The 129,233-nt window shown below is 43.8% G+C and overlaps 5 protein-coding genes across 8 annotated transcripts in view; 2 read left to right on the top strand and 3 right to left on the bottom strand.

Moving 5' to 3' along the window:
• Positions 1-304, bottom strand: part of PPM1D (protein phosphatase, Mg2+/Mn2+ dependent 1D) — a 19,207-nt gene extending 18,903 nt beyond the window's left edge. Inside the window, 1 exon segment of the mRNA XM_041425367.1 lies at positions 1-304. This exon segment is cut by the window's left edge and continues 71 nt beyond it. Within this exon segment, the coding sequence (XP_041281301.1) occupies positions 1-161 (161 nt within the window). The 5' untranslated portion in view covers positions 162-304.
• Positions 305-8,333: 8,029 nt separating this feature from the next.
• APPBP2 (amyloid beta precursor protein binding protein 2) lies at positions 8,334-31,106 on the top strand. The gene is made up of 13 exons (XM_041425346.1): positions 8,334-8,492; positions 17,150-17,238; positions 17,901-18,052; positions 18,567-18,690; positions 22,720-22,888; positions 23,542-23,631; positions 24,071-24,138; positions 24,218-24,323; positions 24,615-24,739; positions 24,875-24,960; positions 25,291-25,481; positions 25,863-26,028; positions 26,229-31,106. The coding sequence occupies exons 1-13, from the start codon at positions 8,352-8,354 to the stop codon at positions 26,480-26,482; spliced, it is 1,761 nt and encodes a 586-aa protein (XP_041281280.1). The 5' UTR covers positions 8,334-8,351; the 3' UTR covers positions 26,483-31,106.
• A 3,359-nt stretch (positions 31,107-34,465) lies between these two features.
• On the bottom strand, positions 34,466-50,820 carry LOC121347046. The gene is made up of 5 exons (XM_041425343.1): positions 50,687-50,820; positions 50,156-50,459; positions 49,050-49,108; positions 39,610-39,791; positions 34,466-34,593 (listed from the first exon to the last, which is right to left on the bottom strand). Exons 1-5 carry the CDS (start codon positions 50,818-50,820, stop codon positions 34,523-34,525), a joined length of 750 nt encoding a protein of 249 aa, XP_041281277.1. The 3' UTR covers positions 34,466-34,522.
• USP32 (ubiquitin specific peptidase 32) lies at positions 50,446-112,824 on the top strand. 4 transcript variants are annotated; one of them, XM_041425249.1, is made up of 34 exons: positions 50,446-51,125; positions 69,389-69,516; positions 72,979-73,084; positions 73,608-73,726; positions 76,565-76,724; positions 84,227-84,358; positions 85,751-85,858; positions 86,625-86,740; positions 87,271-87,333; positions 89,037-89,120; positions 91,388-91,449; positions 91,559-91,661; positions 92,951-92,996; positions 94,243-94,418; positions 95,124-95,264; positions 96,876-97,035; positions 99,262-99,416; positions 100,152-100,233; positions 100,716-100,790; positions 101,292-101,430; positions 101,682-101,787; positions 102,200-102,373; positions 102,844-103,018; positions 103,636-103,787; positions 104,372-104,483; positions 104,664-104,875; positions 105,188-105,372; positions 105,728-105,814; positions 106,741-106,861; positions 107,539-107,730; positions 108,284-108,575; positions 108,993-109,402; positions 109,682-109,774; positions 110,437-112,824. In XM_041425249.1, exons 2-34 carry the CDS (start codon positions 69,454-69,456, stop codon positions 110,608-110,610), a joined length of 4,575 nt encoding a protein of 1,524 aa, XP_041281183.1. In that variant the 5' UTR covers positions 50,446-51,125; positions 69,389-69,453; the 3' UTR covers positions 110,611-112,824. The 4 variants fall into 4 exon arrangements, with proteins under 4 accessions (XP_041281183.1, XP_041281182.1, XP_041281181.1 ...); XM_041425248.1 differs by having other exon boundaries at positions 92,951-93,143; positions 96,876-96,993; XM_041425247.1 differs by having other exon boundaries at positions 92,951-93,143.
• A 10,027-nt stretch (positions 112,825-122,851) lies between these two features.
• The window catches only part of CA4 (carbonic anhydrase 4), a 15,045-nt gene continuing 8,663 nt past the window's right edge, over positions 122,852-129,233 (bottom strand). The window contains exons 2-8 of the mRNA XM_041425404.1: positions 128,968-129,018; positions 128,301-128,471; positions 126,241-126,398; positions 126,013-126,105; positions 125,664-125,727; positions 125,403-125,566; positions 122,852-124,398 (exon numbers count right to left, since the gene is read on the bottom strand). Coding sequence (XP_041281338.1) covers positions 124,210-124,398; positions 125,403-125,566; positions 125,664-125,727; positions 126,013-126,105; positions 126,241-126,398; positions 128,301-128,471; positions 128,968-129,018 — 890 coding nt within the window. The 3' untranslated portion in view covers positions 122,852-124,209. The remainder of the gene's footprint in view (positions 124,399-125,402; positions 125,567-125,663; positions 125,728-126,012; positions 126,106-126,240; positions 126,399-128,300; positions 128,472-128,967; positions 129,019-129,233) is intronic.

Here is a 129,233-nt window from a genome sequence, read left to right as displayed (position 1 = left end):
GGGGGCTCGGCGCCGCCGGGGCCTGCGGGCGCCGCTCCGCCTTTGTGCGCGCCGGCCGGCGGCGGCTCGGGCTCCACCACGATGTGGGTCACGTCCTCCATGTATTTCCTGCCGCCCTGGTCGGAGAACACGCTCACCCCGAGCGCGTACGGCCCCTCCATGGGGAGAAGCGGGGGAAGGGGGCGGCTCCGCGCGGCGCTCCCGGCCGCTGCCCGCCCGCCGACGATTATTGCTGGAGACGGCGGCGGCGGCGCTCGGGCATGTCCGCGGCGGCCCCTGCGGCCGGCGGGTGGGAGCGCAGCGGCGGCGGAGATCCCAAAACGGCGACAGAGCCCGGGCGGGACGGAACGGGACGGGACCCACCGGGACTGCTGCTGTCCCTGCGCTGACACCCCAACAATCCCCCCTGGGCATCCCTGGCAGCGCTGTCCGGACGCTCCTGGAGCTCCGGCAGCCTCGGGGCCGTGCCCGTTCCCCGGGGAGCCCGGGCAGTGCCCAGCACTCCGGGGGAAGAGCCTAAACCTCCCCGGACACAACCTCAGGCCGGTCCCCCGGGTGCTGTGGCTGCTCAGCAGAGAGACCGGGGTCTGCCCCTGCTCTCGCCCTCACGAGGAAGGCGTAGAGAGCCGTGAGTGTCCCCGCGGTCCCCTCACCACACGCGCCCCAAAAAGGCTTCACACAGAGCTCAGCCCCGCGAGCAGGATGCAGAACGGGAAGCACAGGATTCCTCCCCTGGCTCCAGGTTGTTACTCAGCCCTCCCCTGGCTCCAGAAACCCCCTGGTTGTTACTCAGCCCTCCCCTGGCTCCAGAAACCCCCTGGTTGTTGCTCAGCCCTCCTGTCCCTCCCTGCTCCAGGAACCCCACTGTTGCTCAGACCCCCGTCTTTCCCTATTTTCCCACTTTATTCCCACCAATGATCCCTCTGCAATTACACATCCCGGCGCTGTTTTATGCTCGTGACCATTTAAGATGTTTTTTTCAGGCTGGAGGGGTTTGTGCATTTCGTTTTTATAGCTGAAATTCCAGACACTGTTTTGCTGCCAGCTCCCAGAGCCCCTTCTCACTACAGCGAAAACCACCGCGGAATTTTGCAAAAATACTTGCTTGGAGATAATTGTTTGGCTTAAGGACTGCAAGCCCTTTGGACTTCCTTCCATCAACCACATTAAAGTCAGCAGTATTTAAAAAATAAAAAGGATAGCAACAAAGCTTTGAGTTCCTGGAGTGCTGAGGGATTTGCAAACCTGTTACAACCATTAATGAATTAATCCACACTAATCCAATCAGGTAAGGATCCCTTCCTACTTTACAGGTGTTTATACCCTCAGATCAATCACCAGATCATCAGCCCCAATATAGAATTGCTTTAAAAATCTGACCATGAAGTTTCATAACAGTATTTTATATAAGTACAGTCAGCATTTCAACAGGAGACAAAGACTAAATTGAGCTTTATGCAATCCCAAATATCACAATGTATCTCTATTTCTGTCTTAATTAACATAAAAACCACGGACATGACACATCAATTGTCAGGCCTGCACTGCCACCCACATTGCAGGACATTTTTAATGACAAAGTAACCAGAAAACAAACAAACTGGCTTAAAACTGTCAAAAAAAGACAAAATAACATTGTCAGACCTGTGTGATTCCAGGGATAGCTAAAGGCCATTACTTCCAAAAAAGTGCAATATCCCTATTTCACAGCTGGATCAATGTAGCAGAGATGTTATCATGTGAGGAGTAGCCTCATTCAATAAAGGCAATGCTTTCCTAAATAATTTTGAGTGGAAAAAAAATCACAAGCTACTCCAGGAACAGAGCCACACATTGGCTCCTACCCCTGCTCTTTACAGAAACATGCTTTAGGTAGTCCGACAAAAAGAAGGAAACAAAGGAAAAAAACCCAAATATTCTGGAAGAAACTCTTGATCAAACCCTAAGGTATTTCTGTCTTTTTATAGCCAAGTATTGCTTTTGCCTTCCCAAGTGAAAAAGTGCCTCATTTCTGTCAATACTCCTACAATTGAGACAATAGCCATATAAATCATACCTGCACTCACAAATTCTATCAAATTACAATACATTAAAGATGTTTTTGCCTGCAACAACTACACTCTCCAAACTGCTGTTGGAAAAGCAAAGTGCTTCAAGATCTACAGGGCACACAACCACCAGATCCTGCAGCAACTCAAACCATATTTCCTCATTTTCTTCTGAAGTCCTTCAGCTCACAAAAAAAAACCCTTCAACTAAACCAGACCCTCAGAAATAGGAACATATAAAAGTTGGAGAGGCAGGGAGAAAAATTTCTAATAAAGATGAAGTTTGATGCACAGAGGAAAACTTTGAATAAAGATGAGGCTTGACAGAAAGTGCCACTGCCATTTCCAAACCCCAGGACCTAAGGAACAGGCAATAACTGAAGGGCAATTTAACAATTTTTATGCATCCTCGATGCTTTTATAAAAATGGGGAGTGCTGTTCTTGGTTTATGCTTAAAGGAAGCAAATGCTAAGCAGAAATTGCCATCAGTTCTTCAGCCATATATTTCAGATGCAGAAGCCAGGTTAAACCACTCCCAGTTAAAAGCTCTCTTTACATAATAATTTAATTTATTTCAAATATAATGTTTCTAACCCAAACACAATCAGATATTTACTTGACTGCAATGATAGCTTATCCTCATTTTGTCTACCAGTTGCTGAAACAAATCCACCTCAGAATGCTCTGGTTCAGCTAATTTAAATAATTTCTCACAATTAAAGGCAATGATTCCTTTTGTGATAAAAAATTCAGTTTTTCTTCTAACTGGGGCTTTAAAAAAATCTCAAATAGGCTTAAACTAAATTAGTTACACTTTTTTTTCCAGCAGAATTCTATCCCCTCAGCTGCATCAGACAATCAAAAGAAACAAGCCAGGTACATTTAAATTCTTCCTAATTCCCCATCCCAGTGTGCTGCTGGGTGAGCAACCTCCTGCCCTCTCTTCTCTTCCCTGGCAGCTTTAAAGATACTTTAAGTTATATTTTGCAAAAACCATGACTCATTTTGTCTGACAGATGAAATATATGTAATTATCAACACATGAAAATTCACATCAGCTTAATGTCAGATAGAGAAAAGCTCAGATTTTAGGTACAAACATTAATGATAGGACAGCAGAAAGCAGCAGTGCCCACCTGGCTTTGGCAAACCCACCTCCTTAAAGCCTTTTTCACCTGAAAATAATCTCTGCATTTGGGGACAGACCTTCATATCTTACTGCTTACAGACACCTCAATGTTTCTCCTTCCTCCAGCCCCTAATTAAGCCCCTAATTAAGCTCCATCAGCCCAGCTGACAGTGCCCAAAGGTTGTTACACCTCTTGCATAGCCCATGTGAAATGTGCCAATCATCTCAGCAAGGGGTGAGAAAAAGCATGAAAATCTCCTGTAAAAGAGGAAACTAAAGTGAACAACATCCACATTTTTAAAGGTTTATCCCAGTCAGTGAAGGAAGGTGGGACCTGACCCCACAAGGAGTTAACACCCCTGGGTCTAATGGATTATGTGAATTTCTCCCTTGAGGTCTGACAGTAAGGGCACTGGTATCACATCTCATTCAGATGGGATCCTGAGCTGATGTATATGAAAAGCAGAAATGGAAATGTATTTATCTGTGTTACAGTAAACATGAAAGGAAAGGGAAAAAAAAATTTAAAAAGATCTGACAAGTTCATGTGGATGCTCTGCATTTAGCTCTTGTTTTAGAGCAACAGTCTGTTATGTTGGCTCCTCTACAGTTTAATGATTTCCTGTTAAGAATTTAAAATTAGAAGCCTCCAACAACTTCCCCATAAAGTATTTTCAAGGTTCCTTTAATATCCACATCAAGGAGATATAGTAGGTTCATATGTTATCCATGTCAGTTTGCTTCCTTCCCACTTCAAAATAAGCATATTGTAAGGAAATTCAGCAGGTTTTTATTGTTTTCTTAGAACCTCTTTTTCCACTAACTGTGCCCAGCTATAGTAATTTAAAAAACAAAGCTGTCCACATAAACAAGCTCACATTTAACCCATGACAAAACAAAAACTGCTGGTCCAATCTGAAAATCCTAAACTGTGCCAGATAATGATCCAAATCTTAATTTCCCATTGTTGAGTTAGCTTAAATTTTCAACTCCATCCATACTGAACTTCCTCTTTGTTACCACATGAATTTTACAAACAGCTTTTTGCTCTCTGACAAGTATCTTACCTTTGAGGAAAGCAGGCAAACAACATTTTTTCATTGGCAGCACATTAAATAGATTCTGTACTTTTCATCCAGGCTTTTTAGAACTATATTCCTGGGGAAAAAAAAAAATAGCACTTATTTATTTACTAAATCATTTGAGACAGGCATTAAAGGCAGAGCACCTGCAGGCCTCCTCTCTCAGTTCCTCACTGGGTCAGTGAGAGGGCTCCAAACACAAATCACCACTTCCCTGACAAAAATCACCTCCCAAATCCACCCACCAGAAATGCCCCTGATGTGAGCACTTCCTAATTGGTTTCAGTTACAAATGAGTCAGGTGAAGCTGCAGGTGACTTAACCTGACCTGAGGTCACAGCAGTCAGAAAAAAGCAGCAGTAGGAGAGACAATGCTGTTGTTTCCTGCATGGGCTTTAATGAACATACAGCTCCTAATTTGGCTGAAATATAAATCTACAAGTACAACAGGAAAAAAAAAAAAAAACCAAAAAAAAAACCAACAACAAACCAACCTATTTTCAGTTTGAAGCTCATTTACTGTCAAAAATTGTGAGATAAAGACAACACTGCTACTGTCTGCAGTAATTTTCAGACCAAAATGGCTTGTTAGTGATCCATCCACATCTGGAAAGGAATCATGGAATGGTTTGGGTTGGAAGGGACCCTAAAGCTCATCTCATTTTCACCCCTGCCACAGGCAGGGACACCTCCCACTGTCCCAGGCTGCTCCCAGTCCCTTCCAGCCTGGCCTTGGGCACTGCCAGGGATGCAGGGGCAGCCACAGTTGCTCTGGGCAGATGGTGCCAGGGCCTCACTGCCCTCCCAGGGAGGAATTTCTTCCTAAAATCTAATCTAAATCTACCCTCTGTCAGTGGGAAGCCATTCCCTGTGCCCTGTGGAAAGGGTCCCTCTCTCTTGCAGACACCCTCAGGTGCTGGAAGGCTGAAGCTGGGTCTCCCTGAAGCTTCTCTTTTCCAGGCTGAGGAATCCCAACTCAGCCTTTCATGGGAACAGCCTCTTCCAGCAGAGGGGAGCTTCAGCAATTCACTGGGGTCCAGAAATAGTAACTCAATACCAATATCTGGTTGGGATTTGGGTTTTCTTGAGCGTTTTGAGTTTTTTAAGGGCACAAAACATCACCAGGCTCCACTCCCACTCTCCTGAAATCCCACAACCATGTCTGCAGATGTAAAATCTCTTCCATAAGAGCTCCTCCCACACAGGGAGCTCTGACAACCCAGAGGCTGTTTGATCTCCGAGGGCAGTTTGGTTTTGGTTTTTTTTTTTTAACAATAACCACCATTAGATTTTCTTTCTACATTTACCCCTTGTGATCCTTGTCTGCATGCCCTTCCCCTGCAGTGACACCCAGATGTCCCACACTCCAGATTCTGTGCATGTGAGGGGCTCAGGCACCCAGCTGCATCTTCAAAAGCTCAGATCCCAGCAGCCAGACTGACTGAAGGCTTTTCCCAAACAACATCCATCCCCTCTCTGCTCTCAGGCATTGGCAGCCTGTGGAAAAGTCCTTTAACTATTCCTCCATATTAAAGGAAAAAAAAAAAAAAGACAAAAGGAAAGAGAAAGATACCAACAAAGATAAGAACATCCATCAGAAGTTGTGCCAACAAGCACTGGAAGGATTTCCAACATCTGCAATGATTAATGAGTGATTGCATTAAAATAATTTACGGATGTGAAAAACACATTATTGAATGGAGTTGTTTTATAATAAGCTCCCAATATGGTTTAAGGGGGGAAAAAAAGGAATTAAACAAACATCACAACTAAGAAGGAACCAATTACTCAATAAACAGTCTGTCAGAAGTCAGTTTTTTCTGCTAAATATGTTATTTTGATGCTTACCTACTATCTCAACACAGTGCCTGAGGACTGCTCCAACTCTCTGTAACACCTTTAACAACAAAAAACTGTTAGTGATAAAAGAGCACCAAATTGTTCAACACACAAATATATCAAACCATGCAGTATTAATAAAAAACAAGTGCTTGTATATTTAAATTCTATCCCTATGTAGAGACTAAATTGCTTTTACCATGAAGATTCTTTTTCAGACTCCACAAAATAAGTTACAGACTGTATATATAACACACTCCAGAGAAATTTTATATAACATGCTTCCTTCAGAGATACATTTATTTCTTTTTTTCTGAATGGGCACACTCCAGGCTTGTCCACAATCAATTGCCAGGCAGTAGAAAGTGCAGCCTGGCTCACTTTTCAAAACATAGTAATTTATCAAGATGAAGTCCATTACCACAGTGCTTGAGAAGCATATTTACTTTCACTGTGTTTTTGCAGAAAACTTACTAGATACTTTAAAGTAAAATAAAAAACATCATAAACTAAAAAAAAAAAAATCCTTTTTGATACAGGATCAATAATTTTCCCTTCATGCATTTAAAAAAACCCAGCTCTTTCCTGCTTTTAACAGACCTCCAACCTTCCCAAACCAGGCCTCTAAAAAATAACTGAGCTAAATAGCCTCGACCCCTGGGGGGGCTAATTGCCAACAGGATTCCCTCAGCTGTATTCCCTCAGGTGAAATGAATCCTCAGCATTTCAGAAAATAAAAGAAAAATCTGAAGCCAAAAGGAAAAAAAAAAAAAAAAACAACAAAAAAACCCCAATCTTCTATGGTCTGTTTATGTCACATTCCTTTCTTCCCACCCCATAACATTTCTTAGTGCAAGCAAAGGACAAAGAATAATGTCCTCTCACAAAAATGGGAGGAATAGCAATAACTTGCGTTTTAAAAATAACGTGCCCAAAGCAAAACAGCACGAGTTCTGCCTCCTATAATTTTTAAAATTAAAAAGAACAGTAGCAGCCCTACATTAGCTAAGAAAAACACCACAGACAACAGAAATTTCACATAATAATAAAATTTCTTTCATAGTTATGATTATTAGGTCCTGTAACAGCAAACTCCAGGTGCCCAAATAGTGCTGACATGAGCTGCCAACACACCTGGAGGTCATGGAAAGCCCAATATTAGCTGGGTGTCAGCACAGGTGAGCTGTAAATGATATTTATGCTCCGTGAGAAGTTTGGGCTGGGTGGGGCTCAGGGTGTGAGGGGTGATATTTAATGCTTTGTGCTCAGCTCCAAAAGATAAAGCCCCTTGGGCTGGTGTGAACTGTGGGGTCATGGTGGGCAATCCTCCCTCACTCCCCACAGCTACCTGCAGGAATTCACGGAATCCAGAGGTTTGGAAAAAGCTTTAAAGCCCTCCCGGTCCAAGGCAGGGCCACCTGCAGCAGGAAAGTGTCCAGGTGGGTTTGGGATGTCTCCAGAGAGGGAGATTCCACTCCCTTCCAGGGCTTTACCTCCCTCATGCAAAGCTCTTCCTCGTGTTGGGGTGGAACTTGTGTTTTGGCTCATGGCCATTGCTCCTCGTCCTGTCGCTGGGCATCACCGGAGAGAGCAGCACCATCCTCTGATAGCTCTGAGGGGTTCTCTACGCGTTAGCGAGATCTCTTCTCTGTCTTCTCCAGCCTCACCAGGCCCTGCTGCCGCAGCCTCTCCTCATCAGGGAGCTGCTCCAGACCCTCCATAAAACCCCACCCCACAGCGCTGCCCTGCTTCCCCCTAAGTCTGCTCCCGTGCCTCCCTCATGATGCCCGGGCACCACCGCCGCAGGGAGGGCAGGGCTGTGGGACCGCGGGGCGTGAGGGGGAGCTGAGAGCCCCAGGGCGAGATGGAGAGCGGGCGGGCAGGGGGACGAGCCCCGTGAGGCAGCGTGGGCAGGGCTGCGGGAGCCCCGTGAGGCAGAGCGGGCAGTGAGGCGGGAGCCGCGGGGCGTGAGGCGGGCAGGGCTTCGGGAGCCCCTTGGCGTGAGGCGGGCAGAGCTGCGGGAGCCCCGTGAGGCAGAGCGGGCAGTGAGGCGGGAGCCCCTTGGCGTGAGGCGGGCAGAGCTGCGGGAGCCCCGTGAGGCGACAGCCGCGGGGCGTGAGGCAGCCAGGGCCGCGACAGCCGCGGGGCGCGAGGCGGAGCGGGCAGGCGGCGGGAGCCCCGTGAGGCGGAGCGGGCGGGAGGCGGCGGGGCGGAGGGAGGGAGGGAGGGGAAGGCGGCTCCGCACAGCCAAGATGGCGGCGGTGGAGCTGGAGTGGGTGCCCGAGACGCTCTACAACACGGCCATCTCGGCCGTCGTGGACAGCTACGGGCGGGCGCGCCGCCGCGACATCCGCTCGCTGCCCGAGAACATCCAATTCGACGTGTACTATAAGGTACGGCGGCGGCCGAGCGGGGCCGGGCCCGGTCGGGCCTGCGGGACGTGGAAGGAGAAGCGGCCCGGGGGGCGGCCCGGGCCTGGCCTGGCCGGGGGCGCGGGGCTGAGGGGGTCTCACCGGTGTCGGGCGCGGCCCGAAGGACGGGCCTGGGGCTCAGGGCCTGTGGGGCTGGAGCAGCGGCGGCTCCCGGCTCCGGCCGTGCTGGGGCCTTGTGGCTGCCCCCGGGAGCCGCCCCGAGGCCGCGGTGAGGGGCTGGGAGCCCCCGAGGGGGACGCGGGGACGGGGCCTGGCCTTGGGGGTCGTGAGGGGAAGGTGCTTGTCGCCATTGGGGAGCGGTGCGGGCAGGATGAAGCCAAGCTGGCTGTGCTGGAAGATGTTTTTTCCTTTTCCCCTTTTTTTTTTTTTTTTTTTTTTGTAATAATGAATTGGACACGGTGATGTCAGTGGTTGAGGGAGCAGTTTGCCGTGGTCTAGTATAAATGAGCTGGTGGGAGCCAGATGGAAAGAACTGACAGTTGTTTAATGCTGTAGTTTTATTAGCATTAAATTATTCCTTGGTGAAAGGGCTGCTTCTCGTTCAGCTGCCCCTGGAATATACGGATTTGGTGTAAAAGGTGCACTGAGATGGTCCATTAATTTCTTATTGTCCACTAAACAGGCATTTCATTCATGTGCAGGAGCAGCTGGAAATGAGCATTCATCTGGGGAGAAACAATGTCTGTAAAAACCCCCAAAAACCTGTGATGAGGAATAACCCTCCTTTCCTCTGCCTGCAAATTTCTGAAAATTTAGGAGTTTTTAAATGAAGTAAATCTTTAATCTAATCTTTATCAACCAGGTGTAATGACCCATCATATACATGGAGAGTAGCAGTGTTTACTGGAGACAGGGAAATTGCTTTTCTAGCGTTGAAACAGGCATGTACATTTTCTGTGTCCTGGTTATTTCATGTCTGCCTTAGGTGGTAAGAAGGATGGAAACCCATTTTTATGACATATGAGCATGCTCACAGATAATGATGTGATTGACACATCAGCTAAAGGCTAGAGATACGAAAATCACCATGTGGAAGAATATTTTGGGGGTGACTTTCAGCTGTTAATAAGTGTGGCCATTGACAAATAAACTTCTTTGGCATTGCCCGTTCTCATGCTCATTCAGGTGAGAGGATGGTGGTCTGTGTTTTTTAAAAGCTTGAAACAAAACCTCCTTCTGATGATTGAAATGTGCAAGGATGTGTGATTCCCAGCTGTTTAAGAGCTTATCTGTAGGTGAGCTTAATAGATCACTGATTTTTTATGCTTTTATTAGTGGTTGCTTTGAATCAGGTTCACGTGGAGTGGATCCATGCTGAAGAAGATCCAGCACATCTGATTTCTGAGGAGACTCTCCAGCATGTTTCTTCTGCTGGAGTACTTGGGTTTGTCATCTTGCTGGGCAGGTGATGATAAAGGTGATAAGTGCCTGTCCCTGAATGGTGTTTGTGTTGTAGGGGCAGCACAGCTGCTGTTAATGACAGCAATTGCATGGAATCACAGACTGGTTTGGGATGGAGGGGCCCTGTCTGCACATCTCATTCCATCCCAGCCATGGGCAGGGACACCTCCCACTGTCCCAGGCTGCTCCAAGCCCTGTCCAGCCTGGCCTTGGACACTTCAGGGATCAAGGGCAGCCACAGCTGCTCTGGGAAACCTGTGCCAGAGCCTCACCCACCTTAGACATCTTTTTCTAATCTCTAATCTAAACCTGTTCTCTGTCAGCTTGAAGCTGTTCCTCTAATTTCTGTGCTTCACAACAGGAGTTTTTGAGCTGTGTGAGGTGCACTGATATTCCTCTTACCAAGCCACATCTGTGGGATGTCCTCATGCAGAATAAACCAAACTGGGCCATGCCTGCAGTGTGTGTTCTGTGGCTGTGAGAGTGGGCTGGGCTTCCATGTCCTCAGTGTCACCTTTCCCGTGGAGAACACCCAATGTGGATGGGGCCTGCAGTGACCTGGTCTAGAGAATGGATCCCTGCCCTTGGCAGGATGGAACTATTTCAGCATCCCTTCCCTCCCAAACCCTCCTGTGAGTCTCTGTGCACCTGTAGAACGCTTGGTGACTGGTTCTTGGGTCTCTGTGTGGACACAACAGAATCAAAAGTGTCATTTGGGGTAGCTGAATGAGGTTAGGCTGGGGACAGCATCCCTCTCACAGTGTGTGTGGTGCTTGTTTTGCTGCTTTGGCTCTGGGTAGTTATTTTCAATATCAGGTGGATATTAAATCCCAGTAAGTCATAGTGAGCCATATTCCATATATCCTGACCACTGAGTTCTTTAAAGTAGAATTTCCAAAGCTATTAACAGTCTTTGGAGTAAGACAGACTAGAAGACTTCAAAATATTTGACTACATGGTGTTTGTTGCTGCTGTGTTGGAGGGTGTCAATTGTTTGTTAGTATCCTGTATTACTTGCATTTTGTCATGAGTAAAAGGACCAAAAAATGTTTCCAATCTTTCATATAACTTGTAAGTCATAGTTTTTTTTATCTAGGTATTAGTCATGGTTTGTGGTGCTTGAGAAACTGCCACTGATTTTTGCAAAAAAAAAAAAAAAGGTGGTACCAGTCAGATTTTGTTTTGATCTGTGAATGTTAATTGTCTGTAGCTATACAAAAATGTTTTCATCATAGTCATTGGTATTAACACTTAACATTTGCCAGGCTTGCCCAGGTTTGCCAACATGTCTAGGTTGATTCTGAAGCTGGAGGTGAGATACCCCAGCAGAGACAGTCAATGTGCTGCTATTTCACAGGAAAAAAATACCAGCAGTGTCTTGGTGTCCCCAGGACACCCTCTAGTCCAGGGTTTGGCTCTATTGTCATAACTTACTGCCTTTATTTCCCACTCCTTAAAAAAACCAATTTGTTTTACCTCTGCATCTTCTAGGATTGATAGCTTCTGGGACATGCTTATAAACCTGAGTGGGGAATGGATCTGGGATGGCTGCAGGATGTTCTTGTGGCTTTGGTAAGGAGCTGCAAGGTGACAGGAGCAGGCAGCTTCCTCATACTGAGCATATCTATCTCTCTGGAGCATTCTCAAACAGTGACTAAAGCTCAAAACAAGGCACTATCAAATAATGATGATTGTGGTAAAACAACAAACCTGCTCTGCTTCAGCAGGGTATCACTGCATATCTCTTTTTTTCAAGCACTGGTTGACTTTTCCTTGCAACCATTAGAAAATTAAGAGGCAGAGCAGGATGCTTGTGAGGATTTCCTGGAAATTTCCAAGCCTAGGTTTGAGCTACAAAATATTTTAAAGTCTTATTAATAATGACAGCTGTATTTTGAGGAGCTTAATAACTAGTATTGTTACAAGTAACACCTGCCTCTGGGGGGGAAAAAATAAAAATGTGCACACATCATACTGTATTGGTTGTTTGCCAGGTTTGTGTGTATCCTGGTTGGGCTTTTTCCTGGTTAAACTAGTTAGATTCTGTTGCTTAATTTTTTTTTTTATTTTGGGGGGGGGATGATGAGAGAGAGGGTGTGTAGGTTTTAGAAGCCAAAGAAAGAAATATGCTGGATCTCATATAACTCAGACTCAGCATATGAGCAAAATGCCAAAATTGTGTATTTAAAAGTAGTGACAGCTGGAATAAACTGCAAGTGCAAAAAAAACCCAACAAACCCAAAACTAAAGAACCCAACCAACCAAAAAAAACCACAGCAAAATCTCTGAAAAATCAACTTCTTATATTCTGTAGTTTGTTGGGGTGAGGATAATGTTTTGTGGGAGGGTGTTCCTATAAGAATCAAGGCTGTTGGCAAAGTCAGGTTTTGAACTCTCTAGTCAGTGTCTTGTGCAGATTTCCTTTCTTCCCCCTGTGCCTCTGCTTTGTACTCTTATTTTGCATAATTATCTTGTGACTTGGTTTTCAAGGTGCTTTGCTGCTTTAGTGTTCTCTGTCCCAGGTATTTGTGGCAGTTGCACAGTGCCAGCCTCATCTTGGACTTGGATTGTTTAACAAGGAGTTTCATCCCATGCTCATTCTCCTTTTGGAATGGCTTTTCTGGATTGTGTGTTTCTCTTTTCTTCCAATTGATTTTTCTTGAAAATAATTTGTTCTTGGAACATTTTCTGGTGAGCTCATTAAGCACAGGAGCAGTTGGAGATGACATTGATTTGGTTTCTGTCACATTTAGGTATTCTTTGAACCAAAGAAATGAACAAGCAGGAATTTGCTGACTGTTGACAGCAAGCAGCAGAACATCCGTTCTCTGCATTGCAGCAGAGGTTGAGTTTACTGATGGAGAATCATTACAAGCACCATTTCTGTCCATTAGAATATAACAAGCTTTTCCCAAGGTTTCAGTCTCCAGGGGCTTTGATGAGAGGGAGCAGGATGAACTCCCCCTGAAATGAAGTGTGGCTGTGCTGCTGCTTCAGTTCTGAGCTTCCCTGCCTGGGAAGTACAGCCAAGGTCACAACACAGAGTGTGAGGCAGGCAGAGCATCCCAGAGCTTTCTGAGGGGCTTCTGCTGTGAGCTCACAGAGACTGGACTGCCCTGCTCCTGCTGTGCTTTAGGGGTTAGCAATTAAATGTGTGTGTGGGAAGCATGATGATTTCACACATGTACAACCTCTCTGTCACCTGGCAGGAGCAGAGTGTGCAGCAGGGCTGCACTGAATGCTGCTGGCCTTCAATCAGATCCTTCTAGCACCTCTTCAATTAAAGCCTCACAGTGAGGGAGAATCATTACCTCATGAGTTTTTGCTGGTTATTATTATTAACACATGCCTTATTTCTACAGCCTAAATTTAGATGTGAACTGAACTGTCTTTCCTTGTTATGTCTTTACTGGTTTGAAACTTCTTGCCTTCTAACGTGTACTACTCAGACTGCCTTTTTTTTAACCTCTAAACATAACTGGGTTATGTTTCCTCATCCTGATATCTTTCAACCTCCCTACCATTTCAGTATCCTTATTGAGTCTGAAACACCAGAACTCATCATAATTGAGATAATGAGGTCACATCATGAACAGAGGTGTTGAGCTCCTGCTGAACAATAATTCCTATTTCCACTTCATTTCCTCTGGGTTGATTGAGCTCCAGGCAGGCTGGGTTTTCCCAGTTCCTGAGGAGAATCACACATGTGTGAGGCTCAGACTTTGTCTCCCTTGTGGAACACAAACTCTGCTGCTCTGGCCCAGAGAGCAGAGCAGGTGGGAACATTTGGGGTGTATAAGCATTGGCCTCTAGAAATTGTCTCTGAATTCATGCTAGTTCAATAACATTGGTTTTGTCTTGGTTATTTATTTGATTGAGTTTGTACAGATCAGCCTGGTAGCTGGAATTGTGCTTTCCAAGGAGAGCTGGAATTTATTTTTTTTAATGCCTTGATCCATATCCAGTAGAATCTTGTCCAGAGGGTTTGTAGATGATTTTGAAATTGGTTTAAAAGCATGGAATGTACCTAAATTTTGAACTGGTTATTTTTGGTAACGAGTCATTTGTCAACAGATTGACAAATTTGAACTGTTGACTCAGGAAAACTTTCTCCTTCCTTGCTGAGTGGGGAGGGAAGATGTGCTTTTTATTGCTGTGGTTTCAGCCCAACGTTTTTCCCAAATTCTCCAGTCTGTTAAGTACACTGTCCTTCCCCAGTCTGGCCTGATACTCCATATGACATTATTAGGCATTACAAAACATCCTGGGGAGCTTCTTGGATTTCCTCTGTAATTCTTACTGAAATATCCATGTTTTTCAATCCTCTTCCAAACTGGAGCAACAGGAGCATATTTTTCAAGTTGCGTCGTCTTCAGTTCCTTTTCTAGAGGATCCTTGTACAGCTGGCTGGAATTAACCCCCATCTGCTTTAAAAGATGATTTTTAAAAATATTTTTATTATGTTTAGAGAAAGGTTGGTTGGTTGTTTTTTTAGCTTAATCTACCCAGAGAGAAAGACAAGCACTTTAACAGAAAGATGATGTAATAATCAAGTTACAAGTTAATGTCATTAATATGTTCAGTTGGGGACACCACAATGTGCAGCTTTTGTTACACACCCACCTGGACATGCTGTTCAACATTCAGCCTTAGATCCTAAGAAGGGCTGTGGTGAGTTTCTCACAGCTGTGCACAACAGCTGGATCGGGCATGGGTATAATAATCCACCTGTATATTAAATTTATACCTGTCCTCAGTGCCAGAGCTCATGTGTGAGCTGATGGAGTTGGGAGTCACCTTGCAGGCTTTGAGTCATTTTTCCATAGTTAAAGAAAAATAAATGCTGGTAGGTTCCAAATAGGTTAAGCTGGTGTCTGAAAGACATTTCTCTCTTCAGAACAGAATAGTTCTTTAGAAGTCCAAAGCTCTGTGTTCGTGTCAGGGCATGTTTTTCTTGAATCACTGTTTTGTTTTGTTTTCTTGTTATGTAGCAAGGCTGTGGTCAGGAATTCAGTCTCTCTGGAGCTTTAACAAGAGAATAATTTCTTCAGTCCTCCCAACAGCTTCTCAATGAGTGTTACTGGATCTCCTGGAATTACTTCACAGTTTGACATATACTCACTATTTCCATGTCAAATTTCGTTTGAAAAAATTGCTGTAACAGCCACAACAGTTCCAAGAGGCTTCCAGCTGAGTTAATTGCTCAAAATGTTTGCCAGTATGTCCGGGGGAAGGGGTTACAGGGATAGTAAAAGTCCCAGAGATGATGTATTTCAAGTTAGAGCAGTGAAACATTGCAGCTTGGACTTTGGGGCCTGAGCCAAACGTGACGTGTGCCCAAAATTAGTGATGTTCCAAAACTGAGGGTCCTGTGGGACCTTCCCCCTCCCTCCCACCTCACCAGGCCATTTACTCCTTGGCAGTCTCAGAATCTCTTGTACGAGGGATTCTCTCCTTACAAGAAGTGTTTATGTAACCTCATAAATACATAAATTTTTCAAGTCTTACTATGGTTAATTTTTGATAAACCAGGAATCTCTGGGATTTTGGGTTGGTACTGCAAGGTAATAGGAGGAGTGATGATGCTGTACTCAGCCCTGTGAAACCTGATAGTGTTTTTGCTTGCCTTAAATCCTGCTGCAGTGCTTTGGGGATGTCTGAGCTTCCTCCAGAAACGACCTCCTCAATTATTGATGGCATGCCCACCTTCACTCTGGGCATGGAACACCAGGCAATTTAAACAGCTGCTTTTTGGGGTTTTTTAACTGCAGAAAGTATATTTTAGGTTTTATAGAGCATTCACTATGAGACAGCTGTGCTGAAGGAATGAGAACATTTAACCATGACTGTAGCTTTTAAATACAGCAGGCTGGCTGTTCCTTCAGTGCCAGAGAGAATCCAGCTCCAGCAGGAGCTCTGATCCCTTTGAAGTGCAGGGACACGCTGCTTTATCTGAGCAGTAACTTTGCATGCAAACTTGCTCTGGTTTTTAAAATACTTCCTTTTTTTTTTTTTTTTCATGTTCCCTCAGCAAAATAGATAACGAAGAGGAAAACATTCATTTCTGGCAATTGACATTATTAGGTCAAAGTATTTTTGAAGTTTTTTTTGTAGGTTGTGTTGTTAAAATAACACATTTGCTGTGCTCTAGAGCCAGTGTTGTGTGTTTTTATAAGAAGAGTTGACTAGAACTAAATTTCTGGCTGGAGATGTTCTCACATGCTGTGTTTGGAATATTAATTCATCAGCTCCCAGTGTTTGTGGAGAAAAAGGTGAACCAGGCACCAGATGCTTATCACTGGAAGCATTTGAAGGCATTATTAAAACTGGGAGGAATATTAATGTTTCCATTTAAGCACTGCTGGTGCCTGTGGCAGGTGTGGAGTGCTGCTTCCTTAGGTCATATGCCCCTCTGTGCTCACCTGTGGGTCAGGGCCTTTAAGATAATGGGAATTAATAGTTCACAATGGATTTCTGTGACGTTTATTTGCACAGTCCCTTTGTACCTGTGTAAATCCATGGCATTTATAGCCTGATGTGGCAGAACCTGACCACGCACTGCACAGACAGCTGTCTATGGTTTGTTGTGAGCAGCTCAGCTGATAAATTTGCTTATCTGCAGGCACAAATCACTGTGGGCATAAAACAAGCCAGTGCTTTTAATAAATGCACGAACAGGCTCCAGTTTTCCCATTTACTGCTGGGGGAGTCACCTCTGGAAGCTCAGGTGTCAGTGGGGAGGGGCTGGTGCCTGTCTGTAGTGCTGCTATTGGTGAGTGGCCCCTGCAGAACTGGTGGGTTTGGGTTTATTTTTATCTGATATATTTGCATGGCTACATCCTAGTTTATGTGTCATTTAAACATGTTCTGAAAGCGTTTGGTATCAAAACTGTTAATTGTATTTGGCTTGGATTTGTAGCTCACATGTGGCAGCGTTTTGGTGTTGCAGGAGGGCACAAACACCTGGAAATACATCCTTAGATTAAAAAAAAAACCTTGGAACCATCTATGCACCTCTGATAGCTCCGTTTTTAACACTGAAATTGTGCTCCTGAGGTGAAATCTTCTGTTACATGGACTTATTTGAGCCTGCTGAATTTCAATGCTTTAAAGTCCAGATTTCATCTTAAGTTATCTCTGCTAGTAAGCTGAGTTTCCCAGAAAAACTCGATTTTGCATATTAAAAGGTAAATTTCCCTGTTTTTTTTTTTTTTCAGCTTTACCAACAGGGCCGCTTGTGCCAGCTGGGTAGTGAATTTTGTGAACTAGAAGTTTTTGCAAAGGTGCTACGAGCTTTAGATAAAAGGTGAGTATCTTAACAGATCAATAATTCTCATTTCAGCTCTCAATCTCTCCATCTAGGAAGAGACGTTAAAAAAAGGCACAAACAAGAAAAAACAAACGATGCAAATCCCCCCCCAGTTGCTCAACACCACAGAGTCCCTGGGAGCAGCAGTCACAGCACCCATTTGCTGCTGACCTAGCAAATCCTGAGGGACGCTGATAGGATTGCCCCAGTTTGCAGAGTTTTCCTGCCATTAAATACTCCAGTTTGTGGAGTTACAGAACTTGACTGTTTTAGATCAGGTTCTCTGTAACCGGGATGAGCTCCGAGTCCCACCCACGGTGTGTGTGATGTTAATGGAGCCATCGCTGCTCGTTTGTCCGGAGTGCTGGGGCAGGGACGGGGGTTGGAGCTCCTCCCCGGTGGCTCTGAGCTGGAAACGCCCTCTCCCAGTTGGGATCCTGTGAGGACAGCTTGTGTGCGGCTCCCACGGAGGGTGTCCCTTGGTGGGGATCGCCCAACGCCTGGGATCCATCAGCCACAGCCTCACAGGAGGGCTTGCACTGATCTGCTGTGGGTTTGAGGGAGGCTTGGGCTTGATTTCTGACCTTGGAATTCATGAGAGCCAGCTGACTGCTTTCAAACCTCTGTGTGTAACCAAACTCTGCTCCTCTTTGTTGCAGACATCTGCTCCATCACTGTTTCCAGGCTCTGATGGACCATGGAGTCAAGGTTGCTTCTGTCCTGGCCTATTCCTTCAGCAGAAGGTGCTCCTACATTGCAGAGTCAGATGCTGCTGTGAAAGAAAAAGCAATCCAGATTGGATTTGTTTTAGGTAACTGCTGCTCGTGGGCTCTTTGCTTTCTCTCTTGCAAGCTTCAGTTAATGTAACAATAATTTTTTCCTGTTAAAGATAGGCCTTTTAAAGAACTGTGTGTTTTGGAATGGAATTTTTAGAAAACTGCTTGGTGTCTTAAAAGAAATATATTGGATTTTAATATTAAAAAATGTATAGACTTTTTAGTTCAAACAGTTTAGGTTTAAAATTGGTTTGTAGATGTGATGAGGAATTTGCATTATTTTAGTGTGGGTAAGTTCTGGGGTTTTTTTGACAGAAATCTGTAGGAAAACTCTGTAATAACAAAAAAGCATCCTAAACCAAAGTATTATTTCCTTCAGCTTCTTACATTTCATCCTTTCCAGGCCTGGAGGGTTTGACCTTGACAGGATTTCTGTCTGTAGAAGCAGGTCCATGAAAAAAAGTGATCATCTTGCAAGACCTGAGCAAACCCTTTTCCTCCTGAAAACATTTTGCTCTTCAAATTGCTGTTTGTTGCTGATTTTTGCAGGGGGGTTCCTGTCAGATGCAGGCTGGTACAGTGATGCTGAGAAGGTTTTCCTTTCCTGCCTTCAGCTGTGCACCCTCCACGATGAAATCCTTCACTGGTTCCGTGCTGTGGAGTGTTGTGTGAGGTGAGCTCACCTTGAATTCCCAGGAAACCTTGGAGCCATCCAGCTCCAGGTGCTCCTTTAGTGTTCTGCTGCACCAAAACACTTTCCTGGCTAGAGCTGAAGATCAGGTGCTTGTTTTACACTAATCCCTGGATTTTCAGCTTCTAAGTTGGCAGCACAGTACAATGGATTAAAAAACCCAATGTTTTACTGTCCTGTGTAATCTCATGGGTAACACTGCTGGATAATAACAGTGGTCCAGCAGTTCTTGTTTCCCAAGGATTTTTTCATGTGAAGAAATGTTCTGTGTTGAACTTTGCTGAAGTTCTATTTATCACAAAGAGAGTTTGCCAAATCCAAATGCAAACAGAATAGATACAATTGAGCAGAAATAAAGGCCAAACTTGCCTTTCCTGATTGCAGATCCAGTGAGTTCTCTTGCTCCATGCTGACTGCTTAGCTCTGGGTCTGGGTGAAGATCTGGGTGTCCAGTTCCTGTGGGCACCTTTAGCCACAGCTGAAAACATTTGGAAAAGTTTTCTTTTTTGCTGTTAGAGTTTTGAAGCTGCCTTTTTCCTCAGGGCCTGCAGAGGTTCACGTTTCATTGACAGAGGCCTCTGTTGCTCTTCCCCTGTGTGTTGAGGTGTGATGAACTGCAGGCAGGAGCTGGCTGGGTTTTGTTGCTCTCACCACCACCAGGCTGTTTTTGCACACTCCAGATGTGCCCATGGGCACCTGAAGGCTGCTGGGTAGAGTTGAAGTAGGGTTATTTATTTTTTTTTTAGCTGCTCTAACAAAGAACAAAGCATGTGCTGTATTTATCTGAATGTAGAGCAAAACTTGTTTGGAAAGCTGCTCCAAAAAAAGCCCAGCATCTTGGTTTATGGTTGGGCAAACACGAAGAGTAAAGAGGCTTTGCCAAGAGCTGCTGATGTCCTGTGCCAGCCCCAGGGCCATGGCAACACTGCTCTGCCTGGTTCTGCTGGCTGGCATTCCAGAAATGGTGCCAGGAGCCTGGGCACACGTATCCAGCTTCCTGGAACTGGGGAGTGATGGATATAGAGCCACAGTTACTGCTTGGTCCTTTGCCTTCTAATTAATCTAAAAAAAGTTTTCTCGTTGCATCAAGCTCTTTGGCAAGCTGGAGAAGTTGCTTAAAAATAACTGTCACCTTCTCCAAATAGAAATGAAAAGAAGGGAAAGAAAGGGAGGGAAAAAAGGGAGCTGTCTCTGCTGGATAGTAGTTGGAAAGGAGATTTTCATTCTGTGCTGGAAGAAAGCACCCTGTGTTAGAATGAGTCCTTCTGAGCTGGGGTGTTGGCTCTGTTTGGTGCAGACATCCATTGTTCCCTGGGGAACTCTGCTGGGACATCACCAGCAGGGGCACTGGGAAATGTTCTGGCATCTCCCAAACGCTCAGCATCTTTGGTTTGGAGTTGTGTCAACCTGAAAGAACTCAAACACTTTGGGAAGGGCTAAATCTGTAAAATCTGAACACCTTTGTGTGGCAGAGAGCAGTCATTAGACTCAGTTTACTGCCTTTCAGCTTGAGAGTAAATGGTGTTGTTACCAGCTGATCCCACTGCAGGAGGCTCACACTGAGCTTGCACTGCAGCTGGGGGGAGTTTTAAGGAAACAAAATTCAAGTCCAGCTTTTGAAAGTATGACACTTTATTTGGCAAGTCAGACCACTGGGAGTTGAATTAATGCATTGCAGAATTAATAGAACACAGTCGAAAAATGTGTGAAGTTTTGTGTTATTTAAGCACAACTTGGCGTTTCCTTGTCCTGGCAGTAGTGAATTCTGTGGAGAAGCTGGGGAGGTGTGAGGTTTCTCTGAGCTTGTACCCTGCTTTTCTGGGGGTGTGGTGCTCCTTTTGGTTTGCCTTCTCTCATTATTCTGTGTTGAACAAAGAGGTACAAGTGCATAACACAAATACGTGGTTCTCCCACTTCATTGTTGCACGTTTGGCTGGTTCTTGGCTTGTTTTCTTCTGGTGGTTTTAGACTTCCTAAGCTGCTGTGTTGGCTCTGACAGACTGAGTTTGTTGGGGGAGGTTAGTCCCCAAAAGCTGTTATTGCAGACATCAAAGGAGGTTCAGAGCCATTAGCATAAACGTCCTGAGGCCTTTTCTCTTCCTCTTGGCTTTATCTCCTAAGATTCCTTTGGATTAATAAAGGATTTTTTGTTACTCAGAACTGGATCACATAAACTCTGCTTATCCTAGAGGATTGGCTTGGGTTTAGCTTGGGTTTTGGGGAGATTTCTTTGTTTCTAGACACTATCACTGAAGCATCCAGACACTGGATATGATCTTTCCCAGGAGCTTATCTAAATTGCAGTGCTATCCTCACTGGTTTATTCCATTACATGGGATTTGGGCTCCGTGGTTTTGATGTTGCAGAGCAGCTCCCAACTGAATGGTGTTGGCAAAATGGTTTTTTCTCTTTAGGAAAACTGCTTACTTAATTCTTCTCTCATTTTCTTTATAATGCCTGTTTCTTGTTGCTGGAATGTTCCTGTGACCAGGCACACAATGCACTTGTACTTCGTGTTTAGTTCTGGGGCTTTATTTAAGGAGAAATGTGGGTGTTGCTTTTTGCTGTCTGTTGTTGAGCCACAGTGCTGTTTCCCACTGGAGAGGGGGAATTTGTGTAGCTTTTGCAGGGTTTTGAAGGGCTTTTCTTTTGATGTTCTCTTTGTGCAGCAAATCCACATCTGTCATGTGCCAGCCTTCAGGCCCTGCTTAGGAAAATGGAAACTTTATTTCCTTTCTTGTTACTGTTGGGGTTTGGTGATGCATTTGGGTGGGAAACAGAGGGACAGTGGTGGACAGGAAGTTCACAGGATGAGCTGTATCACTGGGAGAATGGCTGCACAGCTTAAATCTCTATTTGGAGCAAGTGGAAACAGGTTTTGGAAAGAAATTGAGCAAAAATTTCACTGTTTACTCCTTCCCCTTTAGCAATTGATTGGCAGTTTTATCCCAATGTATGATATCAGGACTAAAATGCAGTTCCTGTACATTAACCCACGTAGTCAGAGTTTGAGCCTCTTTGCAATGCAGCCTCACACTGTGCTTCCCTTCCCTCTGTGCAGTTCTCCCTGTGCTGTGTTGCCCTGATTTCCCAAGCCTTGCCTGGTGTGTGCAGTCTGTTACTCACTGTCTAATGACACATTGCCAGCAGGGACAGTGGAGGTTAATGCACCAAAATTCCATGTCTGCTCCCTGGCAGGTGTTTGCCATGGAGCAGGAGCAGCTCTCCTGGCTGGGAATCCAGCTCTGCCCTTGGGGCTTGGAATATCAACACACACCCATTCCAAATGCACCTCGTTAAAGCCAGTGAGCATCAGCCTGCACTGATGCACAAGTTCTTTGGTTTTATTTGTAATAAGTGCCACAAGCTGGAACTGTTACTTCTCTGGAGAAGCAGGAGTAGGTTTCACCAGTGCTGGGTGTCACTGGCTGTATTTGAGTGTTGATCCTGCAGATGGGAAGGCAGCAGGATAGGAGAGGGAAGAGCAGAGGATGTTTGAGCTGTTGTCATCAATAAAATGGTCTCTCCTGGTGGAGCTGGTTCTCATGTGGAATGCATGTGGCTAAATCTTAGATGAGGACCTCCTCCAAGCCCCAAAGCACAAAAATGCTCACTTGGAGCTACTCAGGGTTTGGGGGAAAGTGCAGGGATGCAGGAAAATGAGCTGTGTTGTACTTACTGTGGCTGCTTTGGGAAGGAGGTGGAAGGGACTGTGTAGGGCAGGGCTGTGGGAATGGAATCTCATCAGTATTGGGAAGAGTGGATTTTATGGAAAATAACAACAAAGGCACCACACCAGAGTGATTCAATACAAAACTGTCTCAATAGCTGAAATCCTGTGGCATCTCCAGCAGGAAAAATTCCTGCCCTGTGCCCAGCTGTGTGTGACTGAGCCAGGCAGGGCAGTCCTGGCAGAGCCCCAGCCCGGGGGTGTCCCCGGGGAGATCCCTGGTGCTGCTGCAGGCAGAGGTTTCTCCAGCTCCCTCAGCAGCTCTCTCTGCATCCCCCAAGGTTGCTGCACGTTCGGAACGGGAACTGCAAGTACCACCTGGGAGAGGAGACCTTCAAGCTGGCACAGTCCTACATGGACAAGCTGGCCAAGCACGGGCAGCAGGCCAACAAGGCGGCGCTCTACGGGGAGCTGTGCGCGCTGCTCTTCGCCAAGAGCCACTACGACGAGGTGAGGCCGTGGGGGGCTCTCCTGGCACCTCTGCATGTGCCTCACTGGTCCTGGTTCTGCTCTCCCTGGCACCTGTGTGGCACTGCCAGAGCCATAATTCGTTTATCCACTCTTGTTTCCATGGATCCTTCTGTGTTAGTCTGTGGGCTCTTCACAGCACTCGGACCAACATGAACATACGTGTGTTACCTTGCCTGTATGTGTTGGTCAGCTGTAAATGAAATGTTGTAAAAGCTTATTTTAGTAATTGAAAATTAATAGCAGAACTTGGTTTGTTATACCCTGTGTGAAATGTAACTACTCCATAAACTGGTATTCCTTCAATCCCTAAGTGCACTGACAGGGTGTTGTCCTGCACAATGGGAATTGTGAGGATTGCTTAAAGATTATAAAATACCCTGTTCTGTCTGTAAAAGTAACTGTAATATTATAAACCTTAGATTAATATAAAAGACTTGCATATTCACTATTAACCTTAAAATGGATTTTTAACTCTGTCTTTTAAGACATAACAGGACAATTCATTACACACAACACTCAAACTGTGTATTTTAAATTTTGGAATGTAAATGACCAGCTTTTCAGAGGCAGATAATGACGTTCCAGTGTTGTGAAGTTCCAGCTTCCATTGTGTTGGTGTCTCTGTCCCACAGGCCTATAAGTGGTGCATAGAAGCCATGAAGGAGATCACAGTTGGGCTGCCTGTAAAAGTAGTGGTGGATGTGCTACGACAAGCATCAAAGGTGAACCTGAAATCTCCCCATTGCTCTCTGGGTACTAAATTGCTGCCAGGAAAGCTGAGGAGAGGTTGCTACCACCAGAAATCTCCTCAGGGGCCCTAAGGGTTTGTGTTTGTCTCAGAATGGATGGGGGAGTTTGTTTCTATTTGAGTCTTTCTAAAATGGAGTTGGAGTTACCCAGGGAACCCTTGTGACAATGTTAACCTGCAAACTTCCAGGGAAGGGCTCTGACCCCTCTTTGATCTGGACTAGGTACAGCACAATCCCTTCAGTCAGGCAGGATAAAATAAGAAGTTTATTAATGCTGTGCTCCTTTTCTTAAATAACCAAAAAGTCCTTTAATAACCACAATGGTATTTTGAAATTAAAGCCAGGGGTAAGTGTCTGGAGGGGCTGAGCTGTGAGTGCTCAGCTGCTCACCTGCCTCCCTTCCCCTGCCCAGGCCTGCGTGGTGAAACGGGAGTTCAAGAAGGCTGAGCAGCTCATCAAGCACGCCGTGTACCTTGCCAGGTAAGGGCCATTCCAGAAGAAACTCTTCTAAAATTGTGCTCAGCTGGCCTCAGTTTGTAATGGAAGTGTGTTTGTGCAGGGAGCATTTTGGAGCCAAGCACCCCAAATACTCTGACACGCTACTAGACTACGGATTTTACCTGCTCAACGTAGACAATATCTGCCAATCTGTTGCCATCTATCAGGTAAGCAGCAGGACTTTTCTCTTGATGGTTTTAATCTCCCAGATGCTGTAGTTAATTCATGGAGATAGAGAATAGTTGATTTCATTACTGCAATCATGATGTTTAAAAAAACCCCAAACACTGCCAGCTATGGGGTTTTGCTTTCTTTGTCTTCCTCTGACTCCTGTCTTGTATATAACTAGTGTCTCAAATATGTAGAGAATTTCAGAGGCAGTAGATTCATCATAGAGATGAATTTGGGGTTCTTTTTCTGTGTTAACTGATGAAATTGTGTTTTTGGAACCCTTGCAGACAGCGCTCGATATCCGGCAGTCGGTGTTTGGAGGTAAAAACATCCATGTAGCTACAGCTCATGAAGACTTGGCTTATTCTTCATATGTTCACCAGTACAGCTCTGGGAAATTTGACAATGCACTGTGAGTACAGCACACAGCAGCACAGTTAGTGCTGGAAATGAAGAAAAATATTCATTGCATTAATATTTCTAATTTTCATCAGTCAACTGCTGGCATACATAAACAGATCTGAATTTTTTATTTCAACTCTCTCAGATTCCATGCTGAACGTGCTATTGGCATTATCACTCACATTCTCCCAGAAGACCATCTCCTCTTGGCCTCTTCAAAGAGAGTTAAAGGTAGTTCCCTTTATTGTTTGAATAATTTGGGTGTGCTCATCCTTGTCCCTCCCAGGCAATGTAGCTTGAGTTGCAGAGGCAGCAGAGTTGTCTTTTTCAGTGGAGGTGTTTGTAGTCCTTGATGTTTGCAGCACAATTGTAAAATTAAAAAGAAAAAAAAACAAACCAACAACTTAGCCAGAGGAGTTAGAGTGGGGGGGTGAAATTACAGAATATAAGAATGTATTGGGAGCTTGACACAGCAGTTGGTGACAGCCACAAAGCCTGGTGGGCTGTGTCCCCAGGTGGGTCCCCTGGCTCTGAGTAACAGTTCCTGTCTCCTGCCCCCAGCACTTATCCTGGAGGAGATTGCCATAGACTGTCACAACAAGGAGACAGAGCAGAGGCTGCTCCAGGAGGCTCATGACCTGCACCTCTCCTCGCTCCAGTTGGCTAAAAAAGCCTTTGGGGAGTTCAACGTGCAAACAGCCAAACACTACGGCAACCTGGGCAGACTGTATCAGTCCATGAGGAAGTTCAAGGTAAGACTTCACTCCTGACCTAAAATGTGCAAGGCAGCTGAAATCTGTCACTACAAGTGAGGGGTTTCAATGTCCACAATTCCCAAGTTCAGTTGGTAGTTCTGTGCTTTATCATTCACCCCAAAAGCTTTGTGCAGAAATAATCCATGGAGATGGATGATGCCCTCAGTGGGTGACAGAGCTTGCTGCTGCTATCTGCTGATCCACTTCACTAAAGAATTTGGAGAACTTGGACTGTATTGAGCTTTGTTATTTTCTGCCCGTTACAAAATGCTACTGTTTGAGCTGCTGCGTAGTTAAATTTATTTAAACTAACTTTCCCCTCTTTTTGTGGGGTGGTGAGCAGTGTCTGACTGACCTGTGTGAATCTGGCCCTGACAGGAAGCAGAGGAAATGCACATCAAGGCCATCCAGATCAAGGAGCAGCTCCTAGGGCAGGAGGATTATGAAGTTGCCCTCTCCGTGGGCCATCTCGCCTCCCTCTACAACTATGACATGAACCAGTATGAAAATGCTGAAAAGCTTTATCTGAGATCCATAGCAATTGGTAAGTGACTACAGGAAACCTTTTAGAAAATAACTTGTTAATCTCTAGACAACTTTCTGTGGCTAGAACATAAGTGGAGAGTAAATTTTGAACATAAGTGGAGAGTAGGCAAATTTTGTTGGTAAAAATAACCTGATAACTCGGAGGCGGCCCGTGGAGATCTTACCTCTCAACTTGGTTTTTGTCTTGGGTTTCTCTAGGAAAGAAGCTTTTTGGTGAAGGATACAGTGGACTTGAATATGATTACAGAGGTCTCATTAAACTGTACAATTCCATTGGCAATTATGAGAAGGTGTTTGAGTACCACAACATTTTGGCCAATTGGAACCGGTTGCGGGACCGGCAGTTCTCGGTCACGGATGCGCTGGAGGACGTCAGCACCAGCCCCCAGTCCACGGAAGAAGTGGTCCAGTCTTTTCTGATGTCTCAGAACCTCGATGGACAGAGCAGCTAAGAACTTGGTCAATTTACCAGTTAAGGTTTTTTCCCCCAGGTTACAGGGGGAAAAGTCATACTGTGAAATCTAAACCATGTAGTTCTCTGGGGGCTGGAATTTGCGTTGAAACACTGGTCCAGTCTACTGAAGAGTGCCCATACGGATGAATGTGTGTTAAATTCCTCTCAGCATGTGTATGGCATGTTTAGTTCGGCTCACATTTTTAACTTGGTATTCCCAAAAAACCCCCTTCTTTCTCTCTTCTTTCAAAAGAAGCTACTTTGCAGAAAGTCTGCAAGAAAACATTAAATAAAACTGTTTGAGTTCAAAAGAGTTGCATTCTTATTACGGATGGAAGGTTTCATCGAGAGCTTTCTGCTGATTGACAGAGAGAACAAAAGCTGTACTCTGAGGAGCTGTAGGAGAAAGGTCTTGCTGCTGTATCATTGTAGCAAAGTTCATGGTAAATAGCCAGCAAAGGGAGGATGTGCTGGCCTTGGCTGCTGCCTTACCAAGAGAAGTGGCAAAGACCCACTCTGGAGAGCACCATCCGCTCATTGAGTGCCACCTGTGCTGTTGTGGATGCCCTGGACTGGACCAGTACAGATCCCATAGACCAGCAACCACAGTGTCCTCGGTGCCACCACCAGTGCTCCCCCTGAGCAGGACCAGGACACCACAGTGGACCAGCCTGCTAGAAACCGGTTTTGGACCAGTGGCTTTAATTTAATATTTCTGCCCCTGCATTCACTTTGACGGTAGAACTCTCATTTAGGTGTCTGATCAGTGCAAATGATATCCATGTGATAGATCCAGAGCTAGGAAGTGAATGGATGGTTTGTCTGTACCCAGTGAGCTTCTGCAGAGATTCCTGGCAGTGCCACAGCTCCACTCTGCTGCAGCCACTCCTCCTTTCCTCTCCCACGGGCTCTTTCTCTGCTCACAGAGGCCATACCACGTTTATACCAGTGAAGAGTTTTGTATTCCAATCCAGTTCCATTTTCTGTTTCTGGAGAACACAACTTACTGTACAGGTCGCAGGGGTCAGTGAAAAATGCCAAAAAGCACAACAGGTCCTTTTTTTTTTTTGTGATGCTTCATTTCTACATTAAACAAGAGTACAACCAGAAACCGATTCCTTACGTTAATTTACGAAGCAGAGCTCAGCTGTACAGACCCCCTGAGAATGCCTCTCTCACTAGCTTGTCTTAATTCTTCTTTTGGGGGCTGTGTGGTTGTGTGGGTTTGAGTTGTTGTTTTGGGCTTTGTTTTATTTCCTAATGTTGGGGAATATTTGAAAGTCTGTGTGACACAAACTAGAAGCGACTCGCTGCTGTTACCTCAGCTGTGCCCAGGGGCTGCCATTCTGTGGGTTCTGTCAGTTTGGGGGTTTCTCTCCCCCTCTCTTCAGGGTTTGTACCTTGGCTGGTTGCTGCTGGGGCTTGGCCAGCTCTTCCTGTGGGACTGGGACTGGATGTTCTGCTTGGGGTCTGGTTTTTCATTGGTTTATGGGGTTTGTGGCAGAGAAAGCTGCTGGATGATCTTCAGGGAAGAAATAGAGGTTTTGGACATGACTTGGAGCTTAATGGCTCTTCTAAGGAGTGAAATTTTACAGGCCAATAGTTCATATTCTGGTGCCTTCAAGTGGGTTTTTTTTGTGGGGGGAAAGGCTGGGTAATATCAACTTTAAAATGCAATGAGGTAATTAGTGAATGCAGATTAACGATTGCATACTTAGAATATCTTCACTGAGGTGAAAAGAAGTATTTGCATAAAACCCCCTGTGGTATTAGGACTTAACTGCAGTGTGTCTGCAACAGCTGCTCAGTGAAAATCCAACTTAGTTATGTGTGGATTTAAAATGTGATTTATTTATAGCAGTTTTTGTTTATGACTGTGTAGGAGCTACAGACAAATTCAGCTATACAAGGCAAAACCTTCTTCTCCCTGAATGTCCATGGCACTGACAAGTTACAAAGTTCTTACGAGTTCTTAAATCCTATTAAAAGGTATTTAAAGTTAAACAAAGTACATAACAGTGTCAGGACTTGGGCAGGAAAGTGGCTTGAAGCTGTCCTAAAGAACCTGAGTGCTTCTGTACTGCAGAAGTGTTGGAGCTCCTGGCTGGGTGTGTGGGTTTATCCTGACGTGGGCTGAGATCATTGACCCACTCTGTGTTCTTGGGGTCTCCAGCTTTTGCCTAAGGAACCCCAGAGCTGTGCTTGGGATGAGGAGCACTGTGTGACTGCACCAGTCAGAGGCACTGCTCTTGCTGCAGCCCTGCTGGGTCCCTGTGTGTGGTTTGCCTTAGCTCAGGGCAGCCTGGGCTGCTTGCTCCACGTCCCTGCGCTTGCTTTGTTGGTGGCTCCAGTCCCAGCTCTGGTGGCTGTTCCTCTGTGTCCTTCCCCAGAGCTGCCTCAGCCTGGTGCCTGCCCCGTGCATCACCTGGGCTGGCAGGAGGGGAAGGAAGGTCCTAAAGCTCCCTGGGAATGCCTTTGGCAGAGGACTTAGCCAGGGGCTGTTGTGGTGATCCTTGAGGGCTCCAGCGTGTTCCTCCTGTGCCTGCAGGGAATCCTGGCTGGGGCTGAGCTGCCCCTGCAGCTCCACCGGGCTGGGGCAGGTCCCTTCTGGAGCAGGGTGGCTGTGGCTGATTGCTGGCACTGCTGGGGCATGGGGGGTTGGCAGGATGATGCTGCTGCAGGGACAGCTCTGCTGCTGCAGGGACAGCTCTGCTGCTCCTGCTCAGGACCTGCATTTGTGGCTGGGACAGCGCAGAACTGACCCCGTGGGAGTTTGGTTCTGTGTCTCCCAAATGGAACTGTTGGCACCTGGAGCTGTCTGGGATGCTGTGCTGCTGCTTCTGTTGCTCTCTGCTCTCACAGTCTGTTTGGTGCTTTAGAGGAGTGGGAAGCTGCTGGGATGGTGCCAGAGGCAGGTAAAGGACTCGTTGGGGTGGATCTGGTAGCAAGACTCCAGTCCTGCCCCCTGTGCCCCAGCAGAGCTGGAAGCAGGGGCTGCAGTGCCCTCTGTTTCCCTGTGGGGTTTTCCAGCACCCGTGGCTCCTCTCTCCCTCCTGCCGTAGCCCAGGCAGGTTTTCCGTGCACAGCTGGGTCAGTTCTGGGGTGGGGGCCTGGCAGGTGGAACATCCATCCAGGAATGAGTGGTTGGCATTTCCAGACACACAACGTGCCCACGCAGGGGCTGTGTGGGGCTGGCAGTGAAAGGGCAGACCTGGGAGTGGCAGTCCTGTGAAATGCATCTTTTCCTTGAAGGTGAGTAAAGGAATCACCCCAGAGTCGCTGGGTGCAAGTGGTGAGCAGGGGTGTCACCTAAAGGTAAATTATTTTCACTATTGATGAAGTTGAACCCTCAATATTTTACTTTGTGTGAGGTTGTTTGGGTCAGTGAGGGCGGAGTTTGCTCGAGGTGCCATTGCTGCTTCTCGTGGTACAAAATGCACATTGAAGTTCATTCCCTTTTTCAGTCCTGAGTGTGGGAGAGCACAGGAAGGAAAACTGGCCGTGCCTCAAACGGGGGAAGCTGCTGGCAGAGCCTCCCTCGGGTGATGTGGAGGGGCTGGGCTCAGGCAGTGCAGGGCAGGTGCTGCTGGTACCAACCTCCCAGCAGATCCTTCCCTCTGCTGCCTCTGCAGAACCTGCTTTTGAAAACCTTACAAGAAAATTCCTGGCCAGTGTCAGTTCAAAGCTGCCTCTGCATTGTGGGGTGTGTTTGACACTCCTGGCCTGGGGCCCCTGAGCCACTGGGCCCTGGGAGGGCTTCTGGGAGAAGTGGGGAAATTTTCCTTTACGTAGAAATAAACTCCAATACCTGCAAAGAATTGGCAGCACTGGGAATGCTTTTGTCCCTAAATCTCAGGAACGTTTTGGGCAGTGACACAGGTGTCCCTGGTGGTGTAAAGTGTGTGCTCTAGGGTCTCGTATTCCACTACTCCTTGCAATCCTCGGTGTCTATAGCATGAGTGGCCTTAGTGAGTTTGTTGAAGTGCACATTTTTTTTTTTTTTCTTTTCAAAAGTAAATTTTAAGATGAAAAAGATATATACTATATAAATATATAGAGATATTTAGAAACTTGGTTTGTGGTGCACAAGTTCAGTGTTGGATCGCTAAATACTCGTCGCAGGTACCATATGTGTAACTTTTCTTTTCTGTATATTCCTTTCTGGGAAGCAATGTTGCCATGGTAACTACAACTTTACAATTTCTTTACTACTTAATGATGTGAATGAATTCTACATTTTATTGAATATTACCAGGTTCAGTACTATTTTTATACTTTATTGAACTACAGGGGATTTTAATTTAATAGCATTAAAAAAAAAAAAAAAAAGAAAAATATGTTGCTTGAACTGTATAACTGTATAAATTGAACTAATTACACAAACCCACCTCTAAACCACAATCTCCACCTGTAGTGCCACGTTCATTTATATAAAATATCTTGCTCATTACTAGACCTTGCAGCCCCCTCCCTGTGGTGTCAGGACGAAGGTTTCGTACCCCACTTCTCGCCGCCATCCTTTGTGCCCACGGAGCCACCCTATGTTTGTAACCAGCATTGTGATATTCTGTAACTGTATTGCTCAAATGAAATATTGACCTAATAAATAGAGTGTTCCTGCAGCCTGGAGTATCTGCAGTCAATTGGGTACAGCTTCCTTCCCACGGTGCCTGTGCTTGCCAGGAGAAGGTGGAATCAGTGGCTGCCTTTGGGGGTAAATCCTTACAAAAGGGATTGTGTTGGAACCTGTGCAGTGTGGACGTGGGAGGGGGAGCCTGTGGTGCTTGCAGGGTGTGGATCCTTCCCAGATCCTTCTCTGCTTCTTAGTTTTTCCCCCCCCCCTAAAGTAGCCATGGGAAGACAAATTCTCTCCTGCAAGTGTGTGCTGGCACCCCACCTTGTGTGGCTGCCTGAGCTCAGAGTGGGTTAAAAGTCAGCATTTCTGGGGTTTTTATTTTAAGCCATCAGGTTTGTGTGACCTGCAGGTCCCAGCTCTGCAGAGGACTCCCCTTGTCTCACAGGGCTGAGATTTCCATTTTTCAAGGCAAAATGCCCTGGAACACTCCCCTGGCTCAGGCCAGGGCCAGGCTCACGAGGTGACCCCAGAGTCCCTGGGGCTGTGGCAGTGCCAGCTCTGCTCCTGTAGCCTGAATTCCATGAGGGAAATGGATATCCCTGGCTGGCTCTGTGTGCTCCTGCAGCTTTCTCAATTCTTCCCCAGGGAAATGACAACTGGGGAATGCTGGATCCAGAGTGCCAAGAAAAAGCCAACAACAGTAGACTCCAAAGTAATTGTGTTTGCTGGTGTAAAGGAGGAATTAACAGCAGCGACCCTGAAAGTTCTGCCCTGGTGAAGGGAAAACTGAGGTATGAATTATGCTGTTCTGCTGATTTTTGGGGAGTGCAAGTCCAGCTGCCTCTGCAGCTAAAATCTTGCAGCAGGAAAAGCAATCCCTGTAACATTGCATCCTGCAGCTTATTCCAAAGCTTTTCTGATCCTACTTGGAGCAGGAACCCCTGAAGGTGAAATCTTTCCTCTTTGCCCACGTCACCTGGTCAGGAAACTGAGGTTATTTTTGGCAGAGCTCAGTTTTCCTTGAGAGCTTTCCTGTCACTTCTAAGTCACCTCAAGTCCTGCTGGAAAATTTGTGGGATAATCCAAGTCCTCAGCAGCCTTGCTGAGTTCCCTCTTAAACCAGTGTGACACTTTGAGGGCAGACAGTGTTTTCCTGAGGCATCCACAGGCATTCCTACCCTGGGTTCACCTTTAGCTGGAGGCATTATTCTGTTATCCAGGGAAAATTCCTCAAGATCCAGGTCTGCACCACACAAGTGTCTGCTCTGCTGCCCTGGGAGGGTGAGACACAGCATCCTCCCACAGCCTGTCAAGGACAGGGCCAGCACACCCAGGAATCCCAGGCCCCTGGCCAGGTTTGGGGGTGGGATGCACATTTAAAAAGGAAATCTGTTGTCCTGGTTCTGAGGATGGTCCCCCAAAGGGGTCTAGGAGGGTTTGTTCTTGCTTGGTTCAGAGCTGAAGGCAGTAACTGAGCCCACCCTGCTGTCCCATTCCAGCAGGTGGGAGTGAAGGATCTTTGGGGATTTTGTTGGTCAGACTGAAAGATTTTTGGGACAAATTATTGATATTTCTGATGTTTCCTTAGAGCCTGTATTGAACCACGAACCCCAAAGCCCAGCCAGAGCCATTTAGAATCCCAGAACCATTCAGGTTGGAAAAAACCTTTGGGATCATCAAGCCCAGTGGTGATCCAGCCCTGCCAAGTGCCTGGAAGAGGAGTTTCTGCCCAGCAAGGAAAGGAGCAGCTGCTGCTTCCTCCCAAAGCTGCTCTGCCATGATTGGGGTTTATACAAGAGGAATGATGGACTGAAGGTAGGTCTGGTACTTGCAGAGCCCTAATCCAGTCTTGGTGTTGATGCACAACTCTTAGGGATCTCCAGGATCATCATTAATAACATCCTGTGGTCTAAAAGAACAGAATTTCCATTTGGCTGGGCTGGAGCTTGTTGCTATGACACTGCAAGTATTGCAGGACTTTGTGGTTCTGGGAAACCATGGAGACAGTCTGGATTCCCTGCTTTTGTTCAGGTGAGGATGCTGTACTGATTAATTTCCACTGACCTCTCTGATGGTGTCTGGCAACCTGAAAAACCCCTTAAAGTAACTGGAAGGCAGAACTGGTCCTGGTGAGCGCAGTCTGTCCCCTGGGGGTTTGTCTGGGTGGCTTCTGTACGAGGCTGCATGCCACAGCTACCTTGTCACCGGAGCTCAGGGGAGCAGCAGGAGCTGCGGGCTGCTCTGCCGGGCCGTCCCCAGGCTCTGAGCATCCCAACCCCTTGGGATGGGATGCTCCTTGCATTTCAATTGCGCTGATTTGGGGCGTTTCACGCGTTTTGTGTCTCTGGTGCTTGTCTCTCGGTAGGAATTGGCTGGCTGGTGTTTCCCCAGCCCTGCGGGGAGCAGCCAGGCGGGGGAGGATCGCCCGGAGCAGCGCAGCCGGCAGGGCACCGAGGGACTCCTACTCAGCCTCCCGGATCACGTTGTCTGGCAGCTCTTGGCTTTTGACTTTTTAGTTTACCAATTTATAATTAAAGCGCTCCCTCTGAGCCGTTACAGACCAGATTGGACATTTCAGAGGTAAAGAGAGAGAGAATGGGGAGAGAAGAGATGAGAAACGAGCTGGTTCTGAGTGCCTGAGAACTCCCACAGGACATGTGGCTGTGTTTTAGCAGCTTGAAAATAGGTTTAAGTGGGACAGATCCTCCTTCCCGGGCAGCCTGTGGCACCTGTTTGTGGCAGGGCCGGTGCTGTCAGCAGCTGCCTCTCCCGTCCCTGTCTCATTCCACCTTTGGGGTGTGCAGGTGCTGGAGTAACCAGTGCAGGGACTGGGAGGCACAAACACCCCTGCTACAGGTCGGGCTGCATTTTTGCTCGGGAAGACAAACGTGTGGCTGGGCTGGGGTGGGCCCAGAGCAAACCACAACTATGTTGGGGCATCCAGATTGCAAGGTAGGGACATCCAGCAGCTGACACCAAAGCGATGGCTCATTCCTCACTCCCTCCTGGCTGGAGCAGCTTCTCCAGCTGCTGTTTTCCCTGCTGCCATGTCTGGGACAGCAGCTCAACCTGCCCAGCTCCCCCAGCACTGATCACAGCTGCACCTGCTCATCCTTCTCTAGAAATTCCAGGTATAAAGGCTCTGTGTGAGCAGGAAGATGTCCCCCCTGCTTGGTGGCAGTGTGAGTGAGTGCCTCACCTGTCCCTGAGCAGGAAGCTGTTCCCCCTGCTTGGTGGCAGTGGCTGTGTGAGTGCCTCACCTGTCCCTGAGCAGGAAAATGTTCCCCCTGCTCGGTGACAGTGTGACAGTGGCTGTGTGAGTTCTCACCTGTCCCTGAGCAGGAAGCTGTTCCCCTTGCTCGGGGACAGTGTGACAGTGGCTGTGTGAGTGCTCACCTGTCCCTCGCAGGTGTTGGAGGTGACAGTCTCTTTGACCCGGCTGTTCCTGAAGATACAACTGCCTTAAAGCTGCTTCAGAGTCTTTCCTGTGAGTTCTGGAACCGACTCAGGTTTTCCGAAGGACGGCAGAATTGCTTAAACGAAAAAGAAGGAACATAAACCCACACTTAGAGGTGTTAACGTGAACGAGCACCACCGGCTGACTCATGCTTGGGCAACAGCTCTTGCTCAACCTCGGTGGGGCGGCAGCAGCAACGAGCTGAGGGGTGGCTGTCCCGTCCCTGCAGGGGACCCGGCCTCCCTCCCGTGCTGGCAGTGCCAGCCGTGTGGCCGTGCTGTCCCTGCCCCTGGGTGTCCCCCAGTAACCCAGACCTTTCCCGGCGCAGGGATTGGCGTTGCGGGCTCTGCCGGAGCTGCTCGGCGGCTGCGGTTCCGCGGGGGTGCGGATGGGTGCGCGCTGCCACTGGATGTCACTGTCGCCGTGTGGCACCGGGGGTGGCGCTGGGTGCCCGCGCTGGGCAGGGTGGGACGGGAGCTGCGCGTCCCTGGGGATGAAGAACCTTCCTGATGCCAGAGGTCACGCTGCTTGGATTTTTAATTTTATTTTTTTTTAAGTGGACGCTTTCAGGGTCTCAGAGAGAGCAGGAGCCCGATTTCTTTCCCAGAGCGAGACGTGAGGCTGATTTCTGCAGCTTTCAGCCACGCGCAGGAGCCAGGAGAGGGCAGAGGATTCTCTGTCCTGGCTCCAAGCTGAGAATTGGAGCTGGGATTTTCACCGAGTGTAAAAACAGAGCTGGGACCAGGCCTTAAACTCAGATGTGTGTGCCTTTTTGGTTTATTAGTTTTATTACGAAATTCTATTAATACCAATTTAAAATTTTTAATTAAAAAAGCCTAGAACCCCAACTGCTGAGCAAAGGGGATGTAGATCCCTCATTTTAGATGACTGAAGAGCAAGGCTGGTGGATGGCTGCCCACTTGGCCTCTCTCCTTAACAAAACCCCCAAAATTATCAAATGACCGTGCTGACAAGCTCAATCCCTTAAAACTAAATATTGATTCTGTATTTTTCTGTTGACTCATCCAAATCAGGAGGCGTTTCCAAGGCATCTATTTCTGCTGCTCGGAGCGTGCCGCTGCCCCCCGGAGCCGGAGCCTGTTTGTGCTCGAGCAGGGAGTCGCAAAATGCTGATTTTTCTCCCACTTGTCTTGCATAACAAAAGGCATTTGTCACCCGTTACATAACGCGGGGTTTGTCGCTGCTCCCGCTGGCCTTTCCCGTTCCAGAACAGCTCTCTGGATGCTCCTCAGCATCCCCGGAATCCCCGCAGCTCCCGCGGGGCTGATCCTGCCCCCAGCACCCGGCCCGGCTTTCCCCCCTCCTTGGACGGGGAAATGTGGAGCTGTGGGGTTTGCTGGTGGCTTTTTAGGGGAGCAAAAGGATGGGAGGGTGTTTGGGGGATTTCGAGGGGGCAGTGGGGTTTGTCCTTAGCTGAGCTCGTGGCCCAGGCCTGCAGGAAGGGCTGGGCTGGAGATGGAGCTGCATTTCTCTCTGCAGCCCTCACGAGTTCCAGGAGCATCTGCCACCACCTGCCTCCCTGCGCTGCCAGTTGCTCTTTTAATGCCTCTCCTCACATCTCGGGTGTCTCTGCTACCAGCAGGAATTCGGGTTTGGGTTTTTTCTTTACAGTCGGTTTGATTCCCTACTGGGTGGAATATCTTCTTGGAGACTTAAAAAGAAAGAAATTGTTTTGTTTCCTCAGGAACTAAAAGCAAAAGCTGGCTGGCTTCCCCTTTCTAACTGGAGGAGAGAGCTGTTTACCTGTGGCCTCACACTTTTTGTGGCCTTATCACTGCCAGCTATCAAATGACCACAGCTCCCTTCTAAACATGAAGCAGACAAATGTCCCAGTAACCCAACAAAGCAGTCCCTGTTTTCTGGTTTCCTCAAAACAATTTCTTAGTTGACAGTTTTTTTTTGTGCATATCTGATTCTAATTATTTTTTAATGAACTCCCTAAAGTCCATGTTTCTTGTGGACCTTTGAACTTCCTGGAACACCCAGCCTTTGCTCAGGAGATATGTTTATGGTTGGCTCTGAGTTAACCCTTTGGAGTTTCTGTTCTCAGGGAACTGGATGTACTTTCCTTCCCTTGTACAGGTGATGCTCAGGCACAGAGATCACTGCTGGCAAAGCCAGGCTGTACCTGATCTTGTGGCCCGTTTCAAAGTTTAATTCCTATAGAACCAGATAAAGCTATGGGTCAGATTGGATCTGTAAAGCATGACTGGAAGCATGGGATGAACTCTAAAGACTGTAAACAGCACTCAGCCACCCAGAGCAGGGAAAGTACTGCTGATAAACAGATTTCTCAGTAACAGGCTTCTCCTTTGACATGGATCAAACCACAGATGCTGCAGGGTATGGTCATCCCCATAAATCAGTACAGCAGGAACACCTTTTGGGGATTAAATTTCCGATTTTCTCATCCATTTGCTTGTTCTTGATGTGCTTTTGCAGATTGTGCAGTTGCTTTGTGTCCATTCTGAGAAGAGGGAGACAAATTCCCTGCAAAGAGCAGAAGGCAAGATGTGGATTGTGCACGAGTCCAAACTTCATCCTCCTCTTCATTCTGCTCCTCAGGTCTGGCTTGGGAGTGTAACCACTGACAGACCCTTTACACAAAAATAAACTTTTATTCTGATGGGGAAAAAACCCTTTTGTTCTGATGGGGAGCAGGGACCTTGGGCTGCACCTTGGGTGCTCTTAAGGAGCTGGCTGGAGCTGAGACATCCCAGTGTAATGGGAATTCAGGGTTATCTCCTTCACAGGTGATGGTGAAAGCCAACAGTAGTGAGATTTTTTCCTCCTGCATGACATCTCTCAGTAAACTGCCCTTGCCAGGGAGAAGCCTGGAAAGGCTTGGTGTTAAAGGGATTTTGTTTTGGAAATTTATTTCCAGGCAAAATGCTTTCACAAAGAGAACTGCCCTGTGCTGCCATCATGGCCTGACCAGTCAGACAAGTGCAATTGTTGTGTCCCTGGGACAATTGGTGCAATTGCTGCAGCTGTGACTCAGCTGTGCTCCTGTGCCAGGTCGCTTCTGGCACCCACAGTCATCCCCAGGCTGCACAATGGCCTTTCTCTCTCTTTCTCTCTCTCTTTCTCCCTCTCTCTCTCTGAGGTCTCCAGGGCCTGGCTGTGGCCTGGTGCTGCTCTTGGCTGAAGTTTTGGGATGATCCTGGCCAGGAATTCCTCGTGCAGCCAGTGGTGCTGAGCTCCTGCTGAGCCAAATGCCCAGAGCAGGTATCACCTTGGGAAGGCACCTATGGGTGGGTCTTGAAACAAAGGGAGATTCTTGTTCTCAGGCTGTCATGGGGAAGTTTGGCTTTTACCCATGGTTGGATTCAATAATGACAAAAATCCATTAAGACAAGCCCTCCCCCTTAAGATGTCTGTGGCATTTTGCCTCCTGTGTCTGCTTTCTTCCTCCCCCTTGTCTGGATTTTGCTGTCAGCTCTGGATGCAGGAGCCTTTCACAGGCAGGTGCTGAGCAGATGCAAAGGCAATTTCTTGCTAACTTTGCAGTGAGGTTTGCTTGGACCATCTGAGGTACATTACAGTTGTTTAACCCAGGCCAGGATTTTACAGTGGTAGGAGTTACTTTACACAAGATAAGCTCTGCAGAGGGAAGCAGAGGTGATATCTGTGAGTGTAGCTGTGCTGCCTCAGCCTGGTTGTTGTGAGGGCTCTGTTAGAAGTGGTTTGGTTGAAGGGGGTGTTGAAAATGCAGCTGGTTTCTCAATGCCTGCTTCCAACCACCCTCTCGCTGTGCCTGCTGCCTGCAGCCATGTCACCTGTCCCCACTGTGACAGGCAGCTCCTCTCCTCCTCACCTGCAAAGACTGAAACCAAGGAGTAGCCAGTTTATGTCCTCACCTCTCCAGTCAAGGTGCCAAAGGGTAGCACGTTCCTGGCTGATCAGAGCCAGGAGAAATGAAACTTCTCCAGCACAAGCTTTCACCTGCATCAGCAGCCAGATTAAAGCCATTTAGGAGCTCCAGGGACATGAGCTGGATGTTAGCACAGGCATAACCCATATTTGCATGGCCATATCTGTGTCCTTGTGAGATTATAGCTTCCACATGGCATGTGACTGCAGCATGGAATGGCTCTGCTGGCTTATCATGTGTACACTTTGCTCTGCAGAGGATTGAGAGGGCCTTGAGTTCCCCTTGCAAATCCAAGGCTTTGTTCTCCCTTTCAGTGTTGGCTGCACTCGGAGCTCAGCCAAAGCCAGGGATATGCAAGTGGGAGGCACAGATGGACTTCTCTGGCCAGCCTTCATCTGAGGCTCTTGCTGTATTTAGAAGTTGTCCATCAACCTGGTTCACTCCTGTGAAATCAGGCATGAGAGAAGCCTGTGGCTGTGTCCTTCCCCCTCCTCTGGGAGACAATACTTCTTTCTCCTGGGAAGCCTCTCCTGCTGGAAGGTGGCATAAAACAGACCACATCTCTGGAAATCTATCAGATTATCCTGCCTACCCACAACAGGAATGCTTTGAAAGGATGTTCTAATTGGATGGGGAAAATCAGAGTACAAACAGATTATGCCTCTCCTGTTTCTTCTCCCCATGAAGGAAAGGAGCCCAAGTGCCAGTCAAACACACTGTACTGAAACAGTGCACCTTAGGGAAAACTCTTCCCCTGACAGCTCTCCTGTGAATATTAATTTCTCTATTTGAGTGCCTTCATCTTCCAGGAGCTGTGCAAGTGCAAACATTAACCAACTCCTCTGGTGCAGCAGCTCTTGCAGTGCAGAGAAGGCATGGAGCCAAAAAGGAAGCAGTTGTGAAGATGTTGTGTGTCTGCTGCTGGTTGTTATTTGCTGCTTTGGGCAGGTTTACCATCATTACCACGTGTAATGTGATGAATCTGGTGTATATAATATATGCAGGCATCTGATACAGTATTTATGTACTGATAGCTCACAGGAAGGAGAGCTGAGAAACACAGATAAATATACAGGTATTCTGCAGGTACATGTGGTTTAGTTAAACATCAACCCCAAACACTGTTGCCAGATGTACTGCAGTGTAATGCCAAATAGGAATTGTAATGGGGAATGTTTTCCAGCAACCTCTTCTTACCAGGAGGGTGGTGAATGCTGCATTTGATGGAATGATTAATGATACTCAGCAACTGCTCAGACTGTAGGGGTGGAGGCTTTGCTAATTCCATCTGGAAATTCCTTTCCTGCTGCTTAAGGGTGATGAAAATGATCCTCTCCCTATTGGCTCCAGTTGCCAAATCTTCTGTCAGGGGAAGGGATCTGAAAGAGAATTTGGGCCAGTTATTGTTTCTGTGTGGCATCATTAGAGGCATCTGAACTGCCAGAGCAGTTCCTTTCTGGTACCTGTAGGGAGTTGCTCATTTAACCACTTGTTTGCAATTAATGTGGTCTAAACACAAGTGTGATTGGTGACCAGTAGCGTGGGGAAGCCACAAACACATCTGCATCTCTTTTATCCACCTCTGGTAAAATCAGGTGTGTTCCAAGTGCTCCCAGACTGGGAGACACAGGCAGCCAAACCTTCCAGAGTGCCCAAAGGGATCAGTGACCAACCTCTGGTGCTGTGCCCCTTCTCAATAGCTGTATTTTCAGGTGCTCCTGCACTATTTTATGCTTCAACAGTTCTGTAGATGTTTGTCTTCAACTTCTCAGGCAGCTGTTTGTGAGCTGATTGTTGGTGTTTGCTAATGTCCTATAACTTTTATAGCTGCTTGAAGTCCTCAGGAACTGAAAGAGCATTATCAGCTTCCTCCACGCTTCAACTTGCAGCCTGTGAGAAACAGGATAGTTAAAGGCTTTTGTTTTTATTGTGCTTCGTAAGTTTTTAGGGGTTTATGCAAATTAAATAGGCATTATTAATGAGATGTTAATGAGCCCATCCCTTAGGTGCTACTTATAAAATCAAATCTGTAACAAGTTAGGTATCTCTTTGTACCGAAAATAATTTGACTTCTTTTGTTAATCTTTTGGATGATGAAATATGAACTCTCTAGGTGATACCAGCCTTGGTCACTTCCTCTCCCCAATGACTCAGAGAAGTGATGATGCTGGTACACATTTCCCAGTTGGTGCTGCCTGGAGAATGGGGCAGGGGACAGCATCTCCCCTCTCTGAGCCATGGCACCCCCAATTTCACAGCCCCCTTGGTGGCAGAGGCTCTCAGCTCTGTATCTCCTTTCCTTGCTCCTTTAGAAGATTTTGGTGTCTGTCCCAGCGATGTTCTTTGTTTGTTTTTGTCCTTTGTGTCCTGGGGTTCCACGGGGCAGTGGAGTTCAGGCTCGTGGCAGCGTTCAGGTCTCATCCCTGTGCTGTCACTGCTGCCCTTTGCGTGCTCACCCTGCCTCTCTGCTCTCATTCCTGTGCCTCCATCACTCTGCCCTGTGCCTGACCCTGGATGCACAAAGGTTGGCTGCTGCTTGGAGTGCTGCTAAATTCCCACTTAACACTGACTTCAGTTCATGGATTTTCAACACTGACTTCAGTTCATGGATTTTCTAGAGGAAGTCAAGTTTTGGTTTTCGTTCTATTTTGGCTTTATTCAAAGGAAAAGCAAAGAAGTTCCCCTCCAGCCTGCAGAATGCAGCTGTCAAGAGAAGTGGCTTCATTTCTCTTTCTTAAAGATTTGAGTAGCCTGTTATTCTTAAAATAAGCCCAAAAAAGGGCAGTCTTCTTTATGTTATGCTTTGGGTCTCTTGTATGGTGGTGCAGGGGAGTAGCTGTAGTGAAACATAGGCTCTGCTGAGATTGGCAGGAGGACTAAAAAGCAGAGCATGGATTTTTATTTCTGTGATGTTCTGATTCCCTCCTACCAGCCTGGAAATGCTGAACGTGAGCCTTTGTCTGGCATATGGGGATTTGGAGAACTGTTGCTAATTACAGCAGTTGTGCTATCTTGCTTAAATGGCTTAAATAATATATTAAGTGCTTTTATGATCTCCCACAACATGCTGGAATGCAAAGAAGTGCATATTCTGCTGTTTATAGCTTATGGCAGGAGTAACTTAGAGGACATCAATCTGCCCAAAAAAAAAGGGATTTGATGATTTATTGCTTGTGTAACTCCCCATGGGGTCTCTAGATGCTCAGATCCTGTTGCAGGGTGTTATCCTGAGGCAGGGCATGAATTTCCATCTTGGAAGGTGAAGTTTAATCCAAAGGAAAGACACTGTGGATGGCTGTAGGGATGACAGGGAAGGGTCATGGCACACTGCTGCTCAAGCATTGTGGAGTTAGTTTCATGGCAAAGGTAAAACGTGTGAGACCTGGAGGAGACCATATGAAGACTCATTCTAACTTATTTAAGGAGCATTCCCATTATTTTCTTTAAAATCTAATTTGAAATTAGAAACATGTTACTCAGCATCATATCTAGAAGTGGGAGTGTTCCAGGGCCTAGATTAGTGCTTATCCAGAAAAAGAAAGGTATTATGTCTGCTCAGGAATCTTTTTTTTTACCCCTTTTCCATGTTTTTATTTAGCAAAAATTCTGTTAGTCATCTTTCCCCCCAGATTCCCGTGTCTCTTGCTTCTAAATCTCCAATTTCTATTTCTGCTGTTGTACCTAATGTTTAGAGAAAATGTGAGAAGAGCGTGCTGTGAATGTCTCGTGGTTGGATCTGGTGTGAGGAATAACTGTGGAGCAGCTGAGCAGTGCTAGCCAAGGGCTCCAAGAACCTGGGAGGGCACACGTTGAGGGGGAACATAAATCACAAAGTGACAACAATGAAAAGATTGGCACATTCTGACCCCTAATCTGGTTTAGTTTGACATAGCTCTCTGTAAAATCACATGTTCTGTTAGAATATGCTACTAATTAGCAATATTTCACCTATCTGAAATTAACAGGCTCTGCAGAGTAGGGAAAAAAAGAAGCATTTTTTGTCTGGTTTTGCTTGCTAGTAGCTTGAAAACAGGGAGGTGAGAAACTTGTGTCAAATCTTGAAGTATAATTTTGCAATTAAAAGACTGAGGAGAAAGTGTGATCTGAAGACCTTCAGTTTCCTTGCCATGACATAAAATTAACAGCTCTCTTCATTCTCATTCTGGTTTAATATTCCTGCAGAGAAGGAAGCAGAAAGAACTCCCTGGGCTGGCTCCAGTGGAATGGAGGAGCTGTTACTTAGGCAGTAACAGGGTACAGGCTGGGAGGGGTTTGGGCTGGCATTAGCTGGGTAATGCCTGCACAATGCTCTGGATGTTATAATGTGATATATATCTAAAGCTAAAAACAGAGAGATGCTCTCTGGGAGATAGGAAACTGTTTGAAAGCACCTCCTGATTGGCTTTCCAGAAATTTTCAAGGTCGTACACGCACCAGCTTGCAGGGATGCACAGCTGGCACCTCATCACTAAAGCCAGAAGAATCTCAACTCGAAGGTTGTTAGTGAACTGTGTGGGTAAAAATAGAAGGATAAATTGAAACTACCTGAAAGTAGAAGAAACAGCTGGGAAGTGATAAGAGAAAGCAAAGTGAGTGAAGAAACTCTTGCCCATCATTGTGGTGTCCAAGTGCTTTGTAAGAACTTCAAATTGCTCCTTCCTTGAATATACCAATTTTCTTTTTCAAACTGTGACAATTTGGCAACCTTCATCTACCCTGAACTTGTCTTCTATTGCTAAGAATCTGCTCAAGAGTCTACTCCATACTCCAGGCCTAAATTTTACTACAATTGCTGAGTCAAAAGCTCTTCTGGGAGTAGCTGGACTTTTACCCAGAGGCTGAGTGAGTACCAAAGGCTTTTATGGATCAATTAACCATACATTTTATAAAATAAATATACATGCAAATACTTCATATGGTAGGCAAAATTCTGATTAACCCCTAATTCTGATTAACACCTTTCTGCATGGTGTTAATCTATCCACAAGAGCAGCAAGGCAAAATGGTGTCAGAGCAACATGTCCAGCAGTGGTCTGTCATGTTTGGGTTTGGGAGTCCTCTGAACACATCGACAGGCACCAAGTGTTCAGCTGAAATGACAGGAAAACAACCTGGCTGTCAGTGTCCTGCGGTGGCTCACTGCTGGATTCAGGGGGTGGCGTGGCTTGAGCAGATGGCAACTCATCAGACTGTTTTAGTTGCCTTCTTGGCTTGATCAAACAGTTTTTCATTGACTCTGATTACAGGCATGATGCCATCTTAGATAATGGCTCTTGATAAAGGACTTTAAGATCCTTAATTACTATTATTAGCCATTTGACACCATAAAACATAGGTCTGCTGTTTTAATGCCTGTTTCACCCCTGTCTGTAGGATGTCTGGAGTCCTTAACAAAAACAGGGAGGTGGAACTTTCAGAATCTGATCAGAGGTAATGTGTGCATGCCAGCATAAAAACGTGTGTGTGTGTGCACATTTGGATATGCCATTGTCCAGAGCTCTTTCACTCTGTGCTGGGAGAGCACTGAACTGAGACATCAGCCTGCTGGCAGGGGCACGAAGGCTGGCAGGTTTCTCTGTTTGGGGATGTCCTTTGTTCAATGTTTGAGTCGTGTGAAACCTTAATTAGCAAATAAGAAGCTTTGGCCTTCCCTTGCAAGTTCTGAAGCAGAATTAAGGCAAGTGCCAGGATGTGCCAAATGACACAACAGCTCTGGCTCTGTGGCTTTTGTTTTGCTCTGCTGCCCTGCTGTTTTGAGATGCGCTTCCCACTGTATCAGCTGCTGGCAAAATGTTCCCCAAGTTGGTCCGTGTTTGATGCTTTGGTGTTGCTTTCTCTGTACACAACAATCAAACTGCTGCAGTGCTGGGGACGCTGTGGGCAGCAGCCTTTGAGCTGAGAAGAAAGCAGCCCTTTCTTTGCAGGGGAGAGGTGCCCCGTGGTGCTGCCGTGGTGAGTCCCCGCCCGCTGTGTGCCGTGCTCTGGGGGCCACACAAACTCCTCTTTCCACAACGCAATCTGGGCCTTCCCAGAGCAGAGTCAACATTAGTCACTTCTTGCAAAGCCACTCCTTTCATTTGATCTTCTGGTATTAATTATTTGCACTTCCTCTTGTCACAACGCTGGTGCTTTTTACTGCCCTGGATGGAACTGCAGAGAAATCCTTTACCTCCATTCCAACACCACAGTGGTTTCTGTCTACAAGGGAGCACAGAATTGCTTTTATCAAATACATTTCTTCTCCCATTGTTTCCTGATGACAGATACTACTCTTAATCTACACAGAGACAACACTTTGAAATGGGAGATCTCTATTCCCACCAATTGTTGGTACGTTGATAAATCATAGCATGTCTCATTTTCTGAATGACACGTGTCTGGATTGCAGTCTGCCTCTTTTTTGTCACAGTTTTTCAGTGCTAACAACAGTCTTGCCAAAGCTCATCTGTTCCCTTAGTGTGCACTCCAGCAGGCTGATTAATTCTGTCACACTTTCCCTGTATAAAGCATAATCAAACAGGTTGATAGAAAATGGGGAAGGACGTGATATTTTTGTAAATATCCAAAGCATTACACTTAACTCGTGACTGCCATTAGCTGTGGCACCTTGTTACCCCCGGGTTGGAGGAGCAGCAGCAAAGTCTGCCAGGAAAGAAGAGTTTGTCACTGTTCTTTGTGGGCCTCAAGTGTGATCGTGCCACCCTTCCACGCACAGGGAAGCCTTGCTTAGGAGAATATCAAGAGTGGAGGGTGCCTTATGGTGTTTTCTTCTCTGTCTTTCAAAGGCAACTGCAGGAAAAGTGGGGGACCACTTACCCATGAACCTTAAAATAGCTGTGAACGCGTGTGACGTGCCTCACTTTCCTGGGGTGTGGAGATCCTACTATTAAAAACAGGAGCTGAAATTATGGATTGAGCAGCAATGTGAGCAGCACTTCTGAGCAGCTTTAAACCTGTCACGGGCTCCCTGAACACAACCATCCAGGGTAAGTGGCTCAGCAGAAACATTCATTAATTCTCTCATAAAGGGGTGGCAGAATTAAACAGAGGTAGCCCACAGCTCAAATGAGGTCTGAGGGATGCTCCCACTTCCCTTGCTGCCTTTTCTGGAGCCTGGGCAGTGCCATCCAAACCCCGTTCCTGTATCTGCCACAACCTGACGTACAGGTCTGGCGTTTGGCACGTGTGGGTGTGCAGAGCAGGGCTGTCACTCTTGCCTGCGCAGCAGTGGCTGTCACCCCCACGCTGAACTGTCACCGAGCTCAGCCCTCTGGGACAGAGGGACGCGCTGTGTCCCCGCCCCGCTTGGAACTCACCAGGAAAAAGGAGGGGATGAGGTGTCTGCTGCTGCCGGGAAGCAGCAGGGGATGGTGACAGGGCAAGGCCTGGCTGTTGGGACAGGGGCAGATGTGTCAGGGGGGTGGAGATGGGCAGCTGCTCCAAAAAGTCATGAGAGTACTGGGAAGAAGGGATCTCTAGGGCAGGTGTGAAAAGAGAAGTGCCCTCAAACTGGAAATGAAGGAAAAAAATCCCAATCATCTCACTCTGAGAGTCCCCTGGCTATACTACACTGCAGCCCTGGTGAGCACTGCCTTCATTAGCATGTCCCTTCAACAAGGGGGTGACTTTAATTTCATTTTTCAGTATTTTTTAAATGAATTTTTTTCATTTTCCCCTGCAGTATTCCACTACAAACTTCATACTGGCAATAGTGTGGGAGTACAGCTCACATGACAGCAACAGAAGGGACCTGGTAAGAATCTGCTCCTTTTATTTCCCCCTGAGTTCATATAAATCTGTCACCCTCTGCTACCACTCTAAGCCACTTGTTTCCTAGAAAATGTGGGATGTGATAGAAGTTTCAATTTGAATATTGTTCTGTTGTTCTTTGAGGAAGCCTGTTGTATTTCCTCTCTCTCTGATAACATCAGAATCAGACTGGCAGGTAATGATTCGGGGTATTTTTCTCATTAACCAGTTCGCTGTAATTAGATATGAAACCATTTAGCTCTGACCACTGCAGACCTGATTGAATCCTCTTATTGCATCTTGTTCTCTCTCCCACTTTCTACTCTTCTCAAATATTTGGGAAGTGCTCTGCCACACTCCTGTCAGGGCTGTCTATGGCAGGAAGGGGTAAAAGTTGTCTTGTGTTTGTCCAGTGCCAAGAAGAGTCCGTAAAAAAATAACAATATCCCAGGGTGGGGAGGCAGGCATTGGGGCAAGAGGCACAGATTTAGAGGCAGTGCATTTTCGGCTTCTGTTTTAGTGAACATGAATCAGGAAATCCTAAGGCCTTACAGTGTTACTCTCAGAAGTGTTTTTGAGTCACTGCAGCAGCTCCTCTGCTGTTTGGCTCGTCCCTTTTGAGTTCAGGCCTTTCCAGTGCAGCTCCAAACCCCTTCTCCTTGCAGGTGCCTGCTGTGGGCTGAGCTGGAGCCAGGGGCTGTGGATTCTTCCCTGTGCCTTAGCCTTGGACTGCAGCAGCCTCACAGAGCCTGACAGCTGCTGTGCTGCCAGGCTCCCGCTGCTCCTGTGCAGCAGTAAATACCTGCTTTGCCTCAGATCCTTGACAGTGATGCAGAGACACTTAAAGATATTTGCTAAGTGCTTGTGAATTAGTTTTTGATTAGCGAATAATTAAATAAATTCCAGCAATCCAAAGGACACGTGCCCAGTTCGATTTGCATACGTAACACTTCTCTGTGACAAGAGAGGAGCTCAATTCATCTAATGCAAGTCTAAATTCACTGTGTCTTAATTTCATTTACCTTTGACACAGCATTTAAATAGCAGCAACACCTAATCTTGTGCTCCCCAATAAGGCTTCAGTAAAAACTTACTGCCAGATCTAATCCAGGGTTAGCACACACAGCCTTATCTCTGGGTTCTTGCTTCAGTGCCTTTGAGAACATGCTTAATTTAATCTGAACAAAGACACTGCCATCGGGAGCCTCCAGCCTGGCTTTCCAATCCAGAGTATCTTTGTGATTAAATTTGGTGCAGGCCACCGTGTGTACAATGGATCCAGTAAATGATTTTGAAATGCTCTTCAAACAAAATTCTGCTGGTTCTTGGACACTGTCTGTACCTCTGGGACATGAGGGATGCTGCTTTAGTTGGGTTTTTCCTAAAGTGTCATACATTATTTTTGGAAAGAGGTCTGGGTTTTTTGGTTAATAGGAAATGTTAGCCATTATTAAGAACCATCACTCCAATCCCTTTTCCTTCCCACACTGGAAGGAACTCCTTGCTAGAGCGTTCTGCTTCCTCATTTGCACCAAATACCCACTCAGCTGTTTGTGACTATAAGCTGGTGGCAGGACCTGATTTGTAATTATAATTTCAGTCATTCATTTTTTTTCATAATTTAGCTGTCATTAAACCCCTCACACTGCCTGATAATCTCTACTGCCTGAGAGCAGGGTTTGTGTGAACTGTGAGTAGAGGTTCTGCCTTGACATCACAGATAAAAATGGAATAATTTTGCAAACTGTGTGGTGTCAGAGTTGTCCTGGCAGGGTCCCTCTCTGCTGGGTGTAGACAAAACAGGCCTGGCAGTGTCGTGCCAGGTCTCTGGTGAGCCTTGGTGCTCAGGGTTGGCTGTTGCTCTCTAGTAAGAGCCTGAGGATAAACAGCCATGGAGAATTGGCCTGAAATCCAGCAGGAATTGGTGTGGAGCTGCCCTACCCCAGCACTGAAGCTGCTTCCTGCTCTAATTGCTCTCTCTAACTGCTCTGCCAGTTCGGGGCTGGCTGTGTCCCAGTGCTGCTCATTCCAGGCAAAATGGGACTCGGTCATTATCTTTGTAATTCAGAGGAGAACCCAAAACATCAAAATATTATTACTGGACGTAAGGTCACACAGGAACACGACAGAGAAGTCAGGAATTAAACCCCATCTCCTCAGCTGAGAGTTAATACTTTAAGAAAGGGATCCATCACAAACAGAGCATGGCTGTAGGGATGCCATGGAATATTTCACTTAATCACAAGATAAAACAGATTTCTCCAGCTGTTTCTGGTATTGCCAACTTAGGCTTTTGATTGACATGTTGCCATGTTTGTTGAATTCATTCTCAAATGCTTTAAAGAGTTTATTTTGTATCTAAACTGAAAGCTGCTTGGTGAGAAGCTATGTTGAGAAGAGATATGTAAAGATAGGGTAGGAATAAGAGGAGATAGATATACATATATATTTCAAGGCTGCTTATATCCTTTTATTCCTCTGCTACCTTTACATTTACCTTTACTCTTTAAATGATAAATACATAATCAGTGGCTGATGGGTGAAGTATATTTCCACCAATTTAATTTATATTTTTAAAAATCACTTAAGTCCTCCCCCTCATCCTCATAAGAGAGGTAAAAGGTCCCTTTGTGGCAGATTTTATGCTTGAAAATGATATGGGGTTTTTTTTGATATGCCACAAATCTAAGGTAAAAAGAACAATTCAGAAAATATACAAGGAGGCTTTATGGAGCTTATTTCATTTGTAGTGTGTTTGCACTTGGGTTACATGAGGAGAAATTTGGCCTTGGAGCCTGTATCTCTGTAAGCAGCATTCCTGGCTTTGCATATCAGATATGAAATTTGTTTGGAATGTTTGCTATAAAAATACCTACGCATGAACTTACATCAGCGAGAAAGCGACTCGGGCTTGACCTTTCTGCAGCTCCGATGTGGCAAGATCATTCTGTGAGGAAACAGTAACTTAGGGAATGACTCGCAACTGGTGTTTTCACAGGCTTTGTTTCAGGGCAGGAACAATCCTTGGAACAAGCTGCCCTTAGAAATCAGTGTTTTCTTTCAAACTCCTTATTTTCTGCTCGGGAGTGACCCAGGGTAGGTTACCAGGCTTAATGTTGTAACAAAGCCATTTGGGAAATCCTCCCATTCTGTGTCAGTCCTGGGCTGAATACTAAAAGCAAACATGCTGGAGAACAGCAAAGGGCAGGGGTGGTTTTGATCCTTTTACAATTCAGCCCGTGTTTCTGTTTCAGACAGTGAAAAGACATTTTAATGGAACAGGAACCTCCTACTGTCACCCCATGCCTGCAGCCCTGCGACTTGGAGGACTTTTTGAGGAGAACCACCGTGCCCTGAGAGGTTTGAGGGGGCTGAGGGGCTGCTCCCCCTGAGAGGTTTGAGGGGCTGATCATGGAAGGTTCGAGAGGCTGATCCCCTATGATTTTCTGGGGGGTTGAGGAGCTGATTCCCTGTGAGGATCCGAGGGGATTGAGGGGCTGTTCCCTGTGAGGTTTGAGGGGCTGAGGGCTGATCCCCTGTGAGGTTTGAGGGCATTGAGGGGCTGATTCCTATGAGGTTTTGGGGGGCTGAGGGGCTGATCCCCTGTGAGGATCCGAAGGGATTGAGCGGCTGATCCCCTGTGAAGACCCGATGGGATTGAGGGGCTGTTCCCTGTGAGGATCCGATGGGATTGAGGGGCTGTTCCCTGTGAGGTTTGAGGGGGCTGAGGGCTGATCCCCTGTGAGGATCCGAAGGGATTGAGGGGCTGCTCCCTGTGAGGATCCGATGGGATTGATGGGCTGTTCCCTGTTAGGTTTGAGGGGACTGAGGGCTCATCCCCTGTGAGGATCGAAGTGATGATCCCTGTGAAGTTTGAGGGGCCTGAGGGCTGATCCTCTGTGAGGTTGGAGGGGGCTGAGGGCTCATCCCCTGTGAAGATCGAGGGGATTGAGGGGCTGTTCCCTGTGCACTTTGAGGGTGCAGCGTCTCTCACCCTCCCACAGGAGCGAGCTTGGGGCTGTTCCGCCGGGGCCCCCATCGCACCGCAGCCTTTCTCCTCTCGCCGGTACACGCTACGGGAAGCGCTGACAGCTTTCGCAAGCGACACCTTCCGAAGCGCCCGTGCCGGGGCAGAGCCATGTCGTTCCTCGTCACAGCTCCCTTCCTCTGCGGCCTCGGAGCGAACCCAGAGCCGAGGAGCACTGCAGAGCCCCGACCGCTCCCGCGGCTCCCCCTCAGCCGCCCCTGAGGGGACGCGCGACGGGTGGGTGGAGGAGGGGTGCGGGGGGGGCCCCGCGCTGCCCCCCGCCAAGCGGGCGGTGAGGCGGCACCTCCATGACGGACCCGGCGCGGAGGCACTTGCGCCGTTCGGGGGCTCCTTCCCCGCCGCCTTCTCCCCCTCCACCCCGTGGTTTGTTTATTTATCTCTCTCCTGCGCTTATTTATTTATCTCTCCCCAATTTTTTAAGGCGGGCCCGGTCCCCGCCGCCGGTGCCGTCCCCTCCCCGCCGCCCCTCGGCCCGGCCTCCGCCTGTGCGCGGGCAGCCGGGATAAATCGGGCAGCGCTGCCGAGCCCGGTGTGACAGGGCTGTCACCCAGCTCCCGGCTCCTCGTGTTTACTTCCCCGTGCTCGGGGATCACGCATCTGCAGCTCCGCATGGCAAGATGGATGTGGCGTGCGTGGCTCGGGCTCGATGCCGCCGTTTCAGCCCGGTTTAGGGTCCTCCCGGAGGATTTAAAGAGCGGCTAGCGAAAGGAAAACATAAACAAGCTGAATGGTGAATGCTCGCAGCTGCAGGGCTCCAAGGCGACGGCGTGCTACACCCTGGAAGCTCCCTGGCTCTGGGACTGATAGCCAAGTCCAAGGACAAAGAGGGGCAGGAATTTATAGCAGTAAATGGTTTGCAGGGAGGACAGGTGTTGCTAATTGTTGCCCTATTGTGCGTTCACGTGATGCAGCGCAGGTAAAGCAGCTCACCTGTTTGATATTTAAAGCCCTGATAAAATTCAGAAGCTCAAGCCGATCTATGGCTGCCCTTTTTATTCCTGCTCGCATGTGAGAGGCATGTCAGGAGTGATAAGGGAGAACTGGGAGGAACCACTGGGTGTTAACTGAAAAAGAAACAAACTGACGTGAAAGGGGGGGTTTTGTTAAATATTTTCTATTTTTTTTTTTTTTTCTGGTGGAGCCTCTGAGGGATGCCATGTCAGATAGGAAATGGAGCAACGTAGTGTCAAGCAGGAGAAACAAACGTATGATTCAAAGTCACTTGTTACAGATTTTAAACATAACAGCCCTGAAGGATTTTCACTGCTAGTGAAAGTATAGGAAGTCTTTGAAAGCTCTGGTGCACGTATTTTTAGAAGAGCAGGAGTTATAAATGCAGCTTGGTTGAGGTGTGAAGTTAAATATATCAGGAAGCGTTTGAAATAAGCTGTTTGGTGGAGAACACAGTCATTTGGTCACGATGTATATTCCAAAGTCCCTAAAGAAAAAAAAACCCAAGTGTTTTGAATTTTAAAGTTAGATTTAAACTCTTACATTGCTTCAAAATCAGGGCTGTTGATCTTGATGCTTCATAATTGATAATTTCTTCTTAATAAGAAACTATTTCTGCGCAGTGAATATAATACTTTTCTTTGTTGCTTTTCTGGATGTTTTTCTTCTCTATATGAGACCTTCAATACTGTTTTTCTGTAGGAGACCAGAAAGGTTGTTTTAGGCACTCTGTTATAAATTGATGTTTTGCTAAATAACTTTGTTGTTTACTTAACCAGTGAATCACTGTATGTATAAAACAGGCCAGTTATCAAAACATTATTTGTTAGACCATTCCTACTTCCACAGAACCTTGCTGGTACTTGTGGCATTTCTGTGGACACCAACAGAGATAATGGATAAACGTAAAGGCTAAAAAAAAAAAAAAAAGACAAATATATTTATCTCCAATTAGATCCACCTTCTCTAACACTGTTTCCTGGTTCTTAAAGGGCGAGAAAGTTTTGTATTAGGTGGTATTTGTACCGATTTTTCTGCTGGGAATTCTTTATGAGTAATCAGCAGTGCTTACCTGTACTTGTGGTAATCATTCAGAATGCTATGATTGTATTTTTGAGTCACCAATTTGAATTTCAGTTGTTCAGACTACCTGGGAAAAAAATGCTGCTTCAGAAAATCAGGCTGACTTTTAAGCAGTTTCATTTATTACAATTCCATTTTGGTAGTAACCAAAGGTTGTGAAGGTGAGGGGAGTTGTGGTTAAAGGCTCACAATATAAATAACTGTAGCTAAAATATAACTTCTGTTCGAGGAGATGAAGGTGCCAGAGCGGCCTGGTGCTGAGGGCCTTTTCCACCCTTGAACAGGAGACAGTCCTGCTGTTTTATTTTCCTCTTTTTTTCCTTGGCACAGGCAGCTGGACACTGCTGTGGTGGCGTGGCCCTGTGGATGGGCACGGTGAAGTTGTCCTGTGTCCACCAGTGCAGGTCACAGGAGTCTCACCAGCCTCCCTGAGATCTGTGTCTGCCTGTGCAGCCCGGCAGTGGAAAGCAAGGGGTGCTATTTTAAACATCTCTTTTCATGAATTTTGCCAATTGTGGTCATCTTATTTATAGTAGCCAGAGGCACAAAGTGGTGTTGCTGTGGAAAAGGTATGAGATGAGAAGTGAGGAGAGCTATTCCTGACCCCACAGACCTCCTTCTGAGGATGGATTCTTTGTGAGGAGATGAAATCCTTGGGCAGGTCATTAGAGGTGAAGTCAGAAGTGCTTTGTTCCAAACTGAGCATAAAATTGTCAGTTATTTTATCAAACTGAATTTGTGGTGGCATGAAGTGGTACTGTGGCTCTTGAGCTTGTTGCTTTTTTCTTAGACTGAAGCTCCAACAGCAATTTTCTGCTTAGGGCAGTGCTGCAAGTCAGCCAGTGTTCTGTTTTGGTGGATTTTCCAACGTTTGTCTCTGATTTCCCATTCCTCTCCTGCCACTGTGTCCATCAGGCTGGCTGGGTGCTCTGGCCTTGCCAAGGAGATGGTGCTCTAAAACCTGTCTTACCTTTTAGTTTTCCTGCTGCCAGTCTTGACACCCAATTCTTCAAAGGGCTGGCTTTGGGCCAATAAAACATTATTTAAAAAAACCTTTTATCACTATTGCGTTAGCTCCTGTATCATTACAGCAGCTCCTGCACAGTCCTCTGTTGTATATGGAATATTTTAATAAGAATTCTAGCAAAGAGATTCCTGTGTGGTATTGGTGGCCAGTTTATTTCAGATCCTTATGGATTGTATTTTCCAGTGGCTGTTAATGTGTTCTGCTTCAGTAGCTTTGAGAGGATAATCGTAGACTGAGTATAAATTTATGTAAGTACTTGTGAATTATGAAACTGTAGAATCTGTAGTAAAAGTTTCTGTGAATGCTACTTAGAGCAGGTGTAATTCAGGCCATTTCCAGCTAAATTATCTATGCTAAATATTGATTCAGGGAACCACTTAAAAGAAATGTTAGTGCATGATCATGGATCTGTCAAATTTGGGCCAGAGAGGAAGGCAGAGTTTTCCTTCTGCTCAAAGCAAGGTGCAATTTTTGTTTCATGAGTGCAGGGTGGGAGAAGGGGAGCTGCCACAACATCAGCATGGTCAGTGAGCATAGAATTTAGAGAAATGAGTGACTGCTGATAAATCCATTTAATTGTGTTTGGTCCTGTGCTCAGTGATCTCTGAGAAAAAGAGCAAAGTGTAAGCACAGAAACAGTGCTGTTGTTGGAAAATGTACATGCAGTTAAAATGCCAGCCAACAGCAAGGCAAAACTTGCAGGTGTATCAATTCCACAGGTTTTGCCTCTGGAGAGCTCATGGCATGGTGGTTTTTAAGGCAGTTTTCTTCCCTGGTTTTGTGTCTCTGAGATGGCACCAACTTGAGAGCACCAAAGTAACAAAAACCCTCTCTAACCCACAAGGAGGATGGTGAGTGTGTGCCAGTAATGACTAATGTGTGATGGGCAGAGGATAAATCTTGCTAATGACCTTTTGTGTCTTGATTGAATTTGAAAAATAGCTACATTTGTTTTATTTAAATCAAGGCAAATATATCTGGTGTCTGATCATTAACATCCTCAAGCGTACAGATGTCATAAATCTGACAAGAGGATGATGGAAAACTTGTGCAAATATATCATCATCTAGTTGGGGCTGTCGATCTCAGCCTGGTGACAAATCCACGGACTCAGCCCTTCAGCCCATGGAAAACTGCTTTTTATTACTCCAGATTATGAAATTAACTTTTTAAATCCCAGACATCCTTTCAGGAAAAACAGTCAGGGAACCATTTTAGTAGTTTATTCTTTTCTTTCTGTATTCCATGAAGGAGAGTGTTCTGCTTTATTTTCTCTCACAGCTGAAAACCAGAGCTTGACCATGATAGAGAGGTGAAGGTTCTTTGGGATATGTTATTTTCTAAGAGTACAAACCTGTGCTTTTCTGAGCCTTGAGTTTCAGAGGCATGTGGTGAAAATGCCTAGAAGTGTCTCTCTGATAGCTTTTTTTTTAGCTATCAGAATGAATAGAATCCACTGTGGAGACAGTCTAGATTCTACAGCGAGGCTTGTTATGTCAGCCAGTATTTGATGGCTTCAGGGCTCTGTCATATGATGAAAGCAGGTATGAATGCAGAGCTTCACACTTCCTGTTTATAAAGCTGCAGAGCTGCAAGTGGCTGCTCAAATTCACAGAGCAGTAATTATTTCACAACTCCGGCATTCAGCTGTGCTGCTTGTTTTGGGAGGGCACCTCAGCAGTCTCTGCTGAGCATGTATTTCAAAGGCAGGAGTGACTGGGGGAATTCTGCTGAAACTTCCATGGACTGATGAGAAGATGCTCCTTAGAAGGGACCTCAGAGATCATCTTGTTCCACCCCCCTGCCATGGACACCTCCTGGTGTCCATGCTCCAACCCGGCCTTGAACACTTCTCTGAGCAGCCTGTGCCACCCTCACAGGGAGGAATTTCTCCTAATATCCAATCTAATCCACTCTCTGTCAGTGTGAAGCCATTCCCCTTGTCCTGGCACGCCAGGCCCTTGTAAAAAGTCTCTCCCTGTGTTTCCTGTCAGCTCCTTCAGGTACTGGAGGTCACCCCAAATCTCTTCTCCAGGCTGAACCATCCCAATTCCCTCACCCTTTCCTCCCAGCAGAGCTGATCATCTGGACAGCCTCCAGCAGCTCCAGGTCCTTCTGGATTGCCCCTCAGGGCTGGGGGCAGCTCTGCAGGTGGGATCCCAGAGAGCAGAATCCCCCATTTCCTGCTGCCCACGCTGTGGGGTCAGCCCAGGATACAGGGCATGTCCAGCCTCTCACCCAGCAGCGCTCCCAAATCCTTCTCCTGATGGCTGATCTGTTGGAAGAGAGTTGGTTTGTAGTCTGTAATTCTTCAGGTGCTAAATTGCAGCCACCACTTTCTCCTTTTCCTCAGGTTCCAAGTTTAGGGAAGTGAACTCAGGGGGTTTCTGCCTCTTGCTGAGGACTCCCCAAGTTATTTCCTGTTGGAAATGAGGAACATTGGTGGAGTAAACTTCAGTCAGCTAACGGTAAATTTCCTTTCCTGAGATACCTTTTGAGGTCTTTAGAGGCTTTTTATTAAATACCAGTTGAAAACTTACAAATTAGGGGCAAATATTGCCTCCTGCTTAGGCTGCTGCAAGTGCTGTGGTTCTGTGGGAGCTGATTGCATCCTTTTAGTAGGTTTTTAGTAATTCTTAGATGGTTCCCAAGCACGGCAGAAACTTGGTGATTGCACAAGTGTTGAATGTGCAGAGAGTGATGCAAGTTTGAGAAAAGAGGATTTAAGAACATAGGTGTTTCATAAATAAGAAAAAGTTGATTATCTTAAAGGAAAAAAACCTCCAAAAGTTGAATTATGATTCAGTAAATGTTGGGAATCCTCTGGTCTCTCACTCCTCAGGTGAATCATGTCTCTAAATAGGAGCAGGCTCACAATATTAGCTGCAGTTCTGTCCTGTCAGCATGTTACTGGAGATTCCAATCAAAGCAGTCAGGAAAGCTGCCAGGGGAGTTTAAATAGATATCATTCCAGCCATGGGGCTGGAGGTCACAGGATAAGCTGAACAAATCCTCATTTTGAGTGTTAAATATCTTGATATAAGTGAAAAGACCACTGTCAGGCTATTCTATATGTAATATGTTTTCTTATCTTGATGTAGTCTGAAACTGAGTTCTCAAAACATTTGTTTGGATTATAGATTATATGCCTATGTACTTCCCAGGTCATAAACCTGAGCTTTATTTCTTGGATTTTAATCAATTACTTCAGTTGTTTTATAGTTTCTAATCAGTTTCTAGTTTTTCCTCCTGTTACACCAGGGTTTTTTTAAAATATACATGCCCAGAGAAAGTTGTTGAACTTTCATCCTTAGAGATTTCCAAGCTCTGCCTGGACAAAACCCTCTGGAAGCTGGTTTGAGTTCAGCCTTGACCCACTTTCAAGCACAAGGGTGAACCAAGTGACCTCCTGAGATACTTTCCAACCTGATAGATTCCATAAAATATTTCAACTTGAATTTTGTGAAGCCTTGTTTTGATGAAGCCCTAAATCTACCTGACTGTGTCCTACAGAGAAAAAAAAAAAAAAGGACAAAAATAGAAACTAGGAAGTTGTTCAGCGTGAGATGAAGCATCTCTAATGAAATGTGAAAGAAAAAAAAATAAGAGGGGACTACTTTGAATCCTGTTTACTTGACTTGTAACAGTTTCAGGCTTTCTGGCTGCTGGCACTGTGGCAGGAATGAGTAAAACAACCCTCACCCCTTTGCTGTGCTCGGGGGAACTCGGCCCACTGTCTCCTTTCATAAAATAAGTAAGGCATTCAGTTCTTTAGTACTCAAGAAAATGAAATCAGATTCAAAGAAAGGGCATCAGAAGGGATGACAAGCCTGTGAGAATGAAAAAGAACATAGCATTACCAAGTAATGTGATGAGGTGAGGCATGAAGTGTCTATTGAATTCTCTAAATTAGGATTATTGTATGACTCCTGCTTTGAGGTAGGACTGGGTAGGATTTTTCTGTATTTAAAAACCCAGGTGTTACTAATATCTGTCATTCCAAAAGTGTCACTATCTTCTGAAAACTGAGTGTATTTTGGTTGGGTTGTGAAGTCATACATTGCTATAAATCATTTGCTGTATGGGAGGTCTAATGAGTGCAGAGCTCTTATGACATCTCCATGACTTAGTTATTAATTATTATTAAAATAATCCTGCTCTGTTCTGGTCTAAGAAGAAGTTGTAAATACTGTGAGCATACAGAAAGCTGATGGAGGAAGGGTAGGACAAGTGTGGCATTTTCAAACAGCAGAGTTGTTTCTGTCCACTGACTTTGGTTATTTCCAAGCCTGGTGTAAAGCAGACCTGCCCAGCTGGGGTTTTAGGGCCTCCTTCAGGGCTCCTCTTGGCCTGATGGTTTCCTAGTTTGAGTTTCTGCATAGAAAAGAAAGTTCTGTGGGTTAATTCTAATTAAGACTTTCAATTCTTAGTCATTTAAAAACAAGTTATTTCTTAATTTGTTCCATTCCTTGAAGCAGGTGCTTTTTCTATAAGTTGTACTTAGTCTGAATTATTGTGAATGTCCATGTGATATTTGCAGTATTGAAGAACTACAAAAAGCATCTTTAACATTTAATTTTCATATGAAAAGGTCATTTACATAATGAGACAATGAAGCCTTTGGGCAAAGATGAATGTAGAAGAAAAATCCATTAAGGTAGATTCTGCCTAGGAGTTTGAAAGGGCCTAATTCACCAAACTTTGAATGCTGGATTATTGCTGGCACTTACAGGAATAAAATTCCCTGCTTGCCTAAAAAGAGTGGCAAAATCCTAATGCACATTTTCTTTTGTGATTTCTTCAGGGACACCTTACCTTTGTTAGTGATGACTCCATATCTCATAGGCTGTGTAGCTTTAATGTTTGCAGCTGAGCTGTCTAATAGTAGTTTTCATTTCTTTTTTTTTATATATAATGAATTTGAACACCTCTGAGAAATGGGGATTTTTATGGGGTTATATTTACAGCTGAGCAGGGCTGACATGGTCCCTGCAGGTGGGGCTTATTTGGAAAGTGCATCACTTTGAAATGCTGCTTTATTAAACTGATGTAAAATCACTTCAGCATTTCTGATTTTTAATGGCTGTAAACTGAGTTCAGATCTTGGCTTGGCACTAAATGTGTCTGCGCGTGGCTTTTTGTAATAATTCACCAAATCTGCTTAAAAACTGATACAAGTTATAATCAATCAGAATTTTTCTATGTAGCCTATTAATTGATTCATTAGAATGAAAGGAAATTCCTTAGTGATTTTAGTGTATTACTGGCATGTGCCTAAGCCCTAGATGTGAGACTCTCTGTTTAATAATCTAAAAATTTAATAAAACCATTTTTCTTATAAACAAATGGTAACATTTGCAACAGGGCCTTTATTTGGTGCTGAATAAAAGGAGCTGTCTGAGAAGGGTTTGGACAAGGGCTGCCCAGGCAGTTTGTAGTGGCCAGGGTTTATTTCCCATATAAATGTCATTTAAGGTGGGACTGGTGCAAGCCCTGAAATAGCTCCTCACTGAATCACTGCCTCCCCTGGCTTGCTCAGCTGTCACAGGTGGGGTGACCTGGCAGATGCAGCGACATGCCCTGATCTCCAGGGTGTTTAAATCCTCCTTTTAACCTCTCACAGCCTAGGACAATCCTCTCCCATCCCACGGAAATGTGATTTTGAGGTGACCTGTGCTTCCTTGGGGTGTGTTTGGGGCAAAGCAAGGCGTTAATGGTGGTGTTGATGAAGTGCCCACCTTTGCAGAGAGGAGCTCCTGGGACAGGGATGCTTCTGAAAAACCAGCAGGGCCAGCCCTCCCTCAACTCAGGGCAGGCTGAGGTGGGCAGAAAGGATGTCTGGCTTTGTCAGACCCTGCGGTTCGGACTTTTGGAGTGGTTTTAAATAGTCACTGAGACAGTCTGTACCTTCAAGAGCTCTGACTTCCTCCTGCTCAGGCTCTGCAGCCACAGGGCTGGGCAGGGGCAGCTGCTCTGAGCCAGCCACTGCTTCCAGCAGCAGCTACAAAGGCAAAAGGAATCTCTAACATTTCTTTTGGTGATTTGTTTTTTCAAATATCCAAATCCTTTGAAGCTGTTTCGCTTAGTTTAGAGTTTGAATTGGGCCCACAAGCTATGAGAGGCAATGTCACTGGGCCAGACTAAGAGAGAATTGTATTCTGTGTAAAAATGTGGGCTTCATCCTTTGAAAATAAAACCTACTACAAGCCCTTTGGAATTCTTCCTCAAAACCAGTGATTTTATTCACATTGTGTCTCTCCTTTTGTTAGCTGGTCTTTCAGTTGTCATCCACTCACAGTTTAATTTCATGTTAAGTGTTTAATATAGAATGGATGCTTATGTTTCTTTTGTGTTTGAATGGATGTTCCTTATCTCAAATCTGGTGACAATGGCAGTGCTCAGGGTTTGTGACAGATTCCTGAGCTGAAATATTTTAACAGGAATTTCTATCTCCTTTAAGCTTGCCCTCTTCCAGTTGGAACCCATTGCTACTACTACAGTTCCTGCTGAAGAGCCCTTCCTTCTCCAGCTTCCTTGTAAGCTCCCTTCAGATGCTGGAATTGTTTCAGATGATTAATTTCACTCCATTAGTTTGCAAAATTTGTTCTTTTAAAACTCCGAGACTTTGAATGAAATAAAAAAGTGGAAGAAACACAGAGCCCTAAACAGAACAGGAAGTACCAGATTGAATAAGTCTGTGGATGTGGGGGAAAAAGAACTGAAAGTATTGGGATAGTAATTATGAGAACTTGAGTTTTGCAGATTGAATTTGTTCTAAAAATGAACTTGAATGTGGCATCATGAATGTATTTTGGGCTGAAGAAGCACTTCTTTTCAATCCCTGTTTCTAGCTGTTAGGTGTTATCCAGAAGCAAAATCTTACTCTGGAAATTTCCTAGTCTTGTCAAGATTTCTAGCACGTTTTCCCTCGTGATGTGATACAGTTAAATCCTGGATTTCAGTTTTAAAACTGAAAAAATGGATTTGAACTTTGTACAGCTGAAATGGGAGTGCTTTAGGATGAATGACCAGCAGTTGGAGCAGTCAGAGCAGCCTGGTCTGACTGTGCCAGGATCTCAGGGAGGGTTGTTATCAGTAATGTCAGAACTTTTTGGTCCCTGTTTTCCAATCCTGCAGCTAACAACATAATTTGTCTTTGCCTAAAGAATTAGAATTGATCTTTTTGGCATTAGCCAATTCCCCACTTTTTTTGTTGTCTGCTATTTAGCATTGTCTTCTGATCACCTTGGTTAAAGAATTGTGGTGTAAATGTGTTGTGAGAACTAATGTTATTTTTTAAATAATGAGTAGGTTGCAATGTTGATAGGGCAGAGCAGGAAGAAACCACAACATGCACTAATTCCAGTGCAGAACACAGGATAAATATCTGCAGAGGCCACAGTGTTACAGGGATAGAGGTTAAAAAGCAGAACAGAAAACATTTGATAAATATAAAATCATAAAATGTTCATAATTTATCATGCAAATGTACTGCTGCTAATAGAGACTGTAATGTCCTTGAGGATATCTTGTGAGTCTCTCCAGGGATTCAGGGAGAGATCCCAGCTGCTGCCTCTGTTCAGGCACTGGGGCTCTTTGGTGAGAAGCCTTTCTGACACCTTTTCTGTTTCTGTGGAGCACTGGGCAGGGTGTTCACAGCAATCCCTGCAGCTGGAGCCATCCCACCCATCCGAGCTGCTCAGTGGCACTGGAGACTGGGAGCTGCTCTCCATCTGAATGTGCTGTTTCATCCTTCCCTTAGGAGTAATGTACAGCTCATGCTGAATATCTGCAGTGAGGAATTCTCTAATGTAAAACTAGCATGGCATCTTTCAGGGTAATCCTAAATGTGAATCCTGGGATGTTAATTGAGGATTCTCTTAACAGGAGATGCAGCAGTGGGGATGGAGTTTGGAAATAGTAATGCTAATTGTTAGCTATTGTCTGTTAAAAAATAAAGCTCTGATTCAGTTCTTGGTGTTCTACCAACCATGTAATGGGGTCCCAGAACTAAGCACGTGGTGGTTTTTATTTTATTTCTTCACTCCCTAGTCCAGTGTCTGTGTTTGTGATTGTGCTGGTGTTTTTCAGCCTGTCACAGGTTGTTATTATGTGTTTGTAACAGTGCAACAGGAGACGGAAATTTGGGACCTGACACTAAAATATTCCCTTTACAGCTGAGTTTGAGATGATATTTTAGACAGATGTGTCCCCAAGAGTTGGGAATAGGAGGGCTGGAAGCAGAGAGCCTTTTCTTGGCCCTGTGAATACACACGTGTGGAGTGTTTGTGCCAGAGCACTTGACTTGCAAGTGAGTCATATTTTTCCCTCTGACTTCAGAAATTAAGATGTAGCAATGTATAAATATTATCTGAATCTTTTATTATTCGTGTCATAGCATGTAAGTACTGTGCTTTACTAGAGTTGGCTCTTTTAGCTGCCAGAGGCCAGCAGTGGAGTGAATATTTGATCAAAACGATGCCAGAAATCCCAAATTAGAACTCCTTCCTTGCCTCTCATCCTCACTGAAGGTGATGGGAAGCTCTGCCTTTCTATGTAGAAGTTGTAGCTTCTGTTTAACTTTCAGGCTTAGACTATAATTTTTTATTTAAAGAACAATTCATATTACAGTTGTGTTTAGTATCTTTGGCACTGTTGGGAGACAGGATGTGAAATATTTGTTATATTTCAATTTATTTTGTAGCACGGTCCTTATGTGGTGTTTGCATTTACATAGTTGGCACTTGCTTTTCATTTTAGCAGGGTGTTTATTTCTTGGAAATGAGTTTTATATTGTAATTTTGTGAATCTTAACAAGCATAAATGTCTCAATCATTTTCATGGTGGTAATAAAGCAGAAGCAGCTTTTTTGAATTGTGACAGAAGCTGCTCTGCTCACCTATAACAACACAAACTTTCAGTGTGTTTGCCAGGAAAACTGATGAAGGGACAGCTCAAAAAAGCAGAGTTTGGTTTCTAATCTAAACAGGACTAAACATTAATTCTAAATGCTGGAAAGATTGAAAGCTAAAACATTCACCTGGGAAATCATGGGCAAACCAGAACTCTGAAGGTGCATCAGAGGAAAACAGCAGTGGGAAGGGAGAGCAAATATTGGGAACTCAGGGGAACATGGGCATCCCACACTCCTGATTAATTTTTAGTCCATGTTATCTCTTGGAGGGTGGTTCAGTGCTGCTGCTCAAGATGGTGTGTGCTCTGTTTAAAACCATTTAAAACAATTAAAAAATCATTTAAAACTTGTCCCCCTTTTGCTCCTTTTCCCAGCCAGCACAGGACAGGGGCCCGTGGATGGGAAAGGTGACATCCTGGGATGATCCAGGGCTAGGAATTGCTCCTGGAGAATGAGTTCACCATTTCTTTACTTGATAACAGGAATCCCTTTGTCCCTAATTTATAATATTACAATTTATTGTGCTTAAATTTGCAGTTGTAAAAATGGTAAAATAGATTTTGCTGGTCTGAAAGGTTTTGTGAATTTTTAGGTTCTTTCAGGTTTATCCCATGGCTCATATGGATGAGAGCTCCTTTAATTCCTGAGAATCTAAAATATGGCCAATAAGATTTCCATGTTCAGATAGTGGAAGGATTATTTCATTATTATTATTATTATTTTATTATTTCTTCACTGGCTGCTGTGTACCAGTTGCTCTCCACACTGGGCTTACTGGGAGAATTAATCCAAACATCAGTGTGCCCTGATGGAGATAGAGAGGGATAAAACAGGCTGGGAATGCTGACATTCTTTTGGGAATGGGAGCTGGTAGGAGTAAGCTCTTTGAAGATTAAAAGCATCACATAAATGCTAAGTATTCATGTTACAGAAATTGGCAAATCCTATTGTAATGACTAAATCTCCTTGCACTCCCTGCACAGGAGATGTGAAACCTTTGATATGCATTAGGGGAAGGTCTGATAGAACCAGAGAAAGCTTTATCCACAGGGATACCAAAAACAAGGAATAGGTGGGAGGAAAAAAATACAGCTGGGTTGAATAATTCGATTTTTTAAAAAATACCCAAACCTTGGTGTTGTTATCCTTAAATTCTTGTTATTGGTAATGTGTGAAGCCTTTCTGGAGGTGTCCTGTGAAAACTGAGTGGTGCTATTTCTGATATTCCAGTCATGAAAGATTCCTTAGGAGTGGGTTCATTTTTCCATTAGGGAAGGCAGGAATTTTTAGTCTGTGTTTTCTCCCAAAATATTCCCAAATGGATTCCTTTTTAGCAAGGGTGTGTGGGTGTGGAGGTTGACTTTTTAGTCATAGCTGGTTCATTTATCTCAATTGTATTTTGCAGTTGGTTCCTCCAATTTGGGGTTGTTCCCAAACACACTTTACTTTCACTTGCACATTTTACCTCTTTGAAGCTTTTTAGTAATTGCTTTGGTTCTTGACAACTTCATAACCACAGCCATTAAGTCACAATAAAGACTAATGAAAAAAGTAATAAAATTTCCATGTATAACTAGGATGAAGATTCCTAAGGGAAATATCGAGCGAGTGATTACAGGGAAGATAATTGTCTGGTTAGAGAATTATATGCCCTGTGAGTTTGATATTGAGCCTCAAAAATTGTCACTTAAAAATCAAAATATTAGAATTATGAAAAAACCTGAGCTGGAAGTGAGGAAGAACTTGAGACAGGTGATTTTTTTTCCTTGCTTTCTGAAGGATGAGCAAGTTGTCAGTTTTATTAGAATTCAGGTTTGGTTATTTTTAGTAAAGAATAAATGCAATGTTATGCTGATGGTTGCAAATTATTGCTTGCTTTGTGTACTTGTGATGTGCAGGGCTGGTGGGATTTTGTTTTTTAAGGCACTGACTTAGCAAGCTGCTTTTCACCCATGTAGTGACATTGGAAATTCAGATTTTGGGATGTGTTTGGAGAGTACTGGGGCATTTTGATGCTTCCATTTCTAGGGGAAATTACCAGTGCTTCAGATGAGCTGGAAAGGTTCTTGACCCTTCACCTTGACTGACCTTTTTATCCTGTGTTTTCTCTTCCTGCTTATGCAATGTTTTGTTTCCTGTTTTGACTTTCAGCATTGTTGATACATGGTGGTTTTCTCCCTTGGTTGGGCTGGTTTGGGTTTTGTGCTGGGAACCTGTGAACCAGAATAAATCCTTTATTTTCATGTACTCAAATGAAGCATTTCAGGCTTTTGGGACAGAGATCAGCTTTTTGCTGCTCCTCCTAATGGCACTGATGTTTTGCAGCCAGCTTTTGTGATTCTGGAGCTGTTTCTGTACCCAATTAGTTCTACCTGATGTTAATTGGTCAGTTTATAGTAGCCAGGACAGATTAATTCCTCTTTCCCCTCAGTTAAACACTTGGAGTTCTGCCCTTTTCACTGATTAAATCAGCTTTTTAGTAGTAGCTTGTAGTGCTTTTACACAATATCTTAGCTCATTTATCACACACGTGTCTGATGCAGGCTGGAATTGATATCCATTTCAGAGCTGAGACAAGACATGGAGAGGTTAAGTGTCTCTTGCCTGCATGTCTCAGGCACTGCTAAGAGTTCAAATGCTTTTATTTGTCACCTTTGCTCCATCAGACAAGTGGCTGCTGTGGAAAGAGCTGTGTTTTGGCTCTCAACCTCTGTTTCTCAGCATTTTACATCACTGTGCTTTAATTTGGAAGGATGGGGGGAAAAGCATTGTTATGTGGCTGGCCTGACTTTGCAAATAAATATTAAATAGGAATTTTAAATACATTTATTGTGCTTGCTCTTGATGCATATATCACAGGTAAGGTGTATAATATTTTTTTTCTAAGCTGTAATAACTCCGCTGGGCCTGACCAACCACTCCTTTTAACCTTTCAGCAGAGACTGTAGAGTGTGGAAGTTTTTATATTCCTTATGTTCAGTAGTTACATCATCAAAAATATGTATAAATAAGGAAGACTCTAAGTTCCTTCTTACAGTATTTGAATAAAACACTTTATTGAGGTAATTTTTGCAAACCTTAGCTCAGATTCAGAGGCCTCTGAGGAAGTATCACAGAATATGCAGTGTAGCTACTTTGAGTAGTGAGGAATTGGCTTTGATGTAACCATTTTTTCCCCTCTCTTTTTCCAAAACAGGATGTGAAAAAGCAAAAATATCAATATTACTTGTATTTAGCCATGCAGTTATATTTTTGTGATGACTCTTAATAATTTTCACTAGCAGCCTGGTAACAGCAGAGCAGCTTTTGCTGAGGCAGGTATTTGCTGCCCAGTTTTTGTTGTCAAAAATTGTATTTTCAGTGTGATTTTTGGAGGGGACAGAGGTTGTGCCATACCCCAAACCCTACCCTAACCTCACAGGGTATTTTAGAACCTTCCCAGAAGGTGGGGGTGGGATTAGAGCTACAGGATATGGAAAGGGAAAAAAAAAAGTCTCAAGTGAATAGAGGTTCTAAAATGAATGGAGAATGTGGCAGCAGAACTTGCAAAGCTCCCCTGGAAGGGTTGATTTCCACCAGCTTGGTTTGAGCAGTTTTATTAGGGTGACAAAACAAGGTTTAAGTCTAGACTTGGATTTGTGTAATCTGAGCTTCAGATGCAGTTTTAGTCCAAAAGGAAAAGTCCAGGATGACTTGGTGACAAAAATGTGAAGGCAGAGCAGTACGAGGTGGTTTCCAGCAGGAGCCTGTTTTGGAAGGCACTACACATTTCATTACCTGGATAGATGGGAATTAAAACAAAAAATGTGGAATAGTACATCCACATAAACAGCCTGAAGTTTAAGTAACGCTGGGAAACTAAAAATACCCTCAGCAGTTGGTGAGCTGAAGGTTTGTTACAATTACTCTGAGCGGGGTGACATTTTTAGCTGAGGTTGCGTGGTTTCATTTAAACTTTATTAAACAAACTGGAGCTGGAATATTCCCTGGAGAGTTGGATGCAGCACTAATCTCCTGTTAAACTGTCTGCAGCTTTGCTGGAAACCCTCCAGCTGAGGTGGCACAGGAGCTTCGTGTTAGCAGAGTTACCATAGGCAGGGTGACAGGCTGGGACTTGGTTTCACTGGTGGTTTTTGGAAGTGGGCAGGTAGATTTTTAAGGATTATCAGACAGTATCTAAGTATTGAAACGTGGTTTTGTTACCTTGAATCAACCTCGCTGCCAAAAGGTCGCTTGTGTGCTCTGGAGGTGCAAAGAATGAAATGTGCAGTTCCAGTTGAGTCATTTTCCCCGCAATAATATTGAGGCTGTGTCACCTGTTAGTGGCAGGTGGGATGTGAAGATGCTTTTTGCTGTGCTCACTACCACAAACTCCTCCTGGGAACTTGTCAGGGTCTGTTTTCCCCTGTCAGGCTGTGAATCCACCAAGGGTGTAACCCATAGTGTGGTGTCTGTCTCCTGTGTCTAATGACAGCAGCCTGTGAATGCTCTTCTCAGAGGTGTTTGTAGACAACTGGCTCCTGGAAGTGTTTGGGGAATGTGTGCCTTTGGAAAAAGTGAATATTCCTAATGAAAGGACTTCAGTCAGTGTAGGAAACAGTGCAGGAGACAGGCTGGTGTCTAAGGGCAGGATGAAAAACCCCTCTGTGTTCTGTGCTGCTTCCTGTGAGTTGGGCTTGTGGAACTGAGAGAAAAAAGGCAGCTTCTGGGGATGTGAGTTTTCTAATTTCTAAAATTATTATAGTTATTATAGTAATAGATGTATTGCTTCTAGAAATGTTCCTTTAATAATTGAAGACTTAGTTTTATTTCCTCTCAACATGCCATCGTGCTCTATCTCTGTTGAATAATTGGTGCTTTGGTGTTGGGATTTTGAATTCAAATATTTTGCCTTCCAGACTCATAGTAAACATTGATAATATCTTTGATTTATACTCTGCTCATTTCAGTTGTACTTTCATGTGCATGGATCTAAATGTATAATGAACTTATCTTTACAAAGCTTTGCAGATGATTTTAAATGGGCAGCATCAGTCATTTTAATGGCTCCTGGGGAAGGAATGGAAGTAATTACCTTTCCTGTTATTCCATGACCTTTTTTGTAGTTTCTGAATGCAAACAATAATACTGAGTGGACTCTGGCAATAATAATTTGCTTTTGAAATGTAACATGGACTGGCAGTATCAGCTTCTCACCCTGTTAAATACACTGATAGTGCAGATCTTGGGAGTATTGCTTGACAAGTCTTGTTCCCAACCTTCTCCTCACCTTGGCTGCTGCTCCAGTCACTCCCATGGATTACGGGAGATACATTTCTGTGGGATTTTCCTGCTCCTGAGCCCTGCCTGGAGTGCACACTGGGCACTCGGGGGTGCTGTGAGCATCAGCTCTGCAAATGTTTGTGTAGAAACTTCTGCCAAATAAACCCCAACCAGATTGGATTAATGGTGGGGAGATCAAAGAATCAGGAGAGGGAGAGGAAACCGGAGCACAGAGTTTATTTTTGTTGAAGATATGTGTATGAGCAGGCATATAAAAGCTGCAAAAAATGAGAATAATTTCATCCCTGAACTGTTGTTGGATTTAGTCTAGGATCCAGGTTGTTTGCTTTGCTTTGCCCGAATTACAAAGCCAGGAGCTTCCCCTTTCCATGATCCCTGAGCAATCCCAACACTCATTAAATGTGGGGAGTTGTCCCTGGTTGTGCTTAAAGGTGATAGGAGGTGATGCACTTCCCTTCATCTCCTCCTGGTTTGGGATGTTAATGTGAAATAAAGGAATTTAAACACCTTATAAGCCAGGTAACAGAATGAGACCAACATTCTTCTGCCATGTAATTACAGCAGGCTCGTTTTAGTCAAACAAGATCTGTGCTAATGATAATCACCACTGTGCTAATTGATAGCTCTGGTGCTGTGTGGGTCACACTTGAGGTTTATCTCTTCGATACTTTGATTTATTTTTTTTTTCTTTATGGTTAGAAGTACCCAGAATCTGTAATATAATTTGAGAGGAAATATAACCCAATTTCTGTTTTCACACAATTGTTAAGTGGAGCCAACATCTGTTTCAGTGTTGACTCGGATTAAAATTAGGGAGGAATGTTTTAATGTGATTTACTTTTAAGGATTGATTTTTGCTTTTGATGAATGAATTAACTGAAAAGTAGGAAGTTTTACTGAGTGCTGGATTAAGCCCTCAAGTGCTCTGTTTTATTTTGGCCGACAAAAAGCTTGACAAGCCTTTGGCCATGGCAGTGTTGTTTGTGTCTGGCTTGTGATAGCAGGGTAAGGAAAATGCCTTGCTATAAATACAGTGACACAGCTCCCTGTGCAGCATCATTTCCCTGGGCTTCTGCATGGTAAATTGCTTTTTCTGCACCACTCAGGAACTTCCAGGGGGTCCTGTGCCATTCCCTGCAGCCTGGCTTTGGACAGAGGGCTTATTTTGTTCCACAGGATCCTTCCCTTCTTAAACACTTCCTTAGAAAGTTGCTTTGTGCTTGTAAAATCTGAGGGCAGCACTGCTTTCCAGGGAGCTCCCAGGCAGGTGAGTGGATGTCATCACGTTTTCCACCTTTGCAGTTGTGAACAAGTTTAAACAGGTGTAGCTGGCAAGCAGATTTTGGCTGTGCAAGGGGATCTTGGGTGAAGAATTACATGTAGTCCAACATTTTATTCCTGTTAAATCAGACCTCACTGCACTGTCTCATGAACTTGGAGTGCTGATAAAGCATTTTGTTTTAATCCAGAAAGGCAGAATGGTTAATAGATGAAACTGCTTGAAGGATGCTGTTGGAGCTGCTCTTGATAATACTCACCACTGTTGGTTGCAGATAATTTCCTTGGCTTACATGCAATGCAAAATTGATCATAAAGCTGCCTCATTTTCCTTTGTGTGACAAGAATGGTGCTGAATTTAGAACAAATTACAATCCACTATTGTAGTCACAAAACTTAGGCAGTGAGCTGTTGTTACATTGATGGTAACCACAGGTCTGCTTCCCTTCTCTCTTTTCAAGCAAGATTAGATTATTAGATCTCATTTTCCCACTCTTTAGGGGAAATCATGCGTTTAATTTCTTGGTGTCTTTTTATTGTGAAGGTAAACGTGAGGAGTGGAGGATTTTGAGATTTCTTGAGCTGTTATCTTTCTGTAACATCTTTATTGACCAGAATTTTTCTTTCTTTCCTCTGTTTTCAGTTACAGACATAGAACTGAAGAGGCTCAAAGATGCTTTCAAGAGAACTTGTGGCCTCTCCTATTATATGACCCAGCAGTGCTTCATCAGGGAAGTTCTGGGTGATGGGGTCCCTCCCAAAGTTGCTGAGGTGAGCTGGGAATTGCTGTTTTGGGAAGGCAGTGGCGGTGGAAAATGAGCAGCTGGATCTGCTGTGCACATACAAATGTTTATGGAGTTGATTGAATTGCTTCCCATTTTTTATGCAACATCACAATGCACCTGGAAATGTTGGATTGTGGGTGGTCAGGGATGTGCTGGGCTGAGATGTGCTCCCAGCACCATTTAATACCAGGTAGATGACTTTGAAGTAAACCTAAATATCCAGATGTAAATTTGGGCAATTAAAAGATTGGCAATTTGTAATAACACGTTTTATTTACTCCAGAGATGCACTTGCTGTTGCTTCCTTTGAGATTCCATTGGCTGTTACTTTGTTTTCTAAAGATGAATCTTTACAAGCTCTTAAAAATAAATTTGTTCATAACAGATGTATGAATGAGCTGAAAAATAATCAGAATCAAAATTTGCAACATGGATACAAAAATATATCTATCTTTAAAAAAAACAATAATACCATCCTACACATATGCTTGTTTAGCTTTTATAGAGTTACCCCTTTCTTGAGAGAGATATCAAAATATTATTGGTAGAGAGACAAAGATTAGGCAGACCTTTCAAATGATCTCTTGCTCCATGTCATTCCTAGTGACAGCCTCTATTTTTGGCATCCTCAGAGCTGTTGACCTCAGTCAAGTCCCCCAGTTTTATTTAGATAATGTGAGTGCTGAAGTGTTGCATTGCTGAAGGTTTTACACTCTGGCAGAGTTCCTTTTCCTCAGCTTAATCTTTTCTCCATTCTTTTTTCCCCCCATTTTTCCTAAATTTTGGCAAAGAGGATGATACTGCTTTACTTCTGTAAACAGTTGGCTTTTTATGTGGGTGTTTAAGGCTTAGCAGGAGAATTTGCAGTGGAAAAGGAGGGGTCTGATTTGCCCAGAGCTTAAAGCCTGTCTTTAGCATGAATTTTTGAGTTTGAGAGTTGGTAACCCCTAAGATTAAACAACAACAACAACAACAACAAAACCAAACAAGTATCTTTCACAATGTATGATTGGTTTGAAACAGTATAAAATATTGAGAATTTTATGTTCTGTGTTAACTTGTACCTTTATATCCCTTTCAGGTCAGTATTAAGGATTAAATTACTGATTTGGTCACAAATAGAGATTCTGGAGTTTCAAATGTCTGCTGCCTTGCTTTTATTTTATTTTATTTTTAAAAAAAAAATCTGTCCTTAAAGACACAATTTTGGTGATGATTATCTCTTTTAACACTCATGATGGTTATAGAGCAGTTCTTGGTTTCCAGGTGGTGAAATAAAATTAATGGAAGACTCCTAATTGGTTTTTGATGGCTTCTCATCAGAACTCATCTCAAAATTCGAGTACAAATTATGATGTACTTGTAGCATTCATACTCAGGCAGTGCAGCATCAAATCTGTGAGCTTGAAAACTGTAAATTGGGCCAAAATTGGGATTTCAGTCAAGGGATGCTTTGCAATTCCTGGCTTCAGGATGGGGAGAGGCAGGCAAAGTCATTAGGCAGCTAAAAACCCTGAGTTTTCAGCCTTTCAGTCACTCAAACAGATCATTTGGAGCCTTGGAGCTGGGCTGTGTGCTCTGCATTCTGTGAATGATGGTTTTTCATGTCTGAGGAGTGAGAGGCCTTCAGGAATTCGTTAAATTAAAAACACAGGAGTTTTAAACTGGACGTGGAACAGAGAACTGAAACCAGGGGAACTTTAATCCAACGATTTGAGTAATCACTCAAATGTCCTTTTGCACACAAAACATTTTTTAAATGTTCAGGGCAGTCATGTTCTGGGAGGATCTCTTGGGAGAACGGGGTTGAAGATATTTAATAAAAGGAAATTTAGAGCTGTGTCTGTGGTGTTAAACTGCAGGAGAGCTGCTCAGGTGGTGGGGAGCATAATCACAGCTTTGGTTTTTAAATCTTGTTGTGCTCTTCAGTTGCCCATGAAACAGAACAGAAAATGTAAATTTTACACTCTGAAATGCAGATTGCTGTCATTCTGCCTGGGTGGGGCTGTTTTAAGTAAAGCTGCAACAGCATTAAGTAATTTTGGAAGACACAAAATTGCATCACATTTTGATGGTGCATGTTATTAGAAGTTTTCCAAATGCCACACCAACGTGAAAAAATGTGGAGAAATGATGTGTTACATGAGTATTCAGTGTTTATAAACTCTTCCCAAGGAATAATTGAGCAGCTAAACTCCAAGCAATGCCAGCTTGCCCGTGGCTGTAATTCCATATATTAAATACTGGTACATTGGACTTTATCCATAGACTTCCTTTCCTCTGTTTATCTCATGAGCAATCCTTGTGTTGTGTTGAAACAATGTATAAATGTAATATTTGGTGCTCATCTGGTCTCACAGCTGAGATGTACAAAGTTCAGCAGAAGTGAGTGGATATTTTGGCTGTGTATTTTAAAAAAACTCAATTATTCCAGTGGAATATGAAGGTAAATTGCTCACATGGGCAGTGTAGCCTTGAAGGCATTTGGTGAAGACAGAAGGATTAGCCATACAAAGTGTGGAATTCAAATCTCTGCCTTGAAACCTCTACAATTGTTGTGTCCAAATAAAGCACAAATTCAGTTTTAATAATTCAGCCCTTCAAGCATTTGTAAATGGATTAAAGTTTAGTACCAGAAGAGGCTGATCTGAGCCCCTGTGGAAATGAAAGTATTTGGGTAATGCTGTGTCTCAGGGTGGGATGGGAGTGAGGGTCAGGGTGGAGAATGAGATCCTGCTGTGCAGGGATTGACATTACCATGCCTGCAGACAGATTTCAGTAGTCCAGAGGGATGGATGGACAGACAGACAAGGAGAGGGTTTCTGCAGGTGGCCCAGCACTGCTGAGCTGCAGGAGCAGCAGTAAATCTGGTGGAGCCACTGTGTGTCAGGTGCTCCCTTATCACCTTCCTGCCACCACAGCCCGGTGTGGCTTGGCCAGGTCTAGCCTTGCCAGGCCCAGGACTGGTTTTATTTGGGAACTCCCAGGCCTGACTTTATTTTGACTTGTAGTGGAAAGCACCCCGTGGTGGTGCAGTGACTCACAGGGCTCTGGTGTTCCCCTCTCTGCTGCCAGCCTGGCCTTGAGGATTCCTGCTGCATCCCCTTGATGCCTTTGAGATTATCAGAGCCCAGCCTGGGGGAGATTTCAGCCCTGATGAAGAAATCTGGGGAAACTCCACCACGAGCAAGTGAGAAATGTCTTCACTGGAGGATTCTAATGTGGAGTTTTTATATTGCTGTTGATGACTTGTACCTGTGTTTCACTAAATCAGTACCAGAAGAGCTACAAAAGGGTAACACAATTAATAATTGAAGTGTCTTTAGCTGAATGTGAGGTGATTAGCCTAAAAACCATGTAAGATGGTTTTTGATATAAGCTGCTGGTTTTACTTCTGACATCTCTGTTTGCCCTGGTTCTGGTTAACTTCTCTGTTTTATTCTTCTAGGTTATCTACTGTTCATTTGGAGGAATATCCAAAGGGCTGCACTTCAATAACTTGATAGTTGGATTAGTTCTACTCACAAGAGGCAGAGAGGAGGAGAAAACAAAATGTAAGTGATGTAACTTAGTAACAATGAGACAGTGGCTTGTGAGTGTAAAATGTGACCATTTTACAGTGAATATGGGATTTTTTAAAGCATTTTAGCTGTATTTTTGGAAATTAAGTGCACTTTTGTTTTCTATATTCATCAAAATGAAATATTTGCCAAGTCATCATGAATGTCAGTGTTGGGATCCTACAGAAAGCCTGATGGTCTCTGTATGTGGGCAGAGGAAGGAGGATGGCATTGATATTTAAAAAAAAAAAATACAAAGCATCTGCCTACTGACTTCTGTTGTTTTGTCTTCTCTGTTAATCTGACTTGATAATACTTTTTTTTTTTTTTAATTACAATGGTCAAAGAAAAGGAAGGTCTTGACCTAAACCTTGTGGACCTGTATTGAACTTGGATCAACCCTGAGTGTTTAGTCCTTTAGTAGTTACACAGCCTTTGACATTCTCAGCCAGTTATGAACCTTGCATTTGAAAAATGTCACTGCCATAGATGTTTACACATATTTCTATTTCCCCAGATATTTTCAGCCTCTTCTCTAATGAATCTGGGAGTTATGTTGTCCGTGAAGAGATGGAGAAGATGCTGCATGTGGTTGATGGGAAAGTCCCAGAGTCACTCAAGAAATGCTTCTCTGAGGTATGCCATGCACCTTTCCTCCTGTTGCAGTTAAAAAATAGTCAAGATTACATTAAGTAGCTTCTTTTTTATACTCATGCACCTATGGGAACAAATTGACCTTGTTTAAATGGGGTAAAAGCTCATGGGTTTTGTGTTGTGGTGTTCCATGTAATTTATATTGATGGGAGAAGTGTTTGGTGTATAAATTCTGTGTGCCTCCTGTATTCTCTGTGCTCCTTGGAAAGAGATCATTTCCCAATGGGAATCGTGTCATCAGGTGAATTTAAATACTAATATTGCTGGTGGGAACTTAGTCATTAGTGTGAACATTTTATTGCCATCAGGGAAGAAATCTAGAACACAGAGCTGAGAAGAAAGAAAATCTGCACCCTGGATTTAAAAATGCCTGACAGCCATGATTGCTTCAAAATAATAATTTTATATTAATGCTTTTGTATCATTTTCCTGCCAGGAGCTACAACATTTAATAATGCTTTAAGTTGTTTGAGAGATGTAATCTTTATGGAGCTTGCTGAAGTCCTCCTCTAAAGCAGGGCATTGGTACTTTGCTATATTCATAGATGATTTTTTGACTCCAGGGTTATCAGATGACTAAGACCAGCAAAATGGAGACATCATTGTACATTCCTCTGGCAAAAGGATTGACCAGATTGACTGGAAGCTTTGATTGTGGCTATCAGGTTACTTAATTACTTCAGATTTTATTGTTCTGTGCTGGAGCTAGCTCTGGCTGTGGGCAGTGCCTGAGCCAAGCTCTGATGTGGCCCTGGTGTCCTGTTGGCTCTGGAGGCAGTGATTGCATTCCTGAGTCCTGGCTGCAAGCATAAATCCTGAGTCCACTGCACCTCAGCTTCTGGAGCTGACCCTTGCTGCCATTTCCTACTTATAATTTCCCATCAGTGTGGTGTGATTAATTGCACCCTACGAGTTAATTGCACACTGTCCAAGAAATCCAGAAATACTTTATGAAGCCTTGCAGGAAGATGAGTATCAATCTGGGCTTCAGAGCATTTTCCTGTTCAAGAAAATGCTGCATATTGATTTTTCTTTTAAAATGAAAATAGTGTAATAACCCACTCAGCAGGATTTACTGGGCTCTTAATCATCCATGGTCATTGCTGGAGAGTGAGAAAGTTTAATGTTCCTGCTGTGGGCCTTCCTGCCTGCCTTATGGAGGATGAGTTTGATTTCAAGGATGATGTTTATAAGCACTTGTGTTCATCAGAATTGCTGCATGTACTCAGCTAGAAATAGAAGCTTTAGAATATATCTGAGTTTTCCTCTTGTTTCTGGAATACAGGGAAAAAAATTCAGTGATAACTGCATTGCTGAGGTTCCATCATAATTCAGCTGTCATCATGCTTTCTTCCTCCTGTCCAAAGTTTTTCTGTTCCTCTTCATTGTCCTTCCAGGGAAAATTGGAGTTTTAATGACCCAGCTCTTGCTACCTTTACAAAGAGCAGTGCAAAAAGTAGAGGGAAAAGGTGGAACAGAGAGTGAGAAAATGTTCTTTTCTCTTGATCTAAACTGCTGGAGAAATGGAAGAAGAAGAAATCAAAGTGAGGGTGGGCAGGCCCTGGCAGTGGCTGCCCCTGGATCCCTGGCAGTGCCCAAGGCCAGGCTGGATGGGCTTGGAGCAGCCTGGGGCAGTGGGAGGTGTCCCTGCCCATGGCAGGGGTGACACTGGCTGGGCTTTAATGTCTCTTCCAACCCAAACCAGTCTGTTGGATTTGTTGGATGAAAATATAAAACTCTTTAGTCTAGAAAAAGAGTCATAAAAAGAAAGAGTATCTGGAACTGAAACAACCCCCTGCAATGGGAATAGGAAGCAAATGTTTCAGCAGTGCTGGTGATGAACCATTGGAGCAGCCTGGCAAAGGGAATACAGTCAATTTTCAATTTTCTGCACTTGGCAGTTGCAGATAGTCCGTGGCCAAATGCAAATTGTTGGATTCTGTAGAGATGTAATTCAGTGAAGTTTAATGGTCTGTGATATGAGGGGAGTTTAAATAATCAATGACTTGAAACCTCTTCCACTTTGCAGACCCCTGTTTATTTCCCCTGGAGATGAGAATCTCCATATAATGAGTTTGTCTACTGATAATGGGTTTGCTTTTATTTGAGGTAGTTTTGTAGGTCCTGTAGAAATTAGTCTGCTGATCCCTATGGTTTCATGGCCACAGCTTGGCAAAGATCCAAATAAATGGTTTAAACAGCACTGGAATTCTGTGAATGTGTAGATTTTATGTGTTCCTGAACAGGGAGCTCCAGGAGATAGGGAGTGAGGACATCCTGGGAATGTCATGTTCACATTTATTCTCCTGGGTGGGTTTTGGTCAGTAAAGGCAAAAAAGTCCACATGTTCCTGCAGTAATTAATCACAGCATCAGTTATTCCCAAATCTGATTTTTCTGTGTTGTTTGTATACCTGCACAGATAGAACAGAATGTTTATGATTTTATAGCACCTGTTTTTTTTTGATGCAGCAGAGCTGGTATCTATAATAATACATTTAAATTCATCAAAATAACCTCTGCTCTTTTGAATTGCAAGTAACCATTTTTCTTTTCATGCCTTTCACCTGAGGTTCAGAGTAAATGAGTTTCCAAAGGCCACATTGAGTAGGTGGCTGAAATGCAGAGAGAGCTTAAAGTTAATTTCCCTCCCATTTCTGTTTCAAAAGGAAAGGGAAAAACAGGCATGGCTCCAAGCAGAAAAATTACATTAGCACTTATTTTTCTAGGAGATCGTCCCAATTTTTTGTTCATACAGCTGGATGGTTCCTGTTTACTGGCAGTGAGAAAAACAGCTCCCATTTTCTGGTTTTTCTTGCAGGGTGAGAAGGTGAACTATGAGAAGTTCAGGGTTTGGCTGCTGCACAACAAAGACGCTTTCACCTTCTCGCGGTGGCTGCTCTCAGGAGGGGTCTACGTGACCCTCACTGATGACAGTGACACCCCAACCTTCTACCAGACCCTGGCTGGAGTCACACACTGTGAGTAAAGGTGCTTCTTGTCCTGCACATCTTAAAAAAAAAAAAAAGCCCTGCCAGAGTTCACAGGCAGAGTTGTTGTTCATTGAATCTCCCTGCTCCGCCACGTTGGCTGCAGTGAGAGAAATTCCTTCTCTGAGCTCATCTGTTCTGTGCTGGGATGTAAAATGTTGTGTACAAGGACACTGGGTTGTTATTTTTAAGAGATAATAATGCTGAGGCTACAACACTTCTCTAGAAGTTTGCTAGCAAGCAAGCTAAAAAATAAGTATCTTCTGAAGTGGCTGGCTGGTAATACTGGGTTTATTTTTGATCTTTATAGTGGGTTGTAAAACTACTGAGAGACTTGAGAAAATAATATTTGTTTCAAAAATAAGTGTTACCTCTTAATTTGCTCTCCAGTAAAATAAATAATATTCCTGGCATGTGGTAGAATTAACTGAAGAGAAGCATCCTCAGGAATTGTCTCCAGAGAAGAAGTGCTTCCTTATGTCTATGTTAATGTAAAAGAAGGAACAGCTGGTTTTTAAATTCAATCCAAAACCAAAAGGCTGATAAATGACACTTGATGTACCAGTGTAAAGCAAGCATCCATTCCATCCCTCAGAGGAGGGAGTTGGTTGTGGAGGTGTCAGGGATCTGAGCAGTCTGGTTGTGTTTTATGTGCTCTCATGGATTTTCCTCACTGGTGTCAGTGTGGCATTTAATCCTCTCATGGTGAGTTACTTGAATAAAGCAGCACACCCTTTTTATCCTCTTGGTTTTAAATGTGGGCATTCAAACTCTATTCTGACCATCTGAAATGAAAATGCATAATGAAGTCAGGAGTTTATGAACAGGTAATTTATTTGCATTACATGAAAGGCTGCAGGAGACATTGAGGTTACAGAAAACCACTGAATATTCTGAGGTCTCACAGACAAGGTAGAGAAAGAGGAATGTGAAAAAAACCCCAACCCTCTGAGTGTTCTGGAGTTCAGCTCTGGGAAAGATCTTGACCTGTGTCAAACTGAGATCTGCTCTTTATGCTTTGAAATTGAAACTTTCAGAACATTTTTTACTGGGCTTTTCACAGAAAGTTTGTTTATACTGAAACTGAGGTTTGGAATTAAAAAAAAAATTAAATGTAACAGCTACTGTTTTAATAGATTTTATTTACTATTTGTTGTTGTTCTCAGTTCTGGTTTTGATATCCCTGTCATTGGTACCGTTGTGTCAGAGCTGGGATTGAGATCTTCAGTGAATTCCAGAAATATGTGGAGGTGATGTGGTTATTGTCCACAGAATTGGCAAGTTCATGGAACAGTTATGTTTGGACCTCCAGATAAAATTAAATTTTACTGAATTCCCTTGTGATTTACAACAGTGTAGGATTCTCATCCAACAGATGCAAAACTAAGGAAAATGTAAGTGCTTGAGCACTTGGAAGTAATTTCAGCCTAATCAGGTCACTCCAAGGAGTAAGAAATTCAGTACAGAAGTATTTTAACACAGCTGAATGTGTAAAGCCCTGAGAGCTGTTGAAGGCTTGTTCTTAGTGTTTTTCCTGGGAGAATGGTTGCCTTTGGAAGGACCAGGAAGCGAGATAATGTTTGGTAAACTGAGGCAAACACCATAACACAGAGAGAGGGAAAGGTTTCCACTTCCTTCTGTTGTAAAATGCAAAGTAATTTGTGCCACTCCCTGGTGCAATCAGGGATTTCTCAGTCCTGCTGCATCTCCTGGCACAAACCCCAGACCCCCCTCCCCAGCCTTACCTCACACTCTGCTTCCCATCCAACTTCTTGGACAATATGTCAGAGCCATAAAAAATGGCAGTGATAAAAACAGGGAAAGTTATTCCCTTTGATTTAGGAACAGCCCCCATTTCATGTAAGGCATCAGTGACTCCATTTAAATTTGCTTAATGAGCCAGGCTATCAGGGAAACAAAGGAATACTAATTTTTCATTTGTAAATAGCATTTGTTTTGGTGTGCAGATGACTTTAATTACATTTCTCAACACATAATTAGAAATGAAATTTTCAAGTTACAGGAAGTTGCACACACTTGCTGCTTTTAATCAAATTTTGTTCCGTTTCATTTAAATCAGAAATATGAATAATTTTATTTGAAAGCTGCCAAAATAACTGGCCTTTGTTCCTAAAAAGCAGTTTCAGGGGTATGGATTTGTCTTACACCTGAGAAGTGACCAAGTAGCAGTAGTTTGGATTTTCTCAGTTCTGTAGAATGATCATATACATTTAAATTTATTTTATATATATATATATATTTGAAGCCATCACATTGAACAGCACTGTGGTGGAGCCTGTAAATCCCACATTTCTGTCACACTGACTCAGGGGACACCTCATTGATTTCCTTCATTTAGCTGGCAATGTTTTTTTCTGCTGCAACATAGGTCCTGGTTGTCTTTTTTATGTGTCATTTTGGTGTGACTCAGTGTCATGCAATGGGCTTAGATACTCAGGTTTTCAGCCCTTTTCCATGGGGAAAATAATTCTGTTCATCAGGTTGCTGGTTTTGAACTGACAGAATGTTTAATTTGTACTTCTTTGTCACCCAGTTCTTGTGTCACTGAGTTCTGATTAAATAACATCCAAATTCCCCTTTGCATGGAGGAGACTCCTGTGTTGTCAGAAAAATTCACCCAGTTCTTTCTGACAGCTCTCACCCACCGAGGGGCACTTGTGACTGCAATCAGTACAAATAATCCTATTTCAGAATATACATTTATCACTATTTAGTACAGTAACAAAGAGGAGCCCTGGCTGAGCAGGCAGGGTGGCTGAAATGGAAGAGGCAGTTTTGGAAACAGCACAAAATCCATGCTGGGATTGTCAGCTCTGGGGGAGGATGAGATGGGAGGCTGAAAGCAAAGTGCAGTGAGGGGATCCCTTCCCTCTGCTGGCATTAAAAGGCTGGGTGTTAAATACATTTCTGGAGCTGGGCACCCACTCCACAACAGGCATGTGTGGAAGGAACTAGAACACAATCCTGGAGATTTTGGCTCTGTGAAAGCCAAAATCCTGAAATTTTGTCTCTGAGAAAATCCAGATCTGCTTTGAAGGGCTGGTTTCTTTCTGTGCTGGGAGAGGAGCTGTGCTCCTCACACCTCCCTGCTCCCACCTTGAGGCACTGCCCATCCCTATGAAATCTGCTTTAAAGGGCTGGATTCATTCTGTGCTGCCTCTGCCAGGTGTGAAGCCTGTGCTGGGAGAGGAGCTGTGCTCCTCACACCTCCCTGCTCCCACCTTGAGGCACTGCCCATCCCTATGAAATCTGCTTTAAAGGGCTGGATTCATTCTGTGCTGCCTCTGCCAGGTGTGAAGCCTGTGCTGGGAGAGGAGCTGTGCTCCTCACACCTCCCTGCTCCCACCTTGAGGCACTGCCCATCCTTATTCTGCTGTGTGAACACCTGGGGGGCATGCCTGACACACACAGGCATCTCTCTTGGCTCAGGCTTCGACATTCCCTTCCCTGTGTGTTTGTTTTTAATTAGGAGGAGCACAAAGATGAAAGTCTGACAGCAGCCCAGGCCAATAAGTAAAAGCCTTGGTGTCGCTTAATCTGTATTTTGCCACTTGTTATCCTCTTAGTTCCAGGCTATTTTATGTCTTGCAAAGCAGCTCTCAGTCCCAGAGTCTTCTGGGGGTTAATTTGAAAGGCACAAAGGGGAGTTTTGAGTGAGAAGCATTGTTTGGTGTCACTTTGGGCTCCTACCTGGCCATGAAGAGCCCTCCCTGCCAGCAGAGGACCTCTTCATTGTGAGCAGGGAGCAATCCAAGTCCTGGTAAAATGTTGGGAATATGGTATGTTTCTGCTGCTGTGAGCCAGAGAGGATTGTACCCATAGGTGGGTAAATATTGAACTGCTGTCATATACTGCAATACTTGGTGAATTCTAGAAAGAATTGTAGTAAGCTGTAGCTGAAATGAAAACATGCTTATAAATTTGTTTTCTAAGGCAGAAGATTCATGGCTTGGTGTCTGTGGAATATTTTAGAGGGGCATTTTGTGGGAATGGCATTAAAATGTAACATGGGGGTTTTGTGTTTATCACTGCCATGCACCTGGCTGTTGATCAACGTTCTAAATTAACTCATTTTTAGTAGTTTCACAGTTTTAGATGATAGTTTGATTGAAAATGTTTATTTGTTCTTCCTTTACAAGAAGAGGACTGTGCTTCAGTTGTACTTATTATCATCCCTCTGATTATATTGCTCTAATTCTTAGATAATTGATCCAAAGAAAAAGTATTCCTAGTTTTACAGATTGTATTTCTAATGGGCAAGTGATGAGGGAGACATAAATCAGCATGTGGTAGTAAACTGCTTAAATTTCTCAGGTGCATCATGTCCATGTGACCTCAAATAATCACATCATGTATTTAATTACCAAAATGAATATCATTACTTGGCCTAGAAAGCCTGTGTGTCCTGAGGTTTTGGCCTATATCATGTATATAAAATACATCCTTTTAAGTAATCTGAATGAAAGCCCAGTTTACAGTGTGATGTGATTTGAACAGATATTATGGGGAAAAGTATGTATTTTGAAAAGATAAAATCTTTTTATCTGTACAAAACCTCTGTGGAATGTGGTGTTTTGTCATGCACACTGGTATGTTTGGGTGTTGAGTGCAGTGTGCCTTTCTTTCCCATGCTTCATTGAACTTCAGTAACAAATGTGATTATGTGTATAATCATAAATTGCCAGAGATTTCTTTTAGTTTGCACTCGTGGAGGAATAGATGGTGCACTGCATATCCTGAGATTGATTTACAAGATTATGTGAAAACTTAGTCTGGAGAAATCAAATTATGCAACAGCTGCTGCTCAGCTGCAGTTGAACTTGCCTGTGCTGCAATCCAAGAAATGCTGCTCCCTTTTTGCACTGGGCTGCAATTTGTTGTAGCTGTCAATGAGAAATATTCTTTTGTCACATTTTTACTCGTGGTTAACCTGATTTGTGGAAGGCTAATCAGTGCTAAGAATGTTATTTACTACATGGTTTTGCTTTCTAAAATGCTTGGCTCCTGTGCAGAAAGTCGGTGTATTTGGGCTAGAATAAAAATGTAACACTTGTGCTAACACTTATCAGCTGTTCTCTTAAAGGTGATTATTTGAAAATTCTCTGTCTTTAAGTGACCATGATGTCAGTTCAACCACTGTGAACACAAACACAGACAAGATGCTTTGTGATAACCTTTCTTTTCTGAGCTGAAATAATAAAACAATGGAGTTACCACTGTAGAAACATCTGTGAAGTACAAGCAAAAAAAAATCAGAATACAACTAACTTCTAGTGCAGGTATTTGAGAGAGGTTCTCTGGCAAAATATAACATTCTTGCAGTTCTTAATTGCTAAAGATAAATATTGCACCTGCCAGAGAAAGCTTTCTGCAGATTTACTCTTCAGTGAGGACAATTTGGGCTTCCTGCTGGCTTTTGAATATTCTCAGTGTTGCATCACTTGAAGAATGAAGTGCTGCTCACACATTTGTTATTCTTCCTACTTACAGAGGTGGATTAAAAGGAAGCAAAGTGATTTACATGGTCATGCACAAGAGAACATAAATAATCTTTTGTGTTTGCTAATGAGAGCAGTAAGGTGGAAGTGGAATTCCTGTAAATGGCAGCACAACCTCCCCTCTCCCATTGTTTGGGAAGAGGAAGAGCCCTGGGTTTCTCCTCACTCTCTGATATTTCTGTGTGCTGATCTTTAAAGAAATAACTCCTCTTTCTTGATTTCTAGTAGAATAATATTCCTCCATAAATTTGGATTGCTGCTGCCTCGTGTATTGGGGACGGATTTCAGTAGGTGATAGGACGTGGGGAAATGGGTTTAAACTGAGAGTAGATGTGAGGGAGAAACATTTGTGGTGAGGTGGTGGATTCCTCATCCCTGGAAACATTCCAGCCAGGTTGGATGGAGCAGCCTGATCCAGTGGAAGGTGTCCATGGAGGAGGTGGGGGTGACCTTTAAAGGTCCCTTCCAACCCAGAGAACTCTGTGGTTGCACCCCAGCCACGAGCCTGGGGATGCCAGAACAGATCAGGGGATTGGAACATCTGGGAAGGAGGGCAGAGGAGAAAGGAGATGAGTTTTCCTTCTGGATCAGCTCTTCTCTCCCTGTGTGCATGCCCAGGAGCTGGGAGTGATGCCCTGAGGAACTGGGGAGGCAGGGCTGGGGTTGGCACCTCTGCCACTGCTCTGAAGGCGCTCAGGAAGGGGACATTTGTCACTGATGTCACTTCTCCAGCTGAGCTGTGTAAAAGCACCTTACAGGAAAGTGCAAACCCTTTCCTTTCCTCCAACTCCAGATATTTTATTCAGATTTCTCCACTCTTTCTGCTGCTGAGGGTGAGGGTTGTGTAAGTTTGGTGCATCATGTGATGCTCCTGCTGGGCATTTACAACTTCTTGATACTCACTGCAGGTTACCTAAGTTACTATTTTAAGGAAATTACTGCCATTAATGACAGAAATGGGCAAAGAAATCAATAAAATTTCGATTTGACACAACTTTTTAGGTGGAGCCCTTCAGTTCTTAAGGCTTACAGGATTATTATTGTTTCTGTGGACTAAACCAGGCCAAATAGCTCAAGTTAAACCTATTAGAAAACTGGCATGGATTTAAAGGCTCAGAACCATCTGGGAATGAGATCACACGTAGTGCTTCTTAATATAGACAGCTTTGTCATTACAGATCTATTTGAGAACCAATTAATTGGCACTGACCTAAAGCACTGTTGTGACACACTTGCATATGTAAAAAGGTTAAAAGTATTGTTGGGCAGAAATATAATCTTGTTTTCTATAGATATATATATTTAATTTCAAGGATAAAGCATAAAGAGAGCATTTTTATAGAATGTTTTGAAGGAAAACATAAGTTCTTCCTCTGGCTATTTTTATCCATCCTTGCACCTTGTTTTATTTCTTGGATTTGGGGTTTTTTTCCCTTTTTAAATTGCCTTCTAAGTTCCTCTGCATTGTAGGTTTGTGTAACCACTCCCCAGTGTTTACTGTATATGAAATAATTATAAATAATTCTATAGTATAAATAATAAAGCGAAGCAAACTATTTTATGTTTGGAAAAAAATAATGCTGACATACAACATTTAAATGCCACATTAAAATTTAGCCTTATTACTGTATAAAAAAGCTAAAAATTTCAAATAGGATTTTTTTAAGGGCAGCCAAGTACTACACAATTCTTTTCCATAAAAAATCTGGGATTTTTTTTTTAATGCTACTTCATGTCTTTTTTGAGGCTTTTAATACTGAATGCCCTGAGAAAATAAAACACTGCACATACAAGCTGCCTGTTCCAAACAGAAATAGGTGAACAATAAAGAGGGAAAACAGTGGGAAAAGTTAATTTCTGTGTTTCTACACACTTGTGATGATGTTAGTGATGGTGAACTCCTCGATGGCGAATAGGTGAGAAGATTCTGTGGCCAGAGAAGGTAATTTGGGGTTAATTCTGTTGGTTCTGCAGTGGAAGAATCCGACATCATTGACCTGGAGAAGAGATACTGGCTGCTGAAGGCTCAGTCACGGACTGGACGCTTCGATTTGGAGACATTTGCCCCCTTGGTGTCCCCCCCAATCCATCAATCCCTGAGTGAAGGTATGGAGGGAGAGCAGGGAGGAACCTCTGCTGGCTCCCAGCTGGGATGGCTCTGAAGTGTCTCTTCTGAAATGTCCTTTCAGCTTCAAGGACAGAATAACTTCACTGAGTTCTGGAAAATGGGAAAAGAGGGAAAATCTCTGTTTGCTGGGAGATCTGGGGTGCTGAAGGGGGTGTTGCATTGCTAGGCAGGAAATCTGTCAGATTTTATGTAGAAGTTGCCCTGTAGTTGCTTAAATTTTTTTTCTTAAGGTTCTGTAAAGACAAAATAAACTGCTGGGCCTGAATGAGAGAAAAGCAAGCATTTTTAAACTGACAAATGGGAGTTTCATCTATTAAATGACACCTCAGCTGTTGTATCATGCAGCTCATGAAACACTCCTCCCTAAAAAGTAAATTGAGGAAGATTTCATTCAGGAGACTCAGGAGATTTGTAGGTTGTTATTTCTACTGACAACCAAACTGGTCTGTCCAGTTGAAGCCACTCTGGTAATAACTGGAGTTGTCCCATTGCCATTTGCTGCATGACATGGGGACATTCAGGGGCATGCCACTGCAGTCCTGGAGTGACAATTTCATTATTTCCAAAAAGTTGGCTTTACTGATAAGTGGCAGCAACAAGTAACAAATGGGAAAGCCATTTGCTGCATGACATGGGGACATTCAGGGACATGCCACTTGCACTCCAGTTCTGGTCTGCAGTCCTGGAGTGACAATTTTATTATTTCCAAAAAGTGGCTTTACTGATAGTAACAAATGGGAAAATCATCTGCAATGGTAAAAAATCAGAATTTATGTCCAGTTCTGTAGGAATATATCCCCACATCCTTTTTTTTTTTTTTTTTCTGTGTCTTTTATCTACTTAGTGATTTAAACTTCCACAGCTGCTGTGGGGAAACTTGAATGGTTTCTGCTCATTCTTTGCCTTCTGTGGAGTCATTGTTGCTAAAAAAATATATAAGTTATGGGATAAATAATGCTGAATGATTTGAACTCTTAAATGCTTTGAAGGCTGGTAGCTAGAGCTCTCAATTCAGGTCCAAATTTGCAGTGTTCAGTGACTTCCAGAGGAATTTCTGCCAGGCAGAAGGAAGCTCTGGCCAGACAGGTTCAGCTCCACTCTCAATCACTCATTGCAAGCAGGGTGTGAGGACCAGGCAGCTGTTCAGAATTCTTGATTCCCTCCCCACCCCTGGCTGGATCAGCCATCCCTGAGACATCTAATTCACCTTTAAATGGCCTTAGTAGTGCTTAATTACCTTTATTACACTTAATGAGAATAAATGACAAGTGTTTGCACCTCTCCTTGCCCACGTTCCCCATTAACCCCTCGTGGAGGTGCAGGGTGGCTCTCTCAGGTGCTGTAACAGGAGATGCTTTTGTGGTTTGCAGGTTTGTTTAATGCTTTTGATGAAAACCGAGACAATCACATAGATTTTAAAGAAATTTCCTGTGGGCTCTCAGCATGTTGCAGGGGACCCTTGGCAGAGAGACAGAAGTGTAAGTATGCAAAATTTAACTGTTAATTTGAGAGCACTTTTTCAGTTTGAACAACGAGGTTTAGTTGTTTTCACCTTTTGAGATTCTTTTCCCCACTGAACAAGCCTGTGAAAAGTGACTTTAAAAGTAAAAAAAAAAAAAGAGGAATTTTAAATATCAAGGTTTCCTCTTATAAAGGATGATTAAACCTAATTCCTTGTATTTTACAGTTTATCAGTACTTCCATGTCAATTATCTAACTGGGAAAAACTACATTTCAGAAGTTATTTTTTCAGTGTTCTGCATTTTGAGGCAGAAGTGTGTATCTCAATATAGAAAGTGCAAACACTTAGCTACTCATTATCTATAATAGAAAACAAATGTCCTATTTGATTGTCTTGTGGTAAACAGCATGTTGTGGCTTTTCACTGCCCAGTTCCCAGCTGGCTCCCTGCAAGGTTCCTGTGTTTTGAAACACTTTTTGTCCCCTACTTCTCCAAAACCACATTGTTGCAACTTCCAAGCTGTAATTCCCTGGAAATTTCTGGATGCACACACGTTCCCTGCTAGGTCCCATCAGCAAACACAGCAGAGCGTGGCAGGGATGTGGATTTGAGTTTATCAAACACAGCTGCTCCATTTCCTCACCCCCACACGTGCATCCCCCTTCAGAACTGTCAGCCCTGAGTCAGCTGCTCGGGGCTCTGCAGGCTCAGGGGCTGCAAGGAATAAAGAAAAAAGAGTTGTGCAGTGGTTCTAACAGCAAAGTCATTCCCTTTTCCCTCAGTTTGCTTCAAGGTGTTTGACGTGGACCGCGATGGGGTCTTGTCTCGCACCGAGCTCAAGGACATGGTGGTGGCACTTCTAGAGGTCTGGAAAGACAACAGGACAGACAAAATACCTGTGAGTGCTGTCTGGGGGTTGATCATTTCTGTTTCCTGAGCCATCCTTCCAAAGGAGGAATGTGCATCTTGTTTGGGTGGGGGTCAGTGAGGTACAAGCTCTCCTGAGCCCCTCAGCTGGGGAGGGGGACAGGTGACTGTCCCTTGCCTTGCAGAGCTGTCACCTGCCCCAAGCACAAGGCTGGGTTAGAATGTGTGTTCTGACCTGCCCAAATCCCAGGGTTTGGTTAAATGTGTGTTCTGACCTGCCCAAATCCCAGGGTTTGGTGAAATGTGTCTTCTGACCTGCCCAAATCCCAAGGTTTAGTTAAATGTGTGTCCTGACCTGCCCCAAGCTCAGTGCTTTGTCTATAATGTGTGTTCCTTCATAGTAAGAAAGGTACAAAAGCACAGATTTATTTTTTTTTTTTTAATCTGAGAGCCCTTGATTTGAATTACTGAGAGTTTCCAGCATCTCTTACAGTTTTATTTTTATTCTGAGCACATCCTGCTGGGAGACTTTAACTCTGATTTCTTATTCTTTTGTTGAAGGAGTTGGACATGGGTTTGTCTGAAATCGTGGAAGATATTTTACATGTGCATGATAACACAAAGGTAGGAATTTGCTGTTCTTCCCTTGTCATTTTTATACCCCAGTATCTTCAGTTTATTTATAAGGAAATGCTTTCTTTAGAGCAGAGATGTGTCAATAAAAGAATCTTTTTCAAGAAATGTCAGTTTTCTATTAAAATTTACCACGTTCTGTGAAAGAAAGAATGTGTTTGAATTTTATAAGCCATTTTAATACATGAAGCTAAACCCAAAATGCATAACCAGATGAAATTAATTGGAAGCTTGCACTTTTTGCAAGGCTCTGCTGTGCATAACTAACACCAGTTTTAAATCTGATGCTTGACTTCTGTTCTGGGGAAACTGTTCTTTGTTTCCTGTTAAAATTGATCTTGAGGGAGAGAGCAGAAGTTTATCTTATATTTTATGCTGTGTCAAGACACATTATCCTCCTGTGGAGGCATCTGTCATGACACAGCAGAAAGTCCTGGTAGGTTATATTGTGCTTTAAATGTGGCTGGGTGTAAATCTGTAATTATCTGTAATTCTCCTCCTTGCTCTTTGGAAATAAGAGATTTGGAGATATCCAGAAAAAATATTGTTGAAGTTGCTTCCATTGTTTCATCCTTTGCTTCACTAATTGGGAAGAGTGTCTGGAAAGGATAAATAATTTATGCAAAACTATAAAGAATGTCTAGAAATGTTTAATTATGTGTGTGAATAGTTGTCTTGCCTGCTTGTACTCCAGCAAAGTGGTGGGCAAATACTTTATTGTAATTCTTTAATTGCCAAAGCAGTGGAAATTGTGGCTTCTCTCTGTTTTATCCTTTGATGTTTTTATTGATTGGCTTCTTGAAAAAAAGGGTAGTTTATAAGCAAATGTACAGCAGTCCTGATTCCACAAAGAGTTAAAAAAAAAGATTTCAGTCTTCAGAATATTTTTTTAGTGGCATCATCAGTGTAGTGCTGGAAAGAGCTGATGGTGCAGTAATTACATAAATTATTTAACCTCTTTTCATGTGTTAGCTTTGACCTGGGTTAACTCTGGAGAAAATGGTCTGTAAGGAGAGGCAGAGTACCTGCCAGTGCTGTAAAATTGGCTCTGAATTATATTGCCAGATAGAAAAATCAGATTGATCCCTTCACTGAGTCAGAGACCCCCCTGACGTGGTCAGTGTTCCACCACTGTGACTTGGCAGGTGATGAGGAATTAATGGGATTTCTGTTGTTAGGTGAGATCACAGGGGCCTGGTGACCCAAACTGGTTTTTCCTCCCCTCAGAGGGGGATGTGGGTGTGTGAGGGATGCAGGTGATGGACACTGGATGGGAGTGATGAAGAGTTTCCTCACTGGGCACTGCTCAGCCCTGCACTCTGAGCTGCTCAGTTCTCCAGGCTGCCTAGAACTGCAATTCTAGATAATAACTCTATGCTAGAACTGGGGTTTTTTTTCTTTTTCTGGATCAAATTTTATTTAAATAGTGGTAGATGCCAATTTTTATCAGTTCCCTGGTTTTGTCCTGCCTTGCATGAGACAGGTAATGAGCATTTTACCAGAACCAGGTTCATGTTTTGGTGGTTTTTCCTTCCCTTTCCTTCTCCATGAGACAGGTAATGAGCATTTTTCCAGAACCAGGTTCATGTTTTGGTGGTTTTTCCTTCCCTTTCCTTCTCCATGAGACAGGTAATGAGCATTTTTCCAGAACCAGGCTCATGTTTTGATGGTTTTTCCCTTCTCTTCCCTTCCAGCTTGGACACCTCACTCTGGAGGACTACCAGATATGGAGTGTGAAGAGTGCTCTTGCCAATGAATTTTTAAATCTGCTTTTTCAGGTGCGTTTAGGGGAAATCTAAGGTTGTAATTTACAGTAATTAACTGCTGAGCTTTCTGCATGGCCACGAAGTGCAGCATCAGCATTTGTGTGCACAGGAGGGGATGTGGCTCTGCAGCTCTGGGCTGCCTTGGCAGAGTGATTCTCTCTTTGATTGTTGTTCTTGCAGTGCATGGAATGCCCAAAGCCTCATCTGTTCAAGAGAACCTGGTGCACTGCTCAGAAAATGACATTTCGACTGCATCAGCAATTATGGTTTCCATTAGACAAAGGCTGTGTTTGAAATGATTTTTGTGGCAAATCTTTGCCAAGAAAGTAACCCAGGGAATGAGAAAAAAAAATCTCTAATTCTTTCCTTTTTCATTTTACAACCAGTTTCCTTTCACATTTGCTGTTAAGGCCCTCTAAGGTACCTCTCATTGCTTCCTTAATGAAGCAGTCCTGGAAAGCTGGGATATCCTATCACTGTTCACTTGCAGAAGCTGAGGATTAAGTGTGTGCTGAATTGGGTTTTAATTGAGCTTGAATTGGATTTCTGTAAATCCTTGAAAGCCATATTTTAGCTCTGCCTCACTTTGTGCAGAAAATAACCCTAAAGAGTATTTTCATCCACTGCAGTTTGTTCCTTACCTGTTTTCCTTTGAGGTTGACACTTGGAGCTTGAATTATAATAATAATAATAATCCTAATTGGCCTGTGAGTACTTTATAAATTGCATTTTGAATGATACTTTCCCCAGAGCTTCAGGGTGACTGAATGAGTGAGAGTATCCTGAGGCCACCAGCTACACCACAGCTGGAAAGAATAACACCAGAAAGTTCTTCAAATTCATTTTATCTCTAATTACATCAAGTTTGCTGAAGTTGCAGCCTTCTCCAGAAGGGCTGTCTTTATTTTTGGCCTGTCTGGTATCAAATATCCCCTCATAACTAAGTATTGATGAACTAACAAATATCCCTGCAATCTTGACAAAGAATGAATGAAGATGTAATAAATCTGTCTTAATGCTGATTACACATCACCAGTGTTGCACATTGCTCATTGGAAGTCTCATTTACAATATTTTTTTCCTCCTGGCATAGCTGCTGTGTTTTCATTTTAGATTTTAATTTCAATTTTTTTTTTTTTATATAACTTTATCACGTAAAGCACAGGGCAGAGTCTGCCATTGATTTATCTGGGCATTTATTTGAGGTGTCATGTGCCTCATCTGCAGACAGGAAAGCCAAATATTCTGAGTGGAAAGCTTGTCAACAAATGGGTTTGTTTGCAGAGGGGTTGGTTTATCTGAAGGATCTCGTTTTAGCTACACAAATTTAAAAAGAAACACCAGACCCAGCTGTGTTGTGTGTGCTGGAAAATCTGTTGCTACCCCCTGGCTAATGGCCTTTGTTTCATTCAGAATGTAAAATGGTCTCTCTCACTGTAATATAAATTTAAATAAGACATCTTAGCAGTGATTAGAAATCTCCAGCTGAGATACAAATTGATAACCTCAAAAGAGACATAAGGAGAAGGCTGCAAATCATGGGGGGAGCAGCAAAACCATCTGGGAGGGTCCTGAGGAGCCCTTCCCTCCTCTCCTCCTCTCCAGCTCTACTGGGAAAGGAGTGAAGCAGGAGCCACCTGACACTGGTTTGTACTGGGAATAAAACCCTGCCCAGGAGATGGGGCCTTTCCTTCGAGTTCAGTTCAAAACTGAATTAAAAAAAGAGAAAGAAAAATAGCACCAGACATGCAGAGCATGCCCTGCACTTTGCAGAGTGGTTTTGGCTGTGGTTTGGGTTGGTTGCTCTGCTTTGAAGTTCTCCCTCAGCCTCTCCAGTGCTTGTTTCCCTCTCAGTCCCATCTAGAACCACTCATTCCCAGTTTTTTCTCTTTCAATTCCTTTTAACTTTTAGTTCATCCTCTTCCAACCGCTTGCACTCTCCCAGTTCCTCATTCCCTCTCCCCAGCACACCCAGACATCCTAATTTGTGTATCTGATCCACTGCTGTCCTGGGATCTGTCACAGCCTGAAAATAATGGAAACTGCTTTTCTATTATTATTATTATTAACCTCAGCATTTGTCTTGGGACATTTGAATTCTTGGTGCCTTTATCTTAACAGTGGGAACAAGGTGGGAATCTCACAGCTCAAAAGACTTTTTTATTAGTGACTTATTCAATTTTAAGTCATCTTGCTCCATTATAAAATGATAAAAGTCTCATCTGAGTTGTTTATGTGCTTTTTTTTGCCTTTTAATAAGAATTTGTTTAATTTTCCAGGTGTGTCACATCGTTTTGGGACTACGACCTGCCACCCCAGAGGAGGAGGGACAGATTATTAGGTGTGTGCTTTGCTCAAAGCTTAAATGGCTTTCAGATCCACCTTTGAGTATTTTCAAAAGATCTGGAAATTCCCTGTTTGAGCTAAAAATTCCCATTCTCTCTGTGCAGAGGCTGGTTGGAAAGAGAGAGCAGGTATGGCCTCCAGCCAGGGCACAACTGGTTTCTCATTGCTATGCCCTGGTGGCACCAGTGGAAAGAATATGTCAAATATGTAAGTAAAATAATAATAATAATCTATATTGAAGAAGTGTTTTCTTGCCTTTCTGAATGAGTTGATGGAAAAACCAGTGTGGAGGAAATGACTACTGAACCAATAATCTCAGAATTGAGCATCTCCTGTCTCTTGGTGGAAAATAATTGTTCTGCTGAATCATTGTTATGTGGGGAGCTTTGCACTGTAATGTCATTAAATTCTCATCTCTTTCATCATTCCTGCATCTTAAGATTATTTTTGAATAAAAACCATGCTCGCAGGAGCATTTGTTTCACATTTTCTGATCCATCTGATAATAAAGCTGCCCACTTTGGGTTTGACTTGGCTTGGGCCACAAAACACTCTGAATTTTCTGGACAAAGGAGGAAATTGCTATAATTTGCTTTAGAGGCAATGATAAAAAATAGCTTAATACCCAATCAAAGGAGTCCTACTAAAACTTTTTAGATGCAGGGTGCTCTTTAATACCCTTTAATTAAAATACTTAAGCTAAAGCACCACTGAATTGTACAAAATGCAGAATATTTAATAAAATGTAATTGGAGATAAATATTATTTGCAGGCTAAACAAGTGAAATAAACCTCTCAAAAGAGTTTTTGTACCCTCATAAGTAATCACATAAGTACTTGATTTGTTTTATAAAAACAAATAGCTGAAAGTACTCAGAAAACTGCAATGTGTGCATTAACTAACCTTGTAAAGACCATCATTCTTTGTGCACAATGAATTGCCAAATGAGGGTTGAGATGCCAGAATTGCCAGGTAATTTGATCCTTGCCCTGGTGTGAGTGCTCAGATGTGCACAGGATTTTATCCCTAATCCTTTGCATAAAGGCACAAGGCCATAACTCACTGCACTTCTCAAGCAAAAATCAAAAACCACCAGAATTTCTGTGAAAATGCTGCAGGTTTGAGGGGAAAAAAGTGATTTTTGTTGTTGTGCTTGCTGTTCTCATGTAATCATATGAACTTCAAGTCTTCAAATATTTGCAGTCTGTAATTATAGCTGTTTAAAACCAGGTATATTTTTATATATTTAGGTAGGGAAAATAATTTTGGAATTCTGGCTCTGTGCAGCATGGTTTATTTGATTGTTTTAACAATTTTGGGAGCTGATTTCTGCTGATTTTTTTTTTTTTGGGTACATATAGAAAGCATTTTTCCATCAGCAAATCTTGTGATGTGCAAAAGCAGTCACAGAACTGTGAATTTTTGGTGGCTGATTTGACTGACACATCTTTGATCTTGGCTCATAATTAACTTTTCTGTTGCTTCCCACCTCTAGGATGCAAACCCAGTTGTGATAGAGCCTTCATCTGTCTTGAGTGGAGGTAAGAATCCCCTGGTAGCTGCTGCAGCCAATACCCCAGAACAGGGAGAAGACAAAATGGGAGGTCTTAATGACTTCAGTGCACCAGAAGAAAAGTTTTCAGATAATATTTCCACTGCCTCAGAAGCCTCAGAGTCCACCAGCAGCAGTAAGCACCTTATTTCCTTGGAGGTTTAATGTAGAACAGCTTTTGGGAAAACTGCACACTGCATGGACCCCTCCAGCCAGGGACATAGCACAGCTTGGATTGCAGGGGTTTTAGGATTGTTTTTAGGAATTTTTTAGGAATTTTTTAGGATTTTCTAGTCTGTGCTGGCTAAACACAAATTCTTGTTTAACAGCAGTTCATCTGTTATGCTGGGATTAATTTCCAGAATTATTTTCAAGATTTTTTTTTGTCCTGTGGTTTATTTTCTAAGTGGATTTTTTCCCCTGCTTTCACATTAAGTTGTTTTAAGCTGGTTGATCCTGTACTCTGCCATGCAATGATAGTAAAAAGGGAAGAAACAGCAAAAAAACATGAGGAAAATCACAGTTGTACTTTTACAGGGCAGGTGATTTAAATTTGAATGAGTTTGTGCAGATCCTAAGAGCCATCTTTGTGAAAGAAGACATTTTAGTCCTGATTTTCAAGGAGTTCTTGTGAGAATTGGAGATGTTTTTTTCTTGTAAGGCAGCTGAAGGTTGCATCTGATATTTTAAAATCATAACTTCAGTTGAAGTTAGGTAAATTACTGTGATGTTTTGGGTATAGGGGTTGGGGGAAACAAAGGGTAGAGAGACAAAGGTTGGTTCTTTTTTTTTTAATTTTAATTGAAATTTCCATTTAGTTCTGCATGACCAAAGCAGCTTCTCTAAGAATAAAATCATTTGCCTTTTCAAGACAAAATAAACCAAGGCATTATTGGATTTACCTTCAGTTCTGTATGTGAGTTTTTAAGGAGTTTGATATTCAAACATCCAGATAACAAAATACCACATTAGCTCGTGCAAAGCTGGTTGGGTTGTTTCAGAGCTGTGTTAGTGTAATCATGAAATAAAATATAATATAAAATCATAAATCCCTTTCTGAATGATAACAGATTTATCCCTCTGGAGATGGAAGAGTTGCATGTTTCACTGCAGGAGGAAGGGCAGCAAACTTGATGTTTTTTTAAAACAAGGACACAAGAGTGTAACTCATTCCTTTGTGGTTCATGGGATCAGGAAGTGAATGATTTCTGTTTTTTCTCCTGCTTTGTGCTCAGATACTCTGTACCCTGGCACCCCAGGCTCTGAGGTGAGCTTTGCAAGGCAGCACAACACTTCAGACAATAACAACCAGTGTTTCCTCGGGTCCAATGGGAATGCTCTGCTGCAGCTGAACCCCCAGAAACCAGGAGCTATTGATAACCAGCCCCTGGTGACCCAGGAGCCAGTCAAGGTAAAGGCAGCCAAGGCATGGCCATAGAGGAAAAGCATATTTTAGCTCTCTTTTATCACAGATTTTTTATATTGGTTATTTCAGCTTAATTCTCAATCAATGCTGTTCTGTCATACAGCAAAACTGAGGTTTCTTACTCTTATTCTAAGAGGGGAAAATTGTGTTCTGCTTCTACAGCTACTCCTGTGTTTTGTGAGAAAAGAAACATTCAAAATATTCTTACAATTGGGAAGGTATTTATGAAAAGACAGCTTGCAGCATTAAATGTAAAATACTTTGATAATCAAACACTTCAGCATTTCCATCTAAATATGAATTGACTGCTGCTGCATAAGGAGATAGTAAAACAAAACTGATAGTTTTTGCAGTATGAGTGCAAATAGAACATGAAGCACAGACCTGCAGCATCAGTGCTGAGCAGAGGTGGGATTTTTCTGTTCACAGTTGTTGGAGTAGGTGACACAAGAGCAAAACACATGAATTTTATACTGCACAAGCTTTTACAGAACCAGTAAATAATGAGACTTGAACGTTAATTACTGTTACATTTAACTACCATCTCTCAGTGTGAAAAGCAGCTGCTAATTGTTACTTAGTCTTTCAATAATTAAAGAGTGTTCAGTGCTCATGAACTAAAATCATTGTGGCCATGTAGTCATTTCTCCACTTGAGATGTGACAAAACCCCTTTTTTTTTGTTTTAAAGGCTGCATCATTAACTATGGAGGGTGGAAGGTTGAAGAGATCCCCACAGCTGGTGGAAGGAAAGGACTATGTCATGGTGCCAGAACCAGTCTGGAGAGCACTTTACCACTGGTATGGAGCAAACCTGTCCTTGCCCAGGCCGGTGAGTTGTGATTTTAGACCTTTTCTAACAACCAGAATTTGTCCAGAGGTAACCTCTTGCAGTCATCTCCCACTTCATGCTGTGTCTGGAAGAGCAAACTGGGAAAAAGCAGCCTCCAGGCTGGCCCTGGCTGGAAAGCTGTGGCTGTTTAGCAGGGGCTCTGGCAGCAGGGCTTGCTAAAAAACACAAAACCAAACCTGAGGTCAGTTTAAAAGGCTTGGCATCAAAACTCTCATCTTTAAGACTGAGATACAGTTAAAAAGCTATCAAATGAAAAATGGGACACCTGCAGCTCTGAAAAGCTGTTCCTTCTCTCTGACAATTTTGTGAAGTGGGGGGAAGACAACAATTGCTCCTTCAGGTTCAGCATCACAAACACAACGTGCAGGGTTTGGGGAAGAGCTCAAAAGCAGCTGGCAGTAGGTGAGGCCAGGACTCTCCTCTGTCAGAATGGCTGCTCAGGAGCACTGGGAGCTGGAGCTGCAGGAGTCTGCTCACTTGGAAATGTTGGGAACTTTTTCTTCAATTTCTCTTAAGTGTATTTATTCCACAGAGTGGTTGGTTTGTTCTGTGTCAGGTAGTCCCTTGTAGGAGATGCTTTAAAAAAAAAGGATATGAGGGGTTTTTTGTGATGGTAGCAATAGATTTTTGGTGGTTGATGTCACAAACATTCAGTGTCACAGATGGGAGAGGATTATCTCTATATTTTTGACAATTTGGTCTGTTGGCTCTAGTGCAGACAGTTATTTTACAGGGAAAAATCACTGGCTTCTTACCTCCTCCCACACATTCTCCATGGAAACAAACACCTTTCATGATCCAGAAAAGGCCACATCACTTTATACACAGAGTAATGTGCTTTTTTTCCCCTCAGAAAATGTCATCACCATTGTTTTTGTTGTAGCTGAAGTTGAATACTGTGGCACTTCAGTGTGGTACGTTCCTTCTCACAGCTTGAGCCGTTTTCTTCTGCTTCACGTGGTCACAAAAAGACTGAACGTTCCTTCCATTTCTGGTTGTGTATTTGGACAGATCTAAGTGGCAAAATTCTTTGTAGAAAAAAGCTGCAAAATATATTTTGGGGTGATTTCAGATTTTCCTGTCAATGCAGCAAAATGCAACAAAAGTAGGTTGCAGCCTGTTTGTACAATATGAAGGCTTTAAGTCAATCCTGTGGTTCACAAAGTTCAAATCAAATGTCTTATCCTGCATTTGTCAGTTCTTTCAATAGCTGTGAAACTTTTATGTGGAAGTATTATACACCAAGTGGAATTAATGAGGTTCATTGTGGATTCACATATATTCCAGAATTATAAAAATATTCTTTCCATGGTGTGGTGCAGAGAGTGATGCTGCGCTAAATAAGGTGTTTGCTTTTGACAACCTGCAGCTAATAAGCTCCAAAAAGTGCTTAGGAATCAGGAAATTGTCATTCCTGGGGATATTTGCCTAAAACCTCACGAGAAGTTCGGATTTTTTGTCTCCTCATTAAAGAGTTTGGCTTTTTAATAATTTAATCACTTTTTAATGCTGGAATCACTCCGGTTCCTATTGCTATTCCCTCCACACTTGCAAGGTGAGTCTCTAAAATGTTCCTCACACGTTCTGCAGGTGATCAAGAACAGCAAGACCAACGTGCCAGAGCTGGAGCTGTTCCCTCGGTACCTGCTGTTCCTGCGGCAGCAGCCGGCCACGCGCACCCAGCAGTCCAACGTCTGGGTCAATATGGGTATGATGAGCCTCAGAATGTTCCCTCAGCATTTGCCCAGAGGTAACTTAAGAATGCAGCAAGAACCACCATCCCCTGTGCAGTTTCTAGGCCAGCCCAGGCTGGGGGAGCTTCCTGTGCTGTGCTGGTGCTCCAGCTCGATCGCCCTGCGGCACGACCGGCGCTCGGGAGCAGCCAGGGCTTCTCTGCTCCAGGGAAAAGGCAGCAGGGAGGGTTTGCAGGGCTCCCCTGCTCTCTGCTCCAGGGAAAAGGCAGCAGGGAGGGTTTGCAGGGCTCCCCTGCTCTCTGCTCCAGGGAAAAGGCAGCAGGGAGCACTGGCAGGGAAATCAGTTGATTCCCATGTTTATGGGTGAGTTGGGGGTTAGAAATGAGCACTGCAGAAGCTGAACTGATCAGGAGAGCCAGAGCTGGGCATTCCCATTTTGGGAGTTATTGCTATAGCCATGGAATAGATGCCCCTGTGCCTCTCTGATAGTGCAGTGGCACAATAAATTCAATTAATGCTCAGCCAACTGCTTCTGAGTTACTTGGGCAGCTGGGCTTTGATGCCCAAAATTATTTAATGCTCTTTAGAGAGCTATGAAGTGAATGGAATATGAAGACTATTATTTGATGTAGTTCAAAAAGACAATTAAATACAAAGTCTAAACACCCAGCTAAAATCTATTTGTCACAATTGTGGTGGTAATGCTCACCAAAAGATTGTCCAAGAGTAATCTTTAGGTTGTGGCTTCACATTTCAGCTGAGGTGTTGCAGGATTTGCCTCACACAAGAGGCTGGAAGGAAGCCCTGCATTCACATTTGGATGCACATTTGCATCCACAGTAACATGCCCAAAAATGGGCTCACCTGACTGCTGAAAACTCAATCCTTCAGCCTTGCTAGTGTCAGGATGTGGGTAAAACCCTGATGCAGATGCTCAGGTTTTCCCTGCCTTGGTAGGATCTCAAGCCTCTGTGTAGTCAGCAGCTGCCTGTGCCATCGAGCTGTGCTGCACAAACTGCCTCTGCCCAAATTCAGCTTTCCTGCCTGACCTAATCCAATGGAAACTGCTTTGTCTGGACATCCTAAAATGCCCAAATTCCAATGAACAGAATCTTCTCACGTGCCAAATTTGATCTTGATTTGGAATTACTTTGCACTGCACTAATTTGATTGTCCAATCTGTTATTAATCTTGTGGAGTTCTCAAATGTGCTTTCTTGCTGTAATCTTACAACTAATCCTCTGATCCCTAATCTCAGAAAATGTTTTCTTTTTAAAAAACTGAGTACTTTGCTTGGTACACTGAAGCCAGATTGATGCTTTGCTGATTCATAAGGTATCATTTACTCTCGTGTCAAATTGCATGTGATAATGTAATACTGCACCTTTTCATGTTGTACTGTTTATTTTATTGTTATTTTTAACAGTGAAAATAGAATTGTGTCACTCCTCAGGTTACTTAAGTATTGCAGTTGCCCACTTTGGGTTGGGCTGGATAATAAAAGCTTTTCATGTTTGTAAGCAGTGGGGAACTTCTGAATTTTAAACAAAAAAAAGCTCAAGAAGAAACCCCCTTTTTTAAAGTTGGTCTCATCTCTAGTGCAAATCTTTTATTTAAAGATGAGCTCCCATTAGAAAGAGCAACAATCTTGACCAATTAATTTGTTGTTGCAAGTGTGGGCTTGTTGAGAAATTTTGGTGGAATTCCCAGGTGTCTTCACAGAATGTTTTGAGGAATTTAGTTTTTAAGCAATTTAATTATTAAGAGTACTTCTGTTTTGAGCTGCCAGGCTGATTTCATGTGCCCAGATCATCATTCATCCCCACAGAAGAGCTGAAGCAAAGTCATGCTACTCCCAAAAATAGTCAAACTGATTTTTGTACCTTATATTTTAATTACAACATTCCCTCAAAAGGAAATCCAAATGAAATTTTGAAGTCCTTTATTTTGAAAATTCCCTTTGCCTCTCATACCTTGTCTTTGAGAGACAAAAAGAATTGTGAAAACTTCTAAAACTCCATTGATTTTTTTAATTTCCTATGAGAATCTCAGAGAAGCAATTTTCTAACAGGTTTTGCTAAGAAGGGAGGTATTTTATCTGCTTTGTGACAACAAATTCGTTGTCCCAAAGGGTCAATAACACCTGTCTTTCCACCTAACTCCTAAACACAAGCACTACAAGCGTGTAACACTTTTTGCAGAGAATCTATTCAGCGTATAATGAGTGCTCTGACCTCTGGGTAAATGCAGCCTCTTCTCCTGTTGTGTCGCTGTGAATGCAGGCAATGTCCCTTCCCCAAATGCTCCTTTGAAGAGGGTGCTGGCTTACACTGGCTGCTTCAGTCGCATGCAAACCATCAAAGAGATCCACGAGTACCTGTCCCAGAGGCTGCGCATAAAGGAGGAGGACATGCGCCTCTGGCTCTACAACAGCGAGGTAGCCCTGCTCCTTTGCCTTCCTTTTTTAGTTATGTTTTATTTTGTGTGTGTTTATGCCTCTCCAGAATCTATTCACTGCACATGCATAGAGAAATGAGAGTGCTTATAAAGATCCTTTACAGTTAAAGACGCTTGCTGTTTGTTTTTCAGAGGTTTTTGTGCTTTAATTCCCCTTTGAAGTGAGAGGATCCTCAGAGTGTTGTACATGTAGAACTCTAATTCTGTGATGTGTTTTCTTCTCCTGCCTAAAGATCCTTTACAGTTAAAGACTCTTGCTGTTTGTTTTTCAGAGGTTCTTGTGCTTTAATTCCCCTTTGAGGTGAAAGGATCCTGAGGGTGCAGAGGATCCTTTCAGTGCATGTAGAGGATCCTCAGTACATGTGCAGCTCTAATTCTGTCATGTGTTTTCTTCTCCTGCATAAAGATCCTTTACAGTTAAAGACTTTTGCTGTTTATTTTTCAGAGGTTTTTGTGTTTTAATTCCCCTTTGAAGTGAGAGGATCCTCAGAGTGTTGTACATGTAGAACTCTAATTCTGTGATATGTTTTCTTCTCCTGCATAAAGATCCTTTACAGTTAAAGACACTTGCTGTTTGTTTTTCAGAGGTTTTTGTGCTTTAATTCCCATTTGAGGTGGAAGGGTCTTCAGAGTGCAGAGGATCCTTACAGTACATGTAGAGGATCCTCAGTACATGTGCAGCTCTAATTCTCTGATGTGTTTTCTTCTCCTGCAGAACTATCTCACTTTGCTGGATGATGAAGATCATAGACTGGAATACCTTAAAATCCAAGATGAGCAGCATTTAGTAATAGAAGGTATAAAAAGTATAATTGACTATTCTTCTAAAAATAGAGGTTTGCAGAGGGAACCTGTGGGGAAGTGGTGGCAAAGCTGATTTAGGAAAGTTTGTACTTTGCCCCTGTTTTGATGTACATTTGGATCTTTTGTTGGTTTGCAACAACACAAAATAATAGTGGTGGCTCATGAATTGATTTGTTCAGAGCTGGTGGATCTTTATTGAGAATTAGAAGAAGCACTGAAAAATTTGCTATTCAACAGCAAAAGCAATCCCAAGGCTGTTTCCTAAAGATGTTACTGGTGTGGTTGGAGAGATGCCAGTGTTAGAATGAGTTCCAATAATGATTAGAAACATTGAAATGAAAACTAGCAAAAATAATAGCTAGAAGTAAGCACATTTCTAATCCCAAATATTAGAAAGTTTTAATTAAACCTCTTCAGCTGTGTAAGCTCTCTGGAGTAACAATTTTTAAAAGCCCCTTTTCATGTCCTTTTCTAGTTCGAAACAAAGACATGAGCTGGCCAGAAGAGATGTCTTTTATAGCAAACAGCAGTAAAATAGACAGACACAAAGGTGAGTCTTCCACAGAGTCACTGGATTAGGATGAGAAGAAAAATCCAAAAAACCAGTTGAAATGTTGAAACAATCCTTTTAAACACAAGTCCTGTTAACATTGGGTGGGGTCTTTCATGCTGCTTTGCTTGGCTTTTGTATTAACTTAAATCCTGGAAATGTGGGAGGGTGGGATTTTTTGTTTATTACCTTGGATTTTGTTAAAGCAAGGAATAATTAAGATTCTAACAAATGAACCCAGAATTTTCAGTACCATAATTACCTGTAAATATTCTGTATGGGTTGCTCTGCTGTCTGTGGTGGATCAAATCAACAAAATGCCTCAGTTTCTGTGAGACAGAGTTGAGAGAGCAGATATTTGAAACATCTGCTGCATCCATGTAGTTCATAATTGGGAGCAGGTTCCATTAAATTGGTTACTGTGAGAAGATGCTGCTACAACATTGTGAATTTTCTCATTTGCACAACTGCTACAATGATGGGGTTTTTTTTTTTGCTCAGTTCCTACTGAGAAGGGTGCTACAGGCCTGAGCAACCTGGGGAACACGTGCTTCATGAACTCCAGCATCCAGTGTGTCAGCAACACACAGCCCCTGACCCGTTACTTCATCTCAGGGAGGCATCTCTACGAGCTGAACAGGTAATTCCTGGGAGAGAACAGTGGCATTTTGGGTGCTGGAACATTTATTCAGGGCTGTCTGCTTCTGAAATTCAGTGGGAAGGGATGATTTAAATTCAGTGTTACCAGCTCTGCAGCAAATACTACATTAGAGGCTTGGAAATACAACCTCTTGTTGCTGGGAGCAGGAAGCTTTTCTGCTTCCTTCTTCATCTCCAGCCTTGAGCTGTGGTTACATTTGAGTCTGGTATTAATTCCTTTGTGATTTCTAGGACAAATCCCATAGGAATGAAAGGACACATGGCCAAGTGCTATGGGGATTTGGTGCAGGAGCTGTGGAGTGGCACCCAGAAGAACATAGCTCCCTTAAAGCTGAGGGTGAGTTATTCTGGGCTGGAAAACAAGATTTCTTGGGAAAGCAGAAATTCAGTGCACTTTTTTCTGCTGTTACCTGTATTGTAGCAGTTTGGAGACTCAGAGTTTTCCCTAGAAGGAGCCAGTGTTCATCAGACCTGGTGGGATTTGTGGTTGTAAGGCCAAAGGAGTTATGTGGTATAACACAAGTTGTGCCATAAGAAGTGGCTTTTGTGCCCTTTTTAGATTCAAAAGGTGATGCATTTACCTGTAAATGAGCTTTTGTTCTGAAAGCAAAGGGTCTCCCTTCAGCTCATGGCAATTTAATTTGTGTTCCTTGAGAGGACATCTCATCTACAGTATTTTGATTTATTTTTACATGATATTAAATAAGTTCCTGCTGGTTGTTTTGTTGTTTTTGTTTTTTTTTTTATAGTGGACAATAGCAAAATATGCTCCAAGATTTAATGGCTTTCAACAGCAAGACTCACAGGAACTTCTGGCTTTTCTCCTGGATGGGCTCCACGAGGACTTGAACAGAGTTCATGACAAGCCATATGTGGAGCTGAAGGACAGTGATGGCCGGCCAGACTGGGAGGTGGCAGCAGAGGTAGAGCTTCACATCTTTGTGTTTTCTCTTTTCCTTACAGTACTGAGCTGAGAAATCGTTGGTGAGGCTGCCTTTGGCAACGTTTTGGGATTCTAGCACATTTTGGAACTTGTCAGAGCTGTGATTTACAGAGATAGTTTCATCTTTGAGCTGAAAATCAATTTTAATTGTTGGAATAAAATGATGATGATGACACTTGACAACAATTTTGAACAACTCAAAATTAGGGAGTATCAAAATATTTCAAGATGCCTGATGATCCCTTCAGAAATTTTAAATTGTGTCATACCTTGATTATTGTGTTGAGAACTTCACTTGTGCTGTGACTAAATAGTTCCTATATATTAAAAATACATATTGTGTAATATTGTGGAAATACTTTGACTCCCATAAGCCAGTGAAACTTTGGAGACCAATGAAGTAGTCTCCAGTTTCTAACTTGGTATTATATTTTTTGTGCTTCATTTCAGGCCTGGGAAAACCACCTGAGAAGAAACAGATCCATTGTTGTAGATTTATTTCATGGGCAGCTGAAGTCACAAGTGAAATGTAAAACTTGTGGGCATATAAGTGTTAGGTTTGACCCTTTTAATTTTTTATCCTTGCCTTTGCCAATGGACAGCTACATGCACCTAGAAATTACAGGTGAGTGGTGTAAATGTGCCATTCCTCAAATAAAATCTGTATGAGTGGAACAGCTGTAAAACATCAAATTTTGTTTGTGTTATTTAGAATAATACAGGCATTTTAATATAAGAGTGCAAGAATTTTCATTGGAACACAGTTAAACCAAGATAAAACCTTTAGAAACAGAAAAGGATGACCCATTTTTAGTCTTGATTGAGTGATTTAATACAAAAACTTTTTAAAATGGAGATTTTGAGAACTTTCCTTCTGTTCCCTCTCTTGTGGAGGTTGTCCTAAATCTGCCCAGAGGAAAAACAGGGGCTGGGGAGAAAATACCCTATAGGTCATTAGCTGTGCTCTGAAGGAGCTGTGGATTGCTGGAAAAAGGGCAAAAGGAAAAGATGATAAAAAAGTGAAACAAATTTTGAAACCATTTTCTACTGCCTATGCAGCAAGAGATTTCCTGACACTGTGACATCGCCTGCAGACCTTAAAAATTGACTGGGAAAATGAAATAAATCATCTGTTCAAGTTGGGGAAAAAATTATTTTCCAATAAGTGGGGAGCTGTAATGTATTATTGTCATTAAAACCTGCCTGGGTTGCTGACCAGGGTGTTTCTTTTCCCCTTTAAAGTAATTAAATTAGATGGTACCACTCCTGTTCGATATGGGCTGAGATTGAACATGGATGAGAAGTACACAGGCTTGAAAAAACAGCTGAGTGAGCTCTGTGGCCTCAAACCAGAGCAGATTCTGCTTGCAGAGGTGCACAGCTCCAATATAAAGGTAAAAAGAAAAAAAGATTAATTATTGCTGCAACATGCTTTGGGTGGTTTTGTTGCTTCTTTGTTATTTTTAACATTTAAACTTTGCTTGCAAGAGCTGTGAAATAATTTAGCTAAAAGTATGGTAAAAAATCAGCTTAGTTATGGCTCTATATGAACTTTTATTTCGTTCTTAAACAGTAATATGGCTTACTGTAAATAGATTTAAATTGATTGCTAATTATATTTTTAGGGGAAAAAATCATCTTGAGGTAATAAATGTCAGGTTAAGGTGCTGTGATGAGTCTAAACACTGTCAAGACATCAGGACCATAAGTAATGACTGGCTTACAGCGTGTGTGGAGATTTCCAGGGGGATTTTTTTTGCTGTAGATTAAAAGTGCTTGAAATGAGATGCTCTGGGTGTGATTGGATAACTGATAACTCCTGCAGAGGGCTTGGGTTCTTTATTCTTCTGGAAAGGTGTGAGGAGGCAGATGGGCGGGAGGGAGGAGCTGATAAATGCAGCTTGCAGAAGAACAGAACACATTTTGGTCCCAGATGAAGGTATCCAAGTGCCTGAGCTGCTTTCCCTCTCTCCTGAAGAATTTCCCTCAGGACAACCAGAAGGTGCGGCTGTCCGTGAGCGGCTTCCTGTGTGCGTTTGAGATCCCCATCCCAGGCTCCCCCACGTCAGCATCCAGCCCCGTGCAGACAGGTGAGACAAAACTGCTTTTCTGCTCGTTTAAACTGCTCTCTGTTGAGCTCAGGACTGAAGTTTGTCCCTGAGTGAGGATTACAGAAAGGACACGTGGGGGTTGTGCTCGGTGTCCACACGGAATGGAAAGGATAAAAACCCTGATCAGCTGTGGGTAATTAATAATTTATTTGCCTGCAGAGACATCCACTGGGCCATCAGCCAACGGAGCCCCCACCATCCTGATGAACGGGGACGTGCCCAAGCCAAGCCTCATTCCCAATGGGATGCCAAACACTGTGGTGCCGTGTGGGACGGAGCGCAGCCCGCCCAGCTGGACCCTCAACGGCCACGTGCCCTCGCTGTGTGACAGCCCCTGCACAGGCTACATCATTGCAGTGCACAGGAAGATGGTCAGTGGCCTTGCACACTTGGGAAGAAATTTGAAAAAAGCAGATTTTTTTTAATGTCCACGTGATAATTGTGCAGGTTTATGTGTGATGTGGTCAGATAACCTCGCCATCGTATCATAAAATAGAAACGTGTTTCAAGTCAGTGATCAAAATTGACAGTGTTTAATATTGGAATTAGAGTAATTTTAATACAATTATCGATTAATTTTAGTTGCCAAGGTCTGAGATAAGTCACAAGGCCAGCAATCCAGGGGATTACTGTACTGTGAGTTAATGCACCTTCACATCTGACTCCTCCTTTTGCTTCCACAGATGAGGACAGAGCTGTATTTCCTCTCATCTCAGAAGAATCGGCCCAGTCTCTTTGGAATGCCACTGATTGTCCCCTGCACAGTTCACACACGCAAAAGGGACCTCTATGATGCTGTGTGGATCCAGGTTTCCAGGCTGGCCAGCCCCCTCCCTCCTCAGGAAGCCAGTAACCATGCCCAGGACTGGTGAGTTGGGCACCTCAGCCTTGCATCTGAGTTACAGTACAGTGCCTTACACTTACTTGCAAGATTTAAAATTGTGTTCATTTGGTTTCTCACAATAATGGCAGTAAATAAAATTAAATTCTTTTTAGTACAGTTAAATGTAGCTGCACTTAAATGTTGGCTTCATTCTTATCCAGTGATTGATAATTATTTATATCTGATGAGTTCAAGCCGTGGAAAGGCAGCTTTTAATATTAAATTGTAACCCAAATTATCATTTTGAGGGTTTTCTTTAAGTAATCATAACAAGCCCAGTGAAGGGAGGTAATTGCTGTGAGAGTGCTGCTGTTTGATGTTGTGTTCTCCTCTGTTTCAGTGATGACAGCATGGGGTATCAGTACCCCTTCACCCTCAGGGTAGTTCAGAAGGATGGAAATTCTTGTGCTTGGTGTCCATGGTACAGGTAAATTGTCCTTTTTTCCATTTACAGCAGGGAATCACTCCAGCAGAAAGGTAATTTATGGTAATGGGTCTGTGGTACATTTCAGACTTCAGAGCTAATATCAAACAATAAGAATCTGGAATGTAATTTCACCAGAACTCTCTCCAGGCAGACTTGCACTGCAGCACCACTTTTATGACTTGCAGAGCTGAAAGTTCTGTTGTCACAGAAACTTTAAATTAGGAGACAGAAATGAGATTATCCAAAACCTGTTAACCCCTTACAACATTCTGTGTCTGTGTGCAGCCTTGGATGTCTACAGACTTGCATGGTTTGGGGGGATTCACACAAACTCAAATTTTTAGATGTAATCCATCTACCCCTGTGAGTTCCTTACCATTTGAAGGATAAGATCTAAAATGGGCAGTGAGAAACTCACCCTGGAAGAGTGCTTGGAATTTCCCATAAACAAAGACTTGCTAATGAAAATTCCAGACCCTTGCTGGAAGGTATTCAGGCCACACACTAATTTTTTAAAAAGTGTTTTATAGCTCTTAGAACGAGTTATCATGGTGAAAATAACTTGTGGAGACAGAGCAGTGGAGTTTTTGGGATTGTAGCTGGGTTTGATCAGCACTGGATCATAATGGAATGGAAAGGATTTCAAAGATCATCCCATCCCAACCTCCTTCCATGGGCAGGGACACCTTCCAGTGGATCATGTGCAGGCAGATGGTGGAGCTCACCCAGCTGCTTCCCCTTCTCACTCTGGTAAAGTTTTGCATTAAAAACACAAATAACCCCGAGCATTGCTGCATAAAAATGTCTCACACTGGAGGCGAGGCCTGCAGCTTGGAGGGTGCAAGGAGCCAAAACAAGGAGCAGAACTGAAGGAATGCAGAAGTGATTGGACCCTGCACTGACCACACCCAATCTTTGTGATTCAGGTTCTGTCGTGGCTGCAAGATTGAGTGCACAGAGGACAGGGCCTGCGTGGGCAATGCCTACATTGCTGTGGACTGGGACCCCACCGCGCTGCACCTGCGCTACCAGACCTCGCAGGAACGGGTAAAATCCCAGCAGGAACCCTTGGTTCTCTGGGAGCACCTCTGAAACATCACCCACTGCTGCCTTTTTAGTTGTGTGATGCTGCTTTTGTCCCTTTTCTGTTAAACCAAAGGCAGCAGTCGTGGGGCAGTGTATTCTGGATAAATCGATGTCTTGATGCTAGGCCTCTTATGTGGTCTAATGGTGTGGAAGGGAAGCTTTTAAAGAACCACAGCAGTGCATTTGCTGTCTGTTGTGAATTGCTTTTAAGCTAGTCAAGATATATAGTCATATATTACATAATACATTACAAAATATCTTAATTTGATAAATTTTCTGTATCTATAAACAGTTATGCGTGTGAGTAAACCTATTTCCTCATTAAGCCAACAAAACACATCTCAAGGTGAGCCTGTAGCTGGGTGAATCTGGAATAACTGTTCCAATTTGTGAGTTTTATCTATAAAGTTGTGCTTTATGGATAATTTATGAGCAGAGCCCAAGTTAAGAACAGTGAATTATTTTTATCTGCCTCTTCATAACTCAAATGAAATTCCTGCTGAAACTTACCGCATCTCGTTATTATCTCTAATTCTGAGCAACCCAGGGAAGTTATTTGTGGTGCTGTGAGGAGAGCCCTCCTCTGAGCAGTGTGTTGTTACATTTCCAAGTCAGAGACAGTTTTCTCTCCTTTTCAGATCGTGGAAGAACACGAAAGTGTTGAACAAAGCCGCCGAGCCCAGGCAGAGCCCATCAACCTGGACAGCTGCCTGAGAGCCTTCACCAGCGAGGAGGAGCTGGGGGAGGATGAGATGTACTACTGCTCCAAGTGCAAGACCCACTGTCTGGCCACCAAAAAACTGGATCTGTGGAGACTTCCCCCTATTTTGGTAGGGTCTTGTGTCATTTTCCTCCTCAGCAGCAAACCCAAAGCACGTTGTTCCCAAATCTGCCAAGCTGCCTTGCTCTAAATAAATGATTTGCTTTGTTCACACTCTGAGGTGGGGCACTGACTGAGTTTGCAGGCAAATAAAGCAAACCTCAACTCCTTTAGAATGTTTTTAGCTGCTGCCTTGCAGGAAATGGTGGTGGTTTGTGCTCAGTGTCAGCTGCTCTGACACAGCTCATGCTCAGATGGTGACAAGATCTCTTCTCTGGTTGTGGAACACCTGCAGTTCTTATTTTTCACATTTGGTAGCTTATTCAAAACAGACAGTGCTGATCACTGAATTGAAGCAACCTTTGCCATCTTTCCACATGACAATATTAGTTTCCTATTTTACCAGCTCAATCCCAAAATCCAGACTGTCACACAGAGCATTATTTTACTAGCATAGAATAAAACGTGTATGTTTTGGGAAAAACTCTCTTTGAACAGTGAAATTACTCACTGGGCTGTCATTGCCCCCCTTTAATTATTTTCTTTACTATCTTTCCCCTTAGATCATTCACCTGAAAAGATTTCAGTTCGTTAACGGCCGCTGGATAAAATCTCAGAAAATTGTTAAATTTCCCAGAGAAAACTTTGACCCAAGTGCCTTTTTGGTACAAAGGGATCCGAGTCATTTCCAAAGGAAGCAGCTCACCCTGCAGATTGAGAGCCTTCCTGAAGCACGGCCTGGCCAAGGGGACACCAGGAAAGCAGAAGTGCAGATCAGTGGCACAGCAGGAGAAGGGGACACACTGAACAGGAGTCCATCCTCCCTAAACACTACTGTCCTCAATAATGTCAAAGGTAGGGAATGGCTGGGGAAAATTCCACTCAGTGCTGGTGTTTGGAGGGGAAAAATGTAATGTACAAAATTTTAATGTTTGGGGTTCTTTTTGCCAAAGCACTACGCTTGGAAACATTCCTCAGTGAAGCTTTAGCATAAAAATAAATTTAAGAAGTTGCTCAGTGACAACAGATCTTGGTACTTGTGTAAGTGGGCTGGAATTAGTGGGGCATGTGCTTCTGCATAAAATAATTAAATTTCAGGTTTTAGGTGTCTGGATGTGTGTGCACAAAGATGGAGTTTTATTTCCATATATTACTCATGAGCTGCAGTGAAACAATGGGGTTTAATGTTTGGTGATTCAAAAAAATAATTTCAAAAAGAAAACCAGACTGTGTTTGTACTCATCTCAGTAATCTCTGTGCTTTCTGTCCTAGCATCTCCATCCTTGGGGAGGAAAAGTGGAACCAGCTGCCCCTCAAGTAAAAACAGCAGCCCCAACAGCAGCCCAAGGACTTTGGGGAGAGGCAAAGGGCGCCTGCGGCTGCCCCAGCTGGGGAAAAACAAACTGTCCAGCAGCAAGGAAAACCTGGCTGCAAACAGGGAGAACGGTGCTGAGCACGAGCAGGGGGATGCTCTGACTAAAGGACAGGCTTTGGGGGGCAGCCAGAGCGAGCTGTACCCCGGGCAGGACAGCGAGGGGGCCCTGGCCAACGGGTACCTGTGGGAGCAGAGCTCGCTCAGCAACGGGCAGGGCGAGAACCACAGCGAGGACGACACCGCCGACGACCAAAGAGACAGAGACGACGTCTGGGTCAACCCCATCTACAACCTATATGCAATCTCGGTAGGTGGCTGCTCCTCTGCCACAGGTGCCTCCTTGGCACACTGCTTTATGCCTTCGTTGGGTTTGTGCCAGCACAGGGATCTGTAGGGAAGGAGGGTAAAAGTCAGCACCATAAATTCGCTGTAAAACTGGGGATGAATTATGTGTCTGCGTGTGTGTGTAAAGATAGTCAGCTCCAGCTGTCTAGATTGTTGTGGTGACTCATTCACAGATAATGAACTTGGGAATCATTTATTGCATGTTTGATCCAGGATTTGTTTTCTTCTTCGTTTTCCTCAGTGCCATTCAGGAATTATGGGAGGGGGTCATTACGTCACTTATGCCAAAAACCCGAACAACAAGTGGTACTGCTACAACGACAGCAGCTGCAAGGTAAAGCACTTCTTCTCCTCATTATTTCATATCATTATTCTAATTATTTCAAATAATTTTTGCCTCGGTTACCCAGAGCTGAAGAAATTAAGAATCGAAAATTCTAGCTAAAGAAATTTTAGAATCACAGAATGGTTTGGGTTGAAGGAACCTTAAAGTTCATCCCATTCCACTCCTCTGCCATGGGCAGGGACACTTTCCACTAGCTCAAACATTTGTGGAGAGCTGCTGTTTGAAATCAGGAGCATCTCCAAAGCTGCAGCAGATAAATATTAAAATTACTATCTGAAATTGTGTGTGAGGTTTTTTCCAAGGTAACATCTGTTCATCAGCTGCTCCCACAGTGAAGGGAAGATGCTTATTTTGTACAAAGATGGAAAAATGACTAAGAATGGAAAGCCAGGAATACATTTCCATGATGGCAGCAGTTTGTATTCAATTGGTGAATAACTCAGCTCTGACACTTCTAAGTATTTGCATTCATCACTATAAAATTGTCAGAGTTCCCAAGTAATTCATGGAGCGAGATAACAAAGAGGGGAGACAGACAACAGGATTCCTTATGTTGCACCCGGTTAAAAATACACATTTTGGGGCAGCAGTGTGTGTTTGAAGTGCAGCATTATCCCATGGGGTTTTTCTGGGTGTTTTCCCTGTGTCAGGAGTTGCACCCGGATGAGATCGACACGGACTCTGCCTACATTCTGTTCTACGAGCAGCAGGGGGTGGACTATGCCCAGTTCCTGCCCAAGATCGATGGCAAGAAGATGGCAGACACGAGCAGCATGGACGAGGACTTCGAGTCCGACTACAAGAAGTACTGCGTGCTGCAGTGAGCCTGAGCTCCTCAGGCTGGGGGAGAAACCCTGGGATGTGCCCCTGGGCAGGCCCTGACTGAGACAGAGAACAGCTTGTGGTTGTCGTTGTCCCCTGTGAGCTGAAAGCACAAAAAGAGCCCCTGGTTTAAGCAGTTAATATCCAGTAGTATTGTTTTGTTCTGTTTTCTCACTACATGCTCGAAACGTTTCTGATGTTGGACATCTGAGACTGCCACTGGCCTTTAAATCCAATGGTTTGAGAAAAGCCAACTAGGACCAAATAAAGAGCTAAATTAAACATCCAAATAAGAGCTAAACAGAGTAGTGTAGAGTTTACCAACTGTTCTAACACCCCCCGAGGCTCTCGTTAGGTTTAAGGTAACGGGGAAAAACAATTTATAGTGTTGTCTTTGGACAACATGATATTGCTACCTCCTTTTTCCTGCAGTTTTATTGCATTTTACTGGCAAAACAGGGAAGGCAAGAGAAGGAAAAGTGCATAAATGGAAACAAATTATTGTCATGGGGAAGAGAAGTTTCCAGTTTTGCCACCACTAATGTGTGTCAGTTGCTTTCTTTCTGTATGTTGGGAGCACAACCAAATCATCATTTGAGAAGAGATTAATTTCTACACTTGAATGGTTTATTATACTTGTGTTTTCTCCACGTGTTGGCTGTGCAGATCAACATGTTTCAGGAATGGCTTTTCTGCCTGAAGAGTGCTGGCTCAAACTTTTTTGAGCTGCCTCAAGAAGAAACTTCAGGTTGGAGAGAGTAGTTGTGATTACACTCACGGTGTCTTAAAATGTGCACATTGCACAAAAAGTTCCCAGCTTTTGGAAGGAGAGATGCTTGAGCTTATGTTTTATGACTGGTGTTGCTTTTGAAATTTGCACTTTTGAAAATGCATCTGATTCAACTGAAACCCACTGTTTGTTTGGTTTTGTTGTTGTTGTTGTTGTAAGGGCTCTGGAGTGAATGGCTGTGAGTATCCACTGTGTATTTCAAAGGAAGAAGCTGTGGCTGTCAGGTAGCTGTCGTAGCATTCATGGATGGAGGTTGTTTTTTTTTTTTAAATTGGTTTCCTAACTCAGTTTCTTGTTTTCAAAGTTTGGTTGCCTTTTCAAATGATCTTCTTTTTGTTTGTTTGTTACACCAGGTTATGCAAATACTTGCAATTAAACCAGACTTGCTTTCCATGCCCTTGCAACGTGCTCTGTAATTCAAGGGGCTTCTTGCATGAAGGGAAGTGTGACTGAGTCTTAGCAGAGACTGGAAAAAAAGAGGGTTGTTTTTTTTTATTTGAGCAGGCATTTCTTTAAACATTTTCAGTGTTAAATTGTTTGCATATCTGAATGAAGATAAAAATTTTCACTCTTTTGGCCTTTTGTTCTTCAGCTGAGCTTAAGCAGCTTATTAATTTTGTCACATCATCTTCCCAGTTCTCTATATTTTTGTACCTTCACTAACAAAACTGTTACTCACGTGGTTCTCTGCAATTAATGTTTGGATTCATTTTGGGGTGTTTGACAAGAATGCCAGACCTTCAGCAGTTTATCATTCCCAGGAGGATCTGGGGTTTATCCATTGAAGAAATGATATCAGCTGGTCTGGCTGTCTGCTCAGGCAGAGCCCTCCCAGCCTTTGGAGGTTGTGCCTCTTTGGGGACAGCAGATCTGTTCCAGAATGAGTCTTGTCTTACCTGTCAGGTGTTGCTCCTTATCCTCTGTGATCTTTTATCTTTAAAGTGGTCTGAACATTGAGCCTAAAGAAAAGCAGACATGACTAGTGAATTTCTAGGTTAGAAGCTTTTTCAACACCCACTTGTCTACTCCTCCCTCCGCAAACTCCATGAAAAGTGAAAAATTTTCAACTGATTTACTTTAAAATGTTTTATTTAAGCAGGTAGCACAATCTACTAATGTTATTTGATCTTCTGTGTTTGTTACATTGGTTGTAATTAATTTTTTAAATTAAATTAATTCAATAATTAGTAGTAAATTTATTAAGTTAACTATTAACTACATTCACTTTGTAAATTATTGTATAAAACTTATTGACAATGCACTGACTTTAGAAAGATGTTAATGTACATAAATGCCTTGTAAATAAAATAGTGTTGATGTACTGGAATATGAGCTGTATTAAAACAAAGGTATTGGTAATTGTATATGGAGTGAACCTGTTTATCTGTAACTATATTATTCAAACAAATTAAATACTGTGGATGCAGATGAAGTGTCACTTCTTGTCAGATAATTTTTAATAACTGTTTTCCTGCTTTGAAGTATCTGTGCTGCTTCTATGAAGCTTAAATGCCTTTGTCAATCCAAAAGCTGAAGCACGGGCGTGCATCCAACAATTCTTTGCAGCTTCTTCATTGTTTACAAAAGGTAAGTTGGGTATTTTGCTGATGATAATAACACTTATTACCTGAAAACAATCCATGTCAGCAGTGAAGTGATCCCTCAGGTACAGGAAGGCTTTGCTCTGGTGTCTTTGGACAGGATCTGCAGGTACCTGATGTGCAGCCAGGGCTGTGTGGCTGGGACTGCAGACAGTGCTGGACACTTCCCTGGGCAGACAGGGATGGGAGAGCCCTGCTCACTCTCAGCCTTGCTTTTTTCCAAGCAGGAAGTGGATCTGGTTGAGTTGGCAACCAGACCAAAGTCTGCACAGAGCTGATGTCAGGAGCACTCATCACCTGGGTTCTTTAGCTGGAAATGAACCATTGTTCTTTTTTTACAGCCCTCGAAGATGCTCAGTGGATATTTATCCAAGGATTAGCACGCACCAGTATCCCCAGAGTGTCTCTGGAAGTGAAGCCATCTGTGGCTAGGATGGGAGTGTTGGTGCAGCACTGGGTGGTGACACTTTCCTGGTGATCTACTCTCAGAGAATTGGTCATTCTTACTGGGTGTGGTCACCCCATGGCCTCACTGGGGTCACTTGGGCATTTTCAAGGTTGAAAATTTCATTTCAATATAAAGAATATGGACTACAGTAGTTCCTGTCATGAATTTCCCTGTGTTACTTTGAGGTTATTGGAAGGGGAATTTAAAAGGATGAAAAACTCTTAATTACTGAGGATGTTCATACAGGCTGCTGTCAGTGGTAAAGCTTTTATTGATTTCATGCAGCAGGGGACATTGAAGAGATGAGGGTCTCACATCCCTGCCCAGCCTGCAGCCACAGGCTGCTGCTGAATCCCTTCGACTTCCCCCATCAGAGCTGTGCAGGTCCCACAGGAGGGCTCAGAACTGAGCAGAGCCCCTTTTGTGAGGTGGGAGCAGTGGGAAACGGGCTCTGCTGGGGCTGTCCCTGCTCCCTTTGTGTGTGTGGAGTGCAGGAAGCGCCTGTCCTGCTTTTGGGGTGGCTCAGGCAGACTTTGCAAACCTGGGGTGGCTTTTGGTGCTTCTCCTGGGAGGGAGGGGAAGGACCCAGCAGGGACAGCACCTCTTGTGCCAAACCCTCTTATTCCCCCCAGGCAGAGGGGAGGGATGGATGCACCAGCCCTACAGGGCCCTGCTGCCCACAGGAGTGAGTGACCACTGTCCCCTCCCTCCCCTGAATCCCAAACCCAAAGGCGTTTTCCATCCTGATCCAGGTGTTGGATCCGTTCTGGAGCTGTTGTTGCAGCCCTGCTCCCTGTCCTCCCCTGGGCTGGCACAGGAGGCTCTATCCCTGCTTTTCCCTCTATCTAAATATCAAAATATCCCAGATTTATCTGTGATCATGTCCTGAGAACGTGCCGGGCTCCAGGCACAGCCGCTGGCCCGGGGCCCGGAGCATCCACGTAGATATTAATTACGTTAATTATACCTTTTGTTACCCTTTTTCCCTCAGGTCCAGTAAATTGAAGCAAGAAGTGAGTAAAACGCAGTCATCCATGCTTGCTGATTTATCGTTTCAGGAAAATAAAAACCTGTCAGGAGCTGGGGAGATTGTGCCTTTTGTTTGGGACAAGCCTCTGGCTTCCTCGATCGTGTGTAAAAGATTTCCTGTTTGTGAAAATGGAAAGCAATGTTTGATAAGGTCCCTTCAGCAAAATCAGTCACAAAGGAGAAAACAGATTAAGGATGCTTCTAGATTTGATAGAAATTAAATTTCTCTGGGAGTTGTGAGCATAGAAAACCAATGAGGAAATCTTGTGGCAAAATACAGGTTTTATTTATATTTAGGGTCATTTCAGGCACACCTGATGACTGAACCTCACCCAACTTTTACCAGTGCCTTTAAAACTCGTGGTGAGGGCACAGAGATGTCCCCAGGTGGGTCACAAGCTGCTTTGGGTGGTCAAAGTTCATGCACTTCCCTCCCCTGCAAAAAAAAATAAACAGCAGCAGATGCTTCAGAGCCTTTGTCAGTGTTTGTGAGAGCTGGCAATGCAGCGCTCTCTGTACTCTCATATTTTTTATCTCAGTCCTACTGAAATTTTTTTCACCATTCGGTTTTTATTGGGTGCAAAGTCCAAATGAAGTGGCTGAGAGAGCTGTGCTGTGTGATGAGTTCTCTGGATTTTGGATATACTGTCTGTAAACAGCTGTGAACATTCTCAGTGTTGTTTCTCAGCTCTGTGTGAGGTTCAAATCCTGTGGTTTTCCCTGATCCTGAACAGGGGAAACACAGGGAGCTCCTGGGACCCTTACCAAGGTATTATTTTGCATAGAACTATTGAATCCCAAGTATTTTCTGACTCTTCTCCAGCTTCTTATTCACTCAAACTACCTTGCAAATTACACTGTCTTTACACCATGAATTTGACAGGTTTTGGTCAAACTGATGTTGAAGAAAGGAACTAAACCAACAAATAAATAGGAAAGGTGTGGATTACATGCTGTGTTTGGAGTCAATGAAAAGGTTTGGGCCAACAGGTTTGGCTCAGTCTTTACATCCCACAGAATTTTGTCCAGGAATTGCTGCATCTCTGGGTAATGTGGTTTAAAGTTTGCTGAAATGTGATCTAGAAAGCAGAGTTTTAGGTTAAATCTCCTGTATGTTTAGCATGCAATGAAGTTGTGCCTTCACCTAACGCAGCATTTTGTTGGGGACAATATTTATGTGTCTTATAAATAAACCTTGGCCTGCCGAGGAGAAGCTGCAGGAAAGCTGGAGCGTGGGTGTTGGTTGGGAGCTGGAGAACAACAAAGGGAAGCTGCTGCAGGGCCAGAAAAAGGATCCAACACCAGCACTGGCAAATCAAAACCCTTACAAATGGTGTTTGTGCTGTGATGTTTGGAGTAGGGAGACAATGCAAGGAACAGGGTGATTACAGAGCTCAGCCCCGGACATTGTGAGGCAGATCCCTCCTCCAGGGCTCGGGTGACAGGGTGACAGCTGTCCCTGCTGCCTGGGGAGGGCAGAGGAGCTGGGGGCTTGTGCAGAGCAGCTGTGGGTCCCTGGAAGTGCCCATGGCCAGGCTGGATGGGGCTTGGAGCACCCTGGGGTGGTGGAAGGTGTCCCTGCCACGGCAGGGGTGGGATGAGGATGTTTCATGCCCCTTCCAACCCAAACCATCCTGGGATTCCAAGAGAGGGAGGAAAGGCTCAGCAATGGGGCAGAATGAACATACCCCAATGTGATGCAGACTCAAATATTTAGGAATACTTGGCAGAGAGCCATTAAATGTGGGCTGTGATGATGTCCCTCAGCTCAGCACTGTCAGACACAGCTGGGACATACCCCCAGCTCAGACCAGCCCGGGGAATTGCAGAGATCAGGGCTGAACTGGCTGCAGTTGGAGCTCTGGGATGATTTCAACCACAGCTCAGTGCTGGAGGTTTGTGTTGAGAGCCCTCAGCAAGCAGAAGAGAAAGGTGGATTTTTGTTCCGTGCTGTTTTCATTCTGATATGGAATATAAACCCCTTTAAATCAAAGCCACTCCAGTTGTACCCAAACTCTCCCTGAAGGCCAGGGAAGGATTCCACACAGGAAGGCTCTGGTGCTGCACACTGGCTTTGAGCACACACTCATTTTTGGGACCTTGCTCAGGAGCTAACATGTTGGAAATGTTTGCTTGCCATGTGGCCGTGCCTTTTTATCTGCAGGTTTGATTATATAAATGTTCCTGTTTAAGAGACACACGCCAAGGAATAAATCTCTGGGCCCACAGACTCTTTGAGCACTGGCAGCCCCAGCATTTAACTGGTAACAAAGAGAGTTGGAGTGGAAGCTTTTTGATGAAGAGTTGGCAGCATATCAGAGGAGCAGCTTGGCCACGAGATGTGAGCAAGGATGTCACACTGGGTGTTTAAACTTCTTACCTTTCCTTCCAATTCCTTTCTATTTTTTTTTTCTTTAAATGATTATGAATGAATTATAAGAGAGACTGTGATTGTTTTCAGGGTGTATGTGCTCAGATAGTGGTTCAGTTAAAAAAGATGTTAACTTTGGATTTGAACACAATCCAGAGATCTGGCTGCTCTAACTGCAGTTTAAGTAGTAAGGACTAAGAGTGACCTGAAGAATGATCAGCTTTTAGCACGAAATCTCTTGTTTAACTGATTTAACTGGGCCCAAACCTCTGGCTATAATTTGAGGTTTTCTTCCATGAGAGTGGCAGGTGCTGCCACACAGCAAAAGCCAAGTTGAGTGTGAGGAAGGGTAGAGTTCAAATAAACAAAATACACCAAGGGATGACTAAAGGGAGGTGGGGGATAGAACACAGATGTGAATTTCCCTTCTGAATATCTTCCCCTGCCTTTGGCTGCTGGGCTTTGATGTCGCAGAGCACAAAGAGGCTCCTCCTGTACCTGAGCTCTGTGTTCCAGGCAGAGCCCAGCCAGGTTATAAATCTGTAACGTTGCACTTCACCTTTTGTGTCTTGCTTAATGACCTTTTAAAAATAAATGCAGGATGGCTGAGGGGAACAGGAGCAGCGGTGGAAAAGCTGACACGTCCGCAACCTGAGCTCTGATCCCTCTGATTGCTCCAGCCCGTTAAACAAAACTTCTTTTGCTTTGTGCTTTAAAGAAAAAAAAATAAAAGAGGGAAAAGGGGGACAGGGAAGGGTTTTCTTAGCTGGGTTCTCTGTCTTAAAATGCAGCTGGAAAGTGCTTTACTGGGGAAATGCTGCATGGAGTTACCTCCCTAAAGAACACAGCTGCAGTCACCCAAATATCAAAATATATTCTATCTGCTATTTCATTTTCATGGAAAGCTGCTGTTTTAAGGCTTTTGCCCCTTTGGAAGTGTCATCCTTCATTTCTCTTGCACAAAAATGACCATTTAAAATCCTCATCAGGCTCTTGTTCTGTTTCACACAATACTAAATTTAATATGCACAGCTGTAATATGAATATATGTCTGATAACTCTTACTCAAGTCCATGAAAATGTAAGTTATTCCTGAGGAATATCTTTCCATAAAATGTCCTCCACTTGAATGAAAGGAAAACTGCAGTTTCCCACCATATCAGACCGGGACAATAATTTATTTTGGTGATGATTATAGTGGATATTTTTGATTCATGTGTACAATAGTAAAACTGACACTATTTTCTTTTGTTTGTGTATTTTGCTTAAAATAAAAGATTACTCCAAAGGAAGGCATTTGAGGAAGACTGCTTGCAGAGAGGGGCCAGATTTATTTTGGCTGGCTGTGCTGTCCTGTCAGCTGGACAACAACCTGCACCATTCCCAGTCCTTCAACCCCTCTCAGCTGCCTTTGCCACAACAATTTCCCTACAGAATCCCTGCTGGAGCTCAGCTGACTGATGCTGACCAAAGCTGTACCAAAAACTTTCCAGCAATTTTACTTCTTAGGATTCCCCAAATATCTGGAACACCAAAATCCCAGTGTGTTTTGGGCAGGTCACTTGTATTATCTTTAATTTCTGCAGTTGTGGTGTGCCTTGTGAGGGATTTTATTTCTTTTGTAGGGCCCTAATTGATTTTTTCTTTCAGAATATTGCTGTTTTCACCTAATCTTTGCAGTTTTGTCCTGTGCCTGGCTTTTCCCTGGCTGTGCATTCCAGCCTGTGCTGCATCCCTGGTTTGCTCCTACGAGCAGCTGGTAAAGCTGAATTTTGCAGTCATTGGTGGGGATTCTTTTTTAAACAAAAGGAAAAAAAACGAGCAAAGGATGGGAGGAGAGGAAATTAATTCAATCTTAGATCTCTTGCTGGTTTTCTGCAGTAAATGAACTGAACTCTGAAGGGGTGCTGCATCCCTGTGTCCATGAGGGAATTCCTCCTGTGCTTTCACCTCTGTCCCGAGGCTGAATCCTTGCCGAGCTCACTCAGGAGCACACAGGGCAGGATTTTGGTGTTTGATAAACTTTACCTGAGGCATTTGGAAACTTTACCTGAGGCATTTGGAAATCGCGGCCTGGTCCCACCGGGCCCTCACCGCTACAACCCCAAACAGCCCCGCGGCTGCCGCGGGAATTGCGCCGGATTTTAAAGGGCGATCGGAATGTTTGTTCTTTAACAGCTTTAATGCCTTTTTTTTTTTTTTTAGAATAAATCCATAGGGTTCTGTCACATGTGCGCTCCTATCTGTGGGATCATAAACCCCAACGTCCCGTTTATGGCCTGGCACTGCCACATCAACAAAGGGACAGCAGGAAAACTCGGCCCAGAGGGGTGAGGTGACCCCAGAGCCCTTTTTGCAGCGCTCGATAAGACACCGTGTTCCTGCCAATCAAAAAAATAATAATAATTTGTTTTTTAAAAAAAGGGTTATAAAACCCTTGGAGGAAATGGAGCCTTGGCAATTTTTCTGCTCCTGGCCTGCTCTGTGGGCTGAGCTCTCTCCATGTTCCTGGGACTGTCCCAGCTCCCAGTCCCCGAAATGTCTGAGCTGTTCCAAGGATTTGGAGCCCTGGAATTCCCTGAGGAGGTGGAAATGAGAGCTGGATCCTCCTCTCCTCAGATGTGTTTGGCAGGAAGGGAATGTGAGGCATCCTCAGTCATGGAGGGTCTCAACTTCACAGAGAAGCTTCAGCACCTCCACAGTTGATCTTTTGTCCTTATCATGCTCTTTTAAGACTTAAACTCTTTTTGTTTTCTTCAGGGAGGTAGCTGCTCTTTACCAGGATCATTTTTGTGTTTCCCAGTGGCTGCTGAGCTCCAGGACATGAGCCATTATGTTTTACTGCCTGTAAGAAAAGCATTTTGTGTAAAGCTGAGAACTTTGTGTACCACAAACTCCAGTGGCTGGAGGCTTCCAAAGATACTGCACTCTTGATAGGGATTGTCTATGATTTATTTGGAGTTTAATCTCGACATCAGCACAATCAGCAAAATGTAAAACTTCTCTGCCTTTCTTTCTCTCTCATAAATTCTTCATAACCACGCTCAATCTGAAAACTCATCCATCAAGATCTCTCAGTGCTGGGAACAAGGAGCAGCCCTGGTGGGGAGGGGAAGGGTGGTGACATTCTAAAGGTGATTCCACTCAATGGAAACCAATGTATTTCTGTGAAGCAATAAAAAGGAAGGGCAGGGAAAAGTTTAGGTGGCTTGGAGTGGGTTATGGGGAAACAAAAGTCATTAAAACAGTGTCATCTCTTTGGGTTTTCTTTTACATCAAACTGTGTTTGAGTACTGGGTGTCTAAATCACTTCAGAAGGTATTAACAGGTAAAAGGTAATAAAATAACCCAAACTGATTACCATCTTATACCCTTTATGATATAACTTCAAATGCAAATTGCATTCAACTGCAAGAAGGGAAATAATGTGCCAAAGGCATTTCAATTAATTGCTGTAGTTAATTACACCCATAATTTTACTTGTGTGACTAATTATAATCAGCTTTTAACGGTGTATATGGATTTATTTCTGATACTAAAAGCCCCAAACAGCAGGTTATTTTTAGGAAATGCATTTAAACCTTGCATACTCCCATTCTCAGAAGTTGTCTTGAGGAGCTGTGTCTGTTCAGGAGGAGTTTGGAGGAGATCTGGAAGGAAAAGTGTCCTGGCTGAGGTCACTGTGGCCCTGCTGTGCCTCCAGCTGGGCTTTCATTGCCTTTTCCACAGGTACACATAATTTACCAGTAAATCCTACATTTCTTTTCTTTAAAAATCCAATTTACATATGAATTTCTCCCACACAACGCATTTTCCACAGCCACCTCAGTTCCCAGGTAATTTGTTTTTCTGTCATTGCAGAGTTTTTAAATCCCCTCTCATTTCAGTGCTTTGTGGAAGAAAATCACCAAGTCCGCTTTTAACTCTATCAAAAAGAGCCTCCCATCTCCAAGAGTGATGATTTTCCATAGAATCATTTCTAGAATAATAGAACCATTTAGGTTGGAAGAGATCTTTAAGATCCTTGAGTCCAGCTGGGATTTTTGGGGTGTTTCTCCTGTGCAATGGGGTCCCTGTCCCTGGAGCAGAGAGGCTTGATGTTACACCTGGTATTTATTAAGCTCCACACTTATTAAACTCTAAAACCAGCCTGGGAAGTTTGATAGACTTCTCTGTATCCTTTTTTTTTTTTTTTTTTTTTCTTTTTTTTTGACCACAAGTGGATGAATGGATTTTTTTTACACGGATTTGCTGTGTGACATCTTTTTAATAGGAAGGGTGCTGGCAAGTGTTGTTTTCCCTGTGGAATCCACATCTGGCTGGACAAGGAAGGAAAGGACTAAGGAAAAACCTTTGTCCTTCTCTCTCAGCAGTCACAGAAAACTAATTTTGTCCAGACAAGTTCATTTTGAGCTGGTGTTTTGTCACAGGAGGAGCTGATTGTAAGTGGAGTTGCCAAATTCATCAGAATTCTTTGTGGATAATGTAAATACATTTCTAGTGAGTAATGGTTTGGTTTCCTTGTCTCTCTGTGCTTCCTGAGAAGAATGTTTTGCTGAAAACACATTGTATTAGGATTTTTTTTGTGCCTGCCCCTGCTGTCACCCCCTGCCCCTCTGATGACTGGGAAGGAGCAGTGCCTTCACCTCTCACATCTCTGAGCTGCTCTCAAACCAAGGTGCAGCCCAAAGCTGGGAAAGGATTGCTTGTGGATGGGTTGTACAATCCCCTCTCTGTTTTATTTGTTTTAACCCCAATTTTAATTGCCAGTGTTGTTTCATTTTTCCCTGGGACTGCAGCTTTCAGCCCCACAGCCATCAGCCCTGGCTCCAACATATGTGAAATGTATCAGTGCAGTTCTGTGCTAACAGCAATGGACATGGGAAAATAATGTTCTTGCTGGATCCTTCCAAATGCTTCTGTTCCTCCCCCCACCCTTTCCTGTATCATGCCTTGGCTATTTGTCCTTCAGGACTGACTGTCATTTCCTGGTGTCTTCACAATAAAAGAATTTCATGCCAAACGTGGCCAAGACAAAATTCCTGAAAACCAGCACCTCAGGTTACCTGTGGAACAGCAAATTGCTTTTCCATAACCGTCCTCACAAAGCAAATCAGATGTCTCACTCAAAGCCTTCTTGGCTTTTCCTGGGAAAAGGGTTTTTGGGGGTTTTTGTTTATTCCCTGCATTATTGCTGGTCCTGTCCTTGTCACCTCCTGCCCCAGAGCAGAACCTAGGTGCCAAGAGGGGCCTTGGGCAGAGCACAGCCTGGTCTCAATCCCTGTGACAGGAGCAGATGGAGCAATTCCCTTTCCCTTACTGAGCACTGAGCCACTCAGTAAAAACACTGATCCTTGTCCAGGGAGATTTTATTCACACTGGGCTTGGTGCTGAAGAGCTCTTAGAGAAGACTCACCCTCTTTTCAGCAGAATTTTTTCTTCCTTGTAGTTCTGTTTTAATCTGTTTCATTGAGGCTCTGCCCTGTGATTTATCATTTATTATTAGCAATAAATGACAGCTGAGCCAGAACCTGCAGGGTTTATTCCAATCAGCCCTTAGAGAGCTGCCTATGAAAAGAGAATTGAGGAAACAACCTGAAGGAGAGGGATGGTGGCTCTTGCACACCTTGGTGAGTGCAAAAGGCGTTTCTCAGGTATCCCAAGGAGTGTTCCCATCACTGCTTTTAAAGCAGGAGTTCCCTTTCCAGGGAGCTGGGCGGGGTTGGGCACCAGTTCTGCACACCTGGGCAAGGTGCCAGGCTCCAGGAATCTGCTGAGTGCAGAGAACACCCTGTGAAACAGAGCCCCCAACTCTGCTGACAGTGGAAACATCCCCAGGCACTGCACATCCCTGCCCCAAAAATGCAAACCCAGCCCTAAACCCAACCCTAAATATTGTGAAGAAAACAGGGGGTGGGGGGGAAAGTCACGTTCCTCTTCTGAAAGTTTATGGATTCCCCTTCAGGAAGGACGAAAGAAATAAAAACTCAGAACAATTCAAATATAGGTCTGTTGTTCACCTTTAATATTTCATTTCAGTAGCATAAAAACACAGTTAAAGTATTAATCTTTCCTTTAAACTTAAATAGGTTCATTTGCTTTCCCATCTGGGTTTTTTTTTTTTTTTAAAGCTTTACTGATTGATTAATATGAAAATACTTTCCCTGCTTTTGGTGAGCTGTGGTTGATCTCACTGCGAGGATTTTCCTGAAAATATATAAAGTCATCTCTGCAAACATTGCCCTTAAAGGAAAAAAAATACAAATCTGCTAATATGAAATCCTATTTTGGTGTGGCCAAAATCTAAAATCCTAAAAGAAGCTGTAACATGTTATATGGCACTAGCCAAAGAGAAATGTTATGTCCCTCTTCAGAGGGACAGGGAAACCCCATTTCCCAACTTATTTTCTATAAGGAATTGGGTAAGATCTGAAGGGATTGGTTCAAACCACAATCTTGGAAAAAACTGTGAATCTTGACCATGTGTGACTATTGCAGGTATGCTACTGTAAAAAATTATATATATAAAAGAAATATATATATATATTTATATGTAAGAAAGAGCCATTTCTTGAGCTGTCCTATTTTATTAGGCAAATAACAACTACAAAGGATGATCAGAGTCTCCTGCTTCAGAAGGAGCCCTCCAAAGAGAGGGAATTTCCACAGATGTGCCTCTGGTCCTTGGGGATGAGCCTCCCTGCTGCTCCCCAGCACATCACATCGGCCATGGCATCCCAGAGAGGGATGAATAAATAACAGAGGAACCTGATAGCCCCAGCAGGAGATGGGGTGGAAGGAATCCAGTGTCCTTATCTGAAATTAGCTGAGATATTCCGAAGGAAGGAGGGGGATTTATGTGCTGGGTGAGTGCCCTTCCCTGGAGGGGATGAGCCGGGTGCTGCTCGCTGTGTGTGAGCATTTGATCTTTGCTCTGTGTTGTACCTTCAGGTAGGACAGAGTGGGGTTGTAGGAACTGCTCCACATTTCACTGCCACATTTGCAGAGTTGAATGTAAACGTGCTCCAAACCAACCCCTTCACAGGCACTTAAGAACAGATTCTTCTCTGAGGTTCTCTGTGCAGCTCCTCCCAGAGCTGCCTTAAAACTACAGCATAATCCAGACTAACGCTTTCTCTGAGTGTATTGGCTTTTAAAATTGAATTTTCATTGCTTTATCTCCCAGTTCCTTTGAGTTCCGGTGGTTTGAGTTTCACCAGAGCAGCACAGAAGCCCTTGGTTAATGTCTGGAGGAGGACAAAGCTATTCTGTATTGGGACAAAATTCATGAGAGGCTGAGACAAAGAACAGCAAAAATAACAAGAAATTAAGGCCCAGGACGTTGAATGAGGTGGGAAAGGCTCAGTGGGACAGAGAGCTGAGGGTGCAGGTCAGAGCCAGGGCCAGGGCCAGCAGCTGTGCCGTGGGCAGGGCGATGCCAGCCCCTGACCAGAGCACCTTGCGCGTGTTCAGGAGCTGCACTGGCCGGAAATTCTCCATCATGGGAGTGGAGTTCTTCCCATCAAAGTGCAGTGCTGCGAACTGGGACAGCTGCAAAACACAACAGCTTGTTAAATCTGCTCTGACAACTCCGGGAGTTGTGTTGCCAAGCCGTGCTGCCTCGCTCGGGTTTTGAGCCTGAGGGTTTAATGGGCGCCTTAAACCCCGCAGGAAAGGCCGTGCCAGAGGCCACTGGAGAGGTCACCGAGTGATGGCTCCTTCCAGCCTTGGCAATCATGGGCACTTCCTCTGAGTGGGGCCAAATGCTCTGTGCAGCCCCAGGACTGGCTCCCCCCGAGCTCCTGACGCACACGGCGCCAGCCCAGCCACCGCGTCAGGGTGACACCAGGCAGGAACAGCAGGAATTCTGTCCTTGGTCAGGTCCCTGTGTGACCCTGGGCTGTGCTGGGGCACTGTGACAGCGCTCAGGGCAGGAACAGCAGGAATTCTGTCCTTGGTCAGGCTCCTGGCTGCTCTGGGCTGTGCTGGGGTACTGTGACAGCGCTCAGGGCAGGAACAGCAGGAATTCTGTCCTTGGTCAGGCTCCTGGCTGCTCTGGGCTGTGCTGGGGCACTGTGACAGCGCTCAGGGCATGCTGTGAGTGAGGAGATGAACTGGCTCTGGGCCAGGCTGTGTGATCTCTGCACAACCTGTGTTTCCCAAGCATTCTTAATTCCATCTCCTCTTCCTGCCTGCAGGTCGAAAATGGGCTGCTTGACACTGATGGGCCCAAGGTTTGAGGTTTGGGTTTGGAATTATTGTCCTGACAATGGGAGAAAAGCCATGGAGCTGAGGAGTGACCATGTGGCATCAGTGGAAGTACTGCTGACAAAGCCCTGAGCTTGGGGCGGTTTCTTGGCTCTCTCCTCACGCCATCATTTCCCCTTCCTGCCCCTTTCCTGCCATTTTCTGAGGGATGATTTAACAGGGTCAGTCAGCTGGCAGCACGTTGAGGCTGCTGCCAAGTGAGGTGTGTGGGGAGCAAGACACCGAGGTGTCACCCTGCAGCCCAGGGACACGGCACAGAACCTCCAGGCCGTGCCTCTGCCACTCACCTGGCGCTGGCTGAGCTCAACTGGCGTCTCAAAAATCGTCCAGATGACCCCCTGGTAGCAGTCAGGGGTGGTGAGGGACCCCAGATAGCGATAGTACCTCCCAAGGTCTTCCTCAGGTGGGAGGAGAGAGCTCAGTGGCAAAGGATCCACCTTTGCTGATTGCCCTGGGAAAACCACGGGGGGAAAATCCCTTGTAATGCTTGTGGCTGCAGGTTTTGCCCACATTTATCCTCACCCCACACAGCTTGTGAAATCCCTTACCTTTGTATGTAATATTCTTTAATTTGCTCAGTAGAGTTTCGTAGTTTTCATTTTGTTTGTCAGCCTGAAAGGGAAATATTTTCATTCCACGTCGTGTATTTCTCTACAAGTGGCTGCTTTTAATCAGTGGTGAATAAAACAGAAAAGGGCCACAAGAAGAAATAACAGCAAGCAGGGTGTAGAAAAGGGGAGAGGAACTCAGTGCTGGCAGAATGCCTGCAGAAGATAGGGAGGTTAAATCTTGGGCTACTGTAATGTTGACATAAACATAAAATAGTAACATAAACAGTCCCTCAGCCAAACTGCTGGCTGAGATTTGAGAGGTGCAGTTGAAAATTTCCCTGCCTACCTTTACAAAGAAGGCCAACACAGCCAAACCATCTGTCGTTTTCTTGGCTTCTGTCACATCTGAAACATCTTCTCTGATGTGGACGATATGCAACTGGAACACAACAGCCAAGGACAATTATTTCCACCCTCAGACCTCCCTAGGGGAACTAGCCAAGAGATTTTGTGAGCAGGATCTCAGAATTCCAGAGTTCTGGAGTGAAAGCCATGCTCCACATGTCCCACCTACCTCCATGGGGTATTTCTCTCCATCTATGCTGTGCTCTGAGCCAGGGGTGTTTTGTTGCTCACCCAGGACTCCCCAGTGAAAATGGAATTCTACTGCCTTGTATTTTCTCTCCAGGCCTCCTCCTCCGATTTTAGGGGATGTGTCTAGTGCCACTTTAACTGGGGGAAAAAAGCATAAATTGTTTTGAAGGAGAAGAGCAGGTCCTACATTAACAGTATGTGAGAGCAGAGATGTTCTTGAGATTCAAATTTATCTTCAAGTTCTCACTTGGCTTTTCAGACTGAGTGTTCCAGAAATTCTGCTCTGCAGAAACTGAACTTCTACAAAATCATGGCTGAGTTTAATTTGAGATTAATTCTAACCATTATGACCTCTGGAGTCAGAGCTTTTTATACCTCTCAGAAGACCCTATATTCGTTCATTTTTTTCCTAAAAAAACACCCTCTATCAAAGTAAATTTGATCCCAGTTTATTTGGGTTTTAACCATCATTTTAATCTCCTGTTTACTGCACTGTAACATTTCTTTGCGGCAGGGTTTAAAGATATTCTGTTTTAATTTAGAGTAGTGCTGCAATTTAAGGCTAAATCATACATATTTGAGATATACTTTAAAATTTTGCTTTTTGTGACCCCCACACGAAGCACAGCACTTCTCTTTGCATAGGAAAATTCCGGGTTGCAGCCCCAGAGGAAAATTCTGGATTGCAGCCCCAGAGATTTCATTTCTGTTCTGAATTCCAAATGAACTTGGAGAGTGCATGAGTCATTTAGTTCCTTTGCTTTTTAATCTGTAAATGGATGAGTCAGATGTCTTTGTGGGCTTTGTTTATTTAGCTTAAGACCTTTGAGACAGCGACCTTTGCTATGTGTCCATCACGGAATATAATGAGGGTCTAATCTCACCTGCCGCCTCTAATTGCAGCTGTAATTTAAGCAATAACCTCCTCATTTAGTACGGGAATTGGTTGCCTTCAGAAGGAAGAGATTTTAAAAGCCCAGATTAAACCCCTAATCCTTATGCATGGCTGGGGAAGATGAGGAGCAGTCCTTATAAATATTAATTTTGATGTAAAAGGGACTGTAATTGGACATTCTGGAATATCACCCTGTAACAGGAAAGTCATTAATCCATATGTTAATGAAAAGTCAAAACATTCCTTTTTCTTGTGTCTGCCACAATTTCTGGCTGTTAAAATCTCCCCAGCTGCCTTCCCACCTTTCCCTTTTAAATCAGGAAATATTTGCCTCTTGCTGCTTTCTGCTTTGAGGATTTGGCAGTTCAAACAACCCATCCAAGATTTTAAAAACACCTACAGGTAACTTAAAAAAAAAAAAAAATTAGATTACAGGCTTATTTTTAAAGTCGAAATAATTGAACATTTTTGGTAACTTAAAAAAAAAAAAAAATTAGATTACAGGCTTATTTTTAAAGTCGAAATAATCGAACATAAATTTTTTTGGAGCAGCATCCTCAGTATTGTGAAGGAAGGTGGAGGAAGAGGAACAGTTCTAAATTACTGTTAATTGATTCAAGGTTTACTGATTCACTAAGTAGCTGATCAACATCAGATAACTTCTGTGTGCTGAGAAAACAGGTCTGAATCTGAGAAGAATATAGCTCATTATTTAAAGAACTAATAACACCCAGAATGACTTTCCCACAGCAGGCTTTCCCCCAGCAGGATCCTTTGTGCAGAGGCAAGAGTTGGAAAGGAGCAGCCCGGGAATGAAGTGGTTTCAGCAGAAAATGATAAAATTCTGCCCAAATTGTTGTCCTGCCCCCAGCTCTGGACTCTGTTTGGGTTGGGGGGTTTTGCTTTAGAGCTTCTGTGACACCTCCTGCACAGAAATTCCTGCTGGGATGTTCATGAACCACATCCACAACCCCAGAACTTCGTCATTCCCACCGACTTCCCAATTTTGACGCCAAAAACCTTCTGGGAGCTTCGCTTCTGAAGCAGAGAGGTGGGATCCCATCTGTGCTCCAGGGACCTGGAAGGACCTGGAAGGACCTGGAAAAACCCAAATCCAGCCCAGGAGCAGGCTGGGCACCACTTGCCTGTGTGGCCGTTGTTCTGCAGGTCCCACTTGGCCGAGCCCTTGACGTCGTAGCCCTCGAAAGTCAGGGGCTGCAGGCTCCCGTCGTACTCCGCATTTCGGGTGACAATGTTGACAGGGGACTGCCTGTCCCCTTCGCACGCCACGTTGATCTCGTGCCATTGGGCAGGACCTGCTCAGGGAGGAAGAAAATGTGGTGATTTTTTACCCTGTAGACAGCAAACCCTCGAGGAAGCCAAACCACCCAGCCAGAACGGGGCATTGGAGACGTCACCCCAACTTCTGGGGTGATTTTCACATTTGTGTATTTGATTTTCACATTTGTGCATTTGCATTTTTACATTAGTGTATTTACATTTTCACATTTGTGCATTTGATTTTTACATTTCTGTATCTGATCTTTACATTTGGGCATTTACATTTTTACATTTGTGCGTTTACATTCTTACATTTATTTGTACATTTCTGCATTACCCTTGGTCGACACAAAACGAGCACCCAGGGCTCCAAAATACCCTGTTTGGCACTGAAATGGTCACAAATAATGTGACCACGAGGCATTAAAGGCTGAGTGCTCTGTATTTTTTTGCATTATTTCTCTCAGCAGCCCCTTTGCAAAGCAGAAAGAATCACCAATGTGATTGGAAAAATAAATTGCTTGGCTGTACCTTTACACTGTGGCAGCTCACACTTCTGGGACCGATAGCACCAGTGGCCCACTAAAAAATAATAAATAAAACAGGTAAATGAACATCTGTACAAATAATGCCCCCAAAAAGCAGCAGGGCAATGGATTGGCAGCTCTGCCCTCTCTAGATCTCCTCCTGATCTCTCATAAACCAATTTATAGCCATTAATATCTCCCCAAAAACCTGTGCTGGCAGGAATCCTTAGGACACCAGAATTCTGAATGGGCTGCAATCCTAGAGAATTT

The sequence above is a fragment of the Onychostruthus taczanowskii genome, unplaced genomic scaffold (assembly GCF_017590055.1).
Source record: "Onychostruthus taczanowskii isolate IOZ18803 unplaced genomic scaffold, ASM1759005v1 scaffold89, whole genome shotgun sequence".
In the NCBI taxonomy this organism is placed as follows: Eukaryota; Metazoa; Chordata; class Aves; order Passeriformes; family Passeridae; genus Onychostruthus; species Onychostruthus taczanowskii.
The sequence above is the reverse complement of the archived record's forward strand: the minus strand, read 5'-3'. Positions and strand labels throughout refer to the sequence as shown.

Coding starts and splice junctions, on each gene's coding strand:
- APPBP2 (XM_041425346.1), top strand. CDS start 8,352: ATGGCGGCGGTGGAGCTGGAGTGGGTGCCCGAGACGCTCTACAACACG. Junction 18,691..22,719: donor GCTGTGGAGTGTTGTGTGAG/GTGAGCTCACCT, acceptor GCATCCCCCAAG/GTTGCTGCACGTTCGGAACG. Junction 24,740..24,874: donor GGGAAATTTGACAATGCACT/GTGAGTACAGCA, acceptor CAACTCTCTCAG/ATTCCATGCTGAACGTGCTA.
- LOC121347046 (XM_041425343.1), bottom strand. CDS start 50,820: ATGCGGAGCTGCAGATGCGTGATCCCCGAGCACGGGGAAGTAAACACG. Junction 50,460..50,686: donor CTGCCCGCGCACAGGCGGAG/GCCGGGCCGAGG, acceptor GGCGGGGGGCAG/CGCGGGGCCCCCCCCGCACC. Junction 39,792..49,049: donor CGAGTCGCTTTCTCGCTGAT/GTAAGTTCATGC, acceptor ATTCTCTTTCAG/ATCCCTTCCCCTGACAGAAG.
- USP32 (XM_041425247.1), top strand. CDS start 69,454: ATGACCCAGCAGTGCTTCATCAGGGAAGTTCTGGGTGATGGGGTCCCT. Junction 101,788..102,199: donor TAGCTCCCTTAAAGCTGAGG/GTGAGTTATTCT, acceptor TTTTTTTTATAG/TGGACAATAGCAAAATATGC. Junction 109,403..109,681: donor ACAACCTATATGCAATCTCG/GTAGGTGGCTGC, acceptor CGTTTTCCTCAG/TGCCATTCAGGAATTATGGG.